Source organism: Ornithorhynchus anatinus, unplaced genomic scaffold, assembly GCF_004115215.2.
Source record: "Ornithorhynchus anatinus isolate Pmale09 unplaced genomic scaffold, mOrnAna1.pri.v4 scaffold_93_arrow_ctg1, whole genome shotgun sequence".
NCBI classification, from domain to species: Eukaryota; Metazoa; Chordata; class Mammalia; order Monotremata; family Ornithorhynchidae; genus Ornithorhynchus; species Ornithorhynchus anatinus.
Window position 1 is genome coordinate 939,529 of NW_024396943.1, and position 143,412 is coordinate 1,082,940.

A 143,412-nucleotide genomic window follows, 5' to 3' on the forward strand; every position below is an offset into this window, starting at 1 on the left:
TGAGCGCACTATCTTTATGGCCGAGTTGCATATTAAAATTGCCAAAGAGCCAGAGACATAAGACTCCGGAAATTGGAATGGAAAAGCTCCTTTCCTTTTGGAACTTTTCATGGAGTTTCATTAAAATTTTTGTAACTGAGGCTGGACCGAAGAACTCGGTGTCTGGTGGTTGTGTTATGCCGACCTCTCGCCCACATCCTGCCTCTGGCCTGGAACATCCTCCCTTTTCATATCCAACCCACCTTCAAAGCCTTATGGAAGGCACATCTCCTCCAAGAGGCCTTCCCTGCCTAGCACTCATTTCCTCTTTTCCCACTCACTTCTGTGTCATCCTGACTTGCTCTCTTTATTCACCACCCCCACCCCCAGCCCCAAAGTACTTATGTACAAATCCGTAGTTTATTTACTTATATGAATATCAGTCTCCCCCTCTAGACTGTAAGCTCATTGTGGGCAGGGAATGTGTCTGTTGTGGTGTTGAGTCATACTCTCCCAAGCGCTTAGTACAGTGCCCAGCACACAGTAAGCACTCAATAAATGTGATTGATTGATTGTGCCTTCCTCAGGCAGTAAGGATCTGGAGCCCGGGAGGCAAAAGCAAAAAGAGTGTTGGGCACTGCAAACAACAACAAACTCAAAAGCACAACAAGGGATGGAGATTGTGTGTGCGTGTGTTTGTGTGAACACACACATTTGCACACACATGCAGGACTGTGGACCCCCCCGTCGGCCTTTCCGGCCACAAATGCATCCATGTGGGAACCTCACCGACCTGACTGTCTTCTTTGAGTACAAAGGGCAGTTCAGTAATGGATCAGGAAGGCAAATTCCAGGCCAACAGCTCCCGCAGGTTGGGACCCCTCAACGAGAGTGAAGCTGCATGATCTCATGGATAAAGCATAGGCTTAGGAGCCAGAGGACCTGGGTTCTAGTCCCAGCTCTGCCACGTCTTGCTGTGTGACCTTGGGCAAGTCACTTTACTTCTCTGTGGCTCAGTTTCCTTAACTGCAAAATGGAGATTCAGTATCTGCTCTCCCTCCTGTTTAGACTGTGAGTCACATATGGGACAAGGATTGTATCTGGTCTGATTGGCTTGTATATACCCAGTGCTTAGAACAGTGCTCGACACATAATATATGTTCAACAAATACTATTACATAGAAGAAAGCGAGGGGACCAAAGTTTGTCCTTTCTCCTGCAGGAGAAACCCATCAACCCCACAGTAAGCTGACCCCACCAGTGTCCTCCCCACCTGGTATTTTGGCATTTTTTTCTGATACCAGCCTGCTCAGAGCAGGGATTCAGTGGGAGAAGGGGAGATGATGGATGCTGCTGTTGCTGCTAAGAATAATAATAATAGTATTTGTTGAGCAATTACTGTGTGCCCCGCACTAGGGTAGATCCAGGAAAATCAGATCAGATACCCCCTGTACTGCATGGGACTCACAGCCTGGGGAGGTGTTTTCGTCAACCTCCCCATTTGCAAGAGATCCCCTGGAGCACCAATTTTAAACTTGGGCCACCTCGAAAAAATTTCACTGAAACCACTGGGCATGGTTAAGTTTGGTGATTTTTGGAAGTGACAAATGAGGAGTAGAGATGGAGCCAAGTAGTGCTCTCCTCCCCACTCCCATCCCCTCGCACCCCCACCACCCAATTCTGGGCACCATTTTTCCTGGAGCAGTATACAGCCAGAAAGGCTTAGTCTGCCCCTCTTGTTATATTATGTGTTATATTATGAATCTAGAACCAGTGAAATCTGTATGTTTCAGAAGCAAGCCAAGCAAGTATATGCAGGTATGCCAGAACAATACTAGTTGATGACTAACTGCAAATTGCTGGAAAGTAGAAATGAGGTCATTCATATGCAACAGGCTCATTTCTGCCCATTTTCTCAGACTCTCAAGATTTGAAAAGTGAAATCAGAGATCCAGACCCATCAGAGAGAGAGAGAGGCAGGGGTCCACCGTGATTCCACGCTGCCTGCATTTTGTCCGTCTGTCTTTCCGGCCCTGGGAGGCTTCGTCCACTCCTGGAAGTAAGTCCTGCTTGCTTTCCCCTGCTAGCTCTCAAGTGTCGTTTACAAGGTTCCCCCTTTCCATTAATCAGGTAGATTTCTACAGAAGTCTAAATTACATCAGTCCCAGACAAGCAGCTGATTTGGACATCATTCACTCTTACTTCTGATGTGATGTAATGTTCTGGTTGCACAAATCATGAGCTTAACTGCTTTGGGGATGTCATTTTAGTGTAGGTCAAAGCTCAGACAAACCCCCAGAAAACAGCTGGTGGGTTCAGCATCTTGTTCTAAAAAAGGGGAAAATGGGGTTGTCAACATCAGGTTCAAATTAGCTCGAATTGTTCTGCGAACTCACAGAAGACGCTTTCAACAGTGGAATTCACACTTAGCTCTCTGCCTTTGTGATGGAAGAGGCCAGTGTGGAACCCCCAGTCCTGGCCTCATTGTGCACCCACACAAACTATCTGCCCCTTGTGGTGTGGTCACATTGATTGCTTGCAGCGCCTGGTGCTGTTTGGGCCTTTGCTTCCTCTTCTTTTGATCGTTATGGAGCCCCTGCTCAAAAGGAGCCACTTCCTTCTGGACCTCAGTGCTCCAGGCTGGTCTGCCTGCAGTCATTGACCCCCAGTGTTTAACTGATATGCTCCATGTGCTGAGGCTTTCTTCTGCTCTATCTTTAAAATGTTTCCTCTGTCCCTCTTGCTTCCAGGTGCCCCATACAGCAGCCACTGTTACCATTTTCCCTCACATGTTCCACCTAGCACAATTGTGTTGAGGTTAACAGAGCTCTAGTGCTGGGGAACTGACTTAGAACTTCATTGTTTGAGAGCCCTTCCAGCCATTTCGTGTTAACATCATGTTCTACAATGGACACAAAGAGTCAGTTGCCCTACAAGTAACCGAGGGCCTTTTACAGGGCAGTGATTCGGTTGATGCCCTCATCATACTTGGTTGGGAGGGAGTTGGGGGCTGACACCAGGGCCAGTGCATGCTTAGTCTAGAATTAAAGGTCATCCAAGGCCCCACAGTGCCAGTTAAAGGAGAAGATTCTCCCTGGAGTGAATCTCCAAAGACCGGTTTGCTGTACCTACCAAAACACTTCTGTCCAGGCACCTTTAGAGCTAAAGATTCTCCCCTCCTCTCTGCTCCTCTCCTCCTCCTCCTCATTCTTCTGCTCGTCTTCATCCTCGATTGCCTTCTCCCTCTCTTCCTCCTTCTCCTCCTCCTTCTTCTTTTCCCCCTCCCTCCCCTTCCACTGAGCTTCCCAATCTACTGACTGGAGGCTGCTGCCAGTCTAGAGTCCTGCCACTGACACCTTTTGAGCAATGAACCTTTTCACTGTGGAGTAGCCTAAGGATCTCGGTGAATTACTCAGGGTAGAGAAAATGATTTACAGTCCCAGAGAAACCAGCCTCAAATGGTACAACAGGGAAGGGGACTGTTGAGAGACCAAAGCAGCGGACAGGCTAGGCTGGTGGGCGACAGCTGGGAGAGGGGTTGCTCCATGCCACTGGCTCTGTCATCATTCCATCCTGAGTGGGTCAGGCTAGTGGGTGTGGCTGCCATTTCCTGCTGATGCTGCCACCGCTTCTGCCCAGCCATCCAGAAGGGGCCACTGGAGGAAGGCTGCCCCAGCCCAGTTGACCCAACCTAGGGCTGTGGATGAAAGGGATTTTCCAGTCAGGCCAGAAACTCCCATCATGCAAGGCCCCAGGTCTTGCTTTAGGCTGTTCCAGGGCTGGACGGAGTCCTGAAAGTTCTGACCATCTCACCTACTGTGGGCCACCTGGTCATGTCAACCATGGAGTTCCTTCCAAGACCAGATTCTGGGGCCTAACCTGGGCCCTAGATGCTGCCCCAACCCAGGATTCATTCATTCATTTAAACATATTTATTGAGCACTTACGGTATGCAAAGCACTGTACTAAGCACTTGGGCGAGTACAATATAACAATAAACAGAAACATTCCTTGCCCACAAGGAGCTTACAGTCTAGAAGGGGAGATAGACATTAAAATAAATAATAAATATGTACATAAGATGGGCCTCAGGACCATGACATCGATGTCCAAAATCACATGGCAGGTGAGTGGAAGAGCTGGAATTAATAATAATAACAATAATAATAATAATAATGGTATTTGTTAAGCGCTTAACTATGTGGCAGGCACTGTACTAAGTGCTGGGGTGGATACAAGCAGATCGGATTGGACACGGTCCCTATCCCACTTGGAGCTCTCAGTCTCGATCCCCATTTTACAGATGAGGTAACTGATGCTCAGAGAAATGAAGTGACTTGCCCAAGGTCACACAGCAGATAAGTGACAGAGCTGGGATTAGAACCCATGACCTTCTGACTCCCAGGCCCGTGCTCTATCCATTACACCATGCTGACTCCCCAATTAGAATTAGAACCCAGGTCCTCTGTCTTTCAGGCACATTCTCTTTCCACTAGGCCATGCTGCTTCTCTATATAGTCATCATCACCATCATCATCATCATCATCATCATCATCATAGTTATCATCCTTTGTTACTTCTGACTTCTAAGGATTTTGTGCAAAACACTTTGCTAAGAACAGGGCAGAGGTTTATTCCATTTACTTATTCCATGGATTTCTGCCTGGATTCATTTTTTTTTTTTTTGCTTGCTTTTGTTGCTACCTGTTGAATCTCTGTGGTAGGCTAGACTCTTGAATTTCAAGAGTCTACTAAGCCGGAACTGGGGTGGGCTGGACCTCAAATTTCCAGCCCGGATGAGGCAGTACACTGTGCAACCAGATGTTACACATGTGGCCCGTATACACATCCAGAATGCAACTGACTCATCACAGATGAACTGACCTTTGTCTAGAATGAATGTTAGTCTGATGAAGTTAAATACTCAACTGAAAATCAGAACTCGAGCCTGGGAATCTGATTCTGTGGGTGAAACTTTAAACCAGGGCCCCTCTTCCCTACCAGATGGGATCCTTGGGTAACATGGGGGGCTTCTATAGACGACTCCATGCATACTTTATTCCTGGGACATAGAGTAGTGCTTCATAATCAAGGTCTGGAAAGTGGAGCGTGGTTCTAGAACAGTACATCCCAGAAGTGATTGGGGTGTCAAGATCTGAGGTCCTGCTTTGCACACAGGGCAACCACCTCTGAATTCCATGAGGGAGAGGTAAAGCTCCTCCTTTCCTCCCTGCCTCCCTGGCCCCAATTCAGGGCTCCAGGGAACTGCCCAGTCTGTCAGTATCAAGTCCCTGCCTACCTAACCAAAATCACCATTATCTAACCAAGCGGGCAGGGATCGGGTCCTCCACGCAATATGAGGCCAATAAATACGATTGACTGATTGCCTGAAGTCAGTGAATTGGGTGTTTTGAGACAAGTGAAAGGAGCCAGGTTTCAGGGCCTGAGTTAGAAGGGGCCCTACGGGGTCCAGGCCCAGCTGTCCTACCCCAGCAGTAGTAACAGTAAGTGCTGGGCACCAACTGGATGCAGTGCCCTGTACTGAGTGCTTGGGAAAGGACGACAGAAGCACATGATAGAAACATGTAGAAATAGGTGCCAGCAGATAGGCCAAGGATAGCCAGTAGGTCCCACTGGGACACCAAGAGTCTGCACTTAGGCCCTGAGACCGGGCCCACTGGTAGGAATGTGCTTTCTCTCTAGACTGTTTGGGTGGTTTCCCAGGAATCGCATGTGGGGTTGGCTAGTGCCTCCCAACCTCCCCTATGCCTGGTTTAATGAAGTCTATCAGTTCAGATCCAGAACCAGGCAGCTCCTTATCTTTGGCACCTCTAGGTTTTCACCCCTCCATTCCAAACACCTGGTCCATTGTGCATCTTGAGTCCACTGGCTTCACCCCCAAAGTCCACCACTAGCCCGACATGCAGATAGAACATTCTTAACTTCTGGAATGTTGGCCTTCTCCAGCTGGCTCCTTGGGACTCTGTCTTGATAGGTCAACTAGGCCCTCCCTTGGTTTTCAGGGAGCACGGCAGCTAAACCCACCTCGGCCAGGAAATTCTTCCATGTCTCCAGCCTGAGCCCGTTATTTTGGTCTTCAATGGGAGGAGCCACAATTTTCAGAAGAATAGCCCTCCACCAAGTGAAGATTAAAAACAGCATGGCTTAGTGGAAAGAGCATGGGCTTGGGAGTCAGAGGTTGTGGGTTCTAATCCCGGATCCGCCACTTATCAGCTGTGTGACTTTGGGCAAGTCACTTAACTTCTCTGTGCCTCAGTTACCTCATCTGTAAAATGGGGTTTAAGACTGTAAGCCCCACATGAAACAACCTGATTACCTTGTATCTATCTCAGCGCTTAGAACAGTGCTTGGCACATAGTAAGCGCTTAACAAATACTATTATTATTATTACAGCTAGGTCTCTAGGCGTAGTTTCTTTCTCTCTCTCTCTCTCTCGCTCTCTGTCTCTCTCCAGAACTGCCTTTCCTCCAAACTAAATAATCCTCACACTGATTAAACTAAATAAACTAAATAATCAAACCAAACTAAATAATCTTCATAATACTCACACTGTTCCTCATCAGTAAGGAGTATTTTCTACCTCTCAAACAGTTTCTCTGGTCACTGTGCTTTTCAGGAACTGGGTTCTAATAGGACCAGGCCACTGTGTTAGACAAGTTCATTCAGTTAGTAGTAGCTTGCTTTCAGATAGCAATGCAGAAGATGATTCAACTGAGGAATCATGACCAAGTGAAAATCTTGGGGTTGAACTCTGGAAAGTGGAACCACATCCCAGTGTGTAAACCATAGATCAGAGAAGCCCTCTCTAGCCAGGCTAAATTTAGCTGAGGATGACTATATGTAACCATGGTTCAGCAGCCCTGGGAATTGGAAGTGAATGGTCAAGAACCAGCTGACAGCCTTCAATGCCATGTTAGCACCTTTAGGATTTTAGTCCTGGGTTAAGATTCACTGCCGACAGGGCAAGGCAAAACTGGTTAAGTTCCAACAAAAGAGACTCTAGAACTCCCAACTTTAAGGTTTGTGAGGAGCTTCATGGGTGATCAGAGGAAGCTGTGGAATTCCTATCCCTCAGAAAAATCAAATTGACACCTCTTTGAAGGAGCATGGTTTAGACGTAGTCCAACATGGTGGGCGGGGCCGTGTTGGTCTAGTTGCCCCCTTCAGTGCCCACCAATCTGGCGAGTCTGTGACCATTGTGATTTCATTCATTCTCCAGAATTTATCAAAAGCCTGTAGGGTGTGGAGCATTATACTGGGTTTTTGGGAAGATGATAAAGTAAAGGTAGAAGACATGGTCCTTGCCCTCAGTGATCTGACAATCTAAATGGGGAGACAGGCAGGCCCAGACGATATACCACCCGTGAAAGCAGAAGAGAATATATTGATAGAATGAGGATGGAAAGAGGATGGAAAAATGAATAACTATATGCAGTACAATCTTCAGTATATACTTTAGTGCTTTGGGTGCCGCTTCATACCTAAATGCTGTGGGTAGTTGTTGATCATTTTGACCAGGATGGTAGGATTTAGTCGGGAAAGGTCTCCTGGAGGAGATGGGATTTTAGAAGGGCTTTTTAAAAATGGGCAGAGCTGTGCCCTGGAAGATTTAAAGGTGGGAGAAAGTTCCAGGTTGGAGCCAGGGTTTGCACAGGGAGCCTGAGAAGTAAGTAGTAATGGCATTTTTTGCACTGTACTGATCACTTGAGGAAGTACACTGCATTAAGCCTTTGGGTGGAGTACACTGTACTAAATGGTTCGGAAACTACAACAGAAGCACGAGACACATTCCCAGAAGAAGTTGACACTCTAACAGCCAGATAATCCTGAATTTTTTTTTTCAAATCTGAAAGTTTTTTTCAAATTGAGCTTTCCTCTCTACAATAATAATAATAATTATTGTATTTCTTAAGCGCTTACTATGTGCCAAGCACTGTTCTAAGCGCTGGGGGTGATACAAGCAAATCAGGTTGGACACAGTCCCAGTCCCAGATGATGACGATGATGGTGGTATTTGTTAAGTGCTTACTCTGTGCCAAGCACTGTTTTAAGTACTAGGATAGATACAAGGTAATCAGGTTGTCCCACGTGGGGCTCACAGTCTTAATCCCCGTTTTACAGATGAGGTAACTGAGGCACAGAGAAGTTAAGTGATTTGCCACAGCAGACATGTGGCAGAGCCAGGATAAGAACCCATGACCTTCTGATTCCCAGGCCCGCAGTCTATCCACTACACCATGCCTCTTCTTTCCTGTCATTTTCACTTAATGCCATCCTTTAAAATGTCCCTTAAATTCAGAAATTGACATATCAAACACATTCATGTGAATGGACCACATTTTGAAAAAGTTGTAACTTTCGAATGAATTCTTTGTGAAATGTAAGCTCCTCCTCTAGTCCGTAAGTGCCTTGTGGACAGGGATCATATCTACGTACTCTATTGTCTCATACTCTCCCACTTGCTTAGTATAGTGCTGTGCACACTAAGTGCTCAATAAATACCATTGGTTGACAAGGCAACTAGGTGCATTATTGCTCAATAAAAAAAAAGAAAAGGAAATTGGTAACTAAAACTCTACTATTTTTTGTGACCACAGTATTAGTGAGAGAGCTCCGACAGGGGCAGGAACAGTGATGGTCCATGATTGCAGGGAGAAAAATCAATCAAGAGTATCAACTGAACACCTACTGTGTACAAAGCACTTGGGAGAGTGTCAAAAGTCATGGGTTCTAATCCCAGCTCCACCACTTGTCTGCTGTATGACCTTGAGCAAGTCACTTCACTTCTCTGTGCCTCAGTTCCCTCGTCTGTAAAATGGGGATTGAGACTGTGAGCCCCACATGAGACAGGGACTGTGTCTGACTCGATTTGCTTGAATCCACCCCAGTGCTTAATACAGTGTCTAGCACATAGTAAGCGCTTAAATAACATCATCATCATCATCATCAGTGGACCTTATTCCTTTTCTAAAGAAGTTTCCAGTCTAATGTATGCACAGCATTGTACTGGGCACTTGGGAGAGTGAAATAGAGTTAGTAGACATAATCCTTGCCCTCAAGGGGCTTACAGTCTAGCAGAGGAGCTGGTCTCTAATGTATATTACAGATAGGAGGAAGAAATAGAGTGTATAAGATATGTAAATAAGTGCTAAGGGAGTTGTGTGTATGTATGGGCTCAGTTGGTGTGGAAGTGCTGAAGTCGTTGTTACGGTGGGGTCTCAAGTGGGGAGATTAGAAATCAATCAAGGAAGACCTCCTGGAGGAGATATGATTTCAAAAGGGCTTTGAAGATGGGGAGAGTGGTGGTGTGCCGGATGTGAAAGGGGAGGGAGTTCCAGGCAGAAAGGAGGATGTGAGCAAGGGGGTTGTCGGTGACAGAGAAGAGATGGAGATACAGTAAGTAGGTTGGTGATAGAGAAGCAAAGTGTGCAGGCTGTGTTGGGGTGGGTGAGGAGCGAGGATAAGTAGCATGGGGAGAGAGCTGATTGAGCGCCTTAAAATCCTATGCCTAATGCTTAAGTTCCAATGTTTCCTGCTCAGACCAAGGACCTGGGCTGAAGTGCAGAGGCAGGGGAGGAGCGGCTGCCCAGGACCTAGCAGTAGGTCACATAATAATAATAATAATGATAATAATAATAATAACGGTATTCGTTAAGCACTTATGTGCTTAACAACAAGAACTGTTGTAAGATCTGGGGTAGATACAAGGTAATCAGGTTGTCCCATGTGGGGCTCACAGTCTTAATCCTCATTTTAGAGATGAGGTAACTGAGGCACAGAGAAGTTAAGCAGCTTGTTCAAGGTCATACACAGCAGACAAGTGGCGAAGCCGGGATCAGAACCCACGTCTTCTGACTCCCAAGCCCATACTCTTTCTGCTAAGCCATGCTGCGGTTCGAAGTGTCTGATCAAAGCCATCAAAAGGAAGAGAACTTGGTTTGACTCAAAGTTCTTCCCATTCTAAGTGTAAATTTGGGTGACCACTGGGCTTCTGTCTCTTGGGATGAGTGGGTCTGGGATGGACTACTCTTTTTTTTCCACTCGAATGGTAGGAAACCCAACCTGCCTGCAAAATGCTGGACTAGGGCAGTGGGCAGCATTGGGAGATGGAGCAAATCATGGTATGACAATCCGGGAAAGTTAGCATCTCTCAGCAGAGGAGCAGGCCTGGCTTCAAAAATAAATGCTGTGCTGGAATTTTAACAAGGTTGTCATTATTAGTAATAACGATACTTACTGTGAAATGCTTTTCATCATCAAAGCTGAAAGGCTACGAGTATGCATTATTCCCTGTAGGGCATAAAATAATAGCGATGCAAGGAAAACTCGAAAAAATCCATAGGAGATATATATATCTTAGAAAAGCAGCGTGGCTCAGTGTAAAGAGCCCGGGCTTGGGAGTCAGAGGTCATGGGTTCAAATCCCGGCTCCGCCACTTGTCAGCTGTGTGACTTTGGGCAAGTCACTTAACTTCTCTGTGCCTCAGTTACCTCATCTGTAAAATGGGGATTAAAACTGTGAGCCCCACATGGGACAACCCGATACCTTGTATCCCCCCAGCGCTTAGAACAGTGCTTTGCGCATAGTAAGTGCTTAACAAATCCCACCATTATTATTATTATATATATACATATATATATGTATATATATACATATATATGTTTAGTTTTGCTGTCTCCCCCTTTTAGACTGTGAGCCCATTGTTGGACAGGGATTGTCTCTGTTGTCGAATTGTACATTCCAAGTGCTTAGTACAGTGCTCTGCACACAGTAAGCGCTCAATAAATACGATTGAATGAATGAATGAATGAATTTACCCAGCTGGGGTTGGCTTGACCTCGACAAAGAGAGCGTAGCATCTCTGTGCGCACCCAAACAGCCCAGGTTACCACGTTTGCCCTGTAGGTCAGAATGTGCAGAATGCTCCTCTCAGCTTGGCTAGGGCCAGACCCCAGGCCCAGTCTCAGTCTCAGCCGATAACTCTGCTGGCACCGATTTTGTTGTGTCTTGGAGCTGAGCACCGCCCGCGTCTGATCTCTGAACTTTCTTCAGAAGACGAAAAGAGAGACAAGCCCGGTGGCCACCCAAGTTCCTATTTAGAAAGTCATGTCAGCCCAGCTCAGCTCGGCTCAGCCAGAGGGATTCTGAAAGGGCTGGTTTGGCTCCTGCTGGAGTTGGGGGGGATCTTCCGGTGCAGCCCACACTTCTGGATGCTGTCTTAGAGAAGAAATTCCCTCTGCCCTGCTGCATGTTTCAGGCTCCATTCTGGGTTCCACTCCTGGAAAAATGAATCAAGATGATGTCCTGCTGGTGGTGGGATAGTCCTTGCCCTTCTCCTCCCTCCTCCGCCCATGTCCCGTCAAGGCGAACAGGCCCCTTTATGACTCAACACCTTGATCCCATCCTTCCTCCTGCCTGCAACTCCTTCCCTGTTCATATCCGACACCTCAAAGCCCTACTGAAAAATTACACCTACAGGAAGCCTTCCCTGACTAAGCTCTTCTCCCCCCACCCTATTTTCCCTCCCTACTGCCTCCTCCATGCACTTAGTCCACCCACTAAGCCCTAAAGTACTCCCCCACTCATCCCTACCCCCACAGCATGTATGTACAAGTCCTATAATTAGTTATTTCTATACATAGAAGCAGCGTGGTTCAGTGGAAAGAGCCCGGGCTTGGGAGTCAGAGGTCACGGGTTCTAATCCTGGCTCCACCACTTATCAGCTATGTGACTTTGGGCAAGTCACTTAAGTTCTCTGTGCCTCAGTTCCCTCATCTGTAAAATGGGAATAAAGACTGGGAGCCCCAAGTAGGACAACCTGATCACCTTGTGTCTACCCAGCGCTTAGAAGAGTGCTTGGCACATAGTAAGCACTTAACAAATACCCAAATTATTACTATTATAATTATTTCCCTTACCTGTAATTGATTTTAATATCTGATTACCCCCACCAGATTGTAAGCTCCTTGAGGGCAGGGATTGTGCCACCAACTATATTGTACTCTCCCAAGTGCTTAGTACAGTGCTCCACACAAAGCAAGGGCTCCAATAAATGCCACTGATTGATTGGTTAATTGACAGAGGTGACAGAGAAGGGGAAAAAGGGAGAGTGAGGTGGCCAGAGTTGGGAGAGGGGAAAGAGCAGTAAGGAGAGCGAGGGGAGAAGAGGCAACTTACGAAACCTCCAGCATCATTCCCCTTCACCAGCTGCTGCTGCCACTCAAACCACAGCACCGCTCTCCCCCGCCACCCCTCCGACCCCCACCCCTGCCTGCCCCAACCTCAAACCCGACCACATTAGCAGGAACAACAGCAGTTGGCAATGGAAAATGACAGAGAGGAGGAAGAGTGAGGGAGACGTTCCGCCTCCTCCTCCTCCTCCTCCTCCTCTTCCTCTTCTGCAGGGGCATCTTCAGTTCCCACTGCCGCCGCTCTGACTGGCCTGGTGCATCCTATGGCCCTTCAAGGGAGTTTCCAGTGCAGCCACACACATCAGCCTAGCCACACTGGGAAATCCCATGGATGGAAAGATGGGCCTTTCAGCCGTGGCAGTGGTGGCAGCGGTGGCAGCGGTGACAGTGGCAACCGTGGTGGCAGCGGCAGCCGGGGCTGCCACTGAAGTGGAGGAGGAGGAAGAGGGATCTCGTTCCTTCTGCGAGTCAGCCACCGCTGCCACCACAGCTGTGAGGTCCCCTTTCATAACTCTAGCCCAAAGAGGGTGTCTAAGGGGTCCCAGCCTTGGGTCTCTCAAGTGGTGATTCGGACCTCTGAAAAGCCTGGCTGGCCCCCTGAGTCGGGACTGTCTGGCCGCTTTCCCCCAACCTCTAACCTTAATGTCTACTCTAAGTGAGCACTCCCGTTGGGAGGGTCTTGTTGCTCATGAGACGGCCGGGCCTCTGAATGAGGGTTATCGATCAATCAGTGGTATTTATGGAGCGCGATGTGCGGTGCACTGTATTAAGCCCTTGGAGGAGACCCATACAACAGAGTTGGCAGACATGTTCCTTGCCCACAAAAAGCTCACTGTCTAGAGGGACAGCCAGATGTTAAAATAAATTATGGTTACGGACTTAAGTGATGTGGGGCTGAGGGTGCGGTGAATAAAAGGTTCAAATCCAAGTGCAAGGGGAATGCCGAAGAAAGGGGGAGTAGGGGAAATGAGGGCTTAGTCAGGGCTTGGAAGGTGGGGGGAGTGATGGTCTGTTGGGTATGAAGAGGGAGGGAGGTCCAAGCCAGAGGCAGGATGTGGGCGAGGGGTCGGCAGCAAAATAGATGAGATCGAAATACAGTGAGGAGATTGGTGTTAGAGGAACCAAGTGAGCGGGCTGAGCTATAGAAGGAAATCAGCGAGGTAAGATGGGGTGGGAAAGTCAATGGTAAGGAGTTTCTGTTTGATGCAGAGATGGATCGGCAACCACAGGAGGTTCTTGAGGAGTGGGGAAACATGAACTGAATGTTTCTTTAGAAAAGTGATCCGGGCAGCAGGGTGAAATATGGATTTTAGCGATGTTGTGAAGGTAGGACTGACAGCATTTGGTGACAGATTGAACATGTGGGTTGAATTAATTCATTCAATTCAATCGTATTTACTGAATGCTTGCTGTGTGCAGAGCACTGTACTAAGCGCTTGGGAAGTACAGTTGAATAAGTGATGAATCAAGGATAACACCAAGATTACGGGCTTGTGAGTCACAAAGGATGGTGGTGCTGTCTACAGTGATGGTAAAGTCAGAGGGAGGATAGGGTTTGGGTGGGGAGATGAGGAGTTCTGTTTCGAACATGTTAAGTTTGAGGTGTTAGGGGAACATCCAAGTAGAGATGTCCTAAATGCAAGAAGGAAATACAAGAATACAAGACTGCAGAAAAAAAGAGAGGCCAGGGCAGAGTTTTCCTTTGGAGTGAGTGAGTTAACGAATGGGACTGGGAAGGGCAAATAGGTAAAGTGAGTCTGGAAGAGCTCCAGGTTGGATGGTCAATTGGGAATGCATATTCCAGTGGTGGCTCCCAAAAAAGTAAAAATCTTGCCACTCTACAAAGATACCCTTCGTGGTAGGTCCCCGATTAAGGCCTCTTTTCCCCAGATCTCTCTTCTGTATCGTCTGTGCACTTGCCCCTGTGACCTTTGGACATTTAGTATTCGCCTCACCCTCAGCTCCACAGCACTTATGTACATATCTATAAATTTTTTATTTATATTAATGTCTGTCTCCCCCTCTAGACTGTAAGCTCCTCGTGGGCAGGGAATGTGTCTACCAATGCTGTTCACATGTACTCTTCCAAGTGCTTAGAACAAAGCTCTGCACACAGTAAGTGCTCAATAAATACCACTGATTGATTGATTGAACTCAGTCAACTTGTAGGTTTGGCAATAAGGATCATCCCAGAGAATTGGAATTGTGCACTTGGACTAAAGTCGAGGGTTTTTTTTATTTGAAATGTTGGAGAATATCATCAAAAGGAGGTAGAATGGAGAGCCCAAGATACTGCATTTGCTCATTTCAAAAGTATGTCAATTCTTACAAATGGCGATTCTGCCATAGATGTGTTCATAGAGCTTGGATTTGGGTTTGCAGCATTTTCCATTCAATCACTTGCCTTCTGTTAAAGGAATGGCTGGGAGAAGATAATGCATTTTTCCTAAGACAAAACAAAGATAGAAGAGTAATCCATGGAATACATGTTTGGGAAACATCAGTTTTCTAAATTCCTTCTCATTTCTCATTGCTGCTAAAGTGAAGCATTTCAGTATTTTAGGAGGTTGATAATGAAATGAAATGAAATGAAAACCAAAGGCATTTTTCAAAAAGTTGGTAATCTAGACAGGAGGATTTGAGCCATCAGAAATTGTAGAGGAGTTGGAGAAGGTGAGAGAAATGGTTTTGCTGCCATGAAAGTAGAAGTTGATGTTCACTAACTTACCATTTTGCAGCAAAATAAAACAAAATACCTTTAGATAAGCAATTCAAGCATCTCAAGATCTGCAGTTGTTTATAGAGAAAAGAATGGTGCACTTTAATCCAGTTGAATCCAGTTGAAAATGAAGAGTGAAAAATCATGTGTTTCAGCACTTGTCCATATGCAGCCACTCTTAGCATTTTTGTATCAACTTACATATTCCATTTATTTTCTCATTCAATAATATCTATGTTTTATCTCCTGCTTCCACTGTCTGTAAATAAGCTATTCCTCCTGGTCTTCCTCCATTAAATTGTAAACTCTTTGAGGGCAGGAACTGTGCTTTTTGCCTTTGGTGAATTGTCTTGAGCACCAACTACAGTGCTCTGCACCCCGTAGACACCCAGTAAATTCAAATGATTGATTGCTAATGCTAAGTCCTGACTTTAGAATTCCTCTAAACAGAATTCCTCTGTTCTGAAGGAACGGAATGAGGGCAAGTTCCTTCACTGACTCTCTTCTCAGTACCACATTTGGTCAATCAATCAATCAGTCAATCTGGGATATTTATTGGGTGCCTTCTGAACACTAAGCACTTCACAACATTGCTAAAATCTACCTTTTCCTCTCCATCCAAACTGCTACCTGGTAAATCCAGGCACTTATCCTATCCCGCCTTGATTACCGAATCAACCTCCTCACTGACCTCCCTGCCTCCTATCTCTCCCCACTCCAGTCCATACTTCACCCTGCTGCCCAGATCATTTTTCTACAAAAACATTCAGTCCATGTTTCCCCACTCCTCAAGAACCTCCAGTGGTTGTCCATCCACCTCTGCATCCAACAGAAACTCCTAACCATCATCCTTAAAGCATAAAGCATTCAATCACCTTGCCCCCTCCTACCTCACCTCATTACTTTCCTACTACAACCCAGCCCGTACACTTCACTCCTCTAACGCCAGCCTTCTCACCGTACCTCGATCTCGTCTATCTCACTGCGACCACTCTACCATGTCCTGCCTCTGACCTGGAATTCCCTCCCTCTTCATATTCGACAGACTCTCCCCACCTTCAAAGCTTTACTGAAGGCACATCTCTTCCAAGAGGCCTTCACTAAGTCCTTTTTCCTCTTCTCCTACTCCCTTCTGTGCCACCTTGACTTGCTCCCTTTATTCATCCCCTCACAGACCCTCAGAACTTATGTACATATCTGTAATTTCATTTATTTACATTAATGTTTGTCTACCCCTCTAGACTGTAAGCTCATTGTGGGCAGGGAATGTGTTATACTGTGATAGTGTACTCTCCCCAGTGCTTATTACAGTGCTCTGCACACAGTAAGTGCTCAATAAATACAATTGACTGACGAACAGACAACAGAAGCAAGATAGTCCCTGTCAGAGTCCGATTTAGATTCGGATTTACGTTTCTGATCGAAATGTATTGTGTCAGAGTGAGTGTCTAACAGCAGGCGAAGAAATGCAACTCCCTGTATTCTTTTGCCTTTAAGATTTTGTTCTTCACCCCTGCCGGAGAAATGTGTATCTTGAGGGCAGGCCTTGCTAGGCTTTAGCAGCCATTTGGTCCCTTACTGTGTACTTTATGTATTAGGTGTATAGAAATCTCAGGATAAATATTGAAACCCCAAAGCTCAGGTTTATGGTGTTTTTCAGTATTACACGTGTGCGTCGATCCATATGATAAACGTCCAAGTGCAGCTACTGTGAAGGAAATTCTGGGAAATCATTAGGGAGTGACTTCAAAAGGTGCCTACCATAGTTTTCTGAATATAATATGCACCTCTATTTTCTCAAGTGCAAAGTCACATTTGTCTTATCAGCATAAACACCCCCCTAGAATGTCATATTACTAAGGTCTGCTTTCAGTGCAGGATTGGATGAGCAAATATTAATAGTTAAGAAAGAGAAGGGGAGCAAGAGAAGAAGAGAAGGTGAGAATGAGGAAGGAGAGAGTGAGTGAAGGGTGGGAGTGGGGAGAGTAGGAGGACAGGGAGAATGAAGGCTAGAGAGAGAGACTGAGAGACTGAGACCTCCTGGGCCCGTAAAGTAAACTGGATCCGATTCCTCCTCTGGTGTAGAGCTACTTATGAGTTAAGTATTGGAGAGGGGGAAGGAGGACCACCCCTCCCCCGCCACCCATTCACCTCCCTATTGTGGACCCCCAGCTAGGATGTACACAGAATCTCTCTCTTCTCCACCGGCACCATATGGGGCTGAGGATGGGAGCATGCAAGGGCTTGGCCACAGGCAGCCAGCTCTCAGTCATCAGAGTCCCTGGAAGTGAGCCAGGATGGTATTCAGTTAGACCTTAAGCCCGTCAAACGGCAGGGACTGTCTCTATCTGTTGCCGACTTGTTCATTCCAAGCACTTAGGATGGTATTCGATTAGACTGTAAGCCCGTCAAACGGCAGGGACTGTCTCTATCTGTTGCCGACTTGTTCATTCCAAGCGCTTAGTACAGTGCTCTGCACATAGTAAGCACTCAATAAATACTATTGAATGAATGAATTCAGAGGGCTTGGGAAAACAGAGAACAGAGCACAGGCAAGAGAGTCCTCATCAGAGTCCAATTCAGATTTGGAGCTGCAAGAGTCTAATGTTCCAGTAGCAGATGGCCGAGCCACATCTCAGGAGTTTGGGGGTTCACCCGTACCAGGTGGAAATGGGGTAGGTAGGTTTGGGCTCTGCTGCCTTGGAAGAAGCACATGCCATGGCCGTAGTAGAGCATGTTGGTCCACAGAAGAGAGGCAATGCACAGACTGAGCTCCTCCCTTTAAACGATGTGCTGGGAACTTTCTGGGAACCAGTAGAGAAGCAGTGACTTTGGGCAAGTCACTTAACTTCTCTGTGCCTCAGTTACCTCATCTCTAAAATGGGGATTAAAACTGTGAGCCCCACGTGGAGCAACCTGATCACCTTGTATCCCCCAGCGCTTAGAACAGTGCTTTGCACATAGTAAGCGCTTAGCAAATACCACCATTTTATACCTAGTGGAAAGAGCATGGGCCTGAGAGTCAGAGGACCTGGGTTCTCATTCCAGCTCTGCCACTTGTCTGCTGTGTGACCTTGGGCAAGTCACATCACTTCTTGGGGCCTCAGTTTCTTCATCTGTAAAAAGGGGATTGAATCCTTTTCCCTCCTACTTAGACTGTGAGTCCCTGGTAGGACAGGGACTGCGCCCACCTGATTGACCCCCGTAGCACTCCTCAAGAAACTCCACCAGTTGCCCATCCACCTCTGCATCAAACAAAACTCCTCACCATTGGCTTTAAAGCACTCAGTCACCTTGCCCCCTCCTTCCTCACCTCGCTACTCTCCTACTACTACCCAGCCTGCACACTTTGCTCCTCAGATGCTAACCTCCTCACTGTGCCTCAATCTCATCTATCACACCTCTGACCCCATTCAAAGCCTTATTGAAGGCATATCTCTTCTCCAAGAGGCCTTCCCTAAACCCCACTTTCTTCTCCCACTCCCTTCTGTATCACTCTGATTTGCTCCCTTTGTTCATCCCCCTTCCCAGCCCCACAGCACTTATGTCAATATCTGCAATTTATTTATTTATACTGATGTCTGTCTCTCCCACCTCTAGACTGTAAGCTCGTTGTGGGCAGGGAATGTGTCTGTTTACTGTTGTACTGTATGCTCCCAAGCACTCAATAAGTATGATTCAGTGAATGAATGAATCTACCCCAATGCTTAGAACAATGCTTGGAACATAGTAAGCACTTAACAAGTACCTTATTGTTATTATTATTATTAACAATAATAATAATAACCACAATGACCTGGGTTTTGACACCCAAAGGAAATGAATGGCTGTGTTCCAGTTCTACTACTTCTGGAGGTTTCTGTTTGCCAAGTGGGAGTTGAGCTTTAGTAAAGCCATCTTGCGTGTCCCATAGTTAACTCAAGACAAAGCCCCAGCTCTGTAAGTGGGATGGGGGAAGGAGGAAGCAGTTCTGTCCAGGCCTCTGACCCCAGGATCTGCATTTAAAAGGTGTGCTCTGGTTGAAAAACGGTTGTGGCCAATGCAGAACCAGCCCCCAAAATAGCCTGGCTAGCCCCTCTTTCTTCTATGCAACCAAGATAGGAAACCACACTAGTCGTGTGTGCCAATGCCGCCCCCGCCCCGTGCACTCCCCCGTGAAACAGGAAGTGCCTAAGATCTCCTCCAGGGAGAGAGTGATCCTGCCCTGCCGTGCCCTGCCCTGCCCTGCCCTGCCCTGCCCCACCCAACCCAGTGAGCGCCTCCGCTCCTGGGCACTGAATCTTTCTCTGCTGCCCATAGTGGACTGACAGCCGCATTCCACAGTCTCCCTGCCCCAGTCGAAAGGACCCTTCCACTCGTGGGCACTGAATCTGCCCCTGATAGAGACCCCCCTTCCAGCTTCTCAAGGTGACTCACTTCTCCCTAGAGAGCACCCACCAACTGCCCTGACAAACAGCTCCCACACCATAAATTTTGCAAGTTGGAAACTTTGTACACAGGAAACTGTGGAGCCCAGGCGACTGGGAGAGTCACTTGGGAAGTTAATTTATAACTAAGACAAATGAATCTATAAAAAGAAGAAAAGCTCCATAAGAAATAGGTTCACTGGGATGGCAAAGGGGAAGAAAAGAGGTATAGATAAAAGATAGCTAAACTTGTTTGGTCCCAGTGATTTTATGGCTGAGGAATTCAATTAGAGGTGTGCTGGGCGCAGCAAATCACAATTCTGTAAATTGCTAATGGGACACAAAGATCTTTATCATTTTCTGTATGTGTTCACATGCAAAGTTCAGTCCTGCCCTCTGCAAATAAACCTGCAGTCAGCCCCTACCCTACCCTACCCTACCCTACCCTACCCTACCCTACCCTACCCTACCCTACCCAGAGTAAGACTGGGGTGCAAAATTGATAATGTTCGCTAGGGAAGCCCTTAAAGCTGGCTGTGTGGCCCTTAGAGAATTTAAATTAGTAGAATGGGTGGATGATTTTGCTTTCTGGGGGCTTGTCGTTCCAGCCAGGAAAGGATTTCCTTTGCTGCTGCCAGAGTCAGGTTTGCCAGGCTGCGGCACCAATGCATCTGGAGAGGCCTCCTAGTCAGCCAATCAACCAATCTATTGATCAGTCAGTGTTATTTACTGGGTGCTTACTGTATGCAGGGCACCTAAGCCCTCTGTCTTGGTGTTGCGAGTTTGTTTCGTGATTGACTCTGGCTTACCCCAGCAGGCAGAGGATTGGTTGGTCTTGGTCCCTAGAGAGTTGCTTGGGGCTTTATTGCCCCAGGAGCAACTTCACTGCAAGTCACCCCTTGAATCAATGTCTTCTGGGAAGCTGTTCCAAGTCAGGGCCCTACGGCCACGTCAGCCCCTCCATCCCATCGTGAAGAAAGAATGGTAGTGTCTGGAGATGCAGATTGCCTGGACCAGGCCCTGCAGTCTAGCAAGAGAGAAGCAGCGTGGCTTAGTGGAAAGAGCCCGGGTTTGGGAATCAGAGGTCGTGAGTTCTAATCCTGGCTCCACCACTTATCAGCTGTATGATTTTGGGCAAGTCACTTAAACTTGTCTGTGCCTCAGTTCCCTCATCTGTAAAATGGGGATTATGACTGTGAGCCCCACGTGGGACACCCTGATTACCTTGTATCTACCCCAGTGCTTAGAACAGTGCTTGGCAAATAGTAAGCGCTTAACAAATGCCACTGTCATCATCATCATCAAGATAGAAGAGTAACTTGGGAAAGCTCTTTCAAGGGGATTCATTGTGCATGGGTTTTTTGCCAGGATTCCCTGATTTCTCAGAACTTCAGCTCTCCTACTCTTTGCCTCTGTCCACAGCCTGTCAGTATGCCTTGAACTAATCCACAGACTAATGGCAGCAGAATTTTTTGGCCTTTTCCCTCAAAGGCCAACAGTCCCTGGAATACATACACTATAAACATGATTCACCCCGCCCCCAGCCCCACAGAACTTTTATCCATATCCTTACACTCAGCTCTTGGCTCTATCAGCTGTAATTGATTTTCATGCCTGTTGCCTCCTCTTAACTGTAAACTCCTTGTGGGCAGGGATCTCTATCTACCTACTCTATATTGTACTCTCTCAAGTGCTTAGTTCAATTCTCTGTACACAGTCAGCACTCACTAAATACCAGAGAGAGAGAGAGAGAGAGAGAGAGTACGAGTGGTGTCCTTCACATTCAAATGAATAGATGCCACTAAGGGTGAAATTCACTTCTGAGGGACTAATGGGGGACACCTCCCCCACCAGTCCCGGCCACATGGTGCAAAGGAGAAGGCCATCCCTTGTCGTGTCGTCACATTTGACGTTTGCAGTGCCCGGTGCCGTCTTCTCTTTTGCCTCCTTGTCTCTCGTTTGCGAGGAAACTTTTGCTCCAAGAGAACTGCTCCCTTCTCTATGGCAGCGCGCCTTGCCGGTCAATCCACGGCAACAGACACCCAGCTGTCAGCCGGGGTGTGGCGCCGTCTGTGGCTTTGGCTTATACCGGGGTCCTCCGGCTTTGGCCCATCAACGGAATGCTCCAGGTGGCCAAGTCATCGGCCTATGCGGAACCATTATGCCGAGGGGCTCCGGTGTCTCCCTTGCATGATCATTTCTTTTAAATCCAGGTATTGTGGCCTAAAATAATGTAAATGATTAAAAGTTTGTAATTTTCAACCGTTTAAATTCCCTGAGGAGTCCAAATAGGAACTAGGGTGACGCAAATATCTTTATTAATCATTCAAAGTCATAAGACTTGGTTGCTGGGACAAGAAACAATTAGACCTAGATATCAGGGAAATACCGTAATGGTGTTACTTTTGTTGTCTTTTGTTAGCAAGCCACATGGCTTTCCTCTTAAACTCTAGGAATATGGACCATGGACTCCTGTCAAGACTGCAGTGTCATCTGCAGCAGAGAAATCTTTTTTTCAGCTTGTTCACGCTCATTTGTGATTGCTGTTTTCCTTATCTATGAAGGAAGTACAGCAGTTCCCTCTGGGAAATATCATGCTCACTTGATCCTAAAATAAGACAACGGAGGGAAAGGTCACATCCTAATAACTCGGGCCAATCGAAATTCCCATGGAGCTTTGAAATCGTATTGTATGAGTGCAGCACTGACCTCAGCGTATTGTTGAGTGCCTTCCAGGTGCCTCAGAATCCGAGAGCACTTTGTGTCCCGGCAGAGCCCCTGAAATACAGATACAATTGGCAAGGCTGAATGGATTTTTTTACTCTTCTGGCTCAGTGAATAGGCAATAAACTGTGAGCGTTATGTACGTATGTATTTATTTATTTAGCACTCGCTAGAAATTTGGCCTGCATGGCTCACCAAGTACTCCTCATCTGCCGACAGTGAAAACGATCTTGGGTGACTGTGTGCCTGCTGTATGTGGGACTGGGTGTGGGGGGACGGGGAGGGGGAAGGCGGGGGAGCACCACCCGTGACCCTTCCTGCGTATATCCAGAGGCCCGGCCTCCAACTTCTTCCTACTGTTCGCTTTCCGGGTCGGCCATCAGAGAACCTTGCCCGTGTTCCTGTCGGACTGTGGCGGGTGGGGCCTCGGGCCGTGGCTCAACTTCACCCCTGGGGTCAGCTGCCTTCCAGGCCGCCTGCGGCCATCTTCCCTGTGTGCTTGTGCCTTGTGCATGGCGGGGTGGGGTTGGGGGGGCAGCTGGTCCAGGCCCTGCTCTGAGTGAATGCAGAGCTCTGCAGGACTGGTCAGGAAATGGATCCTCATTTCCTTGAAGGGATTTGCCATTTGCCAGGGAGTCCTGCAGTGCTCCTCGTGGACTCCAGACCAGAGTCAGTGGGTGCATATACCCGTTGTACCTTTTGTAGAAGCCTCCCGAAGCTTGCCTCACTTGGGGGCCAGACCAATGCTGACAGGTTAACAGCAGAAAAGGAGAAAAATCACCAAGTATTCTGTGTTCTTAAATTAGTGCCAATACTTTTGGTATTTGTTAAGCACTTACTATGTGCCAAGCACTGTACTAAGCACTGGGGTAGATACAAGATCATCAATTCGGACATAGTAGTAGTAGTAGAGTTCCAGACCAGAAGGAGGACATGGGCAAGGGGTCGGTGGTGAGAGAGATGAGGGCGAGGCACAGTAAGTAGGTTAATGGAGAGATGGTAGCAGTAGTATTTATTGAGCACCCACTACTGTGCTGCATTGTACTAGTCACTTGGGAAGAATGGACTGACCAAGTGCCACATTCCCTGCCTACAAGGAGCTTCCACTCTAACGGGAGAGAGACGAAAAGCTATTTACAACTAGAGCGGTCAGAATGAGTACACGGAGTAGGCTGTAAGCTCCTTGAGGAGTCTATCGACTGAACTGTACCCTCCCAAGTGCATAGGCCAGCATTTTGCACACAGTAAGTGCTCAATAAAGACCACTGATGGAATGCTATGTGAGTGCTAAGGAGGGCATAATAAAAGCCTAAATAAGATTGTCTCCAGAAAGGCTTCCAAGAATTTCTGGAATTTTGAAGTATATTTTGATAATGAAGAATGTCAAACTCCTTTTATTACCCCGACTTCTGCAGAGAATAAATAGTTTTTCAGGATTCTGTTCATCTCCAGGTAAGAAGGTAGAAAGAAAGATGAGGTTGGCTTTTCTTACCATGAAGTTTTTGTTGAAGAGGCAATGGGCTTCATAGCTTTCATTAGAAAAGGGAAATAATAATGTTGGTATTTGTTAAGCGCTTACTATGTGCCGAGCACTGTTTTAAGCGCTGGGGTAGATACAGGGTAATCAGGCTGTCCCCCATGGGGCTCACAGTTAATCCCCATTTTACAGATGAGGTAATTGAGACCTAGAGAAGTTAAGCGACTTTCCCACAGTCACACAGCTGACAAGTGGCAGAGCAGGGATCTCATTTTATGCTTTTAAAATATTAGAGATGCCAAGAGGATTGTATCACAGTGTTGAGTTCCAAAATTATCAAAGTTTTAAGAACTCAAAGGCAGTTGGCATTTAGGCAGAAACTGAAACCTGTGTTGGAATCGCTAAAATCATTCCCTGGGACCCTTGTTCAACTCCCAACCCCCCCCCCCCCCCCCATCCCTCATCTTTCTCCAGGGAGTGGATTGGAGATTTTGTGAGATACTGATGCAGTCCATAGAAATTCCCACATAGCAAATCGGATCTTGAGATTCAGTTAATCGATCACTCCTGGTAATCCCCTCACATTCATTCAGCACCTGGTAGCTGAACCTTCAGAAGGTAGAATTTTTATTTGTACAGGAGAAGCAGCATGGCCTAATGGAAAAGGCTTGGGCTTGAGAGTCAGAGGACCTGGTTTCTAATCCTGGCTCCACCACTTGTCTGCTGTGTGACCTTGGGCAAGTTGCTTAACATCTATGTGCCTCAGTTTCCTCATCTGTAAAATGGGGGTTAAGACTGCGAACCCCATTTGGGACAGGGACTGTGTCCAACCTGATTATCTTGTTTCTACGCCAGTGCCTGGCACATAGTAAGTGCTTAACAATTGCCATTATCATCATCATCATTATTAGTGTTATTATTATTATTATTATTATTATTATTATTCAGGACTGCTGAAGTTGTCAGCCCAAAGCCCAGTTGTGTTGTCTCTTGGTAGACCCTGGCAGGATCAAGCAATAGAATTAACTGAGCACCTGCTGCATACAGAGCCCTGGTCCAAGCGTTTGGGAGAGTACAACAGAGTTAGTAGACATGCTCTCTGACCTCAAAAAGCTGACAGTCTGCTGTATGTAGAGCACTGGACCGAGCAATTGGGAGAATACTACAGCATCGGTAGACACAATCCCTGCCCCCAAAGAGCTTAGAGTCTATTGCCTGTAGAGTAGCAGTAATTGTAGTTGTAAGAGTATTTATTAATAGCTTACTGTGTGCAGAGCACTATACCAAGCACTGGACAAGTATACAGAGGTGGGAATCGGATGCAATCATGTACAGAGCCCTTGGGAGAATATAGTAGAGTCAGTAGACATGATCCCTTGAGGAGTTAAGAGTCCAGAGGGGGAGAGAGACAGTAGAATAAATTACAGGTAAGAGAAAAGCAGTTTGGCTTCTGCCCAGAAATACGGATGAAAAAACATGGTCCATTAGATTGGAAGCTCCTCAAGATCAAGGAATGTGTCTTATGTTTCTGGTGTACTGTCCCAATGCTCTGCACTCAGGGGGCAGTCAGTAAATGTCATTAATCAATTGATCGGCTTCAAGACTAACCATCACAAGGCTCCTATTTTACGACCTGTTCTCTTCTCTCCCTAAACCCTAACTTATGCTTTTCATTTCAGCCTCACATCTGTCCAGCATTTCCAGTTCTCCCACCTTTAACCCACCGCTTGCTTGTGGAACACTCTCCCTTGTCAGTTTTGCTAAACCACACCCTCCCCTCTTTCCCCTCCTCCCTAAAAATCCACCCCCTCCAGGAAGTCTTCCCTCATCAGTCCCTGCACCTTCCCTGCCATGCCATCCTTCCAACTTCTTTGGCACTTGTGGATTTACCTGTTGGCATATTTGTTTTGTGTAGTATTAGCACTTGATCGATATTCAGTGCCACACTCTTTCCTGAGCGCTTGGGAGAGTGAGACTGAAGTAAGACACACACTCCCATCCTCAAGAAGCTCACCACCTAATGAGGGAGATCCATTAGATGCATACACAAGTTATTTAAAATGTGTGGGAAGAGGAGGGAGAACAATGATCAGATAGGTCCATCCAAACTGCTACTATGTAGATCCAAGCACTTATCCTATCCCGCCTTGAGTACTGCATCAGCCTCCTTGCTGACCTCCCTGCCTCTGATCTCTCCTCACTCCAGTCCAGACTTCACTCTGCTGCCCAAATCATTTTCCAAAAAAATGTTCAGTCTACATCTCCCTACTCTTTGAGACATCCCCACAGGAAAGGCCAGATCCATCCATCCATCTGCCTTGAGCAGACCGTAGCACATCCAAACCTGGAACCTGATGGGCAGCTCTGCTCCTTGCATCTTATTATCATCATCATCATCATCATCATCATCAGACAGAGCTGGGGAAGTGGGGGTGGTGAGGGCCGGTGAGATGGTCAGGGGGATGGAGCGGCTTCTGGGGGACAATGGGTTGACGGGCTTCGGGCTCTTCGGCCTGAAGAGAAGCAGCCCGAGAGAGTGGACAGGGTTGAAATGTTACAGAACCACGAAGGGGGTGAACAGGGCGAAGATGGATTTGATATTCCCCAAAGCTCACAAATGGTAGGATGAGGGGCAGCCCCTGGAGCTCAAACATCAAAGGGTCTGAATCCAAGGAAAAACTTCCCCACCCAGTGGGTGGTAAACTTAAGGAATTGGTTTCCACAGGAGGCAGAAAATACCAGTAGGTTCAAGAAGGGTTTAGGTACATTCATGGGGAAGAAATGCATGATGAGTTACTAGAGTGTAAGTTAGGGGCAGAGAGAGAAAAGTTACGGGTGTAAGAGGACCATCCTTAACTCTGAGGATAGATACCAATCTTTGGTATGCACATCAATCATTGGTGTGTATTGAGCACCTCTTGGGTACAGGGCACTATGCTAAGCACTTGGGAAAGTACAGCCAAAGCTGGAGGCATGGTACCTGCTCTCAGGTTACTAGCAATCTAACAGAGGGGATCGGCAGGCACACATAATTTAGAAATAATGGAAAGAGGAGAAAGAAGCAAGACTACAACTGTTGAAGGCAGGACCATGGTCTGGGAAATAGATAACTAAGTTCGTGTAAATTGCTACCCTTCTTAAGTGCTGAGGGCGGCTGTTGGATAGATGCCATCCAGAAAGGTGGAGCTCAATTGAGAAATGTCTCCTGGACCAGGTGGAGTGTCCCACGGCCACTGCCAGAGACAGAAAAGTGGGCTGGAGGGTGGGCCCAGGGCCTGACCCTATGACAGCCTGGCTCACGGTGTTCATGCTCTCAAGGCAGGTTCGTGTGGATAGTTGCTCGGGCCTTGGACAGCTACTGTCGATACAGGAGTCCTAATTGTCTGTGGAGTTGGCTTGATTGACAGTGACTGCCCAAGGCCCCAGCAACTTAGGGTAGAAACATCCAGAGAATCAGATGTTCTGGTTTCAGGATTTCTGGGGCTGACTCTGAGGTCCCGTCTGCCCCACCCCCCCACCCCCAGTGCCATCTCCATTAACATTAGCTTGGCACATAAAATAAGTTGCGCTCCACATAGATCTAGGCTAAAAAAAGGCATTTTCCACAGGAAAATTCTGTCTGCAAGATATGCCTGACTCGTGCTGTCATGGAAATTGGCCTGAGTTATCTACATTTTTCAGGTGAATTCATATCTTTTTGACCTGAAATAACCAGCTCATTCAAGCCAAAGTGTGTTTGAGAGTCAAAATTATCCATGCAACTGCCGGGAGAAGAGGCCTTTGGAAATCCCGACCCAAACAGGTCCGGGAGGTGGGGGTGATCTTACTGGGAAATGTGCTGACCAGTATGGGATACCTGCAGCCACTTGCTCAGAAATAGTTTCAGACCCAAAAGAGTCTGTCAGTCCTACAGGATAGTAATTACACTAATGGTCTCTTCCAAAGAGTTAGAATAAGACATGCCTGCTTCCTGCTAATTCAAAAGAAGGTTTGGGGGTTTGGGGGTTTTTCAGTTTGTTGCTCCATTCAAATTTTGGGGAGAGGTAACAAGCTGGGAAATTGGATGAAATACAGATCAGAGCTGTGCTCTGTATCAGTCCTGGTCTTGAAAAGAAATGGTGTATTCTAATTCTGATCTTTCATCATTTACATTTCATTCAACATTTTTCCTAGGGGTAAAAAAAAATCCTTTGTAGATTTTGAAAAAATGAAGAGTGTTAGCCCCTCCATTCTGGCCATATTTTGAGACCATGAAGCCTTGAATCGTTTCACTGTAGTCTAAAACAACAGAAGCAGCATGGCCAAGTGGAAAGAGCACAGACCTGGGAGCAGAGGACCTGGGTTCTAATTCTGGGTCTGCCACTTGTCTGCTGTGTGACCTTGGAAAAGTCACTTAACTTCTGCAGCATGACTTAGTGGAAAAAGCACCGGCTTGGGAGTCAGAGGTTGCGGGTTCTAATCCCTGCTCTGCCACTTGTCAGCTGTGTGACTCTGGGCAAATCACTTAACTTCTCTGTGCCTCAGTTACCCCATCTGTAAAATAGGTATTAAGACTGTGAGCCCCATGTGGGACAACCAGATCACCTTGTATCCTCCCACAGCACTTAGAACAGTGCTTTGCACATAGTAAGCGCTTAACAAATGCCATCATTATTATTATTATTATTATCTGTGCCTCAGTTACCTCATCTGTAAAATAGAGTTTAAGACTGTGAGCCCTATGCAGGGACCACATATCTTGTATCTTGTACGTACCCCAACACTTTGTAGAGTGACTGGAACGTAGTAAGCACTTAACAAATGCCATTTTTAAAAAAAGACAGTCACCCCATATTTAGTAATGCGTCTTACCCGACTGCATGATGGTTAACTAGAAAGGTTACCCAAAGCCAAGAAAAAACTTTTAGTTCCTCCTCAGGCTCTTCCCTACACAGAAAGTGTAAAAATACTGAAGTTTAACAACAGGACTTATTGTGCTCTCAGAAGTAACTCCGCCAAGATGACCTGAGAACAAAGAGGCAAGTGACTGGAATTTAGGGTGATCCAGCCCCTTAGAAATACAAACTTGCCTTTTGAAAAGCCTACGGAAGGGCAAAGACAATACCTAGTTTTCAAGCTTTGCCCAATTCAGTGGTGGAGACATAGTCAAATCAACCCAGAAAATTGGGGAGAGGGCTGGAAGATTATCTGTCCACTCCTGTTTGCCCATGTTTGGCCATCTTGGACACCCTCTAGGGCAGGGTCAGTTTGGGGGGGCTCTTGATCTGCTCTTGTCAATCGGGAAGCAAGACCAACTTAAGGCAGACCATGACTAGGGAGCTGGAAACAAAAACACTGAAGAGGAATGGGCAAAGCAGAATAATAATTAATCATAATTGTGGTGTTTTTTAAGTACTTCCCATGTGCCAAGCCCTGTTCTGAGTGCTGGGGAGATACAAGTTAATTAGGTCAGACACAGTCCCTGCCCCACATGGGGCTTGAAGTCTAAGAAGGAGGGAGGTCAGGTATAGAATCCTCATTTTACAGATGAGACCCATCAAAGTGAAGTGACTTGCCCAAAGTCTCCCCCCCAGGCTGTGAACTCCTCAAGATGATGATGTATTTGTTAAGTGTCTACTATCACTCAATCAGTTCCTCACTGATACTTATTGAGTACTTACTATGTGCTAAGTCCCATACTAAGTGCTGGGGTAGGTACAAGATCATCAGGTTGGACACCGTCCCTGTTCTACACAGGGCTCTCAGTCTAGGTGGGAGGGAGAACAGGTCTTGAATCTCCATTTTCCTGATGAAGAAACTGAGGCTCAGGGAAGGAAGTCAAGTGACATGTCTGAGATGGTGGTGATGGAGTCTGGATGAGAACCCAGGTCCTGTGACTCCACTAGGCCAAGCTGCTCCTCCAGAAGATGCAAGTTTTCTGAAGCAACATCTGGGGTTCAGGATCTGATTCACTGGGCAGGGAAAGCAAGATGGGGAGCCACTGGGTAGGTCATCAGCCTGGTCTGAGTGAGAACCTGGAGATGGCCCAAACTGGGGAAGTCTTGACCTCCATTCCTCCGGAGTGAGGTGTCTGTCAACTCATATTGTATTCTCCCAAGTGCTTAGTACAATGCTTTGCACACAGTAAGTGCTGTAGAGAAGTAGAGAAGCAATGTGGCTCAGTGGAAAGAGCAAGGGCTTGGGAGTCGAAGGACGTGGGTTCTAATCCCGCTCCACCACTTGTCTGCTCTGTGACCTTGGGCAAGCCACTTAACTTCTCTGTCCCTCAGTTATCTCATCTGTAAAATGGGGATTGAGACTATGAGCCCCACGTGAGACAATCTGAATACCTTATATCTACCCCAGCGCTTAGAACAGTGCTCAGCACATAGTAAGTGCTTAACAACTACCACAATTATTATTATTATTATTAATAATAATAAATGCAATTGATTGGTGCAGAACAGACTATCTTCTGCGGTGCTCTGGGCATTGGGCGGCTGTAGCAGTATCGTACAGGGAAAAAGTTGTTCGTGCAATCGCTGAAAGTGATCGTCTGCCAATGCCTTTGTCAAAGAGGTTTAATTTCATCAGGCTAAATTTACCATGGATCGGTTATGGAAGGACCACGTGGTAAAGAGGAAGGAAGTTGCAATTCTGAAGCAAAATCTGTTTCTTCCTCTTCTTTTGATTGCCGTTACATTTATTTTAGCAACTCCGCTTACTCTGCTATAGTCAACAGCGTGTCACCACTTACATCATAAATCAAGGTGTTCAGGGAGTTTCACTCCCCTGTAAATCAGCTAATTCTCTTACATGAAATTTAGCCAAACCTGACTCAGCCTGGCTAAGGATGCTTCATTTTACATTTTTGGATCCCTTGGGAAACAAAACGAGCAAGGGCTGGTGGCTGTTTGGCAAGCTCCCCTCCTGCAGAGAGGGACCTGGGTCACCGTTCTCCAGATCGGGCTCAGAACCCAGAGGGAGGGACAGCCCCTTTGTCTCCTGACCGATGTCTGCCGGCGTGTACTGGGAGTGGGGAGCCCTGGCCTCAGCCTTTACGAGCTGCAACCTGAGCCCAAGCCCCAAACCAAGTGACTCGAACCAGCAGAGAATGAGCCCCACCTCTAGCCCCCGGCCTGGAGGGAGAAGGGTAGTGATTGCTCCAGACTCCAGCCAAGGCTCATTTCATAAAACCCTGGGAAATGTAAGTGTCTGAGACACTGGAGGAAGAGGAAGTAGAAATAGAAGAGGAGGAAGAAGAGGAGGAGAAGGCAGTTGAGGGGGAAGAAGTAGAAATGAAGGTGGAGGAGGGAGGAGGAGAGCTGGATTAAATTTCAGGGGGCTATGGCTTCTTGTCCCCTAACATGCTTTAGAGAATGACTTGAGATTGACTTGAAATTGAGCAGCCCTTTCCTGGTCACATACCCCTGCCTGCCTGTTCAGGACATAGGGGCCCTGAGTTTTCTCTTAGGAACTGACAGATTCCCTAAGGCAAATGGGGTCTGACCATAAACCCTCAGCTGTGTTTCTGGTCTCTTTCTTGTCCTTTCTTCCACTTGTCTTTGGGTCATCTGTGGATTTTAGCTATCTGTGCTGTCCTGCCGCTCTCTCTCAGAAATATCCCAAGTCGACGCCAGCTGTGCTTCAGGGAGAGAGAGAGATACCGAGGTATTAGAAGGCCCTGAGATTGGCTAGTAATTAGCTAAGGCAGGGCAAGTTTTGGGGATTGCGGTGGGGGGCCCGCGGACTACACCGACACCCTCTCTAATGAAAATGCTGTGGGAGGTACTGCTTCCGTCCTGCTGCAGTCTGGGTGTTGGGTTGCAAGTGTCAGCCAGACCGCCATGGCTTGGGGCATCGGAGCCCCACACCCTGACACGTTCATCCACGACCGACAGCTAGCACGACGGCTAATGTATTCACAATTCTGGTGGGCAGCATGTCAGGAACAAGCTGATTATCATTCATTCATTCATTCATTCAATAGTATTTATTGAGCGCTTACTATGTGCAGAGCACTGTACTAAGCGCTTGGGATGAACAAGTCGGCAACAGATAGAGACAGTCCCTGCCGTTTGACGGGCTTACAGTCTAATCGGGGGAGACGGACAGACAAGAACAATGGCAATAAACAGTGTCAAGGGGAAGAACATCTCGTAAAAACAATGGCAACTAAATAGAATCGAGGCGATGTACAATTCATTAACAAAATAAATAGGGTAACGAAAATATATGCAGTTGAGCGGACGAGTACGGTGCTGTGGGGATGGGAAGGGAGAGGTGGAGGAGCAGAGGGAAAAGGGGAAAATGAGGCTTTAGCTGCGGAGAGGTAAAGGGGGGGTGGCAGAGGGAGTAGAGGGAGAAGAGGAGCTCAGTCTGGGAAGGCCTCTTGGAGGAGGTGAGTTTTAAGTAGGGTTTTGAAGAGGGAAAGAGAATCAGTTTGGCGGAGGTGAGGAGGGAGGGCGTTCCAGGACCGCGGGAGGACGTGACCCAGGGGTCGACGGCGGGATAGGCGAGACCGAGGGACGGCGAGGAGGTGGGCGGCAGAGGAGCGGAGCGTGCGGGGTGGGCGGTAGAAAGAGAGAAGGGAGGAGAGGTAGGAAGGGGCAAGGTGATGGAGAGCCTTGAAGCCTAGAGTGAGGAGTTTTTGTTTGGAGCGGAGGTCGATAGGCAACCACTGGATTATCAGCGGTGGGTCTCTCCCCAACGCCCGTTCCTCCCTTTTTCTGTCTCTCTCTCCTCCCATTCCCCCAGGGTAGAGTGGAAGAGCTGGCATCAGTTGAGTAAAGTGCCAATGTACCTCCCATAATATGTCTGCCTGGTGGCTCGGTCCCTGGAGCCAGAGGCACAGGCTGAATTAGGACAGAATTGCTTTCTGCACCTTGGCCCAAACTGGAACCTGGGACTCTGGGGAAAGCTGCGTGTACGGGAGCAGAAAGTCGGCATCTCTCCCTGCTCATTCTCTGTTGCTTTCTCTGCCGCCCTGAACAGGAGCCTCAGCTCAGTGGGGATCCTTCAAGACCAAGGCTGATTTTTCCTTGCCAACTAGCTAGCTCAGCACATCTCAGTTAGCCCTAGATGGCTCTGAATTCCACCCGGGGCATTGGGGTGGGGGGGGGGGGGGGGGAAGGAGAGGCCTACCCTGCCTACAGGTGTAGTGTTCACCCTGGATGTCAGATAATGCTATTGATTAATTGATGGACTAATTGTCCAGGAGGGGGAAGCCATTAGACCACTGCCCTGAGCACAGTTCCTTCTGCGGCACTGTGGGAGCAGGGATGAGCAGACTCATGCTGCATTTCCTGCTTCCCCCCCACCCCCCACCAATTCCTGGCTTCTCATGGCCCTGGGAACATGTATCGAAGGCTGATAACAAGGAGTTGGTGTCCAGGAGAAGCATTGTGACCATTTAAAACCAATTTTGACTACTCAGTGTGTGTCTGGGGATTCGATATCTGCTGTGGGTTTTTTGGTTTTGTTTGGTTTTTTTGTTTTTTCATTTCCCTTGGATTTGACAATAAATAGGAATTGTACATATTTTGTGTATATATCCTGTGTGTATATATATCTCTATATAGATATATATATCGTGTATATTTGTACATATTTATTACTCTATTTTATTAATGATGTGTATATATCTATGATTCTATTTATCTATTTTGATGGTATTGATGCCTGTCTACTTGTTTTGTTTTGTTTTCTTGTCTGTCCCCCCTTCTAGACTGTGAGCCTGTTGTTGGGTAGGGATTGTCTCTATCTGTTGCCCAACTGTACTTTCCAAGTGCTAAGTACAGTTCTCTGCACACAGTAAGCGCTCAATAAATACAATTGAATGAATGAATGAATGACTAAATGAGTGAAAATATAGGAAAAGGCCCTCCCAACCCATCAAGTATCATGCTCAACAATGGTTTACCAAATGGGTAAACTGTAGACTATAAGCTCCCCTGTAGATCTTAAACTTCTTTGTGGGTAGGGATCATGTCACCAACTCTATTGTATTGTACTTTCCAAACACTTAGTACAGCAATCTGCCTACAGTTAGGGCTCTGGGAAGCAATGTGACTTAGTGGAAAGAGGACATCCCTGGGAGTCAGAGGACATGGGTTCTAATCCTGGCTCTGCTAATTGCTTGCTGGGTGACCTTGGGCAAGTCACTTAACTTCTCTGTGGCTCAGTTTCCTCAACTCTAAAATGGGGGTTAAATACCTGTTAATGATAAAGATGATAGTAATGGTATTTGTTTAATGCTTACTGTGTGCCTGGCACTGTACTAAGTGCTGGGGTGGATACAAACAAATCAAATTGGCCACAGTCCCTGTCCCACGTGGGGCTCACGGTCTCAATCACCATTTTACAGATGAGGTAACTCAGGCACAGAGAAGTAAAGTGACTTGCCCAACCTGTTCTCCCTCCTACTTAGACTGTGAGCCCCATGAGGGACAGGGACTGTGTGTGACCTAATTAACCTGTACCTACCCCAGCACTTAGAATAGTGTTTGATATAGTAAGTGCTTACCAAATACCATAAAAAAACTGATAACATTGATTGACCGATTGAGGGAGCCATGGTGTCTGCTGCTGTTGCGGTGTCAGAAGTATTGTGTTCTGAGACCTCAGGCTGCATTCATTCTCCTAACAGGCAATGTGTGCCACCCTTTAGGCATTTGATATTCAGCCCACAGCACTTCCATCTATAGCCTTTATTTTTATTTGTCTTAATGTCTGTCTTCCCCTCTAAACTGTGCTCTCCTTGTGGGCAGGGAACGTGTCTACCAACTGTGTTGTAGCATACTCTCCCAAGTGCTTAGTATAGTTCTCTGCACACAGTAAGAGCTCAGTCAATACCATTAATTGACTGAGTGCCTGAGCCTCCCCAGACAAGTAGACTTTAAGCCCCCTGAAGGCCAAAGCCCCGGGTCTGAAACTGTATCCAAGGATTTCCCTCCTCCCCTCTGTTTTAGTGCCTGAGTCCAGGGTCTGCACTTCATGAATGTTGTGTTTGACTGACTGACTGATTGAAGACATTACCATTTGACATCAATGCAGGGAGCGTGGGACTAAAGGCAATATTATTACGCCAATTATCATGCTGATGATGATGATGCTGCTGCTGCTGATGATTACATTATAACAATGCAGGCATTATCCATTGTCAGAACTGGAGATCTCTGGTAATGGGAGGAGGTAATAAACAGCCAGTGGGTGCACAGTAAATATCAACAGTAAACAACAGGAGAGCCCACACCTAGACCAGGCCAAGATAAGTAGGTTTCTCTGCCCCCAGTATTGTTGAGGCATCTTACCCCACCTCCCCATCCAGTCTCCTGGCCCAGAGTGGAATGGAGGTTTATAAGAAAACAAGGCCCTGTCTGGAGTTGATGGTCTTTATGACTGAAACACATCAAAATAAGGTCTGCAACTCACCAGAGGAGAATTGAATAGCTCCGATCTGGCGGCTCACAATTGATGTGCAATTCTACTAGCAAGAGAGCCCAGGGCCAAACTTGGCCATACCTAGTTGTGCCAAAGAACTGTCCTCTGGGACCCTTAAGCATTTCAGACAAACAACAGCAACAAAAGCCCGTTCTGCTCAGGTGCCCCCGGCCCCCTCAAGCAATGGCACTCCCATTGTGATGAGAGGTGAAGGTGGGTGGAATTGGTTCTGAAGGAAGAGACAGTGGGAGAGAGTCAGGAGAACCCAGTGCAGAGTCATATCTGGGTCTCTCCCTCCACTTCTGCCCTAGTCCCTCCATCTCTTTGGGGGGAGGAGGGGCAGCAGAGGTAAGAGTGGGGGGTGGAGGAGGCCTAGGTGGGGACGAAAGAAAGGGCCCCGGGTGCAGGGAGGGATGGCTGGAGAAGCCCCAACTCAGGGCCAAACTCTAATCATGGAATCAATCAGTCAATGGTATTTATTGAGAGCTTACTGCATACAGAGCACTGTACTAAGTGCTTGGGAGGCTACAATACAACAGAGTTGGTAGATACTTTCCCTGCCCACAACGAGGATACAGAACAAAAGGCCCGGCTCAGGATAGGCCTTCAGAGTTGCAAAATGAAAACCGATCCGTTTGGTGCTCTGAGTTGCGTGATGAATAAACTTTGAACACCACAAGATTGTTTAGATTAGTGACTGACGCTACTTTGTGCGACGCTAACAAGGTCATGGATTTGCAGCATCTTGTATTCAAATATTAACTCTAGGCTTCCTGTCTGAGGTTTTCTGCACTGTGCTTCTTACCGCTATTAAGGGAGGCCAGAGGTGGCACTAATATAGAGTGGAAATATTTTTGTGGGGCGAGGGGAAATGTTTTTCAGCGGGAAAACTTCACTTTGGAAGAAGTGTAGTAGGATTAACACAAATGAAAAAGTTGACCAAATTGGGTTGGTTTTATCTCCCTTATAGTGTATTCAGTTTATTTGGGGTAATGCCCCAACTCTTATTTGTAGTTGGCTCTTCAGACCATCGATTGGTGGCATTTACTAGGCACTTAAAGAGTGCTATGCACTGAACTAAGAGCTTGGGAGAGTACCACAGAAGCCCAAGACACAACTTCCCTGCCTTCAAGGATCTTACAATCTAATGGGAGAGGCAGACAAAAATTACTTAGTGTGAATCAGAGAAAGAACAAGAAGAAAGCAGAAAGAATATATTTATATTCATACTAATGTCTATCTCCCCCTTTAGACAGTAAGTTTGTTGTGGGCAGGGAATGTATCTGTTATATTGTCACATTACACTCTCCTAAGCGCTTAGTGCAGTGCTCTGCTCTCAGTAAGCACTCAATAAATACGATTGACCGACTGAAAGCATATCAAACACATCAAGATGGAATGGCTGGACAGACAACTGAATGTACAGATAAATGTAGAAATAAATCAAGATTGCCATAGTACATGAGTGCTGTGGGTGCCCAGAGTGAATGTTGGTTTTACCCAGCTGGAGTGTGAGCGATTAATCAGGGGGAGGTTTCCTGGAGGAGGTGAGGCTTTAGGAGAGCTTTGAAGATGGGGAGGTGTATCTAATCGAATGTAGCACTATAGCTCCTATGAGATTTGTAGATGCAGTAATAATAATAATAATAATAGCCTTTTTAAGAGCTTAGTGCTCCAAGACAATTATCAATACAAGATAACTGGGTTGGATACATTTCCTGTCCCACACAGGGTTCACAGTCCAAGGGGGGAGGGAGAACAGGTATTTTATTCCCCATTTTACAAATGCGGAAAGCTAAGTGACTCGTTCAAGTTCCCACAGCAGGGAAATGGTGGAATCAGGATTAGAACCCAGGTCATTAGTCTATTTCCATGAGTTAGAGGTAATAAGCAGATTGATGGGAACCACTCATCTTCTTTCGTCTGGAGAAGACAAGGGCGAGATGGCCTGCAAGCACATGGAAGGACAGTGACCGGCTGATTTCTTTCTCCTCTGAATCTCGGACAAGAAGAAATTAGCCTAAATTGCTACACAGGGGATTTGGGTGAGTTACTAAAATGGGCATTTCCTAGCAATAACAGTTGCCTTACTTCTCTGGAAATCTGAAGGCTTTTCAAAATAAGTTAGCAGTAATCATCGTGGTATTTGTTGAGTGTCCACTGGGTGCAGTGTACTTTACAAAACACCTGGGGAAGTACAACAGAAGTAGACACAGGCACCCTGCACACCAGGAACTAACATCTAATGGGGGAGACATGCAGAAATATGTACACATAGAGTAATCACAATAAAGCATCGAATGTACAGTTGAATGAGCATATGTGCTCTAGTGCCATGGAGGGGTAGAGACAAATAGAAATGTAAGTGTGCTTGGGTGACTGTTGGGTTACTGGGACTTAAGGTGTTGGGAGTTAGGTGGGGAAGCTTGCCGGTGGAGGTGAGCTTTCAGGAGGGCTTTGAAGGTAGGGAGAGCTGTAGCCTGGGTGGAATTGGTAAGCGGGGAGGGTGTTCCAGGATAGGAGAACAGCATGAGCTAGAGTGCAATTTATTTATTTATATAAATGTCCATCCCCCCCATCTAGACTGTAAGCGCACTGTGGGCAGGGAACGTGTCTACCAACTCAGTTATATTGTACTCTTCCAACCGCTTAGTACAGTGCTCAGCACACAGTATAAACTCTCAGTAAATACCATTGATCAATCACTTGTAGTTATTGAGTGCTTACTGTGTGATTGATTGAGGGGGTGGGGGAGTCACCAGTGATGTACAGTTAGAAGGTGAAGTTGGGAGGAAGCTTGGGTAAGTGTCTCCTCTGTCAGGCTAGTGGGATACTGGCTGGATGCAGGGGGATGGTCCGAATGAGCTTTCAAGGGCCCAATTACATTTCCAGCCACTGTTCCTTGCACCTACCAAGAAAAGCAGCAGATCTGAGGCTGTTCAACATCCTGCCAGATTGAGGTCCTGCCTTTAAGATACCATTCGGGCACCATTTGAAAGACTTGCCCTTGCCTCCTTCCAATTTCCAAATGGGAGAATAGATCCCTTTATGGACATCGTAGCTTGATTGCTCTGAAGTGCTATGCCTCTCAGCAAGGAATCATTTCTAGAGCAAATGGTCGCTCTACAAATTCCTTTACTAGTACTATTACTTTTACCAATACTGCTGTGACGAGGTGAGGCTGTGTGGCCCGGTGGGGAACGATCCCGAGGCTGGCTGGGAGTTAGGAGCCCAGAGTTCTAGTCTCAGCTCTGCCCCTGGCTTGCCGGGTGAACTTGGATAAGTCACTGCCCCTCTCGGAGGCCTCAGCTTTCTCCTCTGGAAAATGGGGTTAAGACCGATTGTGTGGGACAGGGCCTGGATCTGATCTCCTAACTTCAGACCTACCCCAGCACTTAGCACAAAGTAGGCTCATCAACAATGCCGTAATTAGACCAGTCTCGGTTGTACCCTAAACCCGACTGATTTTCCATACATTTTAGTGAAGAGTTAGACCCGATATATAAAGCGAGAGAAGCAGCATGGCTTGGTGGAAAGAGCACGGGCTTGGGAGTCAAAGGACATGGGTTCTAATCCCAGGTCTGCCACTTGTCTGCTATGTGACCTTGGGCAAGTCACTTAACTTCTCTGTGCCTCACTTACCCCATCTGTAAAATGGGGATTAAGACTGTGAGCCCCAGGTGGGACAACCCGATTATCTTGTATCTACCCCAGGGCTTAGAACAGTGCTTGGCACATAGTAAGCGCTTAACAAATACCACAATTATTATTATTAAGGACCTGGGTTTTAATCCCAGCTCTGCCACTTGTCTGCTGGGTGACCTTGGGCAAGTCACTTCACTTCTCCATGCCTCAGTCCCCTCATCTGTAAAATGGGGATTAAGACTGTAGGACAGGGACTGTGCCCAACTCGATGAGCTCGTATCAACCCCACCGCTTAGAACAGTGCCTGGCACCCAGTAAGTGCTTAACCAATACCATGGTCATTATCCTTATATTATTAAGTGGATCTTAAAAAAGAGATTTCCACCCTGCAGCCCACGTGCAATCTGAACATCTCCCCCGCCATCCTCTTGGGCTCCCCAGTCCTCCCGTTAGCCCCAGATAGAGCCCCACCACTCCAAGCCCGAGGAGGAGAGCTACAGGTAGGCAGCTTGAGTGTGGCAGGGCCTGAAGAAGCTCTGGATGGGAGCACTCTGGTAGAGATAACAATGCACTTCCCCCTGGAGGCAGTACACGAAGTGAACAATGGGTCGAACAATGGAGCCTTCCTCCAGCATTACCCGGGCGGGGAGGGACGGGATGGGACGAGAACCTGCCGCCGCCGCAGGAGAAAAATGTCCTCTCTGGCTCCCACTTTGGGACTTTGGCATGTCCCCACCCCCGCCTTTGGCTGCTCCTTTACTGTTGGCTCCATTAAGCAACTGAGAGTTCTTCCCGCCTCTCACCTCAGTCAGTAGATAATGAGATTCATGTATCTTAACTCGGATTGACTCTGGGCATTTGGGGGTGTTTATTTGTTAATCAGTACAAGCAAAATGTCATCACTAAATCCTGTCAGTTATACCTTCATAACATGGCCAAAATCCGCCCCTTCCTCTCCATCCAAACTGCTACCGCATTAATGCAAGCACTTATCCTATCCCGCCTTGATTATTCTATCAGCCTCCTTGCTGACCTCCCTGCCTCCTGTCTCTCCCCACTCCGGTCCATACTCCATTCTGCCGCCCGGGTCATTTTCCTTCAAAAACGTTCAGACCATGCATGTTTTCCCACTCCTCAAGAAACTCCAGGGGTGGCCCATCCACCTCCGCATCAAACAAAAACTCCTCACCATTGGCTTTAAAGCTCTTAATCACTTTGCTCACTCCTACCTCACCTCGCTACTCTTCCGCTACAACCTAGCCCGCATGCTGCGCTCCTCTAATGCTAACCTTTTCACTGTACCTCCATCTCATCTATCTCGCCGCCGACCTCTCAGCCACATCCTACCTCTGGCCTGGAACACCCTCCCTTCTCATATCAGACAGACAATTGCTCTCCCCTACTTCAAAACCTTATGAAGTCACATCTCCTCCAAGAAGCCTTCCCTGACTAAGCCCTTCTTTCCTCTTCTCCCACTCCCTTCTGCATTGCCCTGATTTGCTCCCTCATTCATCCTCCCTCCTATCCCCACAGCACATATGTATATATCTGTAATTTATTTATATTAATGTCTGTTTCCCCCTCTAGACTCTCCTAAGTGCTTAGTACAGTGCCTTGCACACAGTAAGCGCTCAATAAATATGACTGAATGAATGAAAATGCCGAAGGAAAAGGGGACAGGGCTCCTGATTTCCCTTCCTAAAAATGTTTCCTCTAGATTTTAAGCTCCTCCTCTACACTGAAAACTCCCCTCTAGACTGTAAGCTCCTAGTGGGCAGGGAAGGCTGTGTCTGCTCCACTCCACTGTATTCTTCTCTCCCAAGCCACAGAACAGTGCTCTGTACACAGTAGACACTCAGTAAATACCCTTGATTGATTGAGTGCTTACTGTGGCAGAGCACTGTACTAAGCACATGGGAGAATACAATAGCATTGGGAGAAGTAAAATCAATCAATCAATCAATCAATCAAGCTCTCCCAAGAGGATAGAGGAAAAACTCAAAGAAAACATTTTGTAACAGGAAGAAGCCATCTGTTTGCCACCAGGGAAATTGCCACACAGCTTTACAAAAAAATATGACTGGCGTTAAGATGTTTTTCCTTAAGAAAAAAAAGCAGTGCATTCTGTATTTCAAATAAAAATGTAATCATTGGAGAGAGGATTAAAAAAAAAAGGCTGTGTGCCCAGAAAGTGGCACTGCTTAATGAAACAGTATTTTTGGCTTGGTTTAAGCAGTTTCTTGCAAAAGAACCATGCCAATTACATGGAAAAAACAAGTTATGAAGCAAGCTATATTGTATATTGCCAATATTGCCACCTCTCAATTATCTGGGATAATAGGGACCAGGGCTAGCACAGATCGTTGAAATACACTCATTTTGGCCAATAGCTTAACCCTTCAAATCTCTTACCAGATTCAGTTCTTTTGTGAAATGGTGGCCCAAAGGTGCGTGAGAAGAAGCAAATGGCCCAGATAATCCGCAGGTTGATGCCTTAAAAAAATATACATATTGTCTACTGCCCAGGGTTGAACAATCGTGACAGTGAGCCTGCTTTGCCACTTTGAAAATCCTAAATCTAAGGCTTAGCTGCAGGATATAGTGGAATCAATCAATCATATTTATTAAGCACATACTGTGTACAGAGCACTGTACTAAGTACTTGGGAGAGTACAATATAACACGTTGGTAGACATGTTCCCTGCCTGCAAGGAGCTTACAGTCTTCAGGGGGAAGCAGATGTTAATATAGATAAATAAATTACAGATCTTTACATAAATGCTGTGGGGCTGAATGAGGGGCGAATAAAAGGTTCAAATCCAAGTGCAAAGGTCATTTAGAAAAAGAGAGTGAGTAAAAGGAAATGAAGGCTTAGTTGAGGATTGCTTCTGTGTGGGACCGGAAGTCTGAAGACCTGGGTTCTAGTCCTGGGTTCATGTTGGCCTACTGCACTGTTCTACTACACCTGCCTGCCAAGTGACCTTGGGCAAGTCCCTTAACCCCTCTGGGCCTCAGGTTCCTCACCTGTAAAATGGGGATGTTAGGATGTGAGCCCCATGTGGGACAGGGAGTGCATCCGACCTGATCATCTTATATCTACCGCAGTGCTTAGTATAGTGCTTGGTACATAGTAAGTATATAACAAATTCATTCATTCATTCATTCAATCGTATTTATTGAGCACTTACTGTGTGCAGAGCACTGTACTAAGTGCTTAGAATGTACAATTTAGAAACATATCACATTGATTATTAGTATTATTGGTGTTATTACCTTGAGAGGAAAACATCTGATACAGTACGTAGGGACACGATACTTTGAGGATGGTGTTCGGAAACACCACAGTGACTTGTCGGAAGCCTATGAATACAAGAGAAAGAAGAGATTTCTCAGACAGTTGAATTCAATAACAATAATAATAAGTATTATTGCGGTATTTGTTAACCACTTACTACGTGCCATTCACTGTACTAAGCGCTGGGGTGAATACAAGCAAATTGGGTTAGACACAGTCCCTATCTTACGTGGGGCTCACAGTCTCAATCCCCATTTTACAGATGAGGTAACTGAGGCACAGAGAAGTGAAGTGACTTGCCCAAGGCCGCACAGCAGACAAGTGGTGGAACTAGGGGAAGAACTCAGTACCTTCTGATTCCCAGGCCCATGTCCTATCCACTACGCATGCTCCCTCCCCATTTCCTGAGATGGTGCTCAGATACAACTGCATTTGGAAGGAAGGCTCTGCTGTATCTAAAGCTAATGCACTGTAGCATCACTCTTCTCCTGTTGGGAGCATGGAATTCTAACTTGGAAGGAAGTGTGGCCTTGTGGAAAAAGCCCAGCCTCTGGACCTGGGAATCAAAGGATTCAAGTTCTGATCCCTGCTCTGCCTCTTACTTGCTATGGGTGTCCTTGGGTAAGTCAACTTTGCATTTCGGTGCCTCAGTTTCCACATCTGTAAAATGGGAACTCAGTACCTGCTCGTCCTCCCCTTTAGAGTTGGAGCCCCATGGGGGACAAGGACTGTGTCCAACCTGATTATCTCGCATCTACCCCAGTGCTTAGTACAATGTTTGGCACATAGTAAATGCTTAACAAATACAACAACTAGTATTATTAGGGGAGAACTGTGAATAGCCAACCTGGGCCTTTTCAGAGCAATTTTATAAGACAAATTTTGATTAGCTCTTTAGATTTCTAGTAAACTAACTTCCCCTTTTCATGACTGGATCTTAGCCCAGTTATGGAGTCCATTCTTCTAAACTTTGAGGCCACCGGTATTTTAAAAAACTAGAATGTAAGAAACGAAGGACTGCAACAAGCCAGTGGTTCATCCAGTCCAATATTTGGCTCTCCCAGTGCCCCACAGGTTGTTTTGATGTAGCTGGGAGTGTCAGTAATAATAATGTTGGTATTTGTTAAGCGCTTACTATGTGCAGAGCACTGTTCTAAGCACTGGGGTAGACACAAGGGAATTGGGTTGTCCCACGTGGGGCTCACAGTCTTAATCCCCATTTTACAGATGAGGTAACTGAGGCACCGAGAAGTTAAGTTACTTGCCCAAAGTCACACAGCTGACAAGTGGCCGATCCGGGATTCGAACCCATGACCTCTGAATCCAAAGCCCGTGCTCTTTCCACTGAGCCATGCTGCTTCTACAAGTCAGTAAACTTGCTGGTTTCCATGGAGAATGCTCAAAACGGTTTAAGTGGGCATCACACTCTAATGCCCATTAGAGCGGAAGCTTCTTGTGAGCAGGGAACATATCACTTCTCCATGTTGTAATTCCCGGGCCCTTGGTGTAATGTGGGGCACCCAGTACTGCTGCTCCTACTACGATCAAGAGCTGCTAATACAACCCTTTGACATCTGTTACCAGGAGCAGTTTCTCTGTCCCTGAAGCAACACTTCCTGAAAATGATCTTGCTAGATGATGAACTGATGGGCTCAGAACTGCAGGGGCAGGTGCTCCGTTCTCCTGTATTGTATACAAATGCAGGGGCTAATCTGGGTCCATGTGCTGGGTTAGTCCAGAAATCAAAATCACTGAAGCACTTTGGCATGCAAAGACAAGTCAAGATGTTTGAGATAGGACTTTTTTTTTTTTTTTGGTTAAACGGTGCAGTGACTTGACAAGGGTTTAGTTGATCTCTAGAAAGTGGTTAGATGGGTTTTGGTCTTCAGATGGCATGAACCAGTTAATCTCTTGACAGATTAAACGTGAAAAAAATTGGTCAGGTCTCATTTTCCGGCCTTGAATTTCACATTGAGCTGGACGTAAGAATTACAAAGCAACTCTGTCCAACAGGAATTGTCAGATCAAAACATCCCTGAAAATCCGTTGTACTCCATTTCCATCCAGATTGGTTGTGCGCTAGTACAGACACCTTGCTATCGTTCTGTGTTACTCCAGGGACAGGGCGGGAGGAGGTCGTTTTAGAAAATTAAACTCTCCATGGTTTGATTTGGGTCACCGTGTGGCAGAACAGTTCACCCCCACTGACACCTTTGGTCAGGCCCAGTGGCTGACTGAGTCTTTTTAACAGCATGGCAGAGGCTCGGTTGAAATGAATTATTCGCTTAGTACAGCTCTCTATGCCCAGTAAGTGCTCACTAAATACAATTGATTGATTATTTTGGAATACCTCAAAGAAAATTCAATTTTTGTGATCAGTCTGAAAACAGATTATGCTATCAGAAGAGTTTTTTAGGGGGAAATGGCCAAAAGAAAAGAAATTTCAGTCAGTTGTATTTATTGAGCACTTACTGTGTGCAGAGCACTGTTTAAGCTCTTGGGAGAGTACAATTTAGCAGAGTTGGTAGATACTTTCCCTGCCCACAATGAGCTTACAGTCTTGAGAGAAGACTAGACTGTAAACTCTAGTCTGTAAGCTCATTTGGGGCAGAGAATGTGTCTGCTAATTCTGTTGTATTGTAATAATGTTGGTATTTGTTAAGCGCTTACTATGTGCAGAGCACTGTTCTAAGCGCTGGGGTAGACATAGGGGAATCAGGTTGTCCCACGTGGGGCTCACAGTCTTCATCCCCATTTTACAGATGAGGTCACTGAGGCACAGAGAAGTTAAGTGACTTGCCCACAGTCACACAGCTGACAGGTGGCAGAGCTGGGATTCAAACTCATGAGCTCTGACTCCAAAGCCCAGGCTCTTTCCACTGAGCCTTGTACTCTCCCAAGCACTTAGTTCAGTGCTCTGCACATAGTAAGCCCTCCATAAATACGATTGATTGGTTGATTGGTTGAGAAATGGCATGGTTAGGCTAGTGTTCCATCTGTCCATGCAATTTCTCTTCCCGTGGGAACAGTGAGCCTGCAGGAGGGCTGAGGTGCAGGGGTGGAGGGGGACTGGGGTACGGGGGGCTGGAGTGCGGTGTGTGCATCCAGGATACGGGATTACTTGTTCTCCTGTAAGTCATGTTTCTCATTGGCACATCGTCCTTCTTTTGCTGTCTCCCGTGTGAATATGAAGAAACCCTGAATTGATGCAACCACGACTGGAGGGTGAGGTTCCAGGCCAATTTGCCTTGTACAAGGAAAAGGCGGCAGCTCTCTTGGGAAAGGGTGGAGGGGTGAGGGGAAAACGTGAGCCCTGTCGTTCATTCCTTTCGTTGGTGTAGTGAAATGTCTTTCCTGTTCTCTCTCCCCACTGGGAGTTGAGGTTTTCTTGTTGGAACATGAAGAGAACAGATATGGTTGCTTGTCCTGCACTGACAGGGGATGTGGGTTGGAGGGAGATCCATTCTGCTTGGGCTCCCATGACCAACTACTCAATCAATCAATCAATCAACCAATCTTATTTATTGAGTTTACTGTGTGCAGAGCACCACAGTAAGCACTTGGGAGAACACAATATAACAGAGTTGGTAGACACATTCCCTGATCATAACAAGCTTACATCTAGAGGGGGAGACTCAGTGATTAATCAGACCCTGGACTACACATAGGTCCATCTGACCCTGGGCCAACACACCACACACAACTTCCCCTCACTCTAGCTTTTCCTGAATGGCTTTTGGTGGAGATAACTTTCAAAAATAACAAAGAGGGAGAATCATTCATTTAGGTGGCTAGTCTTCTTTCCTGAAAATCTCCTCTGGGACAGCCTCTGACCCTAATCCTCCTCCGTCTCCTCCTCCTTTACCGCCTCCTCTTCCTCCTTTTCCTCCGCTGCCACCTCCTCAGATGTTACTTCTGGCTTCCATAAGTTTACATTCTAAGACGTTACTCATCATTCAGTCAGTCAATTAAGACTATTTATTGAGCAGCTACTATGTGCAGAGCACTGTTCTGAGTGCTTGGGAGAGGACAGTAAAGTTGGTAGACACGATCCTTGCCTTCCAGGAGCTTACAATCTTGCCAGGGAGAAAGACTGTAAAATCATTTACAGGTAGGGGAAGCAATAGAGTATAAGGATATGGACATAAGTGCTGTGGGACTGAAGCGGGGTGAGTACTGAAGTGGTTAAGGGAGTACGGACTCAAGTGCATAGATGACACCATGAGGTGGAAAAATAGGGTAGGGCAAAGAGAGATCAGTTAGGGAAGGCTTCCTGGAGGATATGTAATTTTTAGTGGGGCGGTTCAGGTGGGGAGAACAGTTGGTCCATCGAATGTGAAGGGGGAGGGAGCTCCAGGCAGGAGGGAGGACAGTGAGCAAGGGCTCAATAGCAAAAGAGATGAGAGCGGGCCCAGTGAGTAGGTTGGCATGAGAAGAGCCCCCCGGGCTTTTGCCAGGCCTGGGCTGGGTAGAGGAGTTGGCCTGGGGAGAAGAGGAGAAAGAGGTTATGCTATCGTGGCCTGTGGTTCAAGCCCCAGCCCCAGCTGGTCCCAAGGCTGTTTCAGTCCTGGGAGGGTCTAGAGGGCTTTCCGGGCTTCTTACAAACCAGAATAAATGGAAGGCTGGTGGCAAGTTCCTGCGATTATTTACAAGCAGTTTAGAGCTGGAACCCAGAGGTAGAGAGAGTCATCCTGATCTCGCTCAACAAGATCACCCAGCATAGTTAAACATTTGGTTGGGGAGTACATGAGTCTTTTCGTTCTCTTACTCATTTCTGTCACGAAATCTCATTTTAGAAGAAACTGGTGAGGGTTTTAATACCCTGAGCAGTATGTAGGTAATCATAACACCTTGTCCTTTGGTGACAGCACAATAAGTGATACAGCCTAGGTGGGAACACACAGGACACTCGGGATTGTGAGGCTCTCATTGGCCCATTCAGCCGCACATAAGGATCTGTGGGGGAATCTCACTGTTTTTGAGTATGGTGAGTGTGTATATGTCCTTTGGCCCTGACACTTTTCTGAGCCAGTGCATCGCTTAAGTTGTTTTGGGTTTTTGCAAAGTAGGTAACCTTCCATTTGGATGAAAATATCACTTTTAAGTATTGTGGGCACATTATACTGCTTCAGGAAACAGCACATATATGATTTTAGTTCCAAGAAGATTTTAGGAACCACAGAAAGGGTTTTCTTCTCCCTGGTGCCCAAGTCACTCTCACAAAGCCACTTAGGAGCCTAAGGCACACTGACTCTTTCAGATCACAGGGATGCCAGTCACCAGAGACATGAGTGGGATATATTCTTTGCCATTTCTGTGGGATGTGAGGGAAGAGGCTTCGTGCAGCTAGTCCTCCCCCCGGTTTTGCAGTGCCGTAGGACCTGGGCTACCTCGAGGAATGTTTGTCGGATAGTTGGTGATCAGATGGGCAGGCAGGCGAGTGGGCAAGTGTGCAGGGGAACCAGGACCGCACCATAGACGCAGAAACAGTGGTTCAAACAGGGGTATTTCCGAGTGCTTTCTGTGTGCAGTGTGTGCCAAACGCTTCAGAGAGGACAGTAGTGTTAATAGACATGATCCCTGCCCTCAAGGAGTGTCCAGTCTAGTGGGGGTACTGGGACCTCATGGAGCCTGATGCTGGGAAGGAGAGGAAGCTGGCTTTCCCCCGCCCCTGGCTGGACCTTTCATTTCCTTCAGAAAAATGAAGTCAAGGAGTCTTAGCTTAGTAACTCCATTCTGCTTCTCAAAACTCCAACGAAGAGAAAGGTTAGCAAGTCAGCCCTGCCCTAAAAGCATGGATTGTTGTGAGCAGACTGGCCCTTGGCATCCATAGCGAAAACCGCCATAGAATTGGGTTCCCATCTCCCCCATCCCCGCGAGGAAACCACGCCGTTCTCTGGGAGAGTAGACTCAGGAGGTGCCTGAGAAGCAGTGGCTCAGCCCATCAGGGTTGCTGCAGAGTTCTGCCCTCTCCCACCCCCACCATGCCCAGAGCAGTCAATGTCGAGCAGAGCTGGTCCCGGCCAGACCCGCGTCGGGCGACGTCCTGAGCCGGAGCTGGCCACGGGCCTGTGGGACTTGATGGGCGTCAGTGGGCTGTGCGAGACCATGTTTGGGAAGGAATTCAAGCCAAAGACAAACCTGCATTGGCTTCCGTTACTTGTACAATTCAAACAGAAGGAGACCTTCTGCTTTCCTTCTCACGCAGGGAACCTGATGAGCTTGTATCTATCCCAGTGCTTAGAACAGTGCCTGGCACAAAGTAAGGGCTTAACAAATACCATTAAAAAAAAACCAATTGCCCAATCTCCTTCTTTTATGATGTCGGGGAGAGCTGGCCCAAAAGGGCTTTCCCATCATCCCAGAGAGGCTCTGCAACTGACATTAACCTCTCACTGGACCCTCCGTAGGGTTGCCCAATGGGTTGCCCAATCAATCCCAGATTGGAACCCTGAACTAAGCGCGGTTCAGAGAATTGTTGCCCACAGTCGGTCCCAGAGAAAAGGTCCGTATTGCGAAGGCCCAAAGGTTGTGCCATCTGATCTGCAGCCCTGTGTGGGGGTATATTTTTAAATCAGCCAGTCATTGCAATCCTATTAAGCCACTTGTGTGACAAGAGGCGGCCTGCTCCCACATTAGGAACTTGGCATGACTTACTTTCCTCCTTGCCAAAAAGGGCAAAGGCCTCCTGCAAGAAGCCAGCCTTTTCTGATTTCAAAACTGACCACAATCCCTTGCCAATCTGTCAGTGCAGGATTTAGGGGTTTGGGTTTTTTTCGGTGTTTTTTTTTTCTAAATTCTGGGGAAGGGGAGAGAAGGATGGGGGGAAACAAAGGGTTGTGATTGATAGAGGAAGACCTCCTGTTGCTTGAAGCATTTATCATTTCAGCATCAACTGGCGCAATGTTTATGAATGTGACCAGGCGTCCCACGTGAGCTGAAACTCTCACGAATTTCGGGGTTCTCTCCTGCCACCTGAAAAGCCTCTGGCAGGACCCATCTGGGTCTGATTTCAGTTGGGTGGTGGGAGGGGACCCAGCATATTAACATGTGGGTCATTGGCAAGGCAGTGTGACATTGTTGACTTTACAGCTCTTGCAAAGTTCTTGTCAGAGGTGAAAACAACAATATGACATACAAATTTGTGGTGACCCACTCCATCACACCGGGCTGTGCCAGCTAAATTGGTCTCTTAAGATGTGTTTGAACACATCTACCAGACTCACCTAACGTTTGAGAATTGGCCTCCTTGCCGTCTTTTTCTTCTTTCCCCAAAGAGAAGAATTGAGACGAATGTAGTTCCCCACAGAAAACAACCCAAGGTGCCTGATGTTCCCACTGGGTCAGATCCTCTGCTTGCTAGGAGGAGATTCCCACCCTGGTACATGGAATCCTCCAGAAGGAACTGCAGAAACTGACCAGGACTCTTCAGGCACGGACAGGCAGGGCCACTGATGTAAATATTTTTCTACTCTAGTATTTTCTTCTCATTGTACCTAGATCTCACCTATCTCGCCACCAACCCCTAGCCCACGTCCTGCCTCTGGCCTGAAACAGCCTCCCTCCTCTAATCTGACGGACAATTACTCTCCCCACTTCAAAGCCTTATTGGGGGCGCATCTCCTCCAGGAGGCCTTCCCAGACTAAACCCCTCCTTTCCTCTTCTCCCACTCCCTTCTGCGTCGCCCTGATTTGCTCCCTTTGTTCTTCCCCCCCTCAGCCCCATAGCACTCATGTACACATCTGTAATTTATTAATTTGTATTGATGTCTCTATCCCCCACTCTAGACTGTAAGCTCGTTGTGGGCAGGGAATGGGTCTGTTGATTGTTGTATTATGTTTAGTGCTTAGTACAGTGCTCTGTATATAGTAAGCACTCAATAAATATGATTGAATGAATGAATGAATTTCCCCTATTCCCAATCTATGTTAATGTCTCCCCCTGTAGACTGTAAGCTCCTCATGGGCAGGGATCATATCTACCAACTCTTTTACTGGGCTCTCCCAAGCTCTTAGTCCAGGGCTCTGCACACGGTAAGTGTTCAATAAAAACCGTTGATTAATTGATTGATTGAGAATGCTCAAAAAAAGGCCACTGATTAATTGATTGAGAGGGAAAGGAAACCTTCGGGCCGGCCGATGCAGCTGGGAGTTCTGCCACTGCCCGGTTTGGACCGGGACCGTGTCCGACCTGAGTATGTGGCATCTATCCCATTGCTTAGTACGGGGCTTGGAACAAAGTAAATGCTTAACAAAAGCCACTCATTTTTATCATCATCATCATCTTCATTTGTATTACCCACCCAGCGATCACATGCAGGTTCTCCTGAAGCCAGGAGATGAAGTCTGTACCCTGATATGGTTCCTCTAGCCATCCTGTACCCTACTGGATTGAAGACCAAGTCTGTCTCCAGACATCCAGAGGCAGTGCTCTTCCTCTGGGGGTTTGGTCAGGGCTGGGTCTTCCAAAGGCTGCTTAGGGCTTTTCTAAGATTTGGACAGATGTCGGTAACTCACTAATGTTTTTGCCAGGTTCTGCAGGGCAGGTGATTTACAGCTCAGCCCAGGCTGAGGTCTGAGGCTTTGAAAAAGAGAGAGAGCTTCCAGATTCCTGCCCCTTGCCAGTCAACCTTCTACTCACAAATGAACGTGTTGAGCTTGGAAAATGGAGTTTGTTAAAAATGATTCATCACTGGCCTGTTTCCTTTGTCCTTGGAGTGAGACATCACCCAGCCGCATGGCATGGGCCAGCCTGCGTGTGAGAGCATAAAGCTCTCAATCGGTCAATCAATCGATGGTATTTATGGAACGCTTCCTGTGTGCAGAGCACTGGACTAAGCACTGGGACTGTGGGGGGAGGTCCAATACAATAGGATTGGTAGACATGATTCCCTGCCCTCAAGGAGCTGACAGTCGGGGAGACAGACGTTAAAATCAATTACTGAGAGAGGAAATGGCCAAGTATAAAGAGCTGTGGGACTAGGGATGGGGAGAGGAGTACAGACCTAAGTGCCTAGACGATGCAGAAGGAAGGGCAAATAAAGTGGTGGAATCAGGGGGTTAGTCAGGCAAAGCTACCCCAGGTCTTGACCCTCTTTGGGGCTCCAGGGAACATGGTTTTAGATTTGATAACGTATCTGTTCATTTATGAAATGTCTGAAGAAATCTCAAGTGTGGGGCGGGCTGGAGGGAATCAAGCTGATTGAAACTTAGGAAATCTTGTTTTCTGAAACACCGGGTTTCTTGGAAGTGTGCTTGTTTGGAAGCGCTGGATTATTTTCCTCTTGCTGAAACTGGTGCTCTAGAGTTTGTTTTAAATGAATCATGTTGTAGAAAGCGCCAGCTGGTTAATATAGCTTTGTAAATCTATCATGCCGGTGGTTGCCGTTTTTCCTGTTGTTCATCTGACGAGCCTCAGGGCAGGGTGTTCTGGCTGCGAAACAGCCCTCGGGTCAGAATTCGATAGTTTTATCTGTTTTCCCAAGAATATGTCTAGAGTGCAGGGCAATCACCCTTTCAGGCTAACTGAGGGCAGATACTGCTTATCAAGGGTGATGGCTATGGGAGGCAAACTCGATTTCCCTCTGGGCAAATCTCCTGTTTTCTGTCTTGAGCTTGCTCTGAGTCAAACCGTTTTCGGAGGCATGCCTGGACCCCATGAGAAACAAGGACAGTAATAATATTTCTACTACTATTACTACTACTGCTACTGATAAAAATGAGGGTAATTATTAAGCCCTCACTATGTGCCCAGTGTTGTGCTGTGAGCCGAGCCCAGCCTTCTGCCCTACTACCCTGACCTGGTCAGGTCCACGTCAGAGGCCTGGGTCCAACTGTAGACCCAGAACTTTAGAAAGGATCCAGAAAAATGGGAGAGAGGAGTTCAAGGTTGGAAAACTGGCCCCAGGCAGAAAAGGGAGAGGCTCTGGGGTTGGGGACGGGATGGGAATGGAGCAGATTCATCCTTTCATTTCAGTCTCTGCAGAAGGGCACCAACTTGGTGTTCTCCCTGGCACTGAAATTGCAGGAGCAGAGATCTTAGTGGGACCTGAGGGAGAACTTGACTCTCGGGGTGATGAGGTGGGCCACCGAAAGAGCTCAGTGAGGTCCCTGGGGATCTTTAAAGAGAGAAGAGATGCCCATTGGACAGACTCACTCAGGAGCAGAAGATGACGCTTTCTCTCAGGGCATGAGACTAGGATACTGAGGCCTGCTGGGAGGCGATTTGGGCGAATGAAAACTATACGCTTTACCAGTCCTCCCCGAAGAGGTACCCGGCTGGCCACTTGGCTGCAGCCAGGCAGGCCCAGAGCTGCCCTGAGTGAGAGCCCTTTTCTAGGCTCCCTGGTTCAATCAATCAGTCAATCGGTGGTATTTGTGGGGGTGGGGAGAGCACAGTGCTGACCAAAGCACTTGAGCAGCACTGTGCTAATCGCCTGAGATGCCTGAATGCTGTCTCTCTCTCTCCACCCCTCCACACCCTGTCCAAAACAGGCCTGCCCTCCGAGCTCTTGGGACAGCCGAGTGACCTCGGACTGGCTGCAAGAGAATTTGGAGACCAGCTTGGGGGGCAGCCCAAGTCCCAGTGTCCAGGCCCCACGGCCTAGAATGCCACATAGCGCTCCAACTGGGAGGTTTGAGCATTTGGGGCTATTGCACCAGAGCGTAGGGAGAGCCAGAGAGTGCATGAGGAGTGCCCAAGAGGTCATTGGGCAATTCAAAGATGCCTTTAGGCCATGATAAATGATAAATAGAGGCTGCCGCCCAGGCTGTTTCCAAACAGGAGCCTCGCCAGTGCTGGGAGCAGAGTGGGGGCTATTTTCATGGTTGATTGACTGAGCTAGGGGTTCTCTTAGGGGGCCCCAAGTGAAGCTGAACAATTCTCAAATGCGATTGGGACCTGGTAAGGAATGAATTAGAGCAGAGACAAGGGGCTCTGTGCATTCTTCGGTTCTGGGACATGAGGTGAATAAGTTCCTGCTCCTGCTTAGCTCTTGAACATTACTGATGGTCTTTCTGACATTGGTTCATTGCTCATGCACCAAGCCCTGGACTAAACTCTGAGGGAATTACCAGAAACTCAATTTAGGCCAAGGAGAACGGCATCCACCCCCAGCAGTGAAAGTTAACCCAGGGGCACACATCCACCACCACATTCCTGGGGTTCCACGGGACTAGCACTTAGTACAGTGCTCTGTACATAGTAAGCGCTCAATAAATACTATTGAATGAATGAATGCACCGCTGCCCTGGACTCTGATTTCGGGGGCTGGGGGGAACCCGACTTGGCTCCTACCATGTTGGGATGTTGGGGGTAGGAGTGGGGTTGCAGGTGGAGGCCCCTCCTACTTGCCTCTCCCTCCCACTCCTCCCACTACCCCACATCCTGGATGGAGGTTTGAGGGGAGAAAACACTCACTACTGTGGGCTTTGTCATAGCCTCTGCAGCTTGAAGCCAATCAGCCAGTCCATTGGTGGCATTTACCGGGCGGGCACTTGCCGAGAGCCAGCACCATACCAAGTGCTTGCCCGGGAGGAGCCTGGGTCTCCGGTGCCTGTGGGGGCATGTGCTGAAATCACCCCCTTCTTCTGCCGGCCTCAGTGTCGGTGTGCTTCAAGGCAGGAATGATTTTCGGGCATTGTAGCTCTTTCTTTCTAGAGCCTTCAAGATCTAGTGTCGGAGGCTTGCGACTGAAAGATTAAGAAGCAGCAGTGGTAATCGATCGGTCAGTGGTCTTTCCTGAACATTTACTGTGTACAGAGTACTGTACTACGTGTAGATGTAGTCGTCGTGGTATTTATTAGGTGTGTACTGTGTACAAGGAACATTTACTGAGCCCAAGAAGCAGCGTGGCCTAGTGGAAACAGCCCAGACTTGGGAGTCAGAGGACCTGTGTTATCTTCCCGGCTCCTCCACTTGTCTGCTGTGTGAACTTGGGCAAGTCACTTCACTTGTCTGTTCCTCAGTTACCCGATCTGTAAAATGGGGATTAAGACTGAGAACCCCTGTTGGATGTGGCCTGAGTCCAACCTGATTAGGTTGTATCTACCCTGGCACTCAGTACAGCGTGGCTTAGTGGAAAGACCACGGGTTAGGAAGTCAGAGGTGTGGGTTAATAATAATGTTGGTATTTATTAAGCGCTTACTATGTGTCGAGCACTGTTCTAAGCGCTGGGGTAGACATAGGGGAATCAGGTTGTCCCACGTGGGGCTCACAGTCTTCATCCCCATTTTACAGATGAGGGAACTGAGGCCCAGAGAAGTGAAGTGACTCGCCCACAGTCACACAGCCGACAAGTGGCAGAGCTGGGATTCGAACTCATGAGCCCTGACTCCAAAGCCCGTGCTCTTTCCACTGAGCCACGCTGCTTCTCTGGGTTCTAATCCCAGATCTGCCACTAGTCACCTTTGTGACTTTAGGCTAATCACTTCACTTCTCTGTGCCTCAGTTCCCTCATCTGTAAAAGGGGGATTAAAACTGTGAGCCCCATGTGGGACAACCTGATTACCCTGTATCTACCCCAGCGCTTAGAACAGTGCTCGGCACATAGTAAGCACTTAACAAATTAGACTGTAAGCCCATCAAACGGCAGGGACTGTCTCTATCTGTTGCCGACTTGTTCATCCCAAGCGCTTAAGTACAGTGCTCTGCACATAGTAAGCGCTCAATAAATACTATTGAATGAATGAATGAACAAATACCAACATTATTATTATTATTATTACAGTTCCTGGAATAGTAAACAGACAAAAACTCCTCACCATTGGCCTAAAAGTACTCAATCACCTTGCCCCTTCCTACTTCACCTAGCTACAACCCAGCCTGCACACTTCGCTCCTCTAATGCTAACCTTCTCACTGTACCTCGATCTCATCTATCTCACCGCTGACCTCTCAGATGTCCTACGTCTGGCCTGGAATGCCCGCCCTCTTCAAATCCAACAATTACTCTCTCCCCCTTCAAAGCTTATTGAAGGCACATCTCCTCCAAGAGGCCTTCCCTGAATAAACCCTCCTTTCTTCTTCTCCCTCTCTCTTCTGTGTCACCCTAACTTGCTTCCTTCATTGATCACCCCCACCCCCACCCCCGTCCCAGCCCCATAGCACTTAAGTACATATCTGTAATTTATTTATTTATATTAATGTCTGTCTCCCCCTCTAGACTGTTAGCTCATTGTGGGCAGAGAAAGTGTCTGTTTATTTTTATATTGTACTCTCCCAAGCGCTTAGTATAGTGCTCTGCACACAGTAAGCACTCAGTAAATACGATTGATTGAATGAATGCATGAATGAATGAATGAATGAACAAATAACAAAAAAAATTAGAAGTACAGTGAGGAGGATTAGGACCCGGTCCCTGGCCCCCAAGAGGGTCACAATCTGAAAATCAGTTAGTGATATATGGAGGTAAGGAAAGGCTGGAGCAGGAGCTGCTGGGGGTGGGGCAGAGTCTGGGAGCCCAGGCCCCAGAGCTTGGGAATTAGGGGGTCGGTGGCCAGCCCAAGCGGCCTTCATCTAACGGTTGACATCTAACTGGTTGTCCCAGTTACAGTCTGGCCAGGACCTCAAAATCCCACCCCAAGTTTCTACCCCCTCAGCATGATGCCCTGACTGGTGGGTGGCCTGGGCATTTTGACCCATTCCAACAGCAGTCGCTCAGTGGGCTGAGCACCAAGCCACCCTCCCTGCCTGGCACCATGGCCCCACTAGCCTGTGGGCCTCATTAGCCTATGCTCAGTCACACTTGTCCTACGGTGGCATTAAGGGCTGGGCAGAGAGGGGGCAGCTGTTCTCAGACCCACCCTACTCAATGGACCCCGCTGTGGCCATTCCCTCAGAGAAGCAGCATGGCTTAGTGGAAAGAGCACAGGTTTGGGAGTCAAAGGACGTGGGTTCTAATCCCAGCTCCGCCACTTATCTGCTGTATGACCTTGGGCAAGCCACTTAACTTCTCTGTGCCTCAGTTACCTCATCTTTAAAATGGGGATTAAGACTATCAGCCCCAAGTAGGACAACCTGATTACCCTGTATCTACCCCAGTGCTTAGAACAGTGCTTAGCACATAGTAAGCACTTAACAAATACCATAATTTTTATTATTATTATTATTGTAATAACACCCTCCCCTTGCCACCTTGCTCTTAGCTCATCTAAGGCCCCCGCTCAGCCAGTAGCAGTGCCAGGGAGAGAAGCGCCTGACTGCAGAAAGGCAGGGCAGATGGGAAGGGGCGAATGTCACCCCAAGGCACCCTCCACAGCTGGGCTCCAGGCCCGAAGCTAGGCCTTGGCCCTGGCTGTCTTTCTCCTGTTCTGCTCCCCGAGTGGTGGGGCACAACCTTATGGCACCCAACCAAATGGCAGTTCCATGTGGTGGGTGAGGCAACTGGAGGCAAGACTCTGTCTATTGCTGCTGTTTCTGTGAGCTTTCCCCTGGATTTCACCACAGCAATACAATGTGCGACTGGGGTTGTTCTCTATGACTCTGCACACAGCCAAAAGGCGCCAGGGCTGGGAGCCATAGGGGCGAAATGAAAACTGGCGCTTCCTCGTCTGAGCATCGTGGAGACCCTGGTCCCCACAGTTTCCGTGGACTCATACTCTATATACCTTTAATCATACTTTCTGTATCTGTTCTCTCTTGTGCACATGTGTGCATGCACACACGCATACACACACACACACACACACACACACACACACCCCATGTTGCCCTGTGGTTCAAAGAGGTGGCTGCCGACAGAGAAACTGGATCCGTGAGCATGGATGTCACTGAGAAATGGTCTCTTGCACAAGTGCACACTGTGTCCGTCCACGGAGGTGCAGTCGGACACCATTTGTAGCCTCCGGCCAATCTGGGGAGCATTCCTTAGACGCCGATGGTGGGGGGGAAGGGGTGAAGGATGAGCACTGGAGTTGTGTTTGCATCAGCGGTGGTGGTGGTTCACACTGAGCCATCCACACTCTCTGGCCGGGTCCCCCAGGGCCCAGCTGCCTGCGGCACTGCCGGGGGGCCAAAATGGGCCCTGTCTAAGGTCGCGGAACTGAATCGCTCTGAGACTTCATCAGCAGCAGCAACCACCGGCACCGCTGTGTCCTCGTCTATTCCCTAGGCCTTCGTGGAGTGGGATGCTCAGAGGGGCTTACTGAGGGTCAGGTAGAGGGGTGGGTTCTTTACTTCCGGGCTCTGGCTGCATTAGAGGTTTCTGTGCAGGTCGGAGTCAAAACCGTGGCTTCTCCGATGGGCCAACTGACTGTTCCCCAGAGAGCATCAGCCTTAGGGACAGGAGGAAGATAGGAAAGCCGTGGCTTTCATCATTCCGAGTCCCTCGCTGACTGTGCTTCATCTGTGCTATCTCCAGGCCGGGGGGTGCTGTGGCCACGGATACACTGCTAAGGGAAGCCTAGTAATCTCTGGTTCGGTGCCCACATCTGTCCCGCCTCATAGCCTCTAACCACGTGGGCGCCTCATCTCTTCCGGATACCCTGGCGGAGGCTTCCGTAGGCATCCATCCTTGTGGGCTGGGGACTTGAGGAGCTGCTACCTGGTGTCTGTGTGGGACTTGCCATGCTACAAACAGCCCCTTGATCTCTGGGTCACTCTCCTCACCCTAGTCCTCACTCCCTCCTCCAGCAGGGCCCAGGGCTGGGGAGGGAGTGGAAAGGAGGCTGACCTTTCCTTCCCAGACTCCCAGAGGCCCGAGTGCACCACTTCTGGCAGAGGCAAACAGGCTCTCGGGTTCTAATGCTTAGCTAGGCTAGGTCGCTGCTAGCTGCATGTTCCTTCTGTCTCTGGAAGTATGACATTTGGGAAGTTTGGGTGCCGCCAGGCTTGACCATGGCTAGGAGTTTTGGGTGGATCGGGTGAAGAGGATAACAATAATAATGATAATTATGGCGTTTGTTAAACGCTTACTATATGCCAGGCACTGTACTAAGCGCTGAGGTGGATACAAGCAAATTGGGTTGAACACAGTCCCTGTCCCACGTGGGGCTCACAGTCTCAATCCCCATTTTACAGATGAGGGAACTGAGGCCCAGAGAACTAAAGTAACTTGCCCAATGTCACACAGCAGACAAGTGGAAGAGCTGGGATTAGAACTCATGACCTTCTGACTCCCAGGCCCAGGCTCTATCCACTACGTCATGTTGCTTCACATGATCTGCCCAGGGACCTGATCTCCCTTCAGGTCTCACTGAGGAGGGGATGATGATGAGGGGGTGTGTGGAGGTGTGTGTGTGTAAGTATGTGGTGGAGAAGACCAATTCAGGACCCTCAGGCCCACACAGATCGTCCTTTCTGTGCTGTCATCAGGCTTGTTGTTTGCTGTGCCTGGTGCTATTTTCCCTTTTGTCTCCTCATCAGTGGATCCTCACAGAGTTTCTGCTCACCCTTCTGGATTGCAGGGCACCAGGCTCATTTGTCAGGGTAGCCGGCTCCCAGCTTATCAGTTGCCATATCAAACATATTTACTAAGCCAGGGTCCCTCACTGATGTCTAGCTTCCATAGCCTACCCTGTCCAATTGTGTCGGCATTTGGATCTTCTCGAATCCACAATGGTTGCTTTTCGCTGCCTCTTCCATAACAAGTTTAGTCAATAGCGTCTGTGATCTCCTCAGTTGTCCTCATCCCTGGGTTCCATGGCTGTCAGGTCAGGACTCACCAAGCTCCCATTTGGCCCATTCCTGACTGCTACTGGTCCTTGGCACCCTTTCTTTCAGACCACCCATTTTCTCTCACTGCATCTGGCACAGAGGTCCCAAGTGTAAAGATATTTGGGGGCCCAAACTGTCATCTGAATGGTTTTGATTATTACATATTCCTGTTTTGTCCAGCAAAGGTAAGGTGGAGCAATTTCAATTTTACATACTGAGAAAAAAACTATTCTTAGTCTAAGAATAATTTGCATTGGTAGAGAAGTATATCAAATGACAAAATAGTGAAACTGCTGTCATGTGGTCACACTTCTAACAATGTGACCAGACATCCTGCTGAAGGCGGACTGGTCATGCCTTTCCGATGCTCCTCCCCGCCACCCGAAAGGCCTCTGACAAAACACAGCGGTGGTGACCCAGCAGCTGAGAGGTGGAGGAGTGGAGGAAAGACTGGCTTTCCTCCTCTTTCTCCTCTTCCTTCTCCTCTCCCTCTTCCTCTTCCTCCTCCTTCTCTTCCTCCTCCTTCTCCCTCCCACTCTTCCGCCTCCAATTTTTCATGCTGTTATTTCTTGTCCTCCTCCTCCTCCCCATCATGCTACTCCACCTCCTGTGCCTCGGCTACAAGCAGGAAAAGTAGAGAAACAAGCTGGGCACCGGCCCTGAGACCTCATGGTCGCTGGCAGCCATGGCCCAGGCAGTGGCAGCAACAGCAATGTAGGGCACAGGGGATGGCCGACACAGGGAGGTGGCCTGGGACACAGAGGCCGAATGAGTTTCTGTCTCATTCCTTCATTCAATCATATTTATTGAGTGCTTACTGTGTGCAAAGCACTGTACTAAGCACTTGGGAGAGTACAATACAACAACAGACACATTGCTCGCTCACAACGACTCACATTCTAGAGGGATAACTGTGGTATTTGGTAGGCGCTTACTCTGTACCAGGCACTGTACTAAGCGCTGGGGTGGATACAAGCAAATCAAGTTGGACACAGACCCTGTCCCATGTGGGGCTCACAGTCTCAATCCCCGTTTTACAGATGAGGTAACTTAGGCACAGAGAAATGAAGTGACTTGCCCAAGATCGCACAGTAGACAAGTGGTGGAGCCGGGATTAGAACCCATGACCTTCTGACTCACAGGCCAGTGCTCCATCCACTATGCCATACAGACTCCCTCCTCTCATCCCTGGGAGGCCTCACCCCCGTCCCCCAATCTGGCCGCTATTGAGAGGCTTGACACATGACACTAGCACCCGAGGACATCCATGTTCTTCTGAGAAGGACTTGGACCTCTTGGTGCAAGAAAGCCCCACAAACATCCAGTACTCTAAAATTGGTGTGTGATGGACTTGGCTTCCTCTCAGCTTACTCATACAAGAAAAGGAAATGCCTCAAAAGACCGACAACTCACCGATCCATGCATATTGATTTCCAAATGAATGACACACTGACTCTCGGTAGTCATCAGCATGTGGGCGGAATGTTGCCTGGGCTCGTGAATGACAAAAAATCTATGGAGGCTGTGATCTGGACACACGAGCCAAATTGGTAGAGGCTATGAGAAAAAAGAAAAATTACTTTTTCCCCCAATTCTGAGGAATTGCCTCCTCTCTAGGGTGAAAGAAGTGACCTGGAGCTTTGGAAACCCCAGCAGTGGAGCTCCTAAATGCTGACTTGGGTTAACTTGCGGCCCAGAAGCGGCTGTTCCTTCATTTTTCCTCTCCCTGCTCTCACTCTGCCTGCAACCTGACCTGGGCGCACAGTAGGGAAAACAGAACAAGTGTGGCTGGCTACATCCTGGTGAATTCAATCAATCAACCCATCCCATGATTGACCAGGGAAATCATCATCATCATAATCATCATCATCATCATCATCAATGGTATTTTTGAGTACTTATTATGTGCAGAGCACTGTACTAAGCACTTGGGAAAATATAATACAATATACTGGTTTACACAACAAGATGAGTATTTAACCAGTCAATCAATCGGTGGTATTTACTGAGCACTTATTGTGTGCCAAGCACTGTACTAAGCACTTGGGAGAGTACAATATTACAGAGCTGATAGACAAATTCCCTGCCCACAATGAGCTTACAGTCTAGTGACAGGTTAGGTCATGGGCCACCCAAGCGGAACTAGCAATTCTGCTGCCATTACATTCTTCCATTACTCCTGGAACTTGGTGATTTATGTATGTTCTCTGCCATGGTATCTGAAGAGATAAAAAATGTATGTTACTGCATAATAGCTAGTTGGAGCTCTCAGTAATCGTAGAATAGTCTGAGCAAATCCCAGGCTCATAATCAGAGAAGCAGCGTGGCTCAGTGGAAAGAGCACGGGCTTTGGAGTCAGAGGACATGGGTTCGAATCCCAGATCAGCTACTTGTCAGCTGTGTGACTTTGGGCAAGTCACTTCACTTCTCAGTGCCTCAGTTACCTCATCTGTAAAATGGGGATTAAGACTGTGAGCCCCACGTGGGACAACCTGATTCCCCTGTGTCTACCCCAGTGCTTAGAAAAGTGCTCGGCACATAGTAAGCGCTTAACAAATACCAACATTATCATTATTATTATTATTATTATTCTGCCGTCTCTGGAAGACCAGCCCTAATGAATGGCACAGATTCCCCAGCACCTGCACAGAACCCCACACATTCCCACATGCGCTCAGGCAAAGGCACACACTTCCCAGGTCCCCTCTCCGCCTCTCAGCCAGGGGAACTGCATCTCCCATGAAACAGCCAGTAACATCTCTGCTGCTGGGGCCAAAGCTAAACATGGAGCCAAAGCAGGGAAATCATCACTGCCCTGGTCAGAACCCAGCCTTAAATCTCCTCACCTTGGTGCCTCTTGGGACACTCCAGCTCTGCCCACAATTGCCTCCTGGCCGGTTTGAGAGCCCCTCTTACTGCTCAATCAGCACGTAGTATCGAGTGAACACTTATTGTGTGTGCAGAACACTGTACTAAGCACATAGGAAAGTTCATTTTGGTCTACGGGCAGCTCCTGCTGCCTCGGATTCCAGCCATGGCTGCTGGAGACTGGTTGGGAAATAGAGCTGGGATGGTCCCTGCCTCTCTGGCCTGCTCAGCACTCATCCTCAGCCCTCAGCTTCAGCCCTCAGCCCTCTCAGCCTCAGCCCTCTCAGCCTTGGCCCTCAGCCCTCAGCCCTCAGGCCTCTCAGCCTCAGCCCTCTCAGCCTCGACCCTCAGACCTCAGCCTTCAGACTTCAGCCCTCAGCCCTCAGCCCTCAGCCTCAGCCTGGTTTAGGGGATTAAAGGATTAATGCTCCCTCCCACCAGTAAAACAGAAAGTTCATTTTGGCAGGAGCCCAGCCTTCAAGCTGGCTTGGCCTCAGGAGAGACATGACGTTCTGCGTCTCCAGCATATGCAGCCTGGGTTAGCAAGCATCTGTCTGCATGGGGCCCATTCCCATAGCGATGCACCACGTGGCCTCACCACCTCCCTCCCCCAGCACCGAGAATAATAAAATGGTCAGCAAGAAAGGGGAGAGGGAGGAAAGACCATATAGGCAGAGAGTGATCTTCCTAAGAACTGTGCTGTGGCTCAAAGATTTGGAGTGAAGAAAGATACCCAGGCAGGTGCACACGAGAATGTTTGTACTAGTCTGCATGAAGGCTGGGGTCTTGAGCATGGGAAATCAGACCATACAAGCCATAGAATTTATTCTTCGAAGACCTTGGAGGGTAATGGGGTCACTCAAAGTTTACTACTCTGGTGCAGTCCTACAGGGACAGCTCCTTTGCCAGACACCCCTGGTTCCGGCCCAGATCTCTCCACCCCACTGAACAGTGGGGACCTGGTGGGATAGGGGTGGGACCTGGGATGGAGTCAAAAGGCAAGAAAGGCAGAAAGGTAAAGAATAAGGCAGAGACAGAGACAGAGACCACATGCCCCTCCTGACAGTTTAGCTCCCAGTCCGTCAATGATGCTGCCGTGACTACAGACACTCTGAACTTGACGTCAAGGAAGGTCTGTTGGAGTGGTATTTAGGAAGTACTTATTCTGGGCCAAGCATTGTGTTGAATAGTTGGGTAGGTGCAAGATCATCAGACCAGGACACCTTCTCTGTCCCTCACAGGGCTCTCACCAGAGACTTTCCTACCTAGATTTCTGGCCATCAGATTGACTAGCTGTAGCCACTTTATATTCCCAAGAGAAGCAGCATGTTGGCCTAGTAGAAAGAGCAAAGGCATGGTCATCAGAGGACCTGGGTTCTAATCCCGGCTCCTCCACTTGCCTGCTGTGTGACCTTGGGCTAGTCACTTCACTTTTGTTTTTTTAAGGGTTTTTTATAATTGTGTTTGTTAAGCACTTCCTGTGTGTGAAGCACTGTTCTAAGCGCAGGGGTGGATATAAGTTGAACAGGTTGGACACAGTCCCTGTCCTACATGGGGCTCACTTCTTTGGAGCTCAGTCTCCTCATCTGCAAAATGAGGATTCAATACCTGCTTCTCATTCTCCCTTAGGCAGTGACCCCATGGAGGGGACAGGAACTGTCTCTGACCTGATTATCTTGTATCTAGCCCAGTGGTTAACATAGTGCTTGACACCTAGTAAGCACTTTACAAATACCACCATGATTAATATTCTTGCTATCACTGGGCTGAGAGTGCCTCAGAAGGTACTTTCGAGCATTTGTAGGGCTCTCTTGCAGCTCATGACCAACAACTGCTCTCCAATCCTCCTCCCCCAACCCTACTAGGGCAGGACAAGAGGAAATGGACTGCAGGTGAAATGGAAGCTATTGACATGGGCTCTTTAAGGGCAACATCCTGGCAGCAAAAGGGAGGATGTTCAGTGGTGAAACAAGGAGGGGATGGTCTGTCTTCTTTTAGGCTCCTGCCCAGGTCTCTGGGGGCTGGCCCAGGTTGGGTTCTTCTCTCTGGAAGCAGCCTTGAAGGAGTTTGCTCCATCACAGTGACACCCCCTCTCCCCTGACCCCAGGAAGGGCCATTCTCCCTGGAATGGCTCCAATCTGGGGATGATGAACCAGGATTGCAAGAAAGAGGTGTGGGCCCTGAGTCCCCCCAGCCCCTTCCTGGCCAAAGAACAGTGGCGGCGGAAGCCTCAAGACTCAGAAGAGGAGGAGAGCCAGAAGGCTTCCTTAGTGACCCTGATGGGACATGAGATGTGTGTCTTTGTGTTCCCTAGACCCGATCTAGAACAGGGAATCACCTCATCAGGCTGGATTTGTTTTGGGCTTCTGAGAGTGGAGAATTCATTGTATGGAATTTCAACTTCAGATGGGCCATACCTTGGGTCATTGGCTCAGAGTTGAAAACCAAGCAGAAGACAGTTGGCACCTCGCCACCTCTCCCCACAGGGTCTCAGGCTCCTTGGGGGTCACATTCCAGCAACTCGTGAAAAGGTGGCCGAACCTCAGTGCAAGAGCTCTGGGTCACCTGGCCAGAGGACTGAGACCCCCATAAGGGGGACTGTTGTTCATCCAGATAGTTTGGTCATTTGTTGTCTCATGGATAACAGAGACCATCTAAGTCCCTGACTGTTTGGCAGGAACAGTAGCCCATGTGTTCTAGAGAGCCAATTTGAGCAGGTCCCCCAGGCCCGACTCTTGAGTTGAGGAAAGGGAAAAGCTACTCTGTGGCCTGGAGCCACTTGTCCCAGAGTCCCACCTCCCTGCAGAGGGGGCTGGGAGCAGGAAGAGCCTTTCCAAGGGAGGAAGAGGATGGAGAACCTGGACCTGGGGAGTGTGGGCTCAGGGGCTGTTGCTCTTTTTGCCTCCTTCTGGCTTATCAAAACAAGAGCCACCTTGTCTCATCCTGTTCTTGTCCCTCGTGGAGGCCCCTGGGTAAGACCGAGAGACCCTGGGCATTTCCTGTTCAAACTGATGCTGGTGCGAGGCCTTAGCTCATAATATCCACTATTGATTTGTACTCTGCCATGCCGCAGCCAGGCCTAAGCATAGAAGAAAGGTGATGCCTTTGATATGCTTTCCCATTTTCAGTGGACGGCTCAAACCCATATGACTCGGGCCTCCTAGATTGAAACCAAGAAAAATTGTGCATTTAACCCAACTGTTAACGGGTCGACCAATTTCTCCCTTTTTCAGTAGTGGTTGGTGGGGGCATTTATTAATTGCTTGATGTGTGCAGAATACTGCATTAACCAGTTTCTCTTTTGATTCTTATTTTTTCCCCTTTGTTATTTTAAAGCCACTGGACATTTACCAAGATTCACACATGCCCATCCACACACCCACGCACACTCAGAGAACTGACCTGTCTGCATTTCAACATTTGAACCTTCAGACCACCTCCATTTCACATTCCCATCTCTGTGTTGGTTACTCAGAAGCCAGATAGTGAGGCTTTGCAGGTCGCAGTTTGGGAAACAGCTGAGGGTCCTGGACTTTCCTCCTGCTCTGCGGTTGGGGCACCCACTTCTCTCACAAAAGCCAAAGATGAGAGTTGCATTGAGATTGTTGGGGCCTAGGGTCATTGAGATCCAAATGAGGCTGGCCAGCAGAGACCCCAGGATCGATCTTCTCTCCGATCTTACTTTTACCATCATGGGTGAACCTGTAGGGTGCTGATTGTCGAAGCAATTGTTGAGGGAGAAATGGAGTCTTCCTCCCTCTTGTCTCCACCTTGGTACAGCCTCCATCCCCTCTTGTAATAATAATAATAATAATGTTATTTGTCAAGCACTGGCTTAGATACAAGGTAGTCAGGTTGTCCCACCTGGGGCTCACAGTCTTAATCCCCATTTTCCAAGTGAAGTAACTGAGGCACAGAGAAGTTAAGTGACTTGCCCCAACTCACAGAGCTGACGAGTGTCAGAGCCAGGATTAGAACCCACGATCTCTGCCTCCCAAACCCATGTTTTTTCCACAAAGCCACGCTGCTTGTAGCCACCAATAACTTAGTCCACCAACATCCAAGTTCTTTGCTACCACGGTGGCAAAGTGACTCTGTTTCCCCAGCTCAAAGCAGATCGCAGGTTGTGGCGACCAGTGGGCAGGACCAAAAAAGAAGCAAGGGAAGACAGAGACAGACAGAGACTCAGAGATGCACAAAGTCAGTCAGAAAGGGACAGACAGAGATGAGAGAGGAAGCAAGGAATGGGACAGAGGTGGCATAAACTCTGACACCCAGAATCACCAACCCTGATGATTTTCCCACTGCCGACAGGCAGGCTCTAGGGAGCAGACTTCAAAATAAATCAGTCAATCAGCCATTAGGGTTTATTGAGCAGAGCACTGCTCTAAACACTTGGGAGAATACAAGAAAATTAGTAGACCCGATCCCTGCCCACAAGGAGCTGGAAATCTAGAGGAGGAGTCATACATTAAAATGCATTACAAGTAGGGGGAAGCAGCAGAGTTGAAAGATAGGGGGTGGGAGTGGTCTAGTGTGTGTGAAGGCGATGCAGCTTCAGAAGCGGCAGGTGGATGCCTGCAGGGTTGGCTCAGCTCGGCTGGGTCTCCTGCCTCTTACTGACCCACTTCCTCCGCTGCTACTAATGACCTGCGGCCACCTCCACCCATCCTGCTGCCTGGGCGGCTTCCACCACCCCAGTCAAAATCAGGGCTTTCCCGGGCCTCGCTGGCTCCTTTTCAGATCAAATGTGGGCCAGTCCCATGAGAAGAGAAGACCTCCCCGGACAGTGGCCTCTGTGCCTCGGCCATCGGCCATCCCACTGACTCACGATGGCCAGCCTGGCTTGAGCTGGTGTCCTTGACCACAGTGTTACGAGCTGGAGCTATTGACTTTTAGGCAGCGTGCAGAGTAGTATGAGCCGGTTCCAAGTTGACCGAGTCCAACAGGTTCCCATTATATATCAGTTTAAAGTCTGCTGCTGCTGGTGCTGTGGCTGCTATGTGTAGAAGCAACGTGGTGCAGTGGAAAGAGCATGGGCTTTGGAGTCAGAGCTCATGAGTTCAAATCCCAGCTCTGCCCCTTGTCGGCTGTGTGACTGTGGGCAAGTCACTTAACTTCTCTGTGCCTCAGTTCCCTCATCTGTAAAATGGGGATTAAGACTGTGAGCCCCACGTGGGACAACCTGATTCCCCTGTGTCTACCCCAGCGCTTAGAACAGTGCTCTGCACATAGTAAGCGCTTAACAAATACCAACATTATTATTATTATTATTATGCTATAGCCGCCACCACTGCCTCCGATGGGGCCCAAGTCCACTTGCACTTCCCAATAGAGAAGAAACTAGCTAAGCGTATTGGGGCAGCGTATTGGGGCACCTGTCGTGGACATAACCGATTTCAATAAGAATGTGTGTGCCTGTGTCTGTGTGCGTGTGCGGGTCTCTTGCCATCTTAAGCCAAAAACCCAGGGAGCCAGTTATCTAGTGGCGGTTAGGTGTGTCTTTCTACGGTTTGACTTGGTTCTCTGGCTTTTCTCAGGATTTTCTCCTTTAAGCATTTCTGTGCATTCTCCATCACTGTCAGTTGGTTACTCGTATTGATATCTTAGCACTGAAGCTGTTTCTGCCTGATTGTCGCAAGACTGCTCCTCTCCTCGGCTCTCTTCCTTTGGTGAAGAGAATGATCCGAGTGAATGGCTCGGGCCGAGAGCTGCTTGTGCTTGGGGATATTCTCTTCCTGGGCCAGGTGGAGTGGCATCATTTAGGCCAGCTCGTTTGCTAGTCCCTAAAGAAGTGGCGGAAGTGGTGTTTATTCCATCCTTAGTGCATGCTGTGCACTGTACTGAGCGCCAGGGTGGGTAAGGGATAATCAGACCAGACCTGGGCCATGTCTAGCCCCCAAAGGACTCCCAGTCAAAGAAAAAGTTGGCAGGGAGTACTGGGCTTAGGAACAATCTCTGGTAAACTTCGGTGGTTCCCACAGAGTAATAGATGCCCTGCTTCCAGCCAAGATAGCTGAGTGACCCGAGGGGTGGCTGCCCTCCCTCAGCAGATCATTTGTCCTTGGACAGATGCCTGTCCCCGGCCTCACAGTCGGGGACTTTTCTCGAAAGGCTCCGTTACTCCAACTGAAACGCTCAAGGTCTCGTCTTTCTCTTTTCATCCCAGACGTTACCATGGTTGACACAGAAATGCCATTTTGGCCTAGCAACTTTGGGCTCGGCTCCGTGGATCTCTCGGCCATGGACGACCACTCCCACTCCTTCGACATCAAGCCTTTCACCACCGTCGATTTCTCCAGCATTTCTACCCCTCACTACGAAGACATTCCGTTCGCCAGGGCTGACCCGCTGGTTCCCGATTATAAGTATGATCTGAAGCTCCAGGAGTGTCCAAGTATGAACTCATTTTGACTTTGTGGGGAATGGCTCGGATTTGAATTTCACCCAAGACTTCTGGTGCCCCCAAGGGGAGGGGGGCTCCAGAAATCACACCCTAACATTTGCCTGCTAGGTAGGATGGTAGTTCTCCAGTCTTCTGGAATCTTTGGCTGCCTCACCTATCCCGCCCCCTGAATATTTCCCTCTTTGTCTCTGGGCTCCACAAACAGGGCCAGGCTGGGGATATGGGACATAGCCCTGACTCCGACACCCCGCCCACCCAGCCCACCTCCCTCTCCCCACTCTTCCCCAGACGGTGGCTATGTGGCGAATGGCATCTCAGACAGTTTCTGCCCTCTCCTTTCCTTCCAGCCTCTGCTCAAGGGGCCGCTGAGTAGTGGCTCTAAGAGCAACTGCCCCACTGTCCATACCTGTCCCTATCAGGACCCATAGGCAACTGCCAGCTCCTGCCCTCATCCGCTCACACTAATCACACCAAGTGATTGAGTCTCCTTGCTGCAATACTGTCTGGCCTTGAAGAGCTACTCCCTCCCCCATCCTCTGGCCAGGGGAACTAGACTATCCCTCCTCCTCCTCTTCCTCCTCCTCTCCTCCCTCCCCGGCCCGCCTGTGACCTCTCCTCTGTGGGGTGCACGTGCACATTTGCGTCACTTCTCCTTTCAGGACACTGTGCACAGAAAACTAATCAAAGCACCACAGGGCAGGGGGAGCCGGAGGGAGAGGAGGGCGCCGGGGGTGGGGGGTAGGGGGGAGGAGGAAGGGCAGCCAGCTGGAGAGACCCAATCCCAGGAAGGTTCAGGGAGAGAGGCCCAGGCATGGGGAGACTGGCTGGGCTGGAACAACTCTTACAGGGAGCTGGAGACTGGGTGCTAACTGCTCGAAAGCCTCTACTGCTAGTGCAGGAATTCCTAGTAACTGGCAAACTGCGAGGAGGGAGAGAGGGGGGTCCAGCCACTCTTCCAGGAGCCTGATGCTTCTCCCAGGGAACCACAGGACAAGTCTGTGGCCCAAAAGAGTCGATGTTCTTCGAGAAAGGCGAGAGGCTCCCTTCTCGTCAGACCCCTGTGCTTTTGTTGCAGCAGAGTATTTGATTCAGTGTTTTAGGAACTCTGAATGCTACCCAGGAGAACCTGAAGTGAGATGGCAGGCAATCAGTTCAGCGGTTCCGGCATCTCTATTGCCAGGCCGCCCTGTCCTGCCTCTACCTGCGATGTAGGCATCAGTCTGTCATTTCCTCTGCCTCCCCCATCTTCCACACCCCCAGGCTCCGTCCTAGCCCTGATCGTCTCAGTTCTTCTCCATATTCAGGTGCCATCAAAGTGGAACCTCCATCCCCGCCTTCTTATTCTGAGAAAGCTCAGCTGTACAACAAGCCCCGCGAGGAGGAGTCTTCAAATTCCCTGATGACGATCGAGTGCAGAGTGTGCGGGGATAAAGCCTCGGGATTCCACTATGGAGTGCACGCCTGCGAAGGCTGCAAGGTAGGGTCTGACCTCAGGGGCTCAGGCAGGGACCCTAAGGATGTCTGGTTGCCGGGGAGATGGCACCCGAGGAGCAGCCGGACACTCTCGGATCAAAACAACGGTTGCCCATTGGCAGGAGCCAGGGTAGCGGGCCTCAGGCCAGGGATATGAGAATCAAGCCTTGGTGGGCGGGGGTCCTGTGGCTGCAGAGGAGGCTCTCAGCGACTCATCTAAAGAGAATTTGGGTCATTTTGTGATGCTCTGTCTCCTCGTTGATTGCAATGTGTAATTCAGTCGACTGGGCCCCGAAAGAGCAACCACCATGCGAATCACTATTCCGGTAGCCTGTCTGCGTCTTAAAAGGCTAAATGGAACAGCGGGTTTGGTTTAGGAAATGCCCCCATCGGGACTCGGAGGAAACTGCACAAGAACAGCGGTAGGACTAGAGTATGCAGCAGGTAAAGTGAGCATTCCTGAGCACCCTCGGGACCAATGGGGTCTTTGAGGTAGAGAGGGCCCAAAGGGGAAAGAGAAGGTCTACCGTGGGTGATCCAGGACGGCCAACTGGCCACAGTGGGTAATTGGAACGCCAGTGGGCATAGCACTTGGATCGAGGGAGGCAGGGAAGGAAGGAGGAGGACTCTGGGAAGGGAGGAAGAGCAGGCTGGCTAGGACAGGAACAGAACTCAACTAAACTTGGCTGTGGCTTTCTCAAACAAAAACTGCACTTGGGCGACCCAAAAGCCTGACTCCCTCCAACCTCTGAGAGGCGAGTGGCTGAGTGACCCTATGTGGAGCCAGGGAGCAGCAGAAGGCTGAATCCTGGATTCTGCTTTCTATCACTCTCAGAAGAGAAGGGCAGTGGGCCAGCAGTGGGGGTGGGGGGAAGGGGCTGGCTCAGATGGAGGGACAAGCCCCCTGGCCCCAAGGGTCATTGTGGAGAGACCACTAAGATAATTATAACATCATAAGCAGAATGTCCATGTAGGATTCAAGGGGGAAATTTCACCAAATCAAAAATCTGCCTGGGACCAGATGAATTTGACCAAAATTGGCCTCTGAATTTCACCAAGGTACTTTCCCTCAGGAAGAGGGAACAAAGACTCTAGGGGCAGGTAATTGGGTACAGGAGCCAAAAGGGTTTCTGAATAGAATGTTCTTAAAATCTTTCCGGTAGACTTCAGGAGGATTTATGCACACCCGAAACAGAAAATCAGGGCCGAACTGAAGCCCGGCTAGCCTTTGGGGCCTTAGGCAGTGGGGGACCTTGGTCAGAGTCAATGTCAGGTTACTGGAACTTTGATTCAGACAAGGACCGGGGACCCCGAGAAATCTGTTTCGGGGAATCCGTTCCTAGTCAGCCATTCCATCCCTGGCCGTGTCTGGGGTTTACTGGTTCAGAATCCCAGGGTGGATTCCTTTGCCCAGTTAGCAGTGGTGACCCCAGAGCCTCCTGCTCCTTACCAAAAGGCCTAGGGAGGAACTCGGAGGTTCACCCTCCAAATGTCTGCAAGTCCTGGTGTTTTCCTGGGGAATGGTGTGTGATTCTGTTTCTCCCTGTGCCTTTGCGCCTGAGGGCTACATTGATGGGGAGGTGCTCTCACAACCGGGTGAACTGAATGGATCGAGGGAAGTTTGCGGGTGATTCTGCCCTATGGAGAATGCCTCCAAATTATCCAAGGGGGATTTTGATCGGCTCAGCTGGGAGCTCGGGGTGGGTCGCCCTCTGTTTTGCCAGAGCGCTCGGCCCGGTGGCGGGGGATGAGGCCCCTGGCCGGAACGGCGGGCAGAGACACCTGATTCCGTGGGGTTGGATTGGCATGAAATAGCAAGCCGGGCACCCAGGTTCAGGAGGCAGGAAGGAGGGCCCGGGTGATCACATAGATGTGCCTAAAGACTCTTAAGAACTCTTTTTTTTCTATGTCCTCTTTTGAAGGGTTTCTTCCGGAGGACAATCAGACTGAAGCTAATTTATGATAGGTGTGATCTTAATTGTCGGATCCACAAGAAAAGCAGAAATAAATGTCAGTACTGCAGGTTTCAGAAATGCCTTGCTGTGGGGATGTCCCATAATGGTAAGTGCGCTGGTCACCTTGCCACTTGTTGCCACGCTGCAGAGTTGCCACATTGCCCAGGTAGTCGGAGTCAGGGTCCAGGATGCAGGCCAGCATTCTGTTCTCTCAAGGGTGAGATTTAGGCCATCTGCTTCGCTCCCACTTTCTTTCCTGTAAAAACGATTGTTGCGTAGCTGTTCCGTGACCTCTCGGTGGGGGGTAAGTAGTGCCCTTCCCACCCGTCACCACCACCCCCCCCACTTCCATCTGGGGGTTCTCGGCAGCCAGACTTCTCTGCCATCTCATCACCGGGGCCCGTGGGATGGCAGGGGCAGATGTGGAGGGAGGTTGGGGGGAGAGGAGGCAGAGCGCCAGAAAGCGCACTGCCCCTTGATCTGTTCCTCAGTCCCGGAACCCCCGGGGCGGTGCTTGCCTGGGGGACGAACGGCCTCTTTCCCTCAAGGCATAAAAGCCTGGTCCACTGGCTCCTCACTTGGGCCAGAAGCAGATGGAATGGTCTCACCCTGGCAGGAGCGACCGGGTGAGACCCAGCTGGTGCTTTATCCTGCTCGCTCCCAGGGGGGCCAGGAGAGAAGGCTGCCAGGCGGCCACACTGCAGAGTCCCTTCCCGACCCCTTTTCTCTTCAGAAGAGGGAGTGGAGCCAAGCCTGAAACAAGTTTCTTTGGTCTTCTCTTCGCTCAGCATGGAACTTCCAGAAAAATCATGGGAACCCAAAGAAGAGGCTCACAAGGTGTGAGCTCTTTGCATTCCTCTCTCAAACTGACTGAGGAGAGGGATTTCGCCCATGGGTGTGTGTTAACCTTCCTGACCTGGATGCAGCTGCACATCATTATGGATAGGCCTGTATGTGTATAGAGCCAAAGTCCGACACAGAGGTCTCCCTCAGAAAGGTTAACATGTCCGTGGCCATTAACTCCACGTATCCTTTGAGGTTCAAAACGGATGACTCTGCTGGAGACAGAAGATCATCTGGGTGACTGGCCATCCCAACCTCCCTCACAGGGGGCCAGACAGCTGGCTCTCATGGTGCCATGGCATTTGTCCCCCTCCCCTTTAACCCTGCCCCCTAGCACCAGGCGCGGCTTTTGCTCCTCCCTCTTGGAAACGTCGTCTTCTGAGACGGCGGCCCCATCTCGGCTGCTGCCTGACAGGCTGTCTCCCAGTTGTCCACTCCTCTACCACACATCACCTGAGGTTTGGTCTCAAGCATCTCTCCTGCCCACCTGGTCTACATCAGCCATTCTCCTCTCGCGTGCCACCCCACAGGGGTGTGATACGATGAGCATTGCTGCTGTGCTGGAGGTGAGGGACCCTGAATGCATTCCAGGGCCTCACTGTGGGCCATCCTCCTTGCTGTTAAGCATTAATGATATTAAGCATTGCACATTGGCAGCACTTCTGGAGTGGCTCCAGAATTTGCTTGTGGGGCCTGGGCTAGGGCCAGGTCACCCAACTCAAAAGAGGGTTGGATGCAAAATTGCTCTCTAGATTTTTAGTTTGGTCTCAAACTTGATGCCATGCAGGGACCACCCTCTGCCTAAAGACCTCTGTAAGGACACACTGTCTAGCCATCTTGATTTGTTTTTCCCCCTTGTCCATTCTTGCATTGTTGGGCATTCTGCTGCCTAGGAGCAGAATGCAGTGGCCAGTGGAAAGACTTGGTTGTGTACAGGGCTCAGAAGGGACAAGCTGGTCCATGACCCTGATCTTCATCTTCAGACTAATTGGCAACCCTTAGTGCTTTGCTGATTCTGGGAAGCCGTCATTCATCATCCACCTGTCTTCTGGTGTGGGTGCGTCCACAACAGTCTTCGGTGCATAGGAGCTCCAGTTCAAATGCTTCATTATGGTCATCATCAGCACTATGTATTGAGCACTTTCTATGTGCACAGCACTGGGTTTGGGCACTTGGACAATATTCCATAGAAGTAGAAGTTAGTATGGTGTGCTCTTGGGCCACTGTAAGCACTCTTGAGATAATAATAAGAGGGGTGGTCCCTTACCTCAAGGAGCTTACAGCTTGCAGTGCAACTCAGGAGGCATTAGGGGAAAAAAATCAACAGCTATTCAATAGGTTAAAAAGTCAAAGATACAAATAATTTGGGGGAACTTTTGATAATGCTCTCACCCTGTTGAGTTGAAAGAGGTTCTTGGGAGATCAGAAGCGCATTCTGACACAAGGTTCTCAGTCCCTTCATGCAAATTCAGGCATATCTGGGAAACGATGGTGGTGGTGGAGATGATGGTGATGATGATGACAGTGATGATGATGGGGTTTCCCATCGAGAACAATAAATGAGCCTTGCTCCCGAGACTTCAGGCCCAAGAAGAACCTGCATGAGGGATTCTAGCCCTGATGGTGCGTCCAGCTCCCCAGGTGATCGCTCATCCTTGCCTGTCGAATTCCTGCAGGGGCACAGAATGCAACAAGCAAGTAGTGAGCAGGGGAGCAGCAGAGAGCAAAGGCACAAGAAGGTGCTTGATGGTCAGGGCCCATGAGCAGTCTAAGTGACCCTGACGCTGTGCCGGCAGGCAGTGGCCTTGGTAGCCACTGCAATCTCCGCCACCTACTTTGGCCAGCTGTTTTTCAGGGTTTCTGTTGGGCCATTCCACCTCGTGGAGCACCCTCGGCAGTTCTTCTGTCAGAAACTTCCTCACTGACAGCACTGCCCCCACTGGCATTCTCCTACTTGCAGAGCCAGGATTCAAAGCCTATGGCTAGTCCCCCAAGTCCCAGAGCCAGACTCTTTTCCCTGGCCCAATAGCGGGGCTCATGTGGCCTGAGTTCCCAGCCCTGACAAACACTTCTCCGGTTTTGACATGGCCCGTCAACTCACGGCCAAGTGATTCAGCTCCTGACAAACTTCTCGGGGCTGCTGAACTCTTCAGGTGGTCGGCAGATCCCAGGTCGCATCCTTCTGTAAAACCCATCTCCTGTCCCTGGTGGGCAGCGGTGCTGGCAATGATGGCTGCGGTTTGCCTGGGTGGCCTCCAGCTGCGATCCTGCCAACAGTGACGAGCAGGGAGATGGTGCAGGGGCTGTCTCTCCTGTGTCTTCCCTAAGCTGGCGGGGAGTGGTGGTGGCTCCCCAGAAGCCGGGAGGCAGCTCCTCAACTTTCTCAGAGCCCTCCCCAGCAGGAGATCCTGGCAGGTACCAGAGGAGATGGGCTCTCAGCCCTTCTCCCGCCCGGGCTCCGGTGGCCCCAGAAGCTTCTGCCCCGGGGCCCAGGGAACAACAAGCAAGCGGGCGGGTGGGCAGGGAGACAGTACAGGTGAAGGGCAGAACCCAAGGCCACAGTGACCTCATCGCCGGGCTGGGGCACTGTGACGTAGCGGGCAGAGGCCCGGTACCCAGCCGCTCTATAGGATCCCCGCTAGGCCCATCCACCTCATCCAGGGGTGGGTCTTGGATCAGAACCCTTCCCCCCGACCACCCAGCCCCAGCCCCTGCTTCCAGTAGTTTCAGAACCTACTGATGATCTGTTTCTCCTTGTTATGGGGGCATTGGCCCAACCTGTCCTACAGGGATATTTCGAAGATAAAATGAGGATAGATGTGAAAGTGCTTTGGATAAGCATGCGCTATTTCGAAGATAAAATGAGGATAGCCACGAAAGTGCTTTGGATAAGCATGCGCTTTGGAGGTTTAGGGCTGTATCTGACCTGATTAACTTGTCGCTTCCCTAGACCTTAGAACAGTGCCTAACACATAGTAAAGGCTTAACAAATATAATGATGATGATGATGATGATAATACTATTAGGACTTTGACTTAAACTGATTTCTACCCACCAAATTTGTGTTGCCCATTATAGCTAACCCCCTCAAAAAAAAAGCAACTAACTAAATTTTTGTTTAGCTTTCTTAAAATTTTCCCTGCCAAGGCCTGGATTTTTCAATTTACAAATGCCTCCTGCTTTGGCCCATGGTTGACCAAAATCAATTTAGCATATTTGTGGGATGAATTGTCCACATAATGATACTTTGAATTTGTCAAGCACTTTGATTTTTCCAAAGCACTATTACATGAATTACCTCACTTTATCCTCATCCATCCCTAGAGGCAGAGCACAGTACCTTCATTTTACAGAGGAGGAAACTGAGGCCCAGAGAAATTATGTACTTGCCTCCAGTCACATAATAGGCCCAGGGCAGAGCCGGGACTCGAATGCGGGTCTCCTGACTCCTGAGCCCATGCTCTTTCCTCTAGGTCCTGGGCATATCTCCATTGTGGTCGATAGCCTAGCCATCTGATCTGGAATGTGCTAACTGGAAGGTTTGGCCATTTGAAGACAGGTGGTAAATGTTCTTTTGCCCCACTTGGCACAGTCTGTAGCTGCCTTGGGTGGAGGATGATCAGATAGGGGCGCTCAGGGACAGGGATAATCCAATCAAATGGATCTCAGGCAGTTTGCACCTGTCTCAGGAAGAGGCCCCAGGGTCAGTTTTGCTTGATCTCTGTGTGAATGTCCTCTCCCTCCCTTCAAAGTAGCCTTTGCAGTTATTTGGTTTTGGGTTGACACAATAGATACCCTGAATTCAGCTTGAATGCAGCCCTAGGGCTACTGGGTAACCGTGATGTCCCTACTAGCTGGGCTCTGGGTGATAATGGGGAGCTGTGGTATCCAGTGTGTGTTTAGCTGTCGGTAATATTTGCAAATGCTTGGAAAGGAGTTGCCATCCCAAACAAACAGCTGCCTGGCAGAGGTGGTTTTACGTGGATTGTGTCCAGTTTGTATGTGGATTGTGCACTGTTTATATATGGGTAGTGCTCAGGTTGTACATGGATCATGCACAGTTTGTATGTGGGTCAGGGAGTTTGTGTGTGGATCCTGCACAGTCTGCATACAGTGGTATTGATTGACTGCTTACTGTGTGCAGAGCACTGTACTAAACTCTTGGGAGAGTGCAGTAGAGTGGGTAGACAGGTTCCCTGCCCATAAGGAGCTTACAATCTTGTGAGGAGTTTACAGTCTAGTGAAACATGCAGTTTGTGCATGTACCGTGCACAGTTTATGCATGGATCATTCACAGAGTGTACCTGGATCATGCACAATGAGTATATTGATCCTGCAGTTTGAATAGAGATCGTGCACAGAATGCCCGTTAAAGCTGATTTCCCTGTGAGGTGGGAGCAGAGCTGATTGTCTACCAAAATAAACTCTTAAATTTGGCCATTCAAAACCTGACTTTTCTGTGAATAGAACACACAGGTGTTACCTTTCCAACTGTATTTTAATCCAATAAATCTCCATGCTACCGATTTATGAGCAATCCTCTTTTTTACAAAGCCCAGTAAAGAGAAAGCTCCAAAGGATCCCCAAGCTTTCCATGGATCCTCAGCAGTGGACAGAGCCCACCACTGACCCCCTCGGTTTCCTCTGTGGTAGCACTTTGGCTCAAGTGGACTTCACCTTCCAGTTGCAGGTGAACCTGCAGAAAACAAGTTCCCCACGGCAGTAATGATAATAATGATTATGGTGGTATTGTAAGTGCTTACTTTGGGCCAAAGCATTGTGCTAAGCACTGAAATAGGTGCAGCATAATCAGATCGGTTCCAATCCCTATCCCACACAAGGCTCGTGACCTGACGGAGGGGGAGTAGGTATCTTGTCCCCATTTTACAGGTGAGGAAACTGAGGCCCAGAGAGATTAAGTGACTTGCCCAAGGGTACACAGCAGGTGCAACCCTGGTGCAGTTCCAGCCCTCATCCCACATCCCGTGGCCCAAAGCCACCCTGGGAAGGTGCCTGAATGTCTACTTAGAGTCAAAACCCAACCCCAAAAGGGCTGATGTGTCCCCTTTGTGACCATTTCATTTCCCATCACCCCAGAGCACAGAGAGACCATGTCCCAACAGAGCTAAAACCAGGCTGCAATCAATCAATTGTATTCTGTGAGTAATTGCTCTAGGCAGAGCATCATACTAAGCACTTGGGAGAGTACACAGAGTAAGTGGATGGAACCCCTACCCTTGAGGAGTTTACAGTCTATTGTGTGCAGAGCACTGTACTGAGCACTTGGAAGAGTCCCTTAGAGTTAGCCGATGTGATCCCTGCCATCAAGGAGCTTCCGGTCAGTCTACTGTGGTCAGAGCACATACTGAGCACCTGGGAGAGTACAGTTCAGTCAGTAGACACGATCCCTGGCCTCAAGGAGTCTCCAGTCTAGCAGAGGAGACAGACATTAAAATAAATTAGACCCGGAGGAAGCAATAGAATGTAAAGATATGTACATAAAGGGTGGGGAGGGGAGTGACTCCCCTAGTTCTTAGGAGATGTGGAAGTGCTGAGTTGGCAGTGGCGGCTTCGAGGGAATAGAGCAGGGAGTTGAGAGACTAGTCAGGGAAGGTGGCCTCCTAGAGGAGATGGGATTTCCGAAGGGCTTTGAAGACGGGGAGAGTAGTGGTCTGTCGCGTGTAGGTCCCCACCAACCATCACCTTCTGCTGACGGGCATCACATACCGGTTCCATGCCACCCAGGTGCTTTTCATTTGTAGCCCTGCAATCAAGGGAAGGCTGCATTTCAGATGATGCAACCAGGTTGTAATAAACTTATATCATCCTCATGGGCAAATCATTGACTTGGAGTCATTGTCCCTAGGCACCAGAGAGAATGCCTTTCCGCTTCGAATGCTCTTTGCTTTTAGTCTATAAACATTTCATCGGAGTGGCCCTTGGAGAGAGAAGTCAGGAAGGGCCCGGGGCCCTAAAGTTCCCTGGGTGAGACTTCGACTTTCTGAATCAAGAGCCCTCACTTTTTCTCCCTGAGACAACCAAGAAGAAAAAGGAATTACATTTCATTACATAAAGGCTCTTGCAATTCTCAGCAGAAAAGATTGTGAACATGATGGGGAAAACCTTTTTTTTGGAGCTTCTTAGAGGAATGTATTGCCGGTAGCAAGAAGCTTGCGCTGAGTGAGCTCTGCACCTCAGCGAACGGCCACTAGATCTGGATGACTTTTACTAAAAGTCAACTAATAATTAATATTAATAAAATAATAATAGTAATAACGGTGTTCAGTAAGCTTTTATGAGGTGCCAAGCACTATACTAAGCACTGGAATCTGTATGCTCTCTGTGGGCAGAGATCATATCTACCAACTCTGTTGTACTGGGTTTCCCAAGAACTTAGTACAATGCTCTGCGAGAAGTGCTTGATAAATACCATCGATTGATTGTGTAGATCCAAGATAATCAGGCTGGATACGGGCCTTGTCCCACAAGGGGCTTACAGTCTAAGTGGGAGGTTGAATGGGGATTGAATCCCCATTTGACAGATGAGGAAATTGAGGCCCAGAGAAGTGAAGTGACTTACCCAAGGCCACACACAACAGGCAAGTGGTGGAGCCGGGATTAGGACCCAGGTCCCGTGACTCCCAGATCCAGGCTTTTCCCACAGGGCCTCCATACAGTTTGTAATGTAGGATGCCAGAGGGACAGTATTTTCTGCTAGGTGGTGGCTTAGACTGTGAATTTTCAAATGTGGAGCCGTATTTATTAGGTGGGATGCTCCTCAAGAGCAAGACCTGCTCTTTTACTTCTATCATATGTTCCCTAGTACTTAGTAGAGTCCCCTGTCCACAGCAGACATCCAGAACAATGCTCTGCATGCAATAGATGCCCAGCATGGCCCTCTGCCCTGACTGGGCACTCAGCCTAGCACTTTGCCCACAATGGACACCCAACACAGCACTTTCTTGCCCATGGTAGGTGCCCAGCACAGTTCTCTCAGCCCAAGGTAGGTACCCAGCACTGTGCTCTATCCACAGCTCCCACTGTGCCCTTTGGCAAGATGGGACTTAAAAGCTACCTTTTGTTCTTTCCTTAGGCATTTGGAAACTCTAAACCAGAGAGCTACTTAAATGACTATTGGCTGGGCATCCTGGAAAATGAATAAGATAGCACTTTTCTTTCAAGTCACGAGCACATCGTTTAGCACATCCACCTCTGTGTCTGAAATGGCTATGGGGAGGGGGTGCCCATAGGTTCAGACCCCAGGGAACATCCCACCACTGTAGATCTGCGACATACCGCCAACTCACACTCTCTAAGCACCAGTCTCTCGGTTTATTGTCACGGTGGGATAAGAGGTGGATCAGAGTTGTGAATTCCGTGTTCCTATGCAGATGAGAAAAGAATGAGAAAAGAACTGCCTCCTCTCCTCTCCAATCCCAAGGGAGGTACGTGATCTCCACCTAGCCTGAATGTGACCCTAGTGTCACCCATAGGAGCGCTGCAGGACAAAAAGAGTAGAATCCTGGTGCTGGAGAGCCCTTGAACGACCTTCAAGAATCAGTCTGGTCCCAGTCCTGAAATGAACTGGACCATCCTCTGTCATTCAGCTTCCTGGGTTACTGTCTTCATTCATTCATTCATTCAATAGTATTTATTGAGTGCTTACTATGTGCAGAGCACTGTACTAAGCGCTTGGAATGTACAAATCGGTAACAGAGACAGTCCCTGCCCTTTGACGGGCTTACAGTCTAATCGGAGGAGACAGACAGACAAAAACAATAGCAATAAATAGAATCAAGGGGATGAACATCTCATTAAAACAATAGCAAATAAATAGAATCAAGGTGATGGACATCTCATTACGTCATCATCATCATCATAATTGTGGTACTTGTTAAAGCACTCGTGTGCAAGGCACTGGACTAAGTATTTGGGAGAGAGTACAGAGTTGGTAGACACGTTCCCTGCCCACAAGGAGCTGACAGTCTAGAGGGGGAGATAGATGTTAATATAAATAAATCATTTATATTATATAATTTAAAGATATGTACGTAGTGCTGTGGGGTTGAATGTGGGATGAATACTAAATTCCCAAAGGTGCATTTGGTGATCTGGGTGCATAAATGATGCAGAAGGGAGCCGGGGGTGGCGGGGGGAAGAGAGCTGAGGTGGGGAAGGTCTTTTGGAGGAGATGAGACCTTAATAATGCTTTGAAGGTGGAGAGAGTGGTCTGGTGTATATGGAGGGGGAGGGAGGTACAGGCTAGAGGGAGAACTTGGGGAACGGATTGGCAGTGAGATAGATAATATCGGGGCACAGTGAGTAAGCTGGCACTAGAGGAGCAAAATGTGAGGGTTGGGCTGTAGTAGGAGATCAGTGAGGTGAGGTAGGTGAGGGCAAGGAGACTGAATGCTTTAAAGCCATTGGCAAGGCGTTTCTGTTTGATGCGGATGTGGATGTGCAACCACTGGACGTTCTTGAAGAGTGGGGAGACCTGGACTGAACGTTTTCATAGAACAATGATCCGGGCAGCAGTGAAACGTGGACTGGAGTGGGGAGAGACAGGAGGCTGGAAGGTCATCAAAGAGGCAGATGGAGTAGTCAAAGCCGGGTAGGCTATGTGTCAGACTTGAATCCCCAGAAAATCCACCCCAGCCACCCCATCCAAACGCTTTTCGGCCCTGGAATTTAGACCCCCATTCTCTTCTGTAATCCCTCTGCCTGCCCTGGAGCCCTTCAGGGGGTGTCCAACGCTTGACTGGGCCAGCTCAAGATCTCTGGGGCTGACTGGGATCTGCAAAAGATGTTCAAGGGACTGGCCATAGACTAACTCCATGTCACTTGTGACCACACCCTGCTAACCTACATTTCAGGGAGAGGCAAGGGTTGGCAGGGACGAGAGAGGAGTCTTCTTTTGGGCCGACCCCTTCCCCGAGTCCTCCCACTAGCCTGTACCTCCCTCCCCCTCTATATACACTGGCTTTGGGCCAGTCTTCTTTCCTGGTTTCTGAATTATGTGTTAGTCACCGGGGATTTGGCTGGTAGTGCTGTGATATCCGATGGTCACAGCTCTTTTTCCACTTTGTAGATGAGCCAAAAAACTAAATAACTGCACTTCCAAGAATCTCCAACATTTATTTTCATCTTTACCTTCATGTAGGGACCATGAGAGTACAGCCTCTTGCTAATCTAAAATAGGCTACAAATAAGAAACCAAAGTCCACAATTCCACAAGTGTCTCATTCCATAAGACTCCTCAAGTACCATGGAGACGATTCCAAAGTAGATTTTTGACAACTAGTTTCACTACTAGAAAAGACTGACCACTCAAGTCCAATGGACTCATGCATGTGTCAAATACAGTTTTTCCAATTTTAAAAAGCAGGCTGTACAATTTTGGAGGAGGGCAGGGGGAATTATCTTCGTGATAAGAGGAAAATTCCTCTAGACTGTAAGCTTGTTGTGGGCTGGGAATGTGCCTGTTTATTGTTGTATCGTACTCTCTCAAGGGCTTATGCTGTGCTCTGCACACAGTAAGCACTCAGTAAATGCGATTGACTGACTGAAAAGCAGTTTTACCAATTTTTTGGAGCCCACATTTCTAAGGACCTTTTTTTCCCCTCCAAATAGTCATTCCAAGATGCATACCAGAAAAAGAATGAGTAGCCGAGGGCAGAATGGAAACATGCAGTAGTTGGGAAAACTAGACTAAGAGTAGAAAATAGAGAAAACGAAGAGAAAAATCAGCATCCAGCATATGACGAAAGTCCCAAACAGTAATAGTGTAGAACGAGCATCCTTCTGTGGAATGGTTTTATTTCAATCATAGATTTCTAGAGCTGGAAGTGACCTCACTAGATCATCTGGTCCAGGCCGCTGCTTCCAGGCAGGTGAAGAATATAAACATAAAACATATTCCCATAAAAACCCCCAAAGTCAAATTACCTAAAAACAGAAATCTCTGAAAGGTCCAGATGCTGAAACCAGCCTGTCATGGATGAAACGTCCTGGGGGGCCCAGCTGAGTGGCTGGAAATCTATCTTTGCTTTCGTTTGGGGTTTGTTGATCATCCTAATAGTGGTTATTAGTTAAGCGTTTACTGGATGCCAAACACTGTGTGAAGCACTAGCGTAGATGCAATACAATCAGATTAGATGCTTCCTATCACACATGGGGCTCACAATCTAAGTTGCTGTGGTTTTAGGCGCAGTTCCTTGGTGTGTGTTTTTTTTTTCAGGGAACCTTGGGCAATTAGATTCTTTGAATTTGTAGTTATTTTCTTAACTTTATTTGTGATGGTTTGTGGTGGAGCAGGCAGCATGGTATTTAAAACTACCATGGTGTGTCACTAAAGTAAGTGGTTGCCTTGAAGTTGGTTCAAACTCTTGACAATTAGCAAGGATTTTGATTAATTTGTCTACTTTGTGCTTAGGGTTTGTTTGTTTTCCAACAGCCTCATCATGACAAACAGGCCTTCTGCAAAACTCTGGTGCCTCACGTAGAGCCGTTGCCAACGAATCATGTCCATGGGAAGCAGCGTGGCGCAGTGGAAAGAGCATGGGCTTTGGAGTCAGGGCTCATGAGTTCGAATCCCAGCTCTGCCACTTGTCAGCTGTGTGACTGTGGGCAAGTCACTTAACTTCTCTGTGCCTCAGTTCCCTCATCTGTAAAATGGGGATGAAGACTGTGAGCCCCACGTGGGACAACCTGATTCCCCTGTGTTTACCCCAGCGCTTAGAACAGTGCTCTGCACATAGTAAGCGCTTAACAAATACCAACATTATTATTATGTCCATCCCCACCCCCAACATCCCCCACCTCCTCTCTCTCTCCTGAGGTAGTGGCTTAAGAGTCAATGATCCCATGGAAATGAGGCTTCGCAGCCAGCTGCTTCTTAAGTCTGAGTTCTGCCCCTAACATCAGCCCTTGAGTTATTTCACTTCAGGGGAAGACAGCTTGCTCAAGTGGCTGGGGAGAGAGGAACAAAGAGCTCTGCCTGGGGATGAAGAGGGTCCGGGAGAGGAGAGGGGAAATCCGTTTGTTCTTGGAGGAGCAGCGTGGCGGCTTAGTGGAAAGAGCAAAGGCCTGGAAGTCAGGGGATTTGGGTTCTCATCCCGGCTTTGCCACTTGCCTGCTGTGTGTGACCTTGGGCAAGTCACTTCCCTTCTCTGGGCTCGTTTCCTCATCTGCCAAATTAATCATTCAATCATATTTATTGAACAAATACTGTGTGCTGAGCATTGTACTAAGCCCTTGGGAGAGTATAATATAACAGAGTTGGTAGACACATTCCCTGCCCACAAGGAGCTTACAGTCTAGAGGAGGAACTGACAATCAAATGGAGCTTCAGTGTTCTCCCTCCCCTTTGGACCATGAGCCTTCTAAACTCTAAGCCCGGTGTGGGCAGGGATTGTCTCTCTTTATTGCTGAATTCTACTTTCCAAGCACTTAGTACAATGATCTGCACAAGGTAAGCACTCAGTAAATACGATTCAATGAATGAATGAGCCCCATTTGGGACAGAGTCTGTGTTCGACCTATCTTGAATCTACCCCAGTGCTTAGTACAGTGCTGGGCACATAATAAGCACTTAACAAATACCACAATTGGCCTACTTTATTGTGTACAACCCAAGCACCTAGTATGGTGCAACATAACCAATCAGTGGTATTTATTGAGTGCTTACTGTGAGCAGAGTACTGGACGTCAGTACAAATAGACACAATTCCTGCCCCTAAGGAGCTTACCGACTAGAGAGGGAGACAGACATGAAAACAAATTACAGATAGGGGAAATGGCAAGGTATAAGGATATCTATCGGTCGATCAATCAGTGGTATTTATTGAGCACAGAGCACTGTTCTAAGTGCTTGGGAAAGTCCAGTACAACAGAGTTCAGCAAGACAAGGTAGGAAGGGGAGAGCTGAATGCACCAAGTTGACACTCAATAAATGCTGCTACTCATCCCTTGACCCTAAGTCTAGTCGTGCAGCATCGAAGCCTTTACTCTGAACAGTTCAGCCACACTTGACTTAATCAATCAATCAATCAATCAGTGATGTTTATTGAGGGTTTACCATGTGCAAAGCACTGTACTAAGTGCTTGGAAGCTGAATTGTTTTACTTCCATTCATTCATTCATTCATTCAATAGTATTTATTGAGCGCTTACTATGTGCAGAGCACTGTACTAAGCGCTTGGGATGAACAGGTCGGCAACAGATAGAGACAGTCCCTGCCGTTTGACGGGCTTACAGTCTAATCGGGGGAGATGGACAGACAAGAACAATGGCAATAAATAGAGTCGAGGGGAAGAACATCTCGTAAAAACAATGGCAACTAAATAGAATCAAGGCGATGTACAATTCATTAACAAAATAAATAGGGTAATGGAAATATATACAGTTGAGCGGACGAGTACAGTGCTGTGGGGAGGGGAAGGGAGAGGTGGAGGAGCAGAGGGAAAGGGGGAAAAGAGGGTTTAGCTGCGGAGAGGTGAAGGGGGGGTGGTAGAGGGAGTAGAGGGAGAAGGGAGCTCAGTCTGGGAAGGCCTCTTGGAGAAGGTGAGTTTTAAGTAGGGCTTTGAAGAGGGGAAGAGAATCAGTTTGGCGGAGGTGAGGAGGGAGGGCGTTCCAGGACCGCGGGAGGACGTGGCCCAGGGGTCGACGGCGGGATAGGCGAGACCGAGGGACGGTGAGGAGGTGGGCGGCAGAGGAGCGGAGCGTGCAGGGTGGGCGGTAGAAAGAGAGAAGGGAGGAGAGGTAGGAAGGGGCAAGGTGATGTAGAGCCTTGAAGCCTAGAGTGAGGAGTTTTTGTTTGGAGCAGAGGTTGATAGGCAACCACTGGAGTTGTTTAAGAAGGGGAGTGACATGCCCAGATTGTTTCTGCAGGAAGATGAGCCGGGCAGCGGAGTGAAGAATAGACTGGAGCGGGGCGAGAGAGGAGGAAGGGAGGTCAGAGAGAAGGCTGACACAGTAGTCTAGCCGGGATATAACGAGAGCCCGTAGCAGTAAGGTAACCATTTGGGTGGAGAGGAAAGGGCGGATCTTGGCAATATTGTATAGGTGAAACCGGCAGGTCTTGGCAACGGATAGGATGTGTGGGGTGAACGAGAGAGACGAGTCAAGGATGACACCGAGATTGCGGGCCTGAGAGACGGGAAGGACTTCCAACTACCAGCAGCCATTTGGGAGGAATTGTGAATGGGGTTAATAGTACAAACAAGGGGGAGGGTGGGGGGATTGGATTTGAATAATAATAATGGCATTTGTTGAGTGTTTACTATGTGCACTGTTCTAAGCACTGGGGTAGTTACAAGATAATCAAGTTGTCCCACGTGGAGCTCACAGTCTTAATCCCCCTTTTACAGATGAGGGAACTGAAGCACAGAGAAGTTAATTGGCTTGCCCAAAGTCACACAGCAGACAAGTGGAGGAGCTGGGATTAGAACCCACATACATCCTTTGACTCCCAAGCCTGGGCTCTTTCCGCTAAGCCACGCTGCTTCTCAAAGACATTTGAAGATTTCTTTGAAGCGTGGACCATTCATTCATTCAATAGTATTTATTGAGCGCTTACTATGTGCAGAACCCCAGAATCCTGGGGTTCAGGCTGACACAGGCTGGGGTCAGGATGGCCCTCTTGTCTCCAGATATGGTGCCGGATGATTTTATGCCCTGTATTTTTATTCTCGGTACCTAGCTTTCCTTCATCCCAACTCCTAATAAGAATAAGAATAATAGTATGTGTGAAGTGCTTATGTGCCAAGCACTGGGGTAGATACAAGATAAACAGGTCAGACTCAATCCTTGTCCCACATGAGGCTCACAGTCTAAGTAGGATTCATTCATTCATTCATTCAATAGTATTTATTGAGCACTTACTATGTGCAGAGCACTGTACTAAGCGCTTGGGATGAACAAGTTGGCAACAGATAGAGACAGTCCCTGCCGTTTGGCGGGCTTACAGTCTAATCGGGGGAGACGGACGGACAAGAACAATGGCAATAAATAGAGTCAAGGGGAAGAACATCTCGTAAAAACAATGGCAACTAAATAGAATCAAGGCGATGTACAATTCATTAACAAAATAAATAGGGTAATGGAAATATATACAGTTGAGCGGACGAGTACAGTGCTGTGGGGATGGGAAGGGAGAGGTGGAGGAGCAGAGGGAAAAGGGGAAAAAGAGGGTTAAGCTGCGGAGAGGTAAAGGGGGGATGGCAGAGGGAGTAGAGGGAGAAGAGGAGCTCAGTCTGGGAAGGCCTCTTGGAGGAGGTGAGTTTTAAGTAGGGTTTTGAAGAGGGAAAGAGAATCAGTTTGGCGGAGGTGAGGAGGGAGGGCGTTCCAGGACCGCGGGAGGACGTGACCCAGGGGTCGACGGCGGGATAGGCGAGACCGAGGGACGGCGAGGAGGTGGGCGGCAGAGGAGCGGAGCGTGCAGGGTGGGTGGTAGAAAGAGAGAAGGGAGGAGAGGTAGGAAGGGGCAAGGTGATGGAGAGCCTCGAAGCCTAGAGTGAGGAGTTTTTGTTTGGAGCGGAGGTTGATAGGCAACCACTGGAGTTGTTTAAGAATGGGAGTGACATGCCCAGATCGTTTCTGCAGGAAGATGAGCCGGGCAGCGGAGTGAAGAATAGACTGGAGCGGGGCGAGAGAGGAGGAAGGGAGGTCAGAGAGAAGGCTGACACAGTAGTCTAGCCGGGATATAACGAGGGAGAACAGGTATTGAATCCCCATTTTACAAAAGAGGAAACTGAGGCTCAGAGCAGTTAAACGACTAGCCCAAGGCCACCCAGCAGGCAAGTGGGAGAGCCGGGATTAGAACCCAGGTCCTCTGATTCCCAGGCCCGGGCTCATTTCCAGTAGGCCACTCTGCTTCCGCGACCCAGAAGCAGCGCCCGTGTTCACAAAGACCCGGGAGGGGAATGCGATGGCTGTGGAGCGAGGGGTGGGTGGAGCAGGGAAGGTCAGGGAGCCCAGAAGAAATGTTCTGGGTTTGGGTGAAATCAGGGAGACTTCCACTAAATAGCATATGTATGATGTCATAATGTTACACTGCGTGCCTTGCGTGATATCACTTGTGCGTTCGGGGATGGGGGTGGCATTTTTCTTTGAGAGCCATCGCTACTCACCCTCGCTGGGCCTAACGCAAGTTGGGCCCAAGAAGTGTGGCCCCAAGCTTGGCCTGAGGCCCCGGCTGGACCCAGTCTCCTTTGGTGTTCTACTCATTCATTCATTCAATCACATTTACTGAGCGTTGACTGTGTGCACACCACTGTACTAAGCGCTTGGAAAGTACAATACAGCAATAAAGAGAGGCAATCCCTGCCCACAATGGGCTTAAAGTCTAGAGGGGGAGACAGACAACAAAACAAGTAAACAGGCACCAAAATAAATAAATAGAATTATAGATATAAGCATATATACATAAGTGCTGTGGGGGATGGGAGGGGGAGAGCAAAGGGAGCGAGTCAAGGTGACGCAGAAGGGAGGAGGACACTCAATGACCCATTACTGCTTTGCCCTAGCAGTCAATCTTCCAAAAGCCAGACAGGCTTTCTTGATTTGGTTTTCTATTTCTTTGTCTGTCTGTGCCTTGCTGGATAGCGTGCTGCCTAAATAGCAGAATTCAGAGTCAGCACCAAGTTCTGTGGTGTTGAGGAAAATTCCACACTCCGCATCTTCAAAGTCCTACTTAAAATCATATCTCCTTCAAGAGACTTTTCCTTACCAATCCCTCATTTCCCCACCCTATTCTCACTCCCCTCTGCATTGTCTGTGCTTTTGGATATGTTTCTCATAAGCACTTTGATACTCACCCCACCTCCAGTCCCATAGCATTTGCACCCATATCCTCATACTCTGCAGCTTCCTGTTGGTGCAATTTATTTTAATGTCTCTCTCCCATTCCGGACTGTAAGCTCCTTGTGGACAGGGATCTTGTCTACCAACTCTGTTATAGTGTTCTCTCCCAAGTACTTAGTACAGTGCTCTGCACACAGTAAGTGCTCAGTAAATACCATTGATTGATTGATTGATTGGGTGTAGTGTTTTCCATGTGCCGACTACTACATGCTGCCATCCAGCTGGGCAGCAGCAGCAGGCCTCTGGCAAAGTCCAAAGGCAGGAATAGGGGTTTCTGGTGGCAGTAGGCTGTCAACGAACATTCCCCAAACTCCAATCAATCAATCCAAAGTATTTACCGAGCACCTACTATATACAGAACACTGGACTAAGCGCTTGGGAAAGTCCAATAGAGTGAGTTGACACAATCTCTGCCTTCAAGGAGCTTACAATCTATCTGCTCCAGGAAAGCTAATAAAAATCACCTCAGAGAGGGCAGCACATGGAATGCCAGGAGGGAATAATAATAATAATAATAATAATAATAATAATAATAATAATAATGATGGTATTTGTTAAGCACTTACTATGTGCCAAACACTCTTCTAAGCACTGGGATAGATACAGGGTAATCAGGCTGTCCCACGTGGGGCTCCACAGTCTTAATCCCCATTTTACAGATGAGGTCACTGAGGCATAGAGAAGTTAAGCAGCTTGTCCAAGGTCACACAGCAGACAGTGGCGGAGCCGGGATTAGAACCCACGTCTTCTGACTCCCAATCCCATGCTCTTGCCACTAAGCCACACTGCTTCTCAGACATGTAACCCCAAGCTTAAAATGAAAAGGAGCAGTGTGAACCCCCACCCCTCCCCAACCCTACCATAAGCAGCAGGCTTATATGAGAAGCAGCATGATGTAGTGGAAAGAGCACAGGCCTGGAAGTCAGACGGTCATGGGTTCTAATGCTGGCTCTGCCATGTTTTGGCTGCGTGACCTTCGGCAAGTCACTTCACTTCTCTGTGCCTCAGTTAACTCATCTGTAAAATGGGGATTGAGACTGTGAGCCTCATGTGGGACAGGAACTGTGTCCAACCCGATTTGCTTATATCCACCCAGCGCTTAGTACAATGCCTGGCACATAGTAAGCGCTTAACAAATACCATAATCATTATAAGCTCCTCCACCATCACAATACCACCCAAGCCCCACCCTCCCCTTAAGGAACAGACGGCAGGGCAGCAGGAGTAGGGAAAGCAGGGTATGTTGGGAACTTGGCTGTTACTCAACTGCTAGCAGATGGGGAGGAGAGGCAAAGGGTTCATTTTAATGTTTAATTATAGGTTTTTCTGTGTTTGACTTCCCCCTACCCACCACACATACATACATACACACATACACGCACACACAGATGTTAAACGCCACGTGAGAAAGGACTGTCTTCAATTGTTATGGTCTTTTGAGTAATCTCAAGCGCCCAGTACAGTGCAATGCACAAAATAGGCACCTCATAAATGCTAGTAATAACCAAATAAGAGTATTAGCAGCACCTCATGTTGAAATAAGTATCTCGAGGGAGGCAACGTGGCCTAGTTGAGAGATCGGGGGCTGGGAGGCAGGAGACCCGGGTTCTAGTACCGACTCTGACCCTGGCCTCCTGGGTGCCCTAGAGCAAATCATTTATCCGCTCTGAGCCTCAATTTCTGCATCTTTCAAATGGGGATGAGATATCCCTGCTCTTCCTCCCTCTGAGACCATGAGCCCCAGGTGCGGCAGGAACTGCGCCTGATCTGACTATCCTGGATTGACCCTCTGTGCTCAGCACAATGCTTAGCACAGTGCCTGGCACATCATAAGTACTTAATACTTAGTGCGGGAGGGCGGGTTCCCGAAGGCACCCGCAGGACTCACAAGCACACAACCATTTCTTCCAACACTGCATCTTGCTGAATCCAGACAGATGCTATCTGTGGGAAGAGCATTCCCCTATTCCTCAATAGCATTCTCTCCCAAAATGCAGAGTGTAAACCCACATTTTGACAGAACTGACTGTATGATCTTGGAAAGAGATAACGAGTAATCGCAAGGACCTGCAAACCAGTGACTGCTAAGAGAAATCTGCATTAGGTTAATATGCTTAGATGCTTCCAGCAAAAAAATTCAGTAGTTCACAGCAGAAACAAGTCATATTCACTGACCAGGTATCAAGCAGCCCAGAGAGGGCCTCAGGAGGTTTAACTGTCTTGTCATTTCTTAATGGGGTCTTGGTCCTGGAATTCATTGTGACTTGTGTCAAAGGCAGCACATCTCCAGGGCCAACAGAGAGCTGCAGGAGAAACCAGAGTCATACTTTATGTTTTTGTGGTAAAAGTCATTCAAAATTATTCGAATCAGAGTCACCTAAAAGGCCCGCTCAGCGGTACGGACTGTCGATGAGCTTTAAGAAACCCGAGGCGAAGCCCCCCTCCTGCTCATGACTAAAGATTTTTGCCAGCAACACAGAAATTCACGCTGCCTGCCCAGAACACTCCCCAATGATCTACAGCTAGGCGAAGGAAAGAAAACAGAATGAAAAAGGCTTTGGGGAGATTGACGGACAGAGGATGGGAATGCCAGGGCATCGAGTTCCATTCTAAATTGAAGGTGAATAAAACTGTAGGGGTGTCCAACCTTCTAGACAGCTAGGGAGCCTGGACTGACCACAGGAGATGCGTCCCACTGCTCGAGCTGTTTCACCGGCACCACCTACGAATCCTTCTGGCCACCACAAGGCAGGACCAGATGACCCTCCCCCCCACCACCGGAGTCCCGGAGCACAGTCAGCTCACCATCGTGGGAACCACTCTCCCAGCCACATGGTTCTGCTGGATGGGTCCTGAGGAGGAGAGCGGGCAGCGGCAGAATATCCGAGCAGCAAGCAGAGAGACCAGCATGGCGGGGAACCGTCGGGAGAGGGATGGCTCTCCCCGAGCAGAGAAGGCCTTGACGGAGATCGGGAGGCCAGGAGCCCGGCTGGAAAACAGAGGCCGGCCCTGCTTGGGGCAAACCCGATAGCACGGCCGGGATCGAACCTCACAGGACAACCAGGCAGGAGAGAGGAACCCACACTCTCCAGCATGCATCAGATCAAGCCCCACTGTCGGCAGCATCGCCTTGGGCAACGGACGGCTAGATGTGTTTAACATGGAAAAAAGGGATCTGTCAGTTCTCTCTCAACTTCAGAATTCCTTCCTTTCGGGTCGCCGGGACTCAGATTCTGCCCGTTCGCCAGGATTAACTAGGCCACTGGCTTCGGAGTTTGGAAGGGGCGAAATGTCATGACTGCCCATTACTTGCACCTGTGGATGATTCCGTGTGCTCAGTTAATCCTGTGCTGAGGTAATGAGAGTTGCCCAAAGTTGGTAGATAGGCCAAGAGCTAGGACTGTAGTCCACCCTCAGAAAAAAAAAACCCACTTGGCTGAGAATCCTTTCTTTTGGTCGAGAACCAAAGGGTATCTGTCTTTCTGATCCCCTTCAGTTTAGTAGAGCAGGTAGGTATCTGGGACCCATAAAACCCTGGTTGCTCTCACTCCAGGAATTCCCCCTCAGTGGACCACACTGTCCAACCACCACATTCAAATATTTGCTGTATCTTACCCCTGGCTCCCCAGGGGTATCTGTCTTTCTGATCCCCTTCAGTTTAGTAGAGCAGGTAGGTATCTGGGACCCATAAAACCCTGGTTGCTCTCACTCCAGGAATTCCCCCTCAGTGGACCACACTGTCCAACCACCACATTCAAATATTTGCTGTATCTTACCCCTGGCTCCCCAGGCCTTTCCCTTCACCTCCCCCTGCCGCACCCGCCACCAACACACCCTCACTCTCTCACTCCCTCCCCTTGCTCTCTGCTCCCTATCTCTGGGTTTCATGCCCTCTTGTTCACCGTATTTTCTTTCCTTTTCCTGTTTCGAAACTTGGCATCCGGGAGCAGCTATTCCCGAGCCACTGGCCTTCGGGAGTCGGGCCACTCCGCTTCATTGGGAAACAGGGCTGTTTGCTGATGAAGCGTATTTGCTCTCCCCATGGAACCAAAGGGAAACAAAGATCCTGGGATCCCAAACAAATATCAGTTGGCAATTATTCAAAAGTTTCCATTTGAAGAGATTGTAGGGAAGGGACATCTTCAAGAAAAGCCTAAATATAGTCTTATTTAAGTGTTCCCAGCTGAGGGGTGAGGTTCCCTCCTCCTCCCTGCTAATGATTTTCTTACTGTGAGTCTGGCAGGCTCTGGGGAAGGCCCTCCCCTTGTCCCCCCTCCTCTCACCCCCCCAAAACACTTACACACTCCCCAGCCCAGATCTCATCCCTGTCAGGGCAGCCAGCCTGGAGAATGTGGATTTCCATAGCCAAGCTGCAGCAGCCTGGCAAATTTGAGGCCCTGGAGTATACAGGTGCTAAATGGTTTTCCCCAGGCCCCTTTGTCATTGAAGATGATTTTCACTCCCCACAGAAGGGCTATTTCTGGCCCAATAACACGATGCCACCAGAAATGGTCCAAGTCTCCTCCAACAGGAAAAAGGCTGCCAGTCCCAGCAGCTGTTCCCAAATTAGCAGCTCAGAGTGCTGGACTAGCGGGATTCATTGCTCCAGGGTGAAGCAAGCTTCCAGTCAAACCCATCTCCCTGCCTAAGCCCTCTTCCCAACTTTCACTTGGACTATGAGCTCCATGTGGGACAGGGATTGTGTCCAACATGATTAGCTTGTATCTACCCCAACGCTTAGTTTAGTGCCCAACACATCGTAAGTTCTTAACAAGTACCATAAAATAAAATAAAAAGCTTTCTTCCTCTGCCCACCTCACACTTGACCCCCCTCCTCCCAGATTCCCTCTCCCTCTGAGGCAGACCAAGCTGCGAGATCCAGCTAGCAGATGCCCAGGCTCGAGGGGGACCGTTCTCAGGGTGAATGGCATGAAGGGGTTGGGCATGGAGAGCCTCAGTTTCCTCAACTGTAAAATGGGGAATAAATACCTTTTCTTCCTCCTACTTAGACTGTGAGCTCCATGTGGGACCTAATTAACCAACCTAATTCACTTGTATCTACCCCAGCCCTTAAAACAGTGTAGGTAATTAATACCATGAAAAAAATGGGTGGTTGGATGGATGGATGGATGGATGGATGGATGGATGGATGGATGGATGGATGGGGTGAGTGGATAGGTGAATGGATGAATGAACCAGCAATCGAACAAACAAACAAACAAATGAATTTCTTTGCTCCTAACTGTTGGTGCTCTCCCAGTGGAACAGAAATGCTGGCTAGGGGAAAAAACCCAATCGGGAGATTTAGATGGGTGGGGACGGGAGCGGGCAGGGGCAGGAGGGGTGGGGGCGGGAAGGGAGAGCTGTTTAGATATGAGCCACACTAATGTAATGATTCATCCTGTCGTTCGACCTTCCTCTGCAGCAATCAGGTTTGGGCGGATGCCACAGGCCGAGAAGGAGAAGCTGTTGGCGGAGATCTCCAGTGATATCGACCAGCTGAACCCGGAGTCGGCTGATCTCCGGGCCCTGGCAAAGCATCTGTATGACTCATACATAAAGTCCTTCCCTCTGACCAAAGCCAAGGCGAGGGCAATCTTGACAGGAAAGACAACAGACAAATCAGTTAGTTCTCTTTGGTTGTCTTCACTTGGGGAGGGCTTTTTCTTGGAGTGAATGATTGACCGTGTCCACACACACTCACACATTCACAAGCACACATGCACACACTCAACCCTTCTGTTCTTCACTGTACATATTTCATGCTGGGTCTGACACAGGAAATGATTTCTGATAGAAAAAGTAAACACTTGAAGGGAAAATATCCTCCGACTTCACCTAATCAGATCTTTAAAATGAGGACAAGAATTTGTAGATCACCTTCAACAGGTGGAAGAGCACCCACCTTTCCCCCACCACTCCCCAACCCTCAGGTCTACAGGAGCCTGAGCTCTGGATTAGGAAACCCTAGCTCAGGTTCTGGGCAAGTGCCACTGATGGCTGCATGTTGGTGACAAAGTTGGCTGCTGCGGCTGTGGCTGCTACTATAGGGGTGGGGATCCCAAAGCTAGGAAGAGGTGCTCTTCCCATGGGCTAAAGGGCCCCACAGGTATCCCTTTTAAGGGGAGAAAATGCAGGGTTATCGGGGGCTGGGTCCAATTTGCCCCAAGCCGAGCCCCCACCCGAGAGGACCTCAGGTCCTTTGGCCGAGCGGATCAAGTAGCAATGGCCTGATCTGAGCTCTGAAGCCCTGAAAGAGAGAGTCCAGTGGCCTTGTCCAGTGGCCTAGGTGCCAGGCAACAGTCACTCTCCAGACTCAAGCCCTGATGCAGATGAGGCAGAAAGAAGCTCCTGGTGGGTGGGGACAGTGACTATAAAGGATGGTACACAGACCCTGCTGCTACCAGGGCTCCTTCTGATGGAGGCCTGGGAACTTAAGGTTGTTGCAGCCCACTTAAGGCACCTTAAGTGCATCCCCCAGGGTGCCTCTGTGAAAGCTGGTTGAGTAGGGTGGGGCCAAAAACTCATCCTAGTGTAATTGATTGATAGGCTGTAAATGGTCCTCAAATCAGCCCAGGCCTCCTTTCCAGCATCTCTCCCAGCCACCGAGTGCCCCCTGGCCCAGCCAAGCTTCCCAGCATGCTAGTGGGAGTGGGAAGCAAGAGGAGCTGCAGGAAGGAGGGCCTTGAAAGAGGAAGGACAACACAGAAAAAGCCCAAATGCCCTGCCGGACAGAGACCCAGGTGCAGGTCGAGCCTCCTGTCATTCTCCCTCCCCCATGGCCTCTCCGTGGACCACTAGTGGGGGAGGGTGGTGGAGGCAAAAAAAAAAAAAAGCCAGATTGTGTTGTCCAGCAGTTCCTCATCTGCAGTGAGTAGGCTTGTCTCAGCTCATTTGGGCTCCATTCTGCCTCTTCCAGGGGGAGCTGGGCTGGCTTTGGCCCAGGGCCTGGGGATGCGATTATTTCTAATAATAATAATAATGTTGGTATATGTTAAGCGCTTACTATGTGCAGAACATTGTTCTAAGCGCTGGGGTAAACACAGGGGAATCAGGTTGTCCCACGTGGGGCTCACAGTCTTAATCCCCATTTTACAGATGAGGGAACTGAGGCACAGAGAAGTTAAGTGACTTGCCCACAGTCACACAGCTGACAAGTGGCAGAGCTGGGATTCGAACTCATGAGCCCTGACTCCAAAGCCCATGCTCTTTCCACTGCACCACGCTGCTTCTCTAGCACTTCTGGTGCTACGAGAAGAATCGGAGCAGCCAGTGGGGGAGGGGGTGGAAGCCATCACTGCCACACAGACCCAGCTGGGCCTGAGGGGGCCAACGTTAATTCATTCAGTCATATTTATTGAGCGCTTACTGTGTGCAGAGCACTGTACTAAGCGCCAAGTCTTTGAGACCAGAGGGGAAACTTGGCCACTTTGTTGAAAGAGTAATTTAGGATTTGCATGCTCTCTCACCCATCCACCTACCTCCCTCCCCTCCTCATTAGCCTGGGGCCATCCATCCCAAGACCCTGAACCTTAGAAGGGGAGCCTGCCCCCAACTCCAACTTGGCACATTCCCCTCGGGAGGGCCCTCGCAGCTCCGGGAGAATGGAGTTTGGATGCGGGACTTTGGTGCCTTGTTCCCGCGGAGGCGGTTTGATAGCTGGTCTGGACTTTGGAAGGGCCATGCTGTTTGCCCATTACCCTGGGGCCGTGTTCGCTCAGGGTCTATAATCATCACGTGATCCATATTTGTTGATGAAAACAAACAGAGGGCCCCTCCAAAACCATTCTCAGTGCAGTGGTTGGTCATAAAATGATAAATAAATAGACAAACCGCTGTATGATACTGGCCAACTCTTCACATAGTATCTCAGAGGTTGAGAGGCCCTGGCTCTGCTCTGTCTGCAAATAATGAGTAAAAGTTTTTATACTATTTGTACTGTAGCGGACTTTGGGCAACAGAAACCTTCCTCTCAACTCCTCCCTCTCCCCCCCACCCCTGCCACCAGTTTACTGTAGACTCAGTTGAAGCTAATGTGCCTTTTAATTGCAGGAGAAAAATTGGCATCATCTGAAAAGCAGGTGAAATGCCAAACTTCAGGCCCGAGTACCCAGTTGTCTGTCCTGAAATTTACACCGTTCTTTGGCTCTAATCATGTAAACTTCAGGATGGCTGTTTAGCCTATTTAGATTCTCCACTCCCGGCTGGGTAAGGGCTGTTCTTTTTCCTTTCTCTTTGGGACCCGGAGCCCAAACATGCTGGTGCTTGTTTCCCCGACCTCCCATGGTCCCCCGAGGCCAAGAGGAGATCATGGGGCCACAATCCCAGGGGAGGAATCAAGCACCGCAGACAAGGCAAGGCAAGACAAGGGAAAAGGGCCAGGCCTCGGATTTCAGGAGGCTGCAAAGAGACCGAGGCCCTGGGGGTACTTGCCCGCATCAGTGTTTCTGTTAAAATATCATCTGGGCTTAAATGCCCACCTGTATCCTCTGCCCTCCAGAGTCACCTTTGAAAATCGCCATGGCCCCACAGGAATGCCTTGGACCCATAACGCACTCCTGGCCTAGGCCACTTACATTGCCCCTGCCCTTGTAGGCTGCCCCTCTCTAGGTTGGCGTAGTTGGTTTCCTGGCCGAGTTGCCGGAGGGGTGGGCAGGCCTGCCTGCCACCCCTTTGGCCCTGGCTCCCTTCAGCACCCCCGGCCACCAATGTGGACAAGGGAAATTTGAAGGATAGCCTGGGACTCTGGCAGTTTCTGCGTGATCGTCGAGAGGCGTGGCTCTGGGACGGGTGTGCAAGGGAGGGGAGCAGGAGTACCCAAACCAAGGAGGGAAGCCTGAGGGTATGGGGAGCCATGTCCAGGGTTCCCTGATTGGATTCCCCTAGTTTAGCCGGGTGGCGAAGGGGGTAACTGGCTCTCAGCCATAAAGGAAAGAGTGAAATTGTTTTTCGAAGAAACAAGCGATTTAGTATCTTCAGCTCAGTGATGATAAGAAAGGAAGCAACCACCAACTGGCCAAACCCAGAAGTTTCAGACAGGAGCACCCACTGGGGCATGTTCCGCCCCGATGGTTTCAAACTGCCATGCAAGCTGCTGTCTTTCTGCTACACTTTGTGTCACATTTTTCATGCAAACTTTTCTCATCTGTTGGCATTTTCGCACTGAAGTCAGACTACCCCTCCAAAAAAAAATCTTTAATCTAGCTGAGGGAATTTAACCTGTTCCTTGCTTCTGCTTTGGGGACCAATTTCTTCTCTTCTGCTCAGTTTCCCCCGATCCAGAGCGGGTCCTCCTTCGTATTTCCCAATGACACCACAGATGAAGTTTCCTCCTTGGGTGCCTGTGGCTGGAAAAACCTACTTGGGCCCTACAGTCCACAACCGCAACACACACATGCACATATATGCATGCACCCTCCCCGCCGCCCCCCCCGTCCCTTGTGCCATCGTATTTGTCGTTTGCAGTGGGTGGTGCTGTTCTCACTCTTGACCTCCTTGCCTCACGCTCCTCTCAAAGCTTCTGCTCCAACAGAGCCGTTCCTTTCTGGATTACAGTGTGCCTTGCTGGCCCGCCTCCAGCAGTTGACCTCGAGCTTTCAGCTGGGACATGGCGCTGTTGGAAACTGCTTCTCTGCCACCTTAAAACGCTTCTTCTGCCCCCCTCACTTATGGTTGCCCCATTTCAGCACATCAGGCTGCAGCTGTTTAGGTATACTGCTGTCGACCCCATTTTAATACATCTCTTTCAGTTTTCTGGAATTGTCAGGCAAGCCAGCTTTACACTGAACATTAAGCAAAGAAGTGGTTGAGCTCCTTTGGGGTTCGAAAGGGCGGCTGACCTGGGCACCCTTGAACACGCAGGGGGTTTTAACCTTTATTAGCAACTGGGTCCTGCAGTCAGTCTTCAGAGTTCACTTGAAAGTCCCGCACTGTATTCCTCCCCGTTCTCCCAGTAAAGAATACTGGCCAGAGGTGAAGGAGCATGGAAGTAGCGGTAGCCAGAGCAAGCGAGTAGAGAAACTTCTCCTATCCCTTCCACTGTCACCATCACCACCGCTGACAGTCCTCAGAATCTGCGCTGCAAGGTTGCTTCTTGCTGTCCTCCCAGCAGAGATGCAAACTTTGGATCATGGGCAGTGGGGGGGGGGGGGGTGGCGACAGCAGCAGCAGCAGCAAGTGCAGAGGCAATTTCTCTTTTCACCTGTTCCAGTTGCTGCTCCCTGTTGCTGGGCTGCCTGGGCTTCTCAGGGAGCACAGCAAGAAACTGCTGAGCCAAGGCAGAACCCTCTACTTAGGGTCAAATTGGCCAGACCTCCCCCCCGCCCCCACCTCTCCCGTCCCCTGAGCCCCTCTCCTCCGCTTCTCCAGGGAGGAAAATCTGGACATCGGCAATGCCCTAGACAAGGCCAAACAATGGACCAGAACTTTAATTAGTTGAAACTGCTGATGGAGTTGACCACTGGGACCCTGCTGGAGTTTCCACTCCTGGGGGCAGCCCTCTTCAGGGGCCCCACCCTGAAATATTCACGGTGCAGCATGGCTGACCCAAGCCTCTGGAGAAACTCTGGCCAGAGCACAGTATTACTTGGTTGATTCTCGTAAGCCTCTTTTTGTTATAAGTGGTCAGCTCTCATGGCCTACTGTGTTCATCTTCTCAGTTGGTTTGAGGGCAAGGAGGAGGCAGTAGTGTGAAAGGGGAAACTGAAATGCAATCGGCAACCACTATTAGTAATTAACTACTCATGACTCATTGGTGCCCTGGCACCTGTCTGGCCCGGGCCCCTGCCACGGAAAGGTAAAGAATCTTCTATTAGTCGTGCTGCCTGAGTGTCATTTTGCCTTGTTACTTGGAATGCAGAGTGAAGGTTGAAGGAGGCTCATTCTTTCCCCGGGTGGTTTTCCAGAAAACAGTGCTGGGAAGGGTAGAATTGACTTCCAGGCAACATTGGTCAGCATTGACTGAAGCATAAGCATTTACTGCGCACACAGGATCGTGGTATACTCTGCCACTGTGGCTCCCAGTTGCATTCGTTTGCAGGCTGCTACCCAAAATGCTCTGCCAGCCTGATTCTGACTCCGTTATGTAGCAGGGCCAGCTCCTGAGCATTGGAGAAGAAACTGGAAAAGTCTGGCATGGTTGTGGGGTGCGCTGAATTCTTTTCTCTGTCCTTGAGAGTTTATTGCCAGGAAATCCTGACCACCATTGCCAAGGGGTTAAAATCACATTGTTGTTAAACAGGAACCAAGGGCTTTATATAGGGAGGGGGTAGAATAGAATCACATGGGTGATTTTTAAGGGCAGCTTTCCAGATAAACTGTTTACCCAGAGGTGAACTTGTCCTATACCACCTACCCTTTGAGACTTGCCTATGACTGATAGTGAGAGAAAATGAAAAATCCAGCCAGACGGGACAAAAAATGAGGCAGTCAATGATGGAGGGATTGCAGTGGGGGGGTGGGGAGGAAGGAGTGTGTGAGGCCCCCCACAAGAATAAGTGGTATGTTTACACCCATATCCAATCAATCAGGGGCAATTATTGAGAGCTCACTGTGGGCAGAACACTGGACTAAGCGCTTGGGAGAGTACAATAAAACAGAGTTGTATCTACCTTCAGACTTCCCCCAGCCAAAAACGCAGTCCAACTTGGGGCGTTACCAGGGGACTGGAGGAGCTCCCGAGGGTAGGGCTTTGGGGAATTGGTGCTTTCCCACTTGACGTCGCTAAGGGGTGGGTTAGAGGCAGGCAAAAGAAAAGTAGGAAAAGGGCCAAAAGGGCAGCTTACTCTACTCGCCACCAGACAAGGCTCTAGTGCCCTCCGGGTCCCATCAGCCCTAGGATCAATCAGTTATTATGACTATTATTATGATGGTACTTGTTAAGCGCTCACTATGTGCCAAGCACTGTTCAATAAATTGATGGTGTTTAAGTGCTTACCGTGTGTTGAGCACTGTCTCAGACACTTGGGAGAGAAGAATACAGGAGAGTTTGTACACATGATCCCTGCCTACAAGGAGCTTAAAATGTAGAGGGGGAGGCAGACATTAAAAAAAATTAATTACAGAAGGGGGAAATAGTAGACTATATAGGGACATGTGCATAAGTGCTGTGAGGTTGTAACGTCTCTGAGCTTCAGTTTCCTCACCTGTAAAATGGGGATTCAATCATTGTTCTCTCTCCTACTTGGACTCTGAGCCACTTATGAGAGAGGGACTGTGTCTGACCTGATTAATCTTGTATCTATCCCAGCACTTAGCATATTGCTTGGTATATAGGAAACACTGGAGAGGTAGATTTGGGAATCTTCCACAAAGATATGGGAGTTGAAGACATGGGAGAGAATGAGTTCTCCAAGGCAGTGGAAGAAGATGGAAAACAGAGGGGGACCCAGAAGTGAACCTTGAGGGTCACCCCACAGTTTGGAGGTGGGAGGCAGAAGAGGAATCTGGGAAGGAGACTGCGACACTGTTGCCTTAAACTGTCGTGAGTGTTCTGTGAAATGGCCCTTTGGTGCTTCCACTGCAGTAATATATTCTGTGACCACTCGCACACCCCAGGAGGAATTTCCCCATCATTGGAGTCAGTCAATCAATCCCTCATTTTTATTGTGCACCTACTGTGTTCAGAGCACTGTACTAAGCACTTGAGAAGTACATTAGAGTTGGTAGATACTATCCCTGCCCCGAAGGAGCTTATAGCCTAGTTGGGGGAGGCAGATGTGAAATCAATTACAGGTAGGGGAAGGAGCAGAGTATAAGAATATGGACAGAAGTGATGTGAGGAGCAGGGAGTGAGTACCAAGGGCCCCTAAGTTATATGCATGTATATCCTTTGGTGGAGATATATGTATTCTGGAGCATCCAGGGGACTTGATGTGTCCCTTGCAAGGATTCCACTAGGAAGTAAACTCCTTGAGATTAGGAACGAGGTTTTCTCTGCGTGACAAGAAACCATCTTCTCTGTGCCTCAGTTGCCTCATCTGTAAAATAGGGATTAAGACTGTGAGCCCCTCATGGGACAACCTGATTACCTTGTATCTACCCCAGCAATTAAAACAGTGCTTGGCACATAGCAAGCGCTTGACAAATACCATCATTATTATTACAGTGCTTGGCATATAGTAAGCGCTTTACAAATACCATAATTACTAGTTATTATTATTATTATCCTCACCATCAATTAGTACTGGCCGTACAAGTACCGTGACGTAGCCCGGGTGGGCCAATTCAATTCCCTGGAGATCCCCTGTGCAACCCACCAATCCATTCAGTTTGGGTCACCTCTTGGTCCAGCAGCCAGCATACTAAACACCGATTGATTGACTGATGGATCGATTGCCACTGCACATGAGAACGCCACAGTTCGAGACTCTCAGACTGTCTGTCAGTATTAGTGGTTGGTCCTACAAGAGCTGTGTGTCTTTAGCCCCTTTGTGCATGATCAATGAATGAATGAATCAATGGAATCTACTGAGCACTTACTGTATGCAGAGCACTGGACTAAGCTTCTGGGAGAAGAAAATACAGCAGAGTTGATAGACACGTCATTTTGCTGTTTTCCCAATTGTCTCCCTTGACTTTTCCCAAGGCATCACTACAGTCCTGAGGAAGTGATGCAGGGGTTTTACAGCATACAATTTGGCCTTTGGGGCAGACATTTGTGAGTCCAATTCCAAAGCCCTTCTTCAGCCATTTCTTTTGGCGGATCTTCCTACCCGGGGCCCTTAAATCTGCTTTTTCAGAAAGAGCCGGCTTCCAGGACATTAACCAAAATGAGACGCTCTCTTGGCCTTGCTAACCTCATCTCTTTTCAAACTGATTTCCTCTCCTGGGTGAACTCTGCTGCCTTTGAAATAGGAAGGGAAATTTGCTTTCGAATAGAAGAGCTGCCTGCCCTCGAGCCCTCAAGCTAAAGAAATATTGATCTCTTTTCTGAACAGGCAGTTTAAAGGTGACTAAAGCTGTTCTTCTCCGTTGTTAAAAAATGTGACACACAGGGCAGGGAAAACAGTAGAAAATCAACAGGGAATTATCCCAGACCAAGAAGCCAGGGGCACAGACCAGGATCCACGGGATGGCTTTGGGTCTGCCATGCTTAAGATGAGTAGTAAGAAAATAAAATTCGTAGCTCCTAGCCCGAGGCATTAAGTTTGGAGGATTCCGGGTAAGGAAGGCAAACGTGTGTGTGTGTGTGTGTGTGTGTGTGTGTGTGTGTGCGCCAGCTCAGAGGGTGGTTGAAACATCCTCAGTGAAAATATGGTCAACTGAGCCCCTTTTTCTCCATTGTGCTTTTAGCCTTTCGTCATCTACGACATGAATTCCTTGATGATGGGAGAAGATAAGATCCAGTTCAAACATATAACACCCCTGCAGGAGCAGAACAAGGAGGTGGCCATCCGCATATTTCAGGGCTGCCAGTTTCGCTCTGTGGAGGCAGTACAGGAGATCACAGAGTTTGCCAAAAGCATTCCAGGTTTTGTGAACCTTGACTTGAACGACCAAGTAACGCTCTTGAAATACGGAGTCCATGAGATCATCTACACCCTGCTGGCCTCCTTGATGAATAAGGATGGGGTCCTCATTTCAGAGGGCCAAGGCTTCATGACCAGGGAGTTTCTGAAGAGCCTGCGAAAACCCTTTGGTGACTTTATGGAACCCAAGTTTGAGTTTGCTGTGAAGTTCAATGCACTGGAATTAGATGACAGCGACTTGGCGATATTTATAGCTGTCATTATCCTCAGTGGAGGTAAGGCCAGCCTTAGGCAATCAACCTTTCCAATTCCAGAGGAGGGGGGAAGGTGGAGGGGGGAAGGGGGAGTGGTGCTTGGCATCACATGTTTTGGTGGGCCTTGTTGCAGCTTCCTGCTCTCTGCTAGACCAACCCAATAGGACCCATTTTAGATTTCCTCCGGGTGTAGTTTGCAACCTCTTGAAAAAAATCATCCCTATTTCCTCCCTCTTTCTTCCTGGATCTGGGGGCGGGGGAGAGGGGGGTGCCATTTCCCATTGGTCAGGTAGTCCCAGGAGGGTTGGACATTAACTCTTCCACGCCACGGGCTGCCCCTTATTGGGTAACTTATCAATGGGGAGTGCTTAGCCAATGCCATCCCTGTGCTGTGATTCTGTAGCTGTGGCATCCCTCCCGCCTTCCTTCTCTTCCTCCCTTCCCTCTCTCCCCCCCCCCCCCCCCCACTTGCTGACAAGTGAGAAAGAAATGATCCTGAAGGGAAGCAAGGAAGAACGGACAGATAGATGGAAGGACAGATGGAAGGAAGGCAGGGGGGAGGGAGGGAGGGAGGGAAAGAGGTGAGAATCTCTCTAGAGTTTGACTGTGTGGCTGTTGTGGTGAGCATGAGATCCATCAACTGATCCATCATTTATTGAGCACTTGCTGTGTGCAGAGCACTGTACTAAGTACTTGGGAGAGTAAAATAGAATAGAGTTAGTAGACAAATGCGATCTCCCAGCCTGTAATCAGCTCCGACCTGCTTCTGGGGAGTCCAAATTTGGACCTCTCAAGCCATAGCTGGGTGAATAGAGGAATGAGTTTCTGTGGTCCAGTTTCATTTTGCAAAGCGATACCGCCCCAAAACATTCAATTTGTCTGACCGGATCCATTTCAAACAAGCTAAGTTCCATTTGCACTTTTCAAGAGCCAACAGGCTGCCTTGGGATTTGAATTCCAATCAGTCAGTCAATCAGTGGTATTTATTGAGCGATGCTGTGTGCAGAGCACAGTACTAAGGGCTTGAGAGAATACAACAGAGTTGGTGGAAACGTTCCCTTCCCACAGTGAGCTTACAGCCTAGAGGGGCTGACAGACATTAATATAAACAAATAAATTACGGTTATGGACATAGATGCTGTGGGACTGAGAGTGGGTTGAATACCACGTGCACAAAGAGTACAGATTCAAGTGCATAGGCAACACAGAAGGGAGAGGGAGTCAAGGAAAGAGGGCTTAATCAAGGATTGTACTATTCCAAGTGCTTAGTATAGAGCTCCGCACATAGTAAGTGCTCAATAAATAGCATTGACTGATTAACTGATTGGAAGGCCTCCTGAAGGAGATGTGACCTTAATAAGGCTTTGAAGGTAGTGAGGGTGGTGGTCTGGTGTATATGGAGGGGGAGGGTGTTCCAGGCCAGAGGGAGGATGTGGGAAAGAGGTCGGTGGCGAGATAATCAATCAGTCGTATTTATTGCACACTTACTGTGTGCTGATCACTGTACTAAGCAGTTGGGAGAGTAGAATATAATAGAGTTGGTAGACGTGTTCCCTGCCCACAGAGAGCTTACCTTCTAGAGGGGGAGACAGACATCGACATAAATAAATAAATTATGGATAAGAGTAATGATAATAAAACTAGTTATGGTATTTGTTAAGCGCTTACTATGTGCCAAACAGTGTTCTGAGCACTGGGATAGATACAAAGTAATCAGGTTGTCCCACGTGGGGCTCACAGTCTTAATCCCCATTTTACAGATGAGGTAACTGAGGCACAGAGAAGTTAAACGGCTTGCCCAAGGTCACACAGCAGACAAGTGGCGGAGTCAGGATTAGAACCCATGTCCTCTGACTCCCAAGCCCATACTCTTTCCTCTAAGCCATGCTATGTACATAAGTATTGTGGGGATGAGGGAGAGGTGAATAAAAGGTTCAAATCCAAGCGCAAGAGATAGACTATATCAAGGAAGAGTGAGCAAGCTGGCTCTCGAGAAGCAAAAGGTTTGGGCTGGGTTGTAGTAGGAGATCAGTGAGGTAAGAGAGAAGGGGGTGAGCTGATTAAGTGCTTCAATGTCAATGGTAACGATTTTCTGTCTGATGCAGAAGTGGATGGGTAACCACTGTAGGTTCTTCAGGAGTGAGGAAACATGGACTGAACTTTTTTTTTTAGAAAAATGTTACACACAGCAGAGTGAAGTATGGCCAGGAGTGGGGAGAGACAGGAGGCAGGGAAGTCAGCGAGGAGGCTAATGCAGTAATCGGGATCAGAAAATGTGCTCTTGGTGCATTTTTAGTTCATTAGGAGAAATTGTGGAATCTTGAACAGACAGACAGACAGATGGCCAAGAAACATCCTGGGGAAACAGGCCTTCAAAAATTCTCCCATCCCTAATTGGGAAGAGGCTGGGGGCGGGAGCATCTGCAGTCGGGACTCTGAGCTTAGTGACTGGGTGCTGCTTGTGGTAAGTGGTAGCCTGGTGAGAGGGAATCATTCTCCCAGTTTGGGTCTCAGGAGTTGAATAATCCACCAAATTCCCCAAACTGCACCCAGCCCAATTTCTCCCAAACCACTTTGTTGGGATTCAGAAATGATTTTTGAACCCGACTGATGAGTCCACAAGTTGCTGGGAAAGGCTCAATTCAATGTGAACAACCCTGAGTCTAGGCAGTCGATAATAATAATGTTGGTATTTGTTAAGTGCTTAGTATGTGCTGAGCACTGTTCTAAGCACTGGGGTAGATACAGGGTAATCAGGTTGTCCCACGTGAGGTTCACAGTCTGAATCCCCATTTTACAGATGCGGTAACCGAGGCACCGAGAAGTTAAGTGACTTGCCCGAAGTCACATAGCTGACAGGTGGCAGAGCTGGGATTAGAACTCAAGACCTCTGACTCCTAAGCCCGGGCTCTTTCCACTGAGCCACGCTGCTTCTCTATCCATCGATGGTATTTATTGAGCAGGTTTACTGTGAACAGAGCACTGGACTAAGTGCTTGAGAAAGTCTAACAGAGTTGGAAGGTGCGATCCCTCCCTACAAAGAGTTTACAATCTACAGAGGGGAGACAGACATTAAAATAGGTTAGGGATAGGGTGCCATTTTCCATTCTGGGGTGAGTTAAGCAGGGGAAGAACAAGATGAAAGGGAAAGCCCCAGCAGCCACAAAAGGGCCCTGGCACCAGTCTCTGGCCTGCACTGACCCAGGATGAGGCTGTGCCCAGCTGTTGGAAGCGAGCCCTGCTCCCCTGGCAGTCAGTCAGTCAGTCAGTCTATCAATGGTATTTATTGAAGCTTTTGGTGTACAGAGTGCTGTACTAAGCACTTAGGAGAATACTATATCACAGAGTTGGTAGACACATTCCCTGCCCACAAGGAGCTTATAGTTGAAAGAAGGAGAGTGGCCTTGTGATTAGAGTGCAGGCCTGGGAGTCAGAAAGACCTGAGTTCTAATCCTGGCTCTGCTACTTGTGTGCTGTGTGACCTTGGATTAGTCACTTTGCTTTTCTGGGCCTCAGTTACCTCATCAGTAAAATGGAGATTAAGAATATGAGCCCCATGTGAGACAGGGACTGTATCCAACCTGATTAACTTGTGTCTACCCCAGTGCTTAGAACAGTGTTTGGCATATAGTAAACGCTTAACAAGTACCATCATTATTATTATCATTACTTGTCTGTGCCTTGGTTACTCCATCTGTAAAATGGACATTAAGACTGTGTGCCCCATGTGGGACAGGGACTATGTCCAATCTGATTTCCTTGTATCTACCACCATGCTTTGAACAGAGCCTGGCACATAGTGAACGCTTAACAAATGCCATAGGAAAAAAAACACCAAAAGGTGGGGAAGGCAGACATTAAAATAAATTACAGCTCAAAGAAGTAGCAGAATATAAGGATATGCATATAAATGCTACGGCGTTGGGGGTAGGGTAGGTTAGGGGTACAGACCCAAGTGCATAGGTGACATAGAAACAAGGCTAAGTAGCATGGGGAGGTGTGAGGTAAGGCAGGGAAGGCTTCCTGGAGGAGATATGATTTTAGTTGGAATTTGAAGGTGGGGAAACTGGTGGTCTGTCAGATATGAAGTGAGAGAGAGTTCCAGACAGGAGGGAGGACGTGAGCAGGGTATCGGTGACGAAAGAGATGAGATGAGAGAGTCGAGGTACACTGAGTCAGCTGGCATTAGAGCAACAAAGTGTGTGGGCTGGGTTGTAGTGGAAGAACAGTGAGGTCAGGTAGGAAAGAGAACTGACTGAGTGCTTCAAAGGCAACGGTCCGGAGTTTCTGTTTCATGCAAGATGGAGGGCCACCACTGGAGATTTTTGAAGAGTGGGGAAAGGTGCAGAGTTATTTTTTAGAACACTGATCTGTGCAGCAGAGAAAAATACATTCAGTCTGTCACCAAAATTCAGTTTGTCGGTTCTACCTTCTTGATGTCTCTAGAATCTACCCTTGCCTCTCCATCCAAACTGCTACTATACTGATCCAAACAGTGATCCTATCCCGCCTTGATTACTGCATCAATCAATCAATCAATTGTACTTATTGAGTACTTACTGTGTGCAGTGTGCTGTACTAAGCACTTGGGAGAGTACTCTATAACAATATAACAGTGTCAGTAGACACATTCCCTGCCCACAACATGCTAACAGTTCAGAGGGGGAGACAGATATTCACCAAGTGTTTATTCGATCGTATTTATTGAGCACTTACTGTATGCAGAGCACTGTTAAGAGCTTAATAATAGGAATCTGACAGGGTGCACCTGGATATGAACCAGGGACCTCTTGATCTGCAGTCAAATGCTCTACCCCTGAGGTACACCCCCAGATATGTACATATGTGCTGTGGGACTGAGGGAGGGGTGAATAAAGAAAGCAAATCTCAAAACAAGGGTGGTGCAGAAGGGAGTAGAAGAAGAGGAAATGAAGATTTAGGGAAGGTCTCTGGGAGAAGATGTGCCTTCAATAAGGCTTTGAAGGTGGGGAGAAGAATCGTCCGTGGGATATGAAGAGGGAGGGCATTCCAGGCCAGAGGCAGGACGTGACTGAGAGATCGGCAGTGAGATAGATGAGATCGAGGTACACTGAGAAGGCTAGCATGAAATGACCAAAGGTGTGCTGGCTGGATTGTAATAGGAGAGTAGTGAAGTGAGGTAGGAGGGAGAAAGGTGATTGAGTGCTTTAAAGCTGATGGTAAGGAGGTTCTCTTTGAGGTGGAGGTGGATGGGCAACCACTGGAGGTTATTGAGGAGTGCGGAAACATGGCATGAACATTTTTGTAAACAAATAATCTGGGCAGCACAATGAAGTATGGACTGCAGTGGGGAGAGACAGGAGGCAGTGAGGTCAGCAAGGAGGCTGATAGAGTAATCAAGATGGGATAGGAGAAGTGCTTGGATTAACATGGTAGCAGTTGGGATGGAGAGGAAAGGGTTGATTGTAGCAGTGTTGTGAAGGTAGAACCGACAGGATTTAGTGACCGATTAAATATGTGGGTTGAATGAGAGAGATGAGACGAGTCTAACGTCAAGGTTACGGGCTTGTGAGGCAGAAAGGATGGTTTTTGGAGGTTTTGCCACTTGGCCCATCCATCTCCACATCAAACAGAAATTTCTTAACCATCGGCTTTAAAGCACTCACCGCCCCTCCCCCCTTCAATAACAATAATAATAATAATAATTGTGGCATTTGTTACGTGCTTACTATATGCCAGGCACTCTTCTAAGCAGGCAAATCGGGTTGGATATAGTCCCTGTCCCACAAGGGGCTCAAAGTCCTCATCCATCTTTTACAGATGAGGGAACTGAGGCACAGAGGAAGTGAAGTGACTTGCCTAAGGTCACACAGCAGACAAGTGGCAGAGCCAGGATTAGAACCCAGGTCCTTCTGACTCCCAGGCCTGTGCTCAATTCACTAGGCCACACTGCTCCTGACCTTGCTGATCTCTTACTACAATACAACCCACACATTCCGCTAGAGAAGCTAGCAGAGAAGTAGAGTGGCTTAGTGGAAAGCGCCTGAGCTTGGGAGTCAGAGGTCGTGGGTTCTAATCCCGGCTCTGCCAGTTGTCAGCTGTGTGACTTGGGGCAAGTCACTTAACTTCTGGTGCCTCAGTTACCTCATCTGGAAAATGGGGATTAAGAGTGTGAGCCCTACATGGGACAACCTGATTACCCTGTATCTACCCCAGTGCTTAGAACAGTGCTTGGAACATAGTAAGTGCTTAACAAGTACCAACATTATTATTATTATTATTTTGCTCCTCTACCTCTAACCTTCTCACTGTACCTTGCTCTCATCTTTCTCACCACCACTCCCCCGCCCTCTCACTTGGAACTCCGTCCCCTTCATATCTGACAGACCACTACTCTCCCCATCTTCAAAACCCTCCTAAAATCACATCTCCTCCAAGAGGCCTTCCCCAACTAAGACTTCACTTTCCTGCCTAAACCTTCCCCTCTGCACCACCCATGCCCTTGGACCTGTTCCCCTTAAGCACTTCGATATTCACCTCACCCCCAGCCTCACAGCACTTATGTAGATATCCATCTGTAGTTTATTTTAATGTCTGCCTCTCCCTCTAGTCTATAAGCTCCTTGTGGGAAGGGATTGTCTCTACCTACTCTGTTGTATTGTCATTCATTCATTCAATCGCATTTATTGAGCGCTTACTGTGAGCAGACCACTGTACTAAGCACTTGGAAAGTACAATTCGGCAAGAAATAGAAACAATCCCTACCCAACAAGGGGCTCACAGTCTAGAAGGGGGAGACAGTATTGTCCTCTCCCTAGCACTTAGCCCAGGGCACTGCACACCGAAAGGACTCAATAAATGCTATTGATTGATTGATTGACAGGAGGGGGGAGGCTGGAGGCAGGGAGGTCAGCAAGGAGGCAGATGCAGTAGACAAGGTGGGCTATGACAAGTGCTTTGATCAGTGTGATGGTAGTTTTGATGGAGAGGAAGAGGTGGATTCTGGAGCTATTGTGAAAGTAGATCTGACAGGATTTGGCGACAGACTGAATATGAGAGTTGAAAGAGAGAGATGAGTTCCACAAAATACCAGGCTGCTGCACCATGAGAGTGGGTGGGCTCAGAGATACAGTCAATCAATCAGTGGTATTTATTGAAGGAATCCTCAAAGATTGGTTCCCGGGGTGCTGGTGGGCCAGACCCATTCCACCTTTCTTTAAGAGGTCAGGAGACTTAAAAGACTCAAAGGATGCAGGAAAAGATCTGGAATGCTCACACAGGCCCAGAGCTGGGCTCTGAAATAGAAAAGGAGTCCTGTTGCAATGGGCAGCCAGTTTGCCAGATCGTTTATTTTCAGATTGACCAGAGAGCAGAGTACGGTGGGGCCTGCCTGACCCTGACCTGAACACCTCTGCCCCTTCATTGCCCCTGCCGGGTCTGGCCTCTGGCCCTGTCCCAGGATTTGTAATAATAATGATAAATAATAATTGTGATATTGGGGGTAAGCACTTACTATGTGCCGAGCGCTGTTCTAAGCACGGGGGTGGATACAGAGTAATCAGATTGTCCCACATGGGCTCACACTTTTAATCCCCATTTTAGAGATGAGGTAACTGAGGCACAGAGAAGTTAAGTGACTTGCCCAAGGTCACACAGCAAAGAAGCAGCAGAGCCGGGATTAGAATACATGTCCTCTGACTCCCAAGCCCGTGCTCTTTCCACTAAGCCATGCTGCTTGGGTCCGTGTGGACCTCTGGCTCACATGACTGGGTTTTCTGTCCTTGCTTTTCCACCTGGTTCCGGGAAGGGCAAACCCCTGCAAGGGGTCACCTGGACGCTAGACAGATGGATCAGGACTGACTCCCAGCAGCTCGGCCAGCCCTGGCAATCTGTAGGATGTGCCTGGGATTTCTGCAAGAAGAAGGGTTCTTGGCAGTGTTCCTGTTGACTCATTATTGAACCGATCTAGAATTACATGAGTCAGGCTGGGCCCATGCTGGAAAACACACACCCATCCTGATTGGGGCAAGGTGAGGCAGGGGAAGGCCCACCAGGGGATTTTGGGCTGCAAAGAACCATCTGAAATGAACAAACTCTGTACTTCTTGGGACTGGAATTGGGAACACCCGAAGCAATGACATTTAGCTTTGCCAGCTGTCATCTGATGATCCCCTCAGATTAGGGATTCAGATCTGCTTTTGTTTACAGCAACTTCAACTTAGTCGGTGCCCCAAAACCATGGCCTGAATGCATCAAACACTGCCCCTAAGACCCCACCCCCATCTTTCTCTCTCTCTTCCCCCCCACCCCATGCCTCCATCTGTGTTTCTGTCCCTCTCTCTGGCTCTCTCCTGGACTGCTGAAAACATGTAAGACAGTGTCACCGACGCTGTCAAACCCAAGGACCTCAGACTGGGTGTTCTGCTTACCATGCTTATGGCTGGGAGAGAGGGAAGAGAGCAATCTAGCTGAAAGAAGAACCTTTTACCAGGAGCTCACGCCCCTGGTACAGAACGTGAAATAATAATGTTGGTATTTGTTAAGTGCTTACTATGTGCAGAGCACTGTTCTAAGCGCTGGGGTAGATACATTGTAATCAGGTTGTCCCATGTGAGGCTTACAGTCTTAATCCCCATTTTACAGATGAGGGAACTGAGGCACAGAGAAGTTAAGTGACTTGCCCACAGTCACACAGCTGACGTGGCAGAGCCGGGATTCGAACCCATGACCTCTGACTCCCAAGCCCGGGCTCTTTCCACTGAGCCAAGCTGCTGGCACCGGAGGGCCACACTGGACAGGGTCACACTGGACAAGGCCACTGCTGCAAGCAGAGGACAATATTCTTCCATCAGACACTTAGTTGTGGAGGAAATGTTAGACCTTTGGACACCTGGCCCCCACCCTGTTCTGACCAATGATTTCACTTATTCCTCTTCGGCTGTTGCAGGATCAACCTTAAGCCAGGAACCCAACCCAGCCTGCCCACATCCAAACGATCACTGTGGCATTTGGTACTAGTCCATCACTGCTGAGGCCAAGTAGAAACTTCACTTTGTTCAGGTGGTTCCATGTGGAAGCACTGGCCCCTAGGGAGATGCCCTGAGCCTCAGGGCTCCGGCTACCACACAGGCAGGGTCAGGCTTTCCATCGGGCCACCTCCCCAGGGTAAAGCGGACATGCATTCCGGGGGCCAGCTCACGGAGGTGCGGCTCTGAGGGGAGTGAGTCGTGAAGGACAGGAAGTCTCTCTTTCCCCACCCCCATTTACCTCTACCTTTACTCTCTCCTATCATCCTCCCTCCCGCCTCAAAACTTCCTAACACTCACCTCTCTGTCTCTTTCTTGCCGCCTAGGCTCTCTCACCCTCTACATCCTCCACCAAGCCCGAGCCCCACCCCAACTCATTTTCTGTCTCTCTTTCCTCCTGCATGCTCCCTCCCTCCCTCTCTCTCTCTCTCTCTCTCTCTCTCACTTTCTCTCTCTCCTTCCCTCTATCTCTCTCCCTCTCCTTTTCTAAGAGCAAAGCTAGGTGTGTGAAAGGGGTGGGGAAGGAGGACGTGGGTTGGAAAATTGTGGCTGGGACAGAAATAAGTAGTTCCAACTGGTTTAGAAAGGTGCCAGCATCAAGGAAATGATGCTGGGTCTCAGGGCCATGGCAGGGATCTGGGCTTGGCCCAAGATGCCAGCAAAATCTGGGACTATCGTGGGAATATCGTGGGACTATCATAAGACCACTGAAGAACCCTTGTGGCACCATCGTGGGACTACTGTGAGACTCAGGTGGGACAAGTGTGGGACTATCAAGGGACTATCGTGGGACCACCATGGGGTCTACAGCAGGATGTCTGGGCATGTTGACCAAGAAAGAGTTCAGAGCCTCTTAGTTGCCCTGAGGCAACCCTGCAGGCCTAGTCCAGCTCCTTGCCTGTGCCACAGCCCTGATCCAACACCATTTCAGCACCTCAGACCCAATCTAGCAGCCTGGACTGTCTGGTGCTGTGAGCCTGGCTGAGGTCTGAGCTGTGGGCCAAGAGTGGTTTGGGGGAGGTGGCTTGATGCCCCACCTTGGGCCAGATGTCCTGGTCTGGCTTTGAGTAAGGAGGCAGTGGGACTCAGCGGAAAGAACCCAGGTCTGGGAGTCAAGAGAGACCAGTTCTAAGGCCCAGCTCTTCCCCCAGTGACTTGGGCAAGTCACTGAATCTCTCGAGGCCTCCATTTCCTCCTCTGGAAAATGAGGACAGGATTCCTCCTGTCCCTCCCAGTCTCCCCCCCGCCAACTTGGGGGATGGAGGACGGGGCCTTTGGAGGGATACATTAGGGTCCCACGGTCAACTGGGACGACTGCACTGATGCTGACCAGGGACCCCCAGAATGGGCCCTGGGGCTGACCCTGAGATTTCCCAGCACAGCCGGATGGCCAGATTCCCAGGGAGCTGCGCAAGTCCAGGCATCAGCAGAGAAACAGCCCAGAGCAGTGCAGAGCCCTAGGGCAGCACCATCTGGGTGGGAATAATAATAATAATAATAATGTTGGTATTTGTTAAGTGCTTACTATGTGCCAACCACTGTTCTAAGCGTCCACAGCTGTACTGCTGGACCCTGTGGGTCCACAACTGTGGCTGGCACCGTGGCCTGGATTGGCTAGATTTGGGAAATAAGAGGCTCGGTTGGTGAAAGCGAGACCGGGGCAAGGAAACTTTTCTCCAAAATTCTGAGTGTCCTGTTGGGGGGCCAGGAAGCTACCACAGCCCACAGGAGTGAGCAGTGAGAGGGCCAAAAAGCCACCTGTTCTCTTGGTACTCTCTCCAGCCTCACTGCCATGTACCAGGCCCAAAACCAAGAAGCTGGGGAAGGACTAGACGCTTTTCAGCCCCACAGCAGGCGCTCAGAAAATTGGTTGATTGATTGATTGATTGTTTCTCCAACTGGGACTCTAAGTGGGGCTGGGGCTCGAAGCACAGACTGAATGAGAGGTTCTTTCTGGCCCCCTCTTGTTTCAGGTCCTGGAAGCATTGGTTTCTGGTCTAAGTCTGGCCAGGGAGTAGGCCCTCAGGTCACTAGCCTTGGCAGGAGGAGAAGGTCTGAACAGCTGTTGGACAGGGCCTGCTGCCCAGCCAGGCAAACAAGCAAGCTGGCAGTGGGGGTGAGGGAGAAGGGAGGGAGGAGGCGGGGAAGGGGGAGAGGGGAAACACTTTCAAAACTTCCTGCCATTTAGCTTTTTCCAGGCGAGGAATTTGCTGTCCTGTGTTGACTCTATTGAGCCCCTACTGGGTGGGCCTCCTCCTCCATTAACTGAGGCAGCAACCCTCCTCCTTTTCCCTACAACTTCCTTTCCCTCCCCATCCCTCTTCCAACCCCCCTTCCCCTCCCCCTTCCCTCCCCTTCTTCCTCCCCTGTTCTAGAACACCCAGAATGCAGGCCCTGCCCCACCCAGCCACATCCAGACCTGGCACCTTGTGAGCTACTCGGCCTCTGGTTATCCCGATGGGCTACCAGTCCCAGCCTGGGCCACCTTTTCTGGCCTGGCCAGCCCCAGCCCACAGGTAAACCTGAGCCCTTGCTGAGTCCTGGTCTGATCCTGGCTCCCCAGCTGGATGAGGCCCAAGGACACAAAAGAGCAGGGCTGCCCGGGGAAGAGCCGAGATCCAGACAATGCAACGTGCAGTCCCTCGCTTAGAGCCAGAGTTGCAACCCATTTGGCGTCCCCACACCGTACGGTGTGCTGGCGGGACTGTGACTAGCGGGAAGAAGAGCCGGGAATGACAGCGGCTCTTCCTGTCCATAAGGAAGGAGGAACCATTGCCCCAAGGCGACCCCGCTCACGAGCCCAGGTCTGTCAATTTGGCCCTGCCAGTTTGGTCCTTCAGTTTCTTTCTCACAAACCCCATGTGGCTTTTGCTTGAAGCGGAGGAAATAATCAATCAATCTGTCACTCGTATTTATGGAGCACTTATCAGGTGCAGAGCACTGTACTAAGCATTTGGGAGAGGACAGTACAACAGAATGAGCAGACACATTCCCTGCCCGTAACGAGCTTACAGTCCGGAGGGGGAGACAGACACGAATATGAATAAACGATGGCACTGTCTCTCCGGGAGAAAGTTCCCAGCTCAGCCCGCCTGTGCCAGCAGGAAGTGGCGGCGGTGGCGGTGGGGTGAGTAGACACACTCCCCGGGCTTCGAAGCAGAGGGACGGACGGGAGACTCAAAACCAAACTGCTGAGTCATTGTTGCCACCACACTGCAGTGCAAACGAGAGTTCACTCAGTCACTGGGCCCCCTTATTTATCGTGATCAGTTCTCGTAATGTGTCTTTCAACTCTGCGTGACCTCAGGCAGTGCCTGGGGCGGGGGGGCGGGGGGGTGGGGGGGTGGGGGGCGGCAGCGTGGCACTGGTCCCATGAGGGACTCGGAGAGGAAGCATGTGGCTCCAAGGTGTCCCGAGAGGAAGGGGGAAGGTGGCTGCAGGAGAGGTGGGCCTGGTCGCTGAAGCGAGGGTCTTGGGGAAAGTGGGCGAGGCCAGGGGAACGGCAGCCCCCCTCAATCAATCCATCAGGGGTATTTATTGAGTGCTAACTGTGTACAGAGCAGGGTACTAAGCACTTGGGAGAGGGCAATACAGCAGAGTCGGCAGACAAGATCCCTGCCCCCAAGGAGCACACGAGTAAAAATACTGATAGGGGAAATGGCAGGGCATCAGGATACTCATATAAGTGCCGTGGGGCTGGGGTGAGTATCAAAGTGCTTAAGGAGTTCACAGGTAACTGCAGAGTCAATGGTGAAGGAAAGGCGGAAAGGGGAAATGAAGGCTTAGTCAGGGAAGGTCTCTTGGAAGAGATATGTTTTTGCCGGGTTTTGAAGGTGGGGAGAATGGTGGACTGTCAGATATGAAGGGGAAGGGAGTTCCAGGCCAGAGGGAGAACATGGGTGAGGGGTCAGCGGTCAGATAGACGAGATCGAGGTACAAAGAGTAGGTTGGCGTTAGAAGAGCGAAGGGTGTGAACTGAGCCGTAGGAGATCAGCGGGGTGAGGCAAGAGAAGAGTCGATTGAGTGCTTTAAAGCCGATGGTGAGGAGTTTCTGTTGGATACAGAGGTGGATGGGCAACCATTGGAGTTTTTTGAGGAGTGGGGAGACGTGGATTGAAAGGTTTTTTAGAGAAATGATCCGACGATAGAGCAAAGTTAGGACTGGAGTGGAGCGAGATAGGAGGCAGGGAGGACAGTGAGGAGGCTGATGCAGTAGTCCAGGTAGGATGGGCTGAGTGCTCGGATCAGCGTAGTAGCAGTTTGGAGGGAGAGGAAAGGGTAGATTTTAGAGATGTTGTGAAGGTAGAGGGGAGAGGATTTGGTGACAGATTGAACGTGCAGGTCGAATGAGAGTGATGGGTCGAGATGAGCTGAGTCGAGATAAGTCACCGCTTCCCCGGGGCGAAGCAGGTGGGGCTGGGTGTAGCTGGCTGCCGTGGGGAGCTTGGCCAGATTAGAGCAGGTGATGGGACCCCTGCCCCATCCATCAGGCCCCCCAGGCCCCTGAGAAAAGGCAGGCCCATCTGGAGGTATGTTTGGGAGGCTCTGAGCCTCGGGAGGGCAGCGACTGTTCCAGAACTCTCAGCGAGCCAGTCTGAGTTGGGCCAGCTCCTGGCACTGCCCCAAATGACTGAGAGACGGGTTGGCTCAGGACTAGTTCTTCGTCACCGAGGACTTGTCTCCCTGTTTCCAAGGGCAGGCAGAGGGCTAGAGCACAGAGCCTGGGGCTGTCTGGGAGGCAGGAGGCCGGGCTTCTAGTGCCCCTTCTGCCCCTGGCCTGTTCGGTGACCTCAGGCAATTCTCTGGGCCTCGCTTTCCTCCTTTGGAAAATAGGGATTGGATCCCTGGTTTCCCTCCCTCTTGGACTCTGAGCGCCATGTGGGATAAGGACTGGGACCCATCTGGCTATCTTGAATCTTCTCCAGAATTTAGTAAAGAAGAAGTGCTTAACGAATCCCAGTATTATCATTAATAAGGATTCTAGGCGTTTAATGAATGCTATAGCTACTACCTGAGTGATGCATCTCTGGGAGCTGGCTAAGTGAGCAGAGAGCCAGTTCATCATGGAGTTGAGTGGAGGGTGGGGGTGAGGGCGAAGTGGGGAGGGAACGGGTATACCAACCCAGCTTGGTCTAAAGCCATCGCAGAGGTAGCCATTTGGAGAGGAGGGAGTCGCCCCAGTTGGAACCTACTGACAGGGCCTTGAAGCTCCCAGGGCCACAACAGAGGAGTCATTGTTTGTGGTGTGTGGGGTCAACTGTATCTGAAACCCAAAGCCACCCCATCTCCATACCTCCCTGCCCCGGGCACCTTTCCCTTCATTCCAGCCCTCAGAGAACGCCCCCACCTTGCAGCCACTGACGCCTGGGTTTATGGCTCAGTTCTAAGGAAACTCCTTCGGGTAAGGAAAGGGCAGCTTCCCCCGACCCTTCCTACTCCTGCCCTCCCATGCCACCAGCAGCTCTGGGCAAAGTCCTAGCAAAGTCCAAACCCAGACCCAGGCCGGTATCACCAACAAACCACAGGCAAGAAGAAACTCTTGCTCTCTGCAGCACAGAATGCCTCAATGTGTCACGCGTTGCCTAAGCCTCCCTAAGCCTCCACTCACATGTTCAGAGTGGGGGCTGCCCACTCCACCCCTGCCCTGTAAGTCACTGACCATCGAGTGCTGGCCATTCCCCGAACTCCTAGCCTGGAGGGCCACAGCCCCAGGGGTTGTTGGCTTGAAGCTGGACCAGGAGCCCCTCCTCAGGAAAAGGCAAGGTGGGGTGGAGCGGGGCTGGCTAAATCATCTATTGCATACTTTAACTGAGGAAAAACCATTCCCTGAATTCCCTGAGTACCTCAGCTTTGGGCTGGAAAGGGGCAGCTGTAGCCACACCTACTGAGTCAGTGCCCCCTGGCTGCCAGGCCCTGTACCTGCCAGGGAAGTGACCCACAGGGAGGATTCCCCTGCCTCCGACCTCCCAACCGGGGCGGCCACCACCCCCACGGACCCCTGGGGAGTCTCGGGCTCCAGTTAGCCACTGCTCTACCACTCAAGCCATCAGCCTTTAGACTTGCTCCACCAGCCCAGGGCTTTGGAGCTTCCCCCTCAGCGAGTCCTCGATCAAGCAGTGAATCAGTAAATCAGCGGTAATTGTGGAGCAAGTACTGTGTGCAGAGCACTGGACTAAGCATTTAAGGAAATTCAATAAAACGAGTTGGGATGGGCCAGTGGTTGGGGGCATGGGGAGGTGGCAGGGGCGCGGGGCCCTGCTCTGGAGGTAGCCGAGCTGGGGGCAGGGAGCACGCTGGTTAGGCCGGCCGGTTGCCTGGGATTAGACTGTGAGCCCGTCGTTGGGCAGGGATTGTCTCTATCTGTTGCTGAATTGTACATTCCAAGCGTTTAGTACAGTGTTCTGCACCTAGTAAGTGCTCAATAAATACTATTGAATGAATGAATAATACTAATAATAACGGTATTTGTTAAGTGCTTACTACGTGTCATTCACTGTTCTAAGTGCTGCAGTAGATACTAGTTCATTCATTCAGTAGTATTTATTGAGCGCTTACTATGTGTACAGCACTGTACTAAGTGCTTGGAATGTACAATTTGGCAACAGATAGAGATAATCCCTGCCCAAAGATGGGCTCACAGTCTAATCGAGGGAGACAGAGGGCAGAGCAAAACAGAACAAAACAAAAACAAGACAACATTATCACAATAAATAGAATCAAGGAGATGTACACCTCATTAACAAAATAAACCAGTTAATCAGGTTGGTCACGGTCCCTGTCCCACATAGGGTTTAATAACAATAATAATAATAATAATAATAATGTTGGTATTTGTTAAGCACTTACTATGTGCAGAGCACTGATCTAAGCGCTGGGGTAGATACAGGATAATCAGGTTGTCCCACGTGAGGCTCACAGTTAACCCCCATTTTACAGATGAGGTAACTGAGGCACAGAGAAGTGAAGTGACTTGCCCACAGTCACACAGCTGACAAGTGGCAGAGCCGGGATTCGAACCCATGACCTCTGTCTCCCAAGCCCGGGCTCTTTCCACTGACCCACACTGCTTCAGTCTAAGTAGTTTACAGTCTAAGTAGGGAGGAGATCAGGTAGTGAGTGAATCCCCAGTTTGACAGATGAGGAAACTGAAGCCCAGAGAAGTGCAGTGACTTGCCCACGGTACCCAATAGGCAAGCGGCTGAGCAGGGATTAGAACCCAGGTCCTCTGACTCCCAGGCCCACGCTCTTTCCACGAGGCTGTCACGCTGCTCCCCGGGGAGCAGCATGGGAGGGCTTCAGACCCCAGAAGCCAGTTGCGTCTGTCTGTAGACACCCACCAGGCTTGGAGCTCATGGCACGGGAGGAACACTCGTTCCCCCGAGCACTCCGGGAACCCCGCCGAGCAGGCCAAGATGTCCGCCAAGCATGCTGGGAGACTAGATGGGGGCGACTGTACCACAGCTGGGTCCCACCAGCAGCCCGGGAGCACCCCAATCAGTGTCACTTTCCCTCCGCGGAAGTCCTCTCTTCCGTTCCCCATCCTTCCCCCTCCGTCCCAGTGAGATTGGCCCGCTTTTTCCAGCCGGTCTTGCCCTCATCCCGGGAAGCAGTTCCCTCCCTTCTGTCCCTTAACGTACGTTCCGCTTTGGCTTACCAGACCGCCCTGGCTTGCTGAATGTGAAGCCCATCGAGGACATCCAGGATAACCTGCTGCAGGCCCTCGAGCTCCAGCTGAAGCTTAATCATCCCGAGTCCTCCCAGCTGTTCGCCAAGCTGCTGCAGAAAATGACCGACCTCAGGCAGATCGTCACGGAGCATGTGCAGTTGTTGCAAGTGATCAAGAAAACTGAGGCCGACATGAGCCTTCACCCACTCCTACAAGAGATCTACAAGGACTTGTATTAGCAGAACACAAGAGAAATTCTAATCCGCTGACATAATGTACCTTCTTCCGATTGCACTAGTTCTTTGAGGGAAAACACGGCAAGAAATTACTGTGAAATAGCATTTTCCAAAGAGAGAGCTTGAGAATAATAGATCTATTTTCTGCACATTGTTTATAAAGACACATTTACAATTTACTTTTAATATTAAAAATGGCTGTATCGTGGAATGGCTGGTAGTGTTTGGAGAATTGGTTTGGTGTGTCGGTTTTGGAAACCTCTTTTTGCTGTCCAGTTTTCTGATTAAAAAACTTGGCTGTCCGCCGCCACCGCCGCCGCCGCTGCTGCTGCTTTAGCTTCATCTCCCAGCTCCCTGTGGTTTCTGTGGCCCATTCCCACCCTTCAAAACTTCTGGGCCTGCAACTTCTCCTCAGTCAGTCGGTCAGTCCTTGTGGACCAGAGAGCGGAAGAATGCTGATTGAGGGCGGGGGTGGGGAGAAGGGAGGGAGAGGGGGAGGCAGGGGCTTTGCTTCAGAGGAAATAACTTGATTTCTAAAACAAGCTTTCAGCTCCTTAGTCTAAACCCCGTTCACATCCACACTACTGAGCTCTGTCCAAAGCCTTTCTATGGTGATTTATTGGCCAAAGGAGAGGGGAAAGAGGGGAAAAAGTGGGGTGGGAAAGGAGACTGGGGGGAGGAGGGTGGGGGGTGATCTCCATTCCGCTCTGTCCTCGCTCTGCCCCACTCGGTGCTCTGTTCCCTAGCACTGAACGTACTCAATGCTAGCAACATTCAGTCACCATCTCTGCTTCCCTTTGGTCCCTCTGCAGACTCCTCTTCTCCTGCTAAAAGGATTCCCACATTAATGCCCACTGAGGGCCCCAGGGACCCATTATCAGGAAGGCGCCTGGTTGGGGCTGGGGCTTCTCTGCCCACCCTGCTGGGGTGCCTGCCTCCCCAAAGGGATATTTGGCAGGCGTTGTCCCAGAGGAGGTACTGAGGAAGTCACAGTGAAGTGATGTGTCCTCTAGGAGCTACCCATATAAGTGGGGAGAGGCCATAGTCAGAAAGAAAGATTCCGTTCACCAGGAGCAAATGACACCAATAGGTACATTAGAAATTGAAACTCAGAGGCCTGAGGAAGTGGCACTGAGGGTTGGGTACTTCTCCAAACTGGGGGCTTCTGTTCCCTGCCTTAGCCAGGCTGGGGCAGACCCGAATTGTGGACCCAGAAGAAAAAGGACAAATGGGTAGGTTCTGAACACCTATTGGGTGCTGAACGCTATACTGGCCGCTTGGGAAGGGACAGTAGTGTTAGTAGACAACATCCCTGCCCACAGGGAGCTCCCAGACTACTGTGGGCAGAGCACTGGACTACGCTCTTAGGAGAGGACAACTGAGTTAGAAGACGCAATTCCAACGCTCCAGGAGCTTACAGTCTAAAGAGACAGACCTCCAGAAATTCCTTACAAACAAGTAGGGGCTGGAGGAAGAAACAAGTTTACAAGAGGACGTAGTGCAAAGGTGTTGGGGTGAAATAGCCATGAAACAAGATTTCTCCACCGGAATGGTTTATTGGACTGCCACCCAGTTCCAGTCCCAGACCATCAGATTTGAGCCCCAAGCTGCTGGGTGGTGGGGAGCGATGCGATGCATGGGTGCAGAGGCAGGAGTGTGGGTGGAAATAGGAACCAAACCTCCCTTCCTCTCAATGAATGAATGAATCAATCAATCAATAAGCCTATGGTATTTGTTGAGCACCTACTGAAGGCAGAGCACTGGACTAGATGCTGTGGTGTGAAAGATACAATTCCTGCCCTCAGGGAGCTGACCTCCACTGTTTCTCTCTCTTGCCTAGGGAGCTCAGAAGTGAAATAGAGAATGGGTTTTTTCACTTAGCTCAAGGATGGAAAGAGGTGCTGAAAGTCAGGCCTCTAGTTCCCTGGACAGGCAGCAGGCCCACTGGGGTTACATGGTCCATTTCCAAAGCACCCTCCCATGGCTGGTCTCATTTTATGCTCCCAACATCCCGGTGAGATAGGGAGTGGCAGGTTTTCTGATTCCCATTTGACGGGTGAGGAAATGGAGGACCAGAGAGGTGAAGTGATTTGCCCTAGGCTACGCCCTTGTATCTACCTTGATTACTTTGTATCTACCCAGTGAAGCCTTGGAAAGTACAATTCGGGAACAGATAAGAGACAGTCCCTACCCAACAATGAGCTAACAGTCTAGAAAGGGGGAGACAGACAACAAAATAAAACCAGTAGACAGGCATCAATAGCATCAAAATAAATAAATAGAATTCTAGTAAGCACTTAACAAATACCACAATTATTATTAAATACCACAATTACACCCGACAGCCCAACAATCCTCACTGTTCCCCCCAGCTGTGGGCGACACTTTTGTGTTTCCTGGGTGTGGACCACACTTGTGTTTCCCCTGGGGAGTCAGGCCTGGACCAATAAGTCCAAGCCCCCACCATGGCCACTCTCCCACACCCACCCCCCAAACCACAGGACAGAGTCCGAGGAAAACATTCATTTCAGGGACAATTGCCGTGTCCCAATTTAGAACAAACGGCCGGATACAAAGACATTTTCTCCAAAGGCAGTGGGCCATTTTCTCTTGGGAATGATGTTCCTCACTCGAGTCTAATTTTAAATATTTTGGGTTTCTAGGGGGGCTTATTTATTAAAAATAAGAAATTTGCTAATTTGGGTTGATATGTGGGCTGGGATATTTTCAAACCCTCTAGAGCTTTGTGAAAAAATGTTCCAGGCTCCATAAACCCCTGGAGGGACTGGATTCTGGGAGCCATGCCCCTTGCCCCCTGCCCTCTGCCCCCTACTCCTGGAGCCACTGAGGCCTGTCAAGGTGTCCAGGGGCCCTGGATACTGGGCCTTTGGGCTGCTCCTCCCCTCGGTGGTCAGGGCTGGGCAGATCGTGGGGGCTGGGAGCGGGGAAGGAGGGCAGGGGTCTTCGCACCCTGCTTGGGCCCAGCTTTGGAAGCGATGGCTGACAGGACCAAGGGGCCGTGAGGCCCGAGTGGCTCCCCATCCACGGCACTGCTGCCCACCAGGCCTGTAGCCGTCACCACTACTCAGGCACTTCTACCAGGTCAGCAGTTTTGCAGGTTGTTCGTGCTCGGCCTCCTCTGGCCAAGGGTGGCCAGATGGGGGAGTGGAGCTGCCAAGGCTGCTAACCCCACCAGAAAGCAGTTAGTATTAAAATGAATGATGCTGCAATCTGCTGGGAAACCTTCCCTTCAAAGTCTTTCCCCAAACATCCTGTTCCCGGGGGCGGGGAGAACATTTCCTGTAGATCCCATCAGTCAGCCCCATCCTTGCACCCCCTTCCCTCCTCGCTTCTTCCCTTCCCTCCTCTTCCATCCTTTTCCCTTCCCTTCCCACCTCACCCGCTCTCTTCTCTCTCCTTCCCTCTTCGGCTCCTCCCTCCCCTCCTTTTCCCTTTCCTCCTTCCCTTTTCTTCCTTTCTCTTTTCCCACCCTTCCCATCTCTGGTCCAGACCTCAAGGGTGTCCTTGGGCAGGGAGAACAGAAAATTTGCTTCAAACTTGAAAATACGCCCCTCTTCCCTACCTTCGCACCCCCCAACACTCACTTCTCAACCAGCCCTGGGATGGAGAACGCTGGCATTGGTCTGGAAAGAGGTTTGAGATGGGGATTCCTTGACTGAGACTTGAAACCAAACAGTGAGTTTAAATGGGTGTGCGAAGTGAAGGTGCAAGACACCTGGAGAATGGAAGGCTGTTGGGGTGGAGGGATACCTGCAAGGGTTATTGGATGGAAAACAGTGGCTCAGTGTTCTCCTTGTCCATTGAAGAAATGGGGAGAAATTGCAGTGGAAAGGATTTTGGCTAGACCGCAGTGTGAACCGCCATTGAAGTCAGTAAACATTGGATCAGGCAATCGAGGAAGAGCTTGAACTCTCTCGGACTCTGTCTCTCTGAGAGCCTCTCTCCACAAGACCTACCGCCTTGCCTGGACTCTGGGCCCGGGGCTCTCTGCCTCTCCATCTCTGGCTACTTGGCTCTAGATGTCGGCAGCTCCCCAGGCCCTGGTGGATGCCTCTCTGACGACATCTGCCTGGCTCTTTGTCCCCCTTTGGGTTCCCGGAGTCCAGGCCCAGCACTGAGGGTTTGGATTCCAGGATGTAGCTGCCCCCTCTGCTCCTCGCCAAGGCCCAGGAGACTGGCCTAGCAGGAAACCTGAGGCCGGGGTCATGCACATTTCTGCTTCGGAGGAAACCTACTCCAACATTTCGGCCCTAATTGCTGAGACTTGCCCCTCCCCAAGTCCCATGCTGCCTTCTCCCCTCCCTCCATCTCCCAAAGTATTGCTGGAAAATACGATGCATGCAGATTCATTAGCAAGAGAACGTGCTGTTCTCCAGCCCCTGGAGAGATGTGTCTTTAGGCAGGAAACCACCACCTGAAGCCATGAGGTGGTTGAGGCTGGTCCCCTTCCTTCGAGGCTGGGAGGTAGGCAGGCTGACGAGGTGCTGGATCACAACCTCCATGTAGCTTTTACTCAAGGCCTTAGTACAGTGCTCTGCACATAGTAAGCACTCAATAAATACTATTGAATGAATGAATAGGTGGGACCACTGGTACCTCACCAGCCAGTGCTCTGGCTACAGTCAGCCATACCAGATGTTGACGGGCTCTCACGCAACGAATCTGCTCATCCATCCACGCATCCACCCCCCATCCATTCATCTGTCCACCCATCAATCCACCCATTCATCAATCAATCAATCAATGATATTTATCAAGTGCTTGCTGGGCGCAAAGCACTGTATTAAGTGCTTGGGAGAGGACAATACAACAGAGTTGTCAGACACATTCCCTGCTCATAAAGATCTTACAGTATAGAGGGGAAGACAGGCATTAAAATTAATTACGGTTATTGACATAAGTGCTGTGGGTCTGAAGGTGGGGTGAATATCAAGTGCTTAAAGGGTACAGATCCAAGCGCGTACGTTACGCAGAAAGGAGAGTGTGCAGGAGATAAGAAGACTTAGTCAGGGAAGGCATCTTGGAGGAGATGTGATTTTTAGTAAGGCTTTAAAGGTGGGAAGAGCAGTGGTCTTTCAGATATGAAGGGGGAGGGAATTCCAGGCCAGAGGGAGAATGTGGGCAGAAGGTTGGCGGCGAGATCAGGGAGATCAAGGTACATGGAATAGGTTGGCGTTAGAGAAGCAAAGCGAGTGTACTAGGTTGTAGTAGGAAATCAGGTAGGTAAGGAAATAGGGGGACAAGCTGACTGAGCACTTTAAAGTCTATGGTAAGGAGTTTCTGTTGGATGCGGAGCTGGATGAGCAACCACTGGAGGTTCTTGAGGAGTGGGAAGACAAGAATTAAATGTTTTTTCGGAAAAAGTGGTCTGGCAGCAGAGTGAAATATGGACTGGAGTGAAGAGAAATAGGAGACAGAAATGTCAGCGAGGAGTCTGATGCACTAGTTAAATCAGTGTCAATCAAGCAATCAACCAATCAGTGATATTTATTGAGCACTTACTGTGTACAGAGCACTGTACTGAGTGCTTGGGAGAGTACAACAGAGTTGGAAGACATATTACCTGCCCACCAGGAGTTTACAGTCTAGAGGGATAAGATAAGTAGTTGGATAATAATTTGGTATTTGTTAAGCCCTTACTATGTGCCAAGCACTGTTCTAAGCACTGGATAGATACAAGGTAATCAGGTTGTCCCACGAGGGGCTCACAGTTTTAATCCCCATTTTCCAGGTGAGGTAACTGAGGCACAGAGAAGTAAAGTGACTTGCCCAAACTCACACAGCTGATAAGTGGCAGAGTTGGAATTAGAACCCATGATCTCTGACTCCTAAGCCCATGCTCTTGCCACTGACCCACGCTGCTTCTCATGGATCAATATGGTAAAAGTTTGGATGGAGAAGAAAGGGTGGATTTGAGAAGCAGTGTGGTTTAGGGGATAGAGCACGGGCCTGGGAATCAAAAGGTTCTAATCCCAACTCTGCCACAAGTCTGCTGTGTGACCCTGGGCAAGTCACTTCACTTCTCTGTGCCTCAGTTACCTCATCTATAAGAAATGGGGATTTAGAGTGTGAGCCCAATGTGGGGCAGGGACTGTGTCCAACCAGATTAATTTGCATGTACCCCAGTGCTTAAAACAATGCTTGGTAGATAGTAAGCACTTAAGTTCCATAATGATTATTATTATTATTATTAGCGATGTTGCGAAAGTAGAACTGATGGGATTTGGTGAATAGGGTGTTGAATGAGAGAGATGAGTCGAGGATAGTGCCCAACTTATGAGCTTGTGAGAGGAAGGATTGTGGTGTTGTCTACAGTGATGGGAAAGATAGAGACAGGGCAAGGTTTGGGTGGGAATATGAGTTCTGGTTTAGACCTGTTAAATTTGAAGTGTTGGTGGGATATCCAAGTAGATTTGTCCTGAAGGCAGGAGGAAATGTAAAAGTGCACAGAAAAAGAGAGGTTGGGGTTAGAGAGGGAGATTTGAGAATCATTCACCTAAGGATGGTAACTGAAGCCTTGAGAATGAATGAGTTCTCCAAAGGAGTTGGTGTAGATGGATAATAGAAGGTGATCCAGAACTGAGTCTTGAGGGACTTCCCTCCCCCCCGACTCCCAATAGTAAAAGGGTGGGAGGCAGAGGAGGAGTCGGTGAAAGACACTGAGAAAGAGCGGTCAGACAGTCGGGAGGAAAACCAGGAGAAGAGAGTGTCAGTGAAGCTAAAGTTAGATAATGTTTCAAGGAGAAGAGGGTGGTCCACAGGTTTGAAGGCAGCTGAGAAGTTGAGGAGGATTAGGTTGAAGTAGAGTCCATTGGATTTATCAAGAAGGAGGTCATTGGTGACCTTAGAGAGGGCAATTTCCATGGAGAGAAGGGGGTGGAAGTCAATTCATCTACCCACCCATCCAGCCATCCATCCGTCCATCCAGACAGACAGATATCCACCCAGACAGACAGTCAAGCATCCAGCTATCTACCCATTCATCCATCCATCCAACCATCCGTATATTTTATTTTATGGTATTTGTTATATGTGCCCGGCACTGTATTAAGCACTGGGGTGGATACAAGATAATCAGGATGGACACAGTCCATGTCCCACATAATAATAATAATAATAATGTTGGTGCTTGTTAAGCACTTACTATGTGCAGAGCACTGTTCTAAGTGCTGGCGTAGATTTACAAGGTAATCAGGTTGTCCCACGTGAGGTCACAGTCTTAATCCCCATTTTACAGATGAGGTAACTGAGGCACAGAGAAGTTAAGTGACTTGCCCACAGTCAAACAGCTGACAAGTGGCAGAGCCGGAATTCAAACTCATGACCTATGACTCCCATGCCCATGCTCTTTCCACTGAGATACGATGCTTCTCATGGGACTCACAATCTTAATCCACATTTTACATATGAGATAACTGAGGCCCAGAGAAGTTAAGCTACTTACCCAAGTTCACACAGCAGACATGTGATGGAGCCAGGATTAGAACCCAGGTCCTCTGACTTTCAATCCCATGCGCTTTCCACTAGGCCATGTTGCTTCTCATTAATCCATTTATCCACCCATTCTTCCATCTACCCATCCATCCATCCTTCTATCCATCCACTCATCCACCTATTCATTCATCCACCCATCCATCCACCCACCCATCCGTCTAGGCACCCATTCATCCATCCCACCCACCCATCCATCTATCCATCTATCTGTCTTCCATCCATCCATCCATCCATCCATCCATCCACCCACCCTGTGTCCAACCTGATTATCTTGAATTTACCCCAGAACTTAGTAGAGTGCCTGGCATATAGTAAGCACTTAAGAAAAGCCACAATTATGATTATTATTAACCATCCACCCATCTGTCCACCCATCTGTCCTCCCACCCATCTATCCATCCATCCACCTATCCATCCATCCAACTATCCATCCATCCAACTATTCATTCATTCAATAGTATTTATTGAGCGCTTACTATGTGCAGAGCACTGTACTAAGCCCTTGGTATGGACAATTCGGCAACAGATACAGTCCCTGCCCATTGACGGGCTTACAGTCTAACTGGGGGAGACAGACGGACAAAAACAAGACAAATTAATCACAATATATAGAATCAAGGGGCTGTACACCTCATTAACAAAATAAATAGGGTAATAAATAATATATACAAATGAGCAGACGAGCACAGTGCTGAGAGGAGGGGAAGGGAGAGGGGGAGGAGCAGAGGGAAAGGGGGGGAAAAGAGGGCTTAGCTGAGGGGAGGTGAAGGGGGGTGTAGAGGGGCAGCAGAGGGAGCAGAGGGAAAAGGGGCAGCTCAGTGTGGGAAGGTCTCTCGGAGGAGGTGAGCTCTGCCGGCCGGAGCCTGGTGCTCAGCAAGTTCCAACAACCACCAAACTGAATCGAGGGGAAAAGCTTGCTGGGGGAGAAGCAGCGTGGCTCAATGGCAAAGGCCTGGGGCTTGGGAGCCAGAGGTCATGGGTTCTAATCCTGTCTCCGCCACTTGTCAGCTGTGTGACCTTGGCCAGGTCACTTCACTTCTATGGGCCTCAGTTACTTCATCTGTAAAATGGGGGTTAAGACTGTGAGCCCCGTGTGGACAACTTGATTACCTTGTACCCGCCCCCCAGCGCTTAGAACAGTGCTGGGCACATAGTAAGCGCTTAACAAATGTCATTATTATTTAGGGAAGTAGCATGGCTCAGTGGAAAGAGCCCAGGCTTGGGAGTCAGAGGTCATGGGTTCGAATCCCAGCTCTGCCACTTGTTACCTGTGTGACTATCCATCCATTCAGCCATCCATCCATCCACCCACCCATAATAATAAATCATTATGGTACTTGTTAAATGTTTACTATGTGCCAAGCCCTGTTCTAAGCCCTGGAGTAGATAGAAGGTAATCAGGTTGGACACAGTACCTGGTCTACATTGGGCTCACATTCTTAATCCCCATTTTACAGATGAGGTAACTGAGGCCCAGAGAAGTTGTGACTTGCTCAAGGTCACTCAACAAATAAATGGCAGAGCGGGGACTAGTACCCAGGTCCTTCTGACTCCCAGGCCCGTGTTTTATCCACTAAGCTACACTGCTTCTCTTCCTCCATCTATCAATCCATCCACTCACCCATCAGCGGGGATTGATGAGAAGGAGGTTGGAGGCAGGGAAAGAGCTAGGCCTGAAAGGGGTTGGAAATTTCTGAGAAGTTGATGGGGATCATTAAATTCTGTTGGTTCCACCTTCACAACATTGCTAAAATCCACCCTTTCCTCTCCATCCATACTGCTACCGTGTTAATCCAAGCATTTATCCTATCTTGCCTTTATTACAGTATCAGCCTCCTTGCTGACCTCCCTGCCGCCTGTCTTTCCCCACTCCAGTTCATACTTCATTCTGCTGACCTGATAATTTTCCAAAAATAGTTCAGTCCATGTTTCCCCACTCCTCAAGTACCTCCAGTGGTTGCCCATCCACCTCCGCATTAAACGGAAACTCCTTACGACTGACTTGAAAGCAGTCAGTCACCTTGCCCCCTCCAACCTCACCTAACTGCTCTCCTATTTCAACCCAGGCTGCACATTTCACTCCTCTAATGCCAACCTCTCCCTCTCAGGGTTGCACCTGGAAAGTTTCCAGTACTCTACCAGTCTCATCTATGGGAGGGAGAGTCAAGCAGAGGCATCCCCATTCCATTCCTAGCTTGGGCAGTGGCTAGCGAGTGGCAGGCAATCTGCTACAAGTCAAAACTCACCTGTGCTGGGCAGCAGTGGCACGGGAGAGAGTCGAGGGCAGAGACTCAAGTTTACTGTGTGGAAGGAGGCATTGGTAAACCACTTCCGTATTTTTACCAAGAAAACTCTATGGATACGCTACCAGAATGATTGCAGATGGAGGTGGGGCATTCTGGGAGAGATAATAATAAATAATAATAATAATGTTGGTATTTGTTAAGCGCTTACTATGTGCAGAGCACTGTTCTAAGCGCTGGGGTAGACACAAGGGAATCAGGTTGTCCCACGTGGGGCTCACAGTCTTAATCCTCATTTTACAGATGAGGGAACTGAGGCACAGAGAAGTTAAGTGACTTGCCCAAAGTCACACAGGTGACAAGTGGCCGAGCCGGGATTCGAACCCATGACCTCTGACTCCCAAGCCCGTGCTCTTTCCACTGAGCCATGCCAACCTACTCAATGTACCTCGATCTCATTTATCTCGCCACCAACCTCTTGCCCACGTCCTGCCTCTGATCCTGCTCCCTTTACTCATCCCCTGGTCCAACCCCACAGCACTTAGGTACATATCTGTATTTGATTTATCATCATTATTATTATCATTGTTAATAATAATAATGGTATTTGTTAAGTGCTTACTATATGCCAGGCACTGAACTAAGCCCGGGGGTGCATACAAGCAAATCAGGTTGGACACAGGTTGGACACAGTCCCTGTCCCATGTGGGGCTCACAATCTCCATCCCCATTTGACAGATGAGGTAACTGAAGCACAGAGAACAATAATAATAATAATAATAATGATGGCATTTGTTAAGTGCTTACCATGTGAAAAGCACTGTTCTAAGCGCTGGGGGGATACAAAATAATCAGGTCGTTTTTCCCCTTTTCCCTCTGCTCCTCCACCTCTCCCTTCCCATCCCCACAGCACTGTACTCGTCCGCTCAACTGTATATATTTCCATTACCCTATTTATTTTGTTAATGAATGGTACATCGCCTTGATTCTATTTAGTTGCCATTGTTTTTACGAGATGTTCTTCCCCTTGACTCTATTTATTGCCATTGTTCTTGTCTGTCCGTCTCCCCCGATTAGACTGTAAGCCCGTCAAACGGCAGGGACTGTCTCTATCTGTTGCCGACTTGTTCATCCCAAGCGCTTAGTACAGTGCTCTGCACATAGTAAGCGCTCAATAAATACTATTGAATGAATGAATGAATGAATGAACGTGGAGCTCACAGTCTTAATCCCCATTTTACAGATGAGGTAACTGAGGCACAGAGAAGTGGTGAAGTGACTTGCCCAAAGTCACATGGCTGAGAAGTGGCAGTGCAGGGCTTAGAACCCATGACCTCTGACTCCCAAGCCTGGGGTCTTTCCACTACTCCATGCTGTATATTGTCTGTCTCCCCCTCTAGACTGTAAGCTCATTGTGGGCAGGGAATGTGTCCTGTTTATTGTTATATTGTACTCTCCCAAGCGCTTAGTACACTGCTCTGCACACAGTAAGCGCTCAATAAAAGTGATTGAATGACTGACTGAATGAATGAATAAAGATGGTTGAATGAATGAACCTGACCTGGCAAGCCCTTCCTCTTCATGCATGACAATTACTCACCTTCAAAGGCTTATTGAAGTACATCTCTTCCAAGAGACCTTCCATGTCTAAGCCCTCTTTTCTTTTCTCCCTGTCCCTTCTGCATCACCCTGGTTTGCTCCCATTATTCACTGCCCCACACAGCCCCTCAGCCCCACAGCACTTATGTACATATACGTACACTTAGTCCAGTGCTGTGCACACAGTAAGCGCTCAATAAATGAGATGGGTTGACTGATTGACTGAGGGGAACTGAAGGCAGAGAAGTGTCTGGAAAGCACAGCTGTGCTGATAGCCCTATGTGGGAGGCCTCTTTGTCCCTGGACTTTGCCCTCCAGATGTCAGTTCAAGCATCAGTGCGGCCTGGGCCTAGATCCCCGGAAGCAAGGCCCCTCCAGGCCCTCACCTGCCCTGGAATTGGCTAGTTGGGAACGCAAGCAGGTGGCAGGTGGAAACAAAACCAGGAACTGAACTTCCCGTCCTGTTCCATCCTCTCAATAGGCCTCATGTTGGGAAGTATTCAACAGAAGCGTACACTTTCTTCTGCTGGTGTGATTGCCGAACCATTTATCATCCTCACTCAGAGTTTTCACATCACACCATCCTCCACTGGCTCCAGAGCCCTCCTGAATCTCTTTCCCGGAAACTAATGTCTGCAGAGCTCACCAGGCCTCCCAGATGCCCAAGCTGAGCTAGGAGCATCTCTTGGCCAAGGGCTGGGGAGCTGGAGAGGCGGTGGACTGGAGGCTGGAGAGGTGGAGGACTGGAGGGCTGGAAGCTGAAGGGTGCGAGGGCTAGAGGCAGAGAGGGCTAGAGGGCAGAAGAGTCAGAAGGTGGGAGGGCAAGAGAGCTGGGTGTACAGGCAAAACTGGGAGTAACCAACAAGGAGCAGAGGACGGCTGAAGCCGACGTGGAAGCCCACTCTGGTCCACAGAACAATCAAGAAGGACCCAGAATATTGACCCAGGGTAATCAGCACTGCAAAGTGGGAGAGGGACACAGAAGAGGACAGCAGGGGTTGGGAGAAGGGTACAGTGGAGAGATGGGGCTGGGAGGAGGACGGGAGATAGGCGATCTCTAACTCCTGCAACCACAGAAAAGCTCTTTGGGCCCTGAGGCTGCTCAGAAGGATGTCTGGAGCGGCATTCGGCAATCACTCATTAACCAGGGCTGGACGGTCGGATGGGGGAGCGAGGCAGGATGGGACAGGATGAGACAGGACAAGGCAGGAAAACAAGGAAGAGGGGAACAGTGGACTAGGAGTGGGGCCAAGCTAGGGCCAAGGAAAGGGCATTTTGTCTGTTTCTCACCCACCATCTGAGACTCGGGACAGAGTTTACCCTAGCCAAGGTAAGACTGGTCTGGACCACTCTACCTTGAGAATTATTCAGTTGGGCAAAACACGGCTCCACCCAGCTCCTTCTCTCCTCCTCTCCCCACCCTCTCAGACCCTGAGCCAAGAGGCCCTGACGCACATGTTACTAGGTCAGCATCACCCCCACTTGCGTCATTTCTGGTCACTGTTTGGGGTCGGACACCTGGGATAGCCCCAGGGTCTCAGTATTTTCGGCGCCTTGCAGCTGGGCTAGGGACCCCCCTGGGGCTCCAGGCCAGTGCAACCTGAGATTGCTGCTTCCACCATCATAAGACGCTGCTTCCACCATCATAAGACCCTCAGCTCTGGCCCCCAAACCCAGCACGGTGCGAGAACCCCTTGGGGTTCAGCTAGCGGGTCCTGCCCTCTGAGGCTGGGTTATGCTGTGATTACTGAGATTTGGGGGGCTGCTAACCTTCCCCTACCATCCCTTCCTCAACCGAGCCCCCATGATAGCGAGTCTCCGATAGTTCAGGTTCCCCATACACAGCTCGCTTGGGCACGATCATGGGTTATGGCCAAAGATCCAGCATTTGCTTAGTTAAAGGTTCCCACCACAACAGCAGTCATTCAAGAGAATCTTCCACGAGAGCCAGGAGACACTGTCCCTCCCCACTCTGGAACTAGTTCCCAGCTTAACCCCAGGGACCCCTGCCTCCTCTAGCCCAGGGCTCTACCTCTCTGGGCCGCTCTATGATGGCCCCGCCGTCCACTGGTCCTTCCCTGGGAATGCACCCTCCTGACCCAAGCCCCCTGGCCTCCCCTCTCAGCATGCCACCTACCAGGTCTTCCCCTCAGCTGCCTCTGGGCCAACGAATTCCACCACCTGCTCTCCTGAGGGGAATGGCCTTGGAGGCCTCTGCTACAGGCTAGCAAACGAAACTTCATAGTTATCCCGAGGCCACCACCGCTGATATATGCCTCCTGAGCTGCCTTGGGCTCCTTGTGGAAAGTGGTGGACAGATTGTCCCCAGAAGGCAAGCATCATGGCCTAGTGGGAGGAACATGGGCCTGGGAGTCTGAGAGCCTGGGTTCTCATCCCGGCTCCGCCATTTGCCTGCTGTGTGACAAGTCACTTCTCTGGGCCTCAGCTCTCTCGTCTATAAAATGGGATTCTATCCCTGTTCTCGCTCCCCACTAGACTTCGAGCCCCACGTGGGACAGGCACTGTGTCCGACCTGATTATCTTGTATCTTATTTGCTTGTAATGGTATTTGTTAAGCACCTACTATGTGCCAGGTACTGAACTAAGCACTGGAGTAGATACAAGGTAATCAGGTTGGACACAGTCCCTGCCCCATATGGGGCTTACAGTTTTAATCCCCATTTTACAAATAAGGGAACTGAGGCCCAGAGAAGTACAGTGACTTGTCCGAGGTCATACAGCAGTACTTGGCACAGAATAAGCACTTAACAAATACCACAGTGATTATTAGTAAAGTCTTCTCCCTTGAATGGCTCCTGTCACTGGACTGTCTGTTCCCTTCCCAAACGGGGCCTCAGCCCTCCCAGCCCACACAGCTTCCCAACTCCTCCAGTCTCACCAGCCACTTACCTGTTGGTGGCAAGGAATAATCACAGCACCTGTGTGGAAGCTGGGAGAATTTGCCATTTCAGTCCAAATTCCCACCAGATTCTTTCAGGATCGCCTCATTTCTCTTGGGCCTTAGGCCTGCGCTCATCTGCTGGCTGGCATTAGCCTAAGCCCCGGGTGTATATGGCACAGGCACCAGCTTTCTATTTTGAGCGTGGGGACGGAAAGGTGGCGGGGACTTGGGGGAGGGGGCAGATGAGGTCAGGGGAGGTGACAGGCTTCCCAGAACAATCAGGCCTGAGAGCTGCCATTTTGGGTCTGGTCAGAGCCCTGGGAAAGCGCGGCTGGGAGTCCAGCTCACACAGCCAATGGGGACCCTCATGCCTCCTCACCGCATACTCCCTTGGAGTGGGCACCCATCGTGTACAACTGGCCACAGGGGAGCAGCATGCGTTCCTGGATAGTTGAACAGACTAGCATGCCCCCGTTGGGCTATGGGAAAGGTTCAGAACAATGGGCTTAGTCCTGGGACTCTAAGAAGCAAGTGGGCCGCTGTGGGACACTATGGGCCTCAGGTCTTGCCACTTCATTCACCAGGTTCCCCCTCCGGACCACCTGAACCATCACCACCACTTGCTCTGCAGGAATCCCGGATGGCTCTCGGTGACCTTCCCTCCCTTCCCCTCTCCCTGACCTTTTGCGATGACTTTTCTTTACAGGCAGGTTAAGTTCTCAAACTTTACTATCTTTGTACTAGGTAGAGATCACTGATATGGGTAATGGAGTCTGCTTGCTCACACAGCCCTTGCCAAGTATTTCTCGAGTCACGCAAGCCTGGGACCAGCCAGGGACAGGGGAATCAGATTCATATTGCCCTAGGTGGGGCAGCCAGTGCTGGCCCACTTTCAAGAAGTTCCAGGACAGCGAGAGAGGGGGTGGTTGGGGTGCTCCCTGTGGCATAGGGGTCACAAGCAGAAATTGGGCAGAAACTGAGACTCAACCTGGACAAGGGCCTATTTGCAGGACTGCTCGAAATGTACAGCCAATAGCAGGGGAAGAACTGGTTGGTGGGGAGGGCGGGGTGCCGGGTAGGGATGGTCCGTGCAGAGCGTGGGACAAGTCAGGGGTAAAGTGGGAGCTTTAGTGACAACAGCTGCTCCTTCCTGAGCTACTTTATGGAGATTCCAGACAGGGTTTCAATCAATCAATTGATCGCTCCATTGTATTTATTGAGCACTTACCGTGTGCAAAGCACTGGACGAAGCGCTTGGGAGAGTACAATATAACAGATTTGGTAGACACATTTCCTGCCCACAAGGAGTTTGCATTAGCCACACTGGCTCCGGGCTTTGGCCGAAGCAGCTGAAACACCCAAATCCCGTGTTCCCATTTGATTGATTGATGGAGAGAAGCAATGTGGCCTAATGGAAAGAGCAGAGGCCTGGGAGTCAGAGGACCTAGGTTCTGCTCAGGGCGCAGTCAGCCCAGGCCCTTTAAAAATAGGGAACCACCTGCTTTCCAGTCTTTTTATTGCTCCAAGTCCCTTCCCTGGGCTGGAGTCCTAAGTCTTAGAAGCAACATATGGAGAACTCCTCACCATTGGCTTTAATGCACTCCACCACCTTGCCCCCTCCTATCTCACCTCGTTTCTCTCCTTCTACAACCCAACCTACACACTTCGCCCCTCTCGCGCTAACCTTCTCACTGTGCCTCCATCTTGCTTGTCTTGCCTGTCTCGCCGCCGACCCCTAGCCCACATCCTGCCTCTGGCCTGGAATGCCCTCCCTCCTCAAATCCAGCAATTACTCTCCCAGGCTTCAAAGCCTTATTGAAGGCATAGCTCCTCCAAGAGGCCTTCTCAGACTATAACATAGTGGATAAAGCCCCGGCCTGAGAGTCACAAGGTCATGGGTTCTATTCCCGGCTCTGCCACTTTTCTGCAGTGTGGCCTGGGGCAAAGCACTTAACTTCCCTGTGTCTCCATTACCTCATCTGTAAAATGAGGTTTAAGACTGTGAGCCCCATGTGGGAAATGGATGCTGTCCAACCTGATTTGCTTGTATCCACCCCAGGGCTTAGTACAGTGCCTGGCACATAGTAAGCACTTAACAAATGCCATAATTATCATTATTATTATTATTATTATTATGCCCTACCTTTCCTCATCTCCCACTCCCTTCTGCATCGCCCTGACTTGTTCCCTTTGCTCTTCCCCCCTCCCAGCCCCACAGTACTTGTGTACATATCTGTAATTTTATTTATTTGTATGCATGTCTGACTCCCTCCTTCTAGACTGTAAGCTCTTTGTTGGCAGGGAATGTGTCTGTTTATTGCTGTATTGTACTCTCCCAAGCACTTAGTAGAGTGCTCTGAACACAGTAAGCTCTTAATGAATGCGACTGAATGAATGAATGAAAAGCATCGTGGCCTTGTGGATAGAGCACAGGCCTAGGAGTCAGAAGGACCTGGGTTCTGCTCTCGGCTCTGCCCCTTGCCAGCTGTGTGACTTTGGGAAAGTCACTTCACTTCTCTGGGCCTCGTGTACCTTGTCTGTAAAATGGGGGTTAAGACTGTGAGCCCGACAAGGGACCTGATTAGCTTGTATCTACCCCAGCACTTAATACAGTGCCTGGCACATAGTAAGTGCTTAACAAATACCATAAAATAAAAAAAGAAAAAGAAAGAGACAAGGAAGCAAAAGAGAAAACGGTGCCTGGCACTGCAAATATCCGAAGTGACAATGCAAGAGAAGAGCCTTTTTGTGCCCAAAGTGTAGCCGAGACTGTGGGGCCCAGCACTGGCCTTGTCGGCAGCGTCTTTGAATACAAAGGACGACTCCACATTCATAGAGGAGGAAACTGAGGCTCAGAGAGGTCACGGGCAGAGTTGGGACTCCAACCCCCGACTCCCACCTCTCAGCCCCATGCTCTTTTCCCCTAGGCCAGACTGCCTCCAAACAGTAAGCTGGGTGGAAGGAGACCTTACTGAACATGTTCTGCCCAGGGCCTCCACTTGACTGACATGGCCCAGAAAGGTGTCAGGGACCAATCAGGATTTGGGAGGGGTGGGGGTAGAGGGTGGTAATTTATGGTTTCAGGCCAGGGAGGGGGCAGTTGCTGCCCGCTCTCTCTTTATGCTTTGTAAACCCCTACAGATCATCACAGCCTCACACCCTGGGGCCAGTTGACTGTGCCCACCATGGGCAGAGCTCCGTTTCTCTGACGCCAAATACCCCAGCCCCCAGGGCCAATCAAATCCTCTGCTTTCCTTCACTCCAGGGCGCGACGCCCAGATGGCCAGGATTTCCAAAGACAGCCTGGCTGCGGTGCCACTAGGGAATCGGGCTCGCGAAAGTCCAAGAATGTTCTCAAAATAAGCAGCTGTTTAATATCCCAGAGCATGAAGAGATGGGTTTGGGGGCATTAGGCTGACAGTTGGAGGGAGAGAAGGCTGGTACCGAGATAAGGCTTCTTTGTTTGGGCTGCAGAATGATAAGCTGCAACATGGGTGATAGTTGTTTGGTTGGCTGGAGAAATATTTCTGAAACTTCTTCTCACTTGTGCAGGCTCTAACTTCAGTCAGTCCCGGTCTCCAGCGTCAAGGGTTGTGGCTGTGACTAGCTGTGACTAGCTGTGACTGTGGCTGGCCCGATACTAATAGCAGGGCCCTAGTCCAGCCGAAGTCTGACCTTTCCTTTCATTAATGAAGCAGGGCACCAAAATTGAGGAGATTGTAGGAGAAGTCCAGGCAGGCCCATCATCTACAAGAGTTTACTACTAGAAGGTGCCTAGAGGGAGCCCAGCACTACCCTAGGCTCCAGGGTGCCATGTCCAACATATGACCTGCTGTTCTCCCAGCCCAGCAATCAACCCAGGCCACCCCGCCTCGACCTTTGCCATCAGCCCTGCTCCTTCTGGCCTCAGTCAATCAATCAATCGATCAATCATATAATATTTAGGCCTGGACACTGCTGAAGCTGGGCCACTGCCAGGGGCTACTGGATAAAGTTTGGGAGGTGCCCCTACTCCCTAGGGGCACCTTTGGGTTCCTTTCCCCTTTTCTTTCTCCATCCTCTCCCCCCTCCTTCTCTCCCTCTCTTCGTCTCCCCTCCCCTCCCTCCATTCTCCTCTTCCTCCTTCCTCCCCTCTCTCCCTCCATCAATGGCTCAGTGGTTCTCCTCCATGAGGAAAATTACCTGGTTGAGTACATATTCACGATGGTGGGGCAGGAGGGAAGAGGAGGGCACACGCTCATTATCTTATAATAATAATTAGCTTCTATCTACCCTAGCGCTTAGTATTCATTCATTCATTCAATAGTATTTATTGAGCGCTTACTATGTGCAGAGCACTGTACTAAGCGCTTGGGATGAACAAGTCGGCAACAGATAGAGACAGTCCCTGCCGTTTGACGGGCTTACAGTCTAATCGGGGGAGACGGACAGACAAGAACAATGGCACTAAACAGCGTCAAGGGGAAGAACCTTCCCCTTGTACAGCACCTGGCACATAGTAAGTGCCAGGGGGAGACGGACAGACAAGAACAGTGGCACTAAACAGCGTCAAGGGGAAGAACCTTCCCCTTGTACAGCACCTGGCACATAGTAAGTGCTTAACAAATACCATGATTATTATTATTATCATTAGATAGATAGAAGCTATTCTATTCTATTAGGTAGATAGAAGCTAATCAGGTTGTACACAGTCCCTGTACCACATGGGGCTCACAGTCTCAATCCCCATTTTACAGATGAAGTAACTGAGGTATAGAGAAGTGAAGTGACTTGCCCCAGGTCACATAACAGGCAAATGGGGGAGCTGGGATTAAAACCCAGGTTCTTCTGACTCCCAGGCTCATGCTCTATCTACTAAGCCATGCTCCTTCTCATTTTAATGGTGAGGCATTGAGCTGTTAATACTTGGACAAAGAATCGGGTTGGAATTTGCAATTTAGTCAAAGGGAGGCCCATTGCTAGCAGTGAGGGTGATCTGGCCACCGGGGGCGGCCCAAGGGGATCAGACACCCCAGAAGCACAAGCATGGTTTCAGGGGTTCAGAGTTTGCAACACAGTAGTTCCACTCCACAGTGGGTCTTCTGTCCATGCCAGACTTTAAAAGGAAAAGTCAAAGCTGGGAATTCTGTCGGCAGTTCATTCATTCAATCGTATTTATTGAGTGCTTACTGTGTGCAGAGCACTGTACCAAGCACTTGGAAAGTACAATTAAGCGACAAATAGAGACAATCCCTAACCCACAACGGGCTCACAGTCTAGAAGGGGGGAGACAGATAAAATATAAAACAAGTAGACAGGCATCAATAGCATCAATATAAATAAATGGAATTATGGATATATATATATACACATCATTAATAAAATAAATAGAATAAAAGTCCTGTGGTGTGGGGAGGGGGGTAGAGGAGAGGGAGGGAGTCGAGGTGATGGGGAGGGGAGGGGGAGCAGAGGAAGAGAGGGGCTTATTCTGGGAAGGCCTCCTGGAGGAGTAGAGCTTTGAGTAGGGCTTTGAAGGGGGGAGTGTGCTAGTTTGGCGGATGTGAGGAGGGACGGCACATGGCTTAGTGGCAAAAGTAGGGGCTTGGGAGTCAGAGGTCATGGCTTCAAATCCCAGCTCCGCCACTTATCGGGTGTGTGACTTTGGGCAAGTCACTGAACTTCTCTGTGCCTCAATTCCCTCATCTGTAAAATGAGGATTAAGATTGTGAGCCCCATGTGGGACAAGTTGAGGACCTTGTATCTACCCCAGCACTTAGAATAGTGCTTGTCACATAGTAAGCGCTTAACAGATACCATCATTGTTATTATTATTCCGGGCCAGAGGTAGGACGTGGGCCAGGGGTCGACTGCTGGACAGGCGAGAACGAGGCCCGGTGAGAAGGTTAGCACCAGAGGAGCAGAGTGTGGGCTGGGCTGTAGAAGGAGAGAAGGGAGGTGAGGTAGGAGGGGGCAAGGTGAGGGAGAGCTTTGAAGCCAACAGTGAGGAGTTTTTGCTTGATACGGAGGTTGATAGGCAACCACTGGAGATCTTTGAGGAGGGGGGTGACATGTCCAGAGCGTTTCTGTAGAAAGATAATCCGGGCAGCAGAGTGAAGTATAGACTGAAGTGGGGAGAGACAGGACATTGGGAGATCAGAAAACATGCTGATGCAGTAATCCAGTCAGGATAGGATGGTACCCTACACCACCAGGATGAGGGGGCACCCACTGACGCTGGAGGGTGGCAGGTCCAAAACAAAAGAAAACATTTCTTCAGGCAACCTATCTGTCAACTCTGTTATATTGTACTCTCCAAAACTCTCAGTACAGTTCTCTGCACACAGTAAGCACTCAATAAATACCACTGATCGATTCAGAGGCCGAGCGAAAAGAACTCAGAACTGGTAGTCAGGCGACCCAGGTTCCAGTCCTGGCTCCACCATATATCGTCTAGGTGACCCTGGACAAGTCACTCCACTTCTCTGGGCCTCATCTGTAAAATGAGGATTACATTCTGGTTTTCCCACCCCCACCCCTTAGATTATGAGCCCCGGGTGGAGCAGGAACTGTGTCCGATCTGCCCCACTGCTTAGCAGAGTGCGTGGCACCGAGTGAGCACTTGAAAAATGGCGTTATTATTTTTATACAGTCAGTGAGGGTGAGCATATGGAATTCATTACCACAGGAAGTTGAATAGGCCAAAAACATCAGGAGGTTTGAGTAGAGTTTGGACAAATTCATAGACAAGAGGTCCAGGCTTGGGGATGGAGAGAGGAGAGTCAGGAGTATTGGCTAGGCCATGCGGGGTCACTGGGGGAGAGTCAGAGATAGAGAAAGGAAAGGCATGCATAAACTAATATAAAATGAGATAATTGATGTGAAAGTGCTTTGGAAAAATATAAATGCTGTGAAAATTGTTTCATCATTATTTCTTGTTTTTCTTATTTTTATTGGAAAATGACAGTAAAATCATGGACTGTGGGGAGAGAAATATCCTTAAGAACAGGAAATTTGTCTAGCAAACATTAGCATACATTTATGTATTTATTTAATCATATAGACTGTGAGCTCATTGTGGGCAGGAATGTGTCTGCTTGTCATTATTTTGTACTCTCCCAAAGCACGCAGGACAGTGTTTTGCACACAGTAAGCGCTCAATAAATACAATTGGATGAATGAATGAATGAATGAATGAATTAGCTCTGTTGAGTGAATGAGAGAAAGCAATCATGCTGGGCAAGTACAAATTAGGATTAAAAACAGAAATGTGGCATTTGGACTATATTTCTTCAGTCCAGAGGTCTTCGGTTATCCCCTGAGAGTCTGCCCAGCTCTCCTAGAGCGTGGGCGAGAGGGTGGGTGAGTGGGTTTCTGCGGACCCCGTGTTCACGGAAACTCACGCCGTAGCACTTCCCGCTTCCTCCATCACCGCAGGGAGCTGGATCAGATGAACGTGCCTGGATCCTGGCATCACATTATATTATTATTATTATATTTGTTAAGCCAGAGGGCGGAAGGAAGTCCCGCATGGATCTGACTCAACGTTCTTCAAAGTAACCTAGTGGGTTCTTGGCCACTGCACTTAGGACTGCACTCTGGCATTTCACTGCAGAGCAGCGGGTGTGGACTGGGGGCAGGGGGGACTTACCCACCCACTCCCCAGATCGAACTCAGGGTGATGTTGGACCCCAGAATCAAAGCCTCCCAGGTACGCATCAGGGAAGGAACAGAACTATTGGAGGAGGTTTTCCTCTTTAAACCTTTCTCTCCCTTCTCCTCCCCTCCCCTGACTTTCCCTCCACCCCACTCCCCACCGTCACCTCCCCTGTCTCTCCAGAGAGTCAGTGCCAGTTGTCCAGGGCTGCCCAAGCGCTGAGTTTTATCCGCCCCCGCCCCCCCCCCAATCTCCCCAGGAAGTTAGTACCTGTGCCTTGGGTAAGGTGACCATTTGGTGGGTATATTCTCTAGCACCTGTGGTCACTCTAGGCTTAGGCTTTGACTTCCCTGTGGAGACTCCATTGTTTGCTGGTATCAATCAACGGTACTTATTCATTCAGTCATCCATTCAATTGCATCTATTGAGCACTTACTGTGTGCAGAATACTGTACTAAGCACCTGGGGGAACACAATACAGCAATAAACAGACACATTCCCTGCCCACAATGAGCTTATGGCCTGGGGGGGGGGGCGGGGGAGACAGACATTAATATAAATAAATAAATGACAGATATGTACATAAGCGCTGTGGGGCTGGGAGGGGGGAAGAACAAAGGGAACAAGTCAACGAGTCCCACAAGGGAGTGGGAAAAGAGAAGAGACAGAGGGCCTAGTCAAGGAAAGCCTCTTGGAGGAGATGTGCCTTAAATAAGGCTTTGAAACGGGGGAAGAGTAATTGTCCGATTTGAGGAGGAAGGGCGTTACAGGCCAAAGGCAGGACGTGGGCAAGGGGTCGGCAGCGAGATAAACGAGATGGAGGCACAGCGAGAAGGTTGGCATTAGAGGAGCGAAGTGTGCGGGCTGGGTTGTAGTAGGAAAGTAGTGACCCGAGGTAGGAGGGGGCAAGGTGATTGAGTGCTTCAAAGACAATGGTGAGGAGTTTTTGTTTGATGTGGAGGTGGATGGGCAACCCCTGGAGTTTTTTGAGGAGTGGGGTGTCATGTCCTGAACGTTTTTATAGAAAAATGATTCGGGCAGCAGAGTGAATCATGGGCTGGAGTGGGGAGAGACAGGAGGCTGGGAGGTCAGGAAGAAGGCTGATGCAGTAATCCAGGCTAGATAGACTGAATGATTGTATTAACGTGATAGCAGTTTGAGTGCATACTGTATGCGGAGTATTGTACTACACTCTTAGGAAAGTTGGTAGACACAATCCCTGCCTACAAAGAGCTTACAGTCTAGAGGGGGAGACAGACATTAAAATAAATTACAAATAGGAGAAGCAGCAGTGTATAAATGCTGTGGGACTAAGGTGAGTATCAAAGTGCTTAAGGAGCACACAGCCAAATGCATAGTCGACACAAGGGAGAGGGTGGGCAGAGAAAGTGAGTGCTTGGTCAGGGAAGGCCTCTTGGAGGAGATGTGATTTTAATAAGGCTTTGAAGGTGGGGAGAGTGGTGGTCCATCAGATATAAAGTGGGAGGGAGTTTGAGGCCAGAGGGTGGACACGGGTAAGGGTCAGCGGCAAGATAGATGAGATGGAGAGACAGAGAGTAGGTTGGTATTAAGGGAATGGAGTGTGTGGGCTGGGCTGTGAAGGAAATCAGCCAGGTAAGATACGCAGGGGCAAGCTGATGGAGTGCCTTAAAGCCAATGGTAAGGAGTTTCTGTTTGATGTAGAAGTAAATGGACAACCACTTGAGGTGTGTGGAGACATGGACTGAATTCTTTTTAGAAAAATGATCCGGGGAGGAGCCTGAAGTATGAATTGGAGGAAGAGAGACAGAAGGCAGGAGGCAGGGAGGTCAGGGAGGAGGCTGATGTAGCAGTCAAGGCAGGATAATAATAAGAGCTTGGAACAGTACGGTAGCAGTTTGGATGGAGAGGAGAGGGCAGATTCTTAAAGATATTGTGAAGGTTGAACCAACAGGATTTAGGGAGTAGATTTAG

General features: G+C 49.2%; 1 protein-coding gene, 1 long non-coding RNA gene and 1 other non-coding gene across 4 annotated transcripts; 2 read left to right on the plus strand and 1 right to left on the minus strand.

Moving 5' to 3' along the window:
* The first annotated feature begins 1,904 nt into the window (after positions 1-1,904).
* PPARG (peroxisome proliferator activated receptor gamma) lies at positions 1,905-119,873 on the plus strand. Of its 2 annotated transcripts, XM_029057413.2 has the most exons (7): positions 1,905-2,038; positions 67,570-67,797; positions 69,111-69,283; positions 71,202-71,340; positions 93,364-93,563; positions 102,231-102,681; positions 119,323-119,570. In XM_029057413.2, the coding sequence occupies exons 2-7, from the start codon at positions 67,578-67,580 to the stop codon at positions 119,568-119,570; spliced, it is 1,431 nt and encodes a 476-aa protein (XP_028913246.1). In that variant the 5' UTR covers positions 1,905-2,038; positions 67,570-67,577. The 2 variants fall into 2 exon arrangements, with proteins under 2 accessions (XP_028913246.1, XP_028913247.1); XM_029057414.2 differs by lacking the exon at positions 1,905-2,038 and having other exon boundaries at positions 67,578-67,797; positions 119,323-119,873.
* LOC114809006 lies at positions 71,332-74,516 on the minus strand. The gene is made up of 3 exons (XR_003756759.1): positions 74,179-74,516; positions 73,470-73,747; positions 71,332-71,490 (listed from the first exon to the last, which is right to left on the minus strand). It is a non-coding gene; the product is annotated as an uncharacterized LOC114809006 (long non-coding RNA).
* A 9,307-nt stretch (positions 119,874-129,180) lies between the features above and the next one.
* Positions 129,181-129,318, plus strand: LOC114809010. The gene has a single exon (XR_003756763.1). It is a non-coding gene; the product is annotated as a small nucleolar RNA SNORA7 (small nucleolar RNA).
* The last annotated feature ends 14,094 nt before the right edge of the window (positions 129,319-143,412 follow it).

Excerpts from the sequence above, each read along its gene's own strand:
- PPARG (XM_029057413.2), top strand. The coding sequence starts at position 67,578 with ATGGTTGACACAGAAATGCCATTTTGGCCTAGCAACTTTGGGCTCGGC. Across the intron at positions 67,798-69,110 it reads GAAGCTCCAGGAGTGTCCAA|GTGCCATCAAAGTGGAACCT; the intron begins GTATGAACTCAT and ends CTCCATATTCAG. Across the intron at positions 71,341-93,363 it reads TGTGGGGATGTCCCATAATG|CAATCAGGTTTGGGCGGATG; the intron begins GTAAGTGCGCTG and ends CTTCCTCTGCAG.